The following is a 144,179-nucleotide window of genomic DNA, read 5'->3' on the forward strand; positions in this document are numbered from 1 at the left end:
TTCCCCTTCTGAATGAGAAGGGTATAAATAAGACCGGTCAGTAAGACAGGTCTTTCATTTCTTGGAAGTTCCATGCTTGGCAGGGTCTGACAGCCGCTTCCATACCTCTGATGGAAAAAAAAAAATTGTTGGCAAGACTGTCCAGAAATCTCGGAATGACCACACTTACAGGATTTGTTTCCCAACAGAAGTGCTTTACAGGCCATAAAGCACCCATTCCAAGGCTGTTGTAACTTCACTGAATGCAACAAGTTCTGAGAAACATGCACAGAATTGTCAGGCCCAGCCCAAGGACAACAAGGCTGGCAATCCATTCCCTGGAGCCTAAGCCCAGGCAGGCATGCCAGCAGGGTCCACAGGGCAGTGCGGAGGAAAACCTCTTGATATTTTCCTGTCCTTCCTGCTCACAAATTGCCCTTCTGACTCTCTCTCAACCAGAGCATTTTGTCTCTTATCTCCCTTTCTTCTTAAGCTGCCTAACTCACAGGTAACCTTTCCCTTTGCATCTTTCCTCCCTTACTCTCTCATATTATCTTTCTGTCTCACTTTAAATCTCCGATGCCCTCCTGTCTCCTGAAGTGGCTTTCTCACACTACCCACTTCCTTTTCTTTTTCCTATCCAGGGCTGGAATCTCCAAATCAAAACTTGTCTGTCACAAGCAGAGTCCCATGGTCTGTCCCCTGCTCCTTGGTCTGTGTTTCCACACCTCACCGCTTCACACCCTTTTTTCCCCCCAGACTCTAAGTTCTGTTTCTTTCTCTTGGTTTTTTGAAAATGCCCCCACTCCCCAAAGGCCCCTACTTAACATTTTCAGTGCAGGCCCTGCTTTGTCTATGAAGAAGCTCCTGCTCTCATCCCAACATTTAATTACCTTATTTCTCCCAATTGCCTTTACATTCACCTTTCACATCCTACTGATTTCTAGATTCCTAGAACCCCAATTATTTCCTTGTGTCTCTGTCAGGCCCAGCCCAAGGACAACAAGGCATCAGTCCAACCAAACTTCAGTTCATTTGCACACGCTGTATAGACAGAATCTTGCCAGACTAAAGCTACTCTACCTAGCCTAAAGGGAAACAACCTGGGAGGCTCTAGGGTGGGGCTACTCTGAACCTCTTAGTTTTCCCACATTCCAGCTCTGGGCTGTGTTTTCTCTTATCTCTCCCCCCTCCTTGGAGTGTGCTCCCTCTTTCCTGAGAACCAGCTGCATTACTGCAGTCCATCACAGGAATTGTCCTGTGACTAGATGGAGTAGAGCTGTGTAACCTTTGAAAATACTTGGAAGAAATATTTTGGACCTTATGTGAAGCAGTCTCTCTCTGCTATTTGTTGAAGTGCACATATTTTTTTCACTTCCACACAACTCTGAAAAAAGATGCTGCTGCTTTAAAAGTTGTATTTAAAGATGCAAAGCTTTATTTATTAATTTCAATCTTTTTCTTGGATCGCATGGTGTGTCTGAATTAATGGCAGAGAGATGCTGTGCTCTCACTTGCAGGCGGTCTGAAACAGTTCCTCCAAATCGGTATTTGAAACCTGCATGGCTGTAGATAGAACTCCAGAAAATTACTTTATAAGAGATTGTTTCATCAAGGAAATGTTTATCATTATTATGAAACATAAGACGTCTATCTTACCACATACATCTCTCTCTAGTAGAATGTCAGTCTTATGATTGCAATTTCAGATAATGCCCCCCCCCTCCAGTAGCAGGACTTCTCCAAATCCCAGGGGTGTTTTAGACTGAACCAAGCAGCTGTTCAAACCTTTTAAACTGCCTTTTATTTGAAGTTACCCTGTCATGGGAATGTGAAGTTGTTGGACTGCTGTTCATCAGTTTATTGTGTGCTCACACTTGATCATTCTGTATTGCAGCTCTGCCTCCCATTTATTTCAGACATGTCAGAATATTTCATCCATTTTCAAATTTCAGAGCTGCCATAATCACAATAAAATTGCTTGCTCTGATACTCAGTGACCTATAACTGTCATTTATTCAGATCTTAACCAGCTAAAATTTTCAATCAAGGATAGGGAGCCTTCCAAAAAAAAACACCACCCAGCCTGAAGGCAGTCTTCGTCCATTTACCATCATTTATTGTAAGAATAGAGGTTGTTGCTGTGCCATCTCTTTTGTTTCATCCTTTGAAAGACCGTCAGTTTAATGTGAAACTGGCTCAAACACCTGCTGGCTTGCTCATTTTCAGACCAGGCTCTGTTGCAACTGAAACTAACTTTTAAAAATACTACATTTGTGTTTAGATTTAGCATTCTGCCTGGAGTTCCCAAGGGATTATGACATGTTAAGCAGATGTATGAGAGACATTCAAGATGTAAATAACCTGGTTGTGGAATATCTGGGCAGTTCATTTGCCATTGTGCTTTTAAGGGAAGTGTGAAATGTAGAAATCGGCAACAAATCTCATTCATGTTGAGCTCAATTCCTAATGATGATGGATACATTCATTTTTTTAAATAAAAACTGTATTAAAGTTTTAAAGTACAGATAAAATACAAAGTATAGAAAAGCTTGAGGAAAGAAAAGAAAAACGAAAAACTAAAGAGGTGCAGAAATAACAAGAAATATCGAGAAAGTGACTTCCAACCTTTTCCAACACAGATATGAATACAAATATTGATACTTTGATCTTACTCTTAACCAAATCTTAATAAACATTATTTCTATCTATAATAACAATTCAATCATCAAAAGCCAAAATCAAAATTCATTTTTTTCAGTTACACGCAAATAGTTCAAAAGCAGTTTCCACGCAGAAACAAGTCCAGTCACAGTATCTTCTCTTATCAATGCTGGATGGTGGGTACATTCATGTAGTTTCATGATCGCAATACTGTATGGAGTTCTTTGGGTTTGTGGTACGATATAAATATAATAAATAAATAAATCACAAAATGGTTTGCTATTACCTTCTTCGAAGGTGTTTTTATTTAACTTCTCAGTCTAATGTACAGCCCTGTTTTTTCATTGTGGTCTCTCATCCCAATACTAACTAGGTGTGTCCCTGCTTAGGTTTCTGTATTAGCCATAGTCGGCTAGGTGTGGTTCCCTAACTGGGCAGAAATCAAGGTGTTGTTAATGTGCAGGCTGCAGCTCTGACATTCAGAGCCAGCTGGACAGTCAATCCACCTCCACGAGTGAAGCATGGCTCTTGGTCACATACAGAGTCAGATTACTCTCCTGGAGATAGAAAATTAGAATCCTTTTAAAAACAAGAGGCAGAACTTGAAGAGAAACTTAGATACAAGTTGCTGAACTAAGGCTGGAAATGTGTAGTGTTTAACATGTCCCTAGACTATCTCTGAAAAATGACTCCAGGAATCAAAGCAAAAGTCCAGGTAATTGAATCAGAGAGAACGTCTGATTCAAGAGCCCCCTGGTTTCTGTAGAAATAGGAAAAATTTAGCCAGGGTTTTGCACCAGTTTGATGATTTATTTTCTTTGTGGTGTTGTCTGACTTTCTGTATTTCACTATACATTCTCATCTGCAGAAAGGCAGTGCAGGTTGTGAGACCCCTGTTTCTCAAACACCAGGTGAGGCATCCCCTGGAAGATAGGTGGTTGTGATGGAATGTGAGGGTGACCTTGGAGGACAGGGGAGAGATGCCGCCTAGGGAAGGATCAGATAAAAGAGAAAGGAGCCTGCAACAGAGTGACAGCTAGAGAAAGAAACCAAGGAAGATCCTGCCCTAACTACTCAGGTGGTAAATCGGGGGTGGGTGGGTGGAGGTTTGTACTTTCAGACTTGCAAGATTCTGTTAATGTAGCCTTTCAATAAAGTAGAATTCGCTCATCTAGTCGTGTTTCCTGTCTGGTTTACCTGGGAGGGCTAACAGTGGTCAAGGGGGAACTATCAAGACATTACCCCAAAGGAGGAGGCTGGCCAGTCCATTAAGACCCAGAGAGCTTCAAGGAGAGAAGGAGAGATGTCAGATGTCCAGCCTTTCAACATATGGGCACAGCCTTCTGCCACAGACGACTTTTATAAGCCAAGTTCATCACGTCTTAATACCTTCTCATCAAGGTGTTACTGTACTAAAAGATTCAATAGTTGGTTGAAACATTAGCTTTATTCTGTAAGCAGGATTACTGAAGAAATATTTGTATTAAAATTCTGCACTATGCTAAATGCAAAATGTTAACAGCTTTTTAGAAAGTTATGTTTAGGAATGAGTATAGCTATCTAAACTGCTCTTACCAGATTATTTTAGCTGTGACATGCATTGATTCTAATTGTAGGATTACTTTAATTAGAGAAATAATAATTACAGGTTTTATGGTCCTTTCACTATGAATGTTAACCACTTGAACACATTGGATCCTAAGATTAGATATAATTTTAATAATAAAGTAGTGGGTATTCATTTTCATACAATTGGTTTGATGGCTGAACTCTTAAGTTATCCTCTTCATAACCATTGTTCAACTTCTCCTATATTATTGTGTTTTTTTTTTTTCCATGCATTGTCTTCACAGCAAAACTATGTTGTGTACAAATAATGGGAGAGAAATGTGTATTAGAGAAGGATGTCACCATGCAAATTCAGCGCTTCTTAAAGGGGAAAAAAACTAAAAATCAGAGCCCACGGATGCAGGAAGAGGTGAATTTACATGAGAACTTTTGGAAGAGTTACATTAGGATAAAAAGAAAAACTGAAATGGAAAACACAGGGTAAATGTCCATTGCACATATTTATTCATCAAATTTTATCACCGCCCATCTCCCTCCAAAATCACCCCCCATCTGTGTCAAGTGAGTCAATCCCTGATATGTAGTAAAGGTAAAGGTTTCCCTTGACATTAAGTCCAGTCGAGTCTGACTCTAGGGGGTGGTGCTCATCTCCGTTTCAAAGCCGAAGAGCCGGCGTTTGTCCGTAGACACTTCCATGGTCATGTGGCCAGCATGACTACACGGAACGCCGTTACCTGCCCGCCAAAGCGGTACCTATTAATCTACTCACATTTGCATGTTTTCGAACTGCTAGGTTGGCAGGAGCTGGGACTAGCAACAGGAGCTCACCCCGCCACGCGGTTTCGAACCGCCGACCTTCCGATCGGCAAGCTCAGCAGCTCAGCAGTTTAACACGCAGCGCCACCGCGTCCCATTGTACAATCCCTGATATGTACTTAAGCCATATTTCTTCAAACATAGTGCATTTCTATAGAATAAATTAAGCTATGAGTTTGATCTAGAAGAAGAACCTTATTTTAATATTTCTGCATAGCTTTGCCCTATCTGTGGAAGTGTTATGCTAGAAATGGTTGAGTTGTAGCCCCAATATATTTGACAGTACCAGGCAGGGGAAGAATGGTCCAGCACTTGTTTTTATATGATTGCTGTTAGGCAGTTTGGCAGTTCTCTGTTGAAAGGGAAGATGAAAAGGATTAAATAAGTATATAGTTGTATTTTTGTTCCCAGGCATGTCTCCCAATTATAATCTAAATTCTTATTATAGGAGATTGGCCAAGAAGAGAATCATATTGATAGGATTGCTGTGGGGTAATAAGCAATTTCTCTGCAAAACAATCTGAAAGTGAATACATATATATCTGTTACAGACCAATATCAATAAAGTGACAGAGTTAGATTTTTGCTGCAGATATTTAAACTAGAAAATTGTCCAGCTAAACTGCCTTTAGTGAAGAGGTTGTTTCAAAACCCCGGGTCTGAAACCAGCAATGTTATACAGTCTGCAATATGGAATAGGCGAGCATGGAAATAATAACTGCATGAAATCATGGAAGGCTTGAATTTGATTTGGAAGAAAAAGGTGAAGATCATCTAGTTCTCATTCAACTTCATTTCACAGATCAGGATATCTAGTTCAGTCCCTCCAGAGATCAATAGGCTACCTAGTACAGATGTAAGTGACAGACCTGAGAAATAGCAAGGCTACTAGGAAAGGAAGGGAAGACAGACCAGACATAGACAATCAAGAGATAGCAGATGAGTCAATTGGCAGCTTATCTCATAAATAGCACCTTAGCCCAGGTGGAAAGAAACCTGTGGAGAAGCATTTCAAATCATTCAAAGAGGTTCTCCCTTAATGAACCCATTATAAATGAGCGTGGGAATTTCCAAGGTTCTGTAATTACGCCCCCCCCCCGCCCCATGAGCAGTGAAGATACTTTATTGAAATCATTGTAGTTCTTGCTTCCTTATCTTGCCTAGCTGGGTGGGGCTTGATAGCGACAGATAAACTTCCTTTACAGAGGAAATAGCAACCTTCCATAACCTGGTGCTCTCCAAATGATTTGGCCATGTTTATTTATTTATTCGATTTCTATAGCCACCCATCTCAGCAAGTGACTCTGGGCGGCTTACAACAATAAAAAAAAAATTACAATTAAAACAATTAAAACACAAAATAAATATACATGGCTACCAAGTAAGCAATGTATGGATGTTAAAATAAGTAAGAGGCGGGACCATCCACACGCTCGGGGCCCCAGGCCTGGGCACATAGCCAGGTCTTCACGGCCTTACGAAAGGCCAACAGGGTTGGGGACATCCTAATTTCTGGAGGGAGAATGTTCCAGAGAGCAGGTGCTACGGAACAGAAAGCACGCCTTCTAGTTCCCACCGACAGACACTCCCTGGCTGACAGGACCCATAGCATACACAACTTGCCAGATCGAATTGGACGGGTAGAAACAACTGGGAGAAGACGGTCCCTTAGGTAACCCGGTCCCAAGCGATGAAGGGCTTTAAAGGTGACAACCAGCACCTTGAATTGCAACCGGAAACACACTGGCAACCAATGCAGCTCACGTAGCAGTGGTGTTACGTGTGTCGAGTATCCAATACCATTACAATCCGTGCAGCTGCATTCTGCACCAGTTGAAGCTTCCGAATGCTCTTCAAGGGCAGCCCCATGTAGAGCACATTACAGTAGTCCAGACGGGAGGTCATGAGGGCATGAGTGACTGTGAGCAAAGCCTCTTGGTCTAGGAATGGGCACAGCTGGCGCACAACCCAAAGGTGTGCAAAGGCCCTCCTAGCCACGGCTGCCACCTGCTCTTTGAACAGGAGCTATGAGTCTATGAGGACCCCCAGATTGCACACTGGGTCCGTCTGGGGCAGTGCAACCCCATCCAGGACCAAAGGTGGAAAAACCTTGCCACTGGAAGGCCCACAAACTCAAAGCCACTCAGTCTTACTTGGGTTGAGTTGAAGCCCATTGCACCCCATCCACGCCCTTACAGCCTCCAGGCACTGGAGTTCACTTGCTGGCTGAATATCATGGGAACTGAAGGGCAACCCATTTCAAACTGATGGGAAAAGGCTCTCTAACAATTCAGGCAAGCCCCCCCACCACCCTTATGGGTGAGGTGGGAAACATGCTGTGACTAGATTTCTTGTTCGGGTCAGGAAATGTGCTAAGGTTGAGGCTAAAATGGAGAGTCTTACCCATATGCACTCTGGAGTATGATGGGGTGGATGAAAAAGAGCAGAAGATGGTATTTGAGGTTGTGCCAGGATTTGCAGAGTGGGATGGGGTTATTTTTATAATCAAAGACACTGGTGAAAGATTTAGCCTTCCCTAAAGCTTGGCCTCACTCCACTCTGAGTGCCATATGCCAGCTTTCTTTATTTAAAGAAACAAAATTCAGGATGTGCCAGCCGGCCACCCACCACAAAGATGGCTGGGCTATCAGCCAGGGAGATGAATGACCAGCAAACCATACCAGGAGCACTTTGATGTGTTATTTGATGCACCGTGCATGGCTGAGTTTTCCTTATGGGTAATGTTAGCTATGGATTAGAATTACATGTGAATGGCCTGTAGTCTTTTAGATTGTATTGCTTATGAATGGACTTCTGTTCCAGAGAAGAACTGCTCTGGAGACTTCAGATTGGGCCAGCCTTGTTGATTCCTGGAAAATAGATCATGAAGAATTGTGCCTAATAATTGTGCCTAGTGGATCATGCATACCTAATTATGCCCATGATTTCTCACCTTCAAATTGATCACCTGTTCCTTCATGCTTAAGGCACAAGAACAGCAGTCTGAAAAAATATTAAAAATAAACTAGCTGAAAACATGAAGAGCAGACTTATTGTTTGCCCTTTGCCTGAAGTGAATAGCATGCATGTAGGTAACTTTTACTTCAGGTAAGCAACAAATTCATTTAAGACTCTCAGTTACATGGCCAGTGTTTGCTGCAAAGATCATGCATGATTTTTTAAATCTTTATTACAGAATAAATTTTGGTATAATAGGCATAGAGCAATCTTGTCCTTGCAGGAGCTACTGTATGTGTGTGTATGTATGTATGTACGTGTGTGTGTGTATATGTATATATGTGTGTGTATGTATATGTATATGTATATATATATAGGATTGTTTAGCTGAGTCTGAGAACTGGTACTGTGTTTCTAAGTTTCCTGATGCTGTCACCCGTGGCTATTACTTTCCACTTGCTCCTTGGCCCTTGTGTCTCTCTCTTTTGCACCAGCTGTGACTAGAAATCCTCCATATTGTCATTTTGCAGAACAAGGGGGTTTCCTTGTGTGTTTCTGCAGCAGATAATACAGAATTCTGGATGGCATCTCATGGTTTCTTATTCTGGTATCCCTAATTTGGTTTGGCTTGTCATAACATAATCTTGGCTATTGTGAAGTTTAAGCCATAGTTTCTGGTTTAGTGCTATATGAGAAGCAGGACAATATTTTTTCAGTATCTGGCTTCCTCAGCTAACTATGGCTTCGGGTTATTGTGAGCTCAGCTGTTGAATATTGTGGTTGAGAAGAATGGCTTATAAAAGCAAACCATGCATCTGTGCCTCTGCTGGTGTTTGGATCCAAGCTTAACTCTAATTCTCCATCTACCATCCCACCCTTCATTACGTAGAAATGAACAGAGAACATAATCTTTCAAAAAACATAGCACTGCGATCTCTCATAAAACCTGTATCTTACATACCTGTTAGACAGATGCCTTCAATTTCCTAAAGTGCTATGATCAGTGATGGAATTTATGCTAAAACGTTTTGAATGTACTGGAGTAAAAATACAACTTAGCTTGACTCATTTGAAAAGTGGGGAGAGGACTTCTTTTGCAAATAAGAGCCTTACAAAAGTGAGAATACTCATTCTGCTCGAGTCATTTTTGTTTTGACCTTCTCAAGGTTACCATCCTTGAAAAGGAGATAAATCCCTTGAGCTAAATAAAAAAATGAGCCTTGAAAAGTGAATTGCTCCCTTGCTGTGGTGCACTTTTCCTGAGACTTGTGTTGAAATTCAATAAAGCCTAAAGAAGGAGAGAAGAAACCTTGACAGCCTTATGTCAAAATAAAATTACAAGGGGACTGCTGTCTGCGTACAGTAATTTTCTTCTTTTCCACATCACTGATTTTAAAAATGCTCTGTCTCTCTTGCAGAGAGCCTGCTGCTAGCACAGTTCAAAAATGCAAATATCTGGTGAGAGTGAAGGAAGAGTGTAAGAATACTCACATTTAAATAAAAGTCTTAAAGGTAAAAAGAGTTGGCTTGACTTAGATATGACCACACAGATTTGATTAATCAATGGCAACAAGTTTATGCTGGCCACATGGTGGGAGTGTTGTCTAGAGGTTGGACAAAATTAATGTTTCTTTCCATGTTTGAACCACTGCAATAACTAAAGACTGTAAAAACAGGACTAAGGTAGTGTTGGATTAGTAAGGATGGGTGAGTATCCACTAAAAGAGCAACTTGGAGTATGCTGCCAGAAGTTGTACATTTCTTTACCAATTTTGAATCTTTGAAGGGACGGGTCTTAAGCTAGACTTGATGTCAAAAATCAAACTGGTTTAATGCAATTAATGGAAGCAACAGTAGCAGAAGGTTTCTGCTACATATAGTGACCAAAGTGGCAAGGTCAATTAAAATCATAATCTTCAAGTTAGAAGCCAACAAGCAGCTTCTTGTTTCAAGGATAGGCTGTCATCACATATTTTAGTTGTAAAAAGTGTTGTTCTCTGTTCCCTAAGTGTGGGCAGAGCATGATATCACACTTCCCTTCTTAACATAAAATAAGTTTTGGTAGAAAAACCTAGTGGAACTGATGTCATGTGCTTAAGAGACTTCCCTTCAATGAGCAGATCGGTCAGTGAACAGAATTATTTTAGTTTCACAATGAAGGATATTCACCCCAAAGTAGTATACCAGGTTCGTGTTTTTTACCACTTCAACTACAAACCTGTCAATGAAACCAAACCCTAAGAATCTCCCTCAGTACAGTTCCTTCCCTCACGGTTCATATACAGTAGTATACTAAATCAATTAATTAAATCACTAGTATGAGTTTGCACAACTGATTGTACCATAATTTGTACAATTACAACTAACTGTACCCACATTGGTTGGGTTCATACAATGTATGTGGCTACAAACTAGCCAACCATATTTAGCCCATTGTGTTGTACAAACACAGCCATTGATTAAAATATTTTAAGTCCTTATCCTCACTGACAGCCGATAGTCCAGACTGTATCATACTCTCTTCTTTGTTTTCCTTTCCACTAACCAATTCAGTAACTTTTTCTTTGAATTGTTCTCTCCCTCACAAAGAATTTAATCCCTTAATGATTCTACCTGCAATCAATTGCTGTTATTTATTTAGTTATTTGCAATCTAAGCCCACTTCAACCTAATTAGTATCAGAGTCACCCTATATCAGGTAAAGGAAGGCTAATCTTTCTTTAGTCCCTTTCCTTTCATTTTTTAAATAATATTTTTATTAAAGTTTTAACTACAATAATAAAAGAGAATACAAACTAAAAAGAAAAATAGAAATAAAAAGTGCAAGAAAGCAAAAGAAAAAAGAGAAAAAAAGAAAACTAAGAAAGCGACTTCCCACCCTCATCACAACAGTTTCACTATCTCATTACTTCCTTTTCGTTAACAGATAAAAAACCTCTTCAACCCATAACTCGACTCTTACCTATAGGCAATTCTAATAAACTTCTTTTCCAATCCAGATGTCAGCAAAAAAGTCCAAACAGAGCCCTAAAAATAATCACATTTGTTAACAAATATAAAAGTTACCATTCCACATCTCAACTCTTAACTATAAGCAAGTCCAATAAACCACATCTTTTCCAGTCCAGATGTCAGCAAGTCCAGAAAGAAACCCCCAGAATAACAGCATACCCCATGTCTAATAAGCCAACTTTATGTTCCTTCCTTTTACATAAAACAATCTTGCTCTTTAATTCATTCAAATGATCGTTATCCCTTGTCTTGAATGCCTTCAAAACTTTAACAAGCCTCTTTCGTAAGTCCAGCAGTCCATTTTTATTTCCTTCTTAATTTTTAGAGCCTCATCCAATTTTTTTTGTATATCCAGTGATAAATTCTTGTTCATGCTCTCCACAATCATGGCAGATAAGTTTTGTTCCAAATCTTTTTCTAGAACAGCATCTTCTAGTGTAACAGCTTCTTCTGGGAACAGGGTGTTCATAAAAAAACACAACATAACTGACATTGTTGATTCAAAGTCCCATTGCCATTCCTCAACTGAGTGCCATTATAAGTTGCTTATCTTGTCATGTCTCCCATATCAAAAATAATTTTTCTTTCCCACAAAAAATGCATGTATACTTTAAAATTAATTTCAAAGTCTTAATATTCAATATCAAATATTCCAACGTTTTCCGAGCCCTTAATCCATTTAAAATTTTTATAGCCAAAACTGTGTCTTGCTTTTTGCTGTTTATTTTGAATTCCTAAAGCTTATACAGCTATAGTTTCATTTTCTTAAATTAAGGATTGAAGGCACTCACTCGGTGTTTCCAGCCTTGTCATTCTGAAGGTGTCTAACGTCTTTAAAGCCGTTATAGGCAATTTCCAAAGGTGGTTAGTAAAGGAGGCGTGAACTTAATATCCTCTGAAGGCTCCAACTGCGGTGGAAGCAGGACTGGCAAATTCCCTCATCTCCCAGTTCTTCTCCACCTTCTGGAGACCACTGCCTTGAAGTCTCCTCATGAGGAGCAACTGTAAGGAGCGCAGTGTGGACAATCTCACATCCTCTCTTTCTTCAGAGAGCGTCGAAGGAGCCGATTTACTTGTTAGTCTACCTTGATCTTTTAAGTTTTGTATGATCTTAAGCTTTATCTGAGATCTTTTATTAGACCATATAAAATTGGTTGAATTTTTTTGCCAATAGTTTGTCTTCAATCCTTACTGGAATCATTTGAAACAAAAAAATTAAGCCTTGGTAAAACATTCATTTTTACTACTGCAATTTTTCCAAACCAGGACAGTTTCAGTTTTCTCCATCTTAAGTTGTTTACCATTTTACTTTTTCAAGTCTGGGAATAATTGTTCTTGATTAAGTCTTCATTATTTTTTGTAAAATACCCAAAATCATTAACCCTAAGCCATTATTTGCTATAAGTACTGTTTTTCATCTGTGTCATAATTTAAGTTTTGTTGTTATTAAACTGATATTGAGGTAATGAATTATGCTGCTTTATATATTCAACCATCACTTCCAAACAGTCTTTTGGGCAGGTAACTATAAGTACAGTATCATCTGCATATAATTGTAATTGGTTCTTGATTGGATAATTTAATTCCTGAAATTTCATTTTATTGTATTTTCTTTGCCAGTGATTCTAATGCCCAGAGAAATCAGGAAGGAGAGAGGAGACAACTTGATTGTTCCCTTCATTATAGTACATTTTTGTGATAATTACTACAGTATTTACCAAATAAATGGGAGATGATTTTAACTCGAGTTTTTTTTTTCATTAAACAGATTTCAAACTAAGTACTGTATTGTCAAGAATGAGATTATATTATACCATATGAGAAATATAAAGAAAGCATTTAAATAGATAAAGAGCCTTACAAAAATAATTAATAGATTTGAATTATGCAAACTAAACTCAAGTCCAGATATAGTCCCTGCCCTTTTTACATGCCTTGTATAAATGAAGCATGTAAGAAAGAGGCAGGGCTTCAACAGCACAGTTGCGGTTGCCATCTTGTCTTTTTTGACCCTCCCTGCAGACATTCGTGGTGTACTACGTAATGGAAAATAGGCACATATTAAAATACATATTCATCCCACATTCCCAAAATGAACCTATATGCCAGTTGCTATCAGTGGTGACTTCATTTAACCATAGCTTATGGAACAGTACATCATGTTCACAGATAAAGCTAAACCAAAACAGGATTATCTTAAATCAGTATGGGATCATGATTTAACACAACAAATAAGTAGTCAGAGTTGGGGCAGGATATGGGATATGTGCATTTTAAAAACTATGTCTGTAAGGATAAAGGAAAATTATTTTAAATTGGTTTGGAGATGGTATTTGACACCTGTAAGACTAAATCAAATAGATAAGAAATATTCAGTATTATGTTGGAGGGGATGCCAGGAGTTTGGCACTTATCTCCACATGTGGTGGCATTGTAAACAGGTACAGAAATTTTGGCAATTGGTATTTAAAGAGATAAATGAGATAACTGGGATAAATTTGGAAGTATGTCCGGATATAGCATTGTTATCAATGTATGACAAGGTTAGTTGCACTCAAGGTATTAAAGATTTACAAATCTATTGATGGCAAGAAAAATTATAGCTAGAAAATGGAAGGTACAAGTTGATTATCAAATAGAGGAATGGTATAAAGAAGTGTGGGATATTGCAATCAATGGCAAGTTAATGTGTAATATTAAAGTTAGAAGGGGGTTGCAGAGCCGAAACGATTTTGCAGAGATATGGAACATATCTGTAGAATTCATCTTATTAAAAGGGAAAGGATGTACACCTTCACAAGAATTATTACATTTCTGGAAAGAGGAATGAATAAGCAAAATATTGGTCCTGGAGGTGGGGTACACATTTAACGTTTTATTTATAATTACAATTATTAAATTTATATGTAAAAGTAATAGAGGTTGGATATACGTTTATAAAACTATGTATGTACTTAATGAAATAAATAAACAGCATATATGCAGGGAAAAAAATAAAGCTAAGTCAAAAGAGCCCCATGCTCAGAAAGACTGGAACAAATGTGGATGGATGCTATTGTGCCATCCAAAAATATAGATATATGCAGATCTTTTCTCTCAAGACATATGAGAGAAACTGCCAGGGATGTTAAGTGGAGCTTTGCAACCAAGTATGGCTCCCTACAGAGATCCCTTGATGTGACTCTTTCTTAGGGAAAACATTCACAAGGAAGTTGTTTTTTTCTGCACAAGATCACCTTTGGACAATGGCCATAGTATCCAGTCTTGTACAATTGTAACAATCATTCCTGTGCAGGTCTAGTCAGACGTAATTTCCACTGGCTGGCTTTATACATCTCATTTAGCCATTAGCTTTAAACTATGGTTTAACTATAATTATTGACTTCAGATTTTATACTAAGCCAAAAGCATGCTATTGTTTAGTGTGTTGCATGAAGTCAGCCAGCTGTGATTTCCTCAGTGTAGCACCTCTAACAAAAGGGTAATTCAATGATGCATGAAGCCACTAGTTGTGTTAATGCAACTCCCTAAGCATAATTGTATAATCATACTAAGGTAAATCTCCTTTGATTTGACCTGGTGATTTCATGGTCACATCCACATGGCTTTCTGGGCAGCAGAATGGAGGTGATTGGCCACTGCCTTTTTCCATGATGGCTTGCTTTCATTTTCTAATCCAGCTTCAACCATAGAATTTCCTGATGGTCTCCTGTCTTAGTAATATCCAGGCCTGATCCTGCTTAACTTTTTGGGATCAGTTAATGGTGCCTGGATGCTGCAGCCCAGCTGGTTGAAATCAGGGTAGATTTAATACATTACACTTGACTAGATTTACACAGCATAATGGAACCATAGCATATCATAGTAAGTTCTATGAGCCCGGGCATTGGCTCTATCTGCACAATATACAAAGCTATAACTTTCAGATAATGAGTGTACACTGTCATATTACTCCCTATTGTGCATGTCTTGGGGCTTCTAGACAAGATGGCAAAATGTTTTGATCCATGCAGTACCATAAATCACAAAACTCAGGTAAAGAACTTCATGCAGCTGGTGGTAGCATGGGGGGATTCATCGCTGAACTTTACAACATAGTGCATGTGAACACAGCCATGGTTAACTTGCAGTCAGGTACCTAGTGGCTCAGTGTATTATGCAAATCCAGGCACTTAGGTTAATATAGTCCATGACTGGGCAAACTGAAGCCATTAGTGGACAGCTAGGACCATTGAATGGAGCAGAGATTAACACAGCAAAAGATGCTCACAGAAAAAGAATATTATCTTAAATAGCATTAATGAGCACATTAGGGAAATACAGGTTATTAATCTTACACACTTAGCCCACCCAAGTGTAAAGAATTACACACTTAGACAAAGTAGGTTAAAAATTAAGTAAAAAGTGTCTGATTTATTTGGTCCAGTTACATCCATTTCAGTAGAAAAATGATTCTTTCCCTAAATTGAATTGATCCTCAGCCCTCATTGCTGCTGAAGGCTGCATGGAGAAAGGGGGAACCTCCTCGCTCTAGGGCCAGGCACAGCTCCCAGAGATGGAAAGAACTGCAGCTGCACGCTCCCTTCCAGGATAGTGGAGGAGGAGGAAGTGAGATAAGGGATGTGGGAGGGGCAACAAACAGCTTCCTCAAGAAGCATATACAGAATTTGCATCGTAGAGCGAACTCATCCACATGCTCATGAGGCATGCTGATTTGCTGGGACCTCCAACACAAACACCGCTATTTTGTTTAAAACAGTGTCTTCTCTGGGTACTGTGCGTGTAGTACTACATCTTCACCTGATTTCTACTGTTAGTTCAGTACTGCAGCCACTTAAAAAGCTAGTATAAATTTCCTGCAAGCCTTCAAGAATTTTAGGGATGTGGGATCTGAATTGTGGAAATCACCCAGTGGAAATTGAGCATGCTCAGTAGCCACAGATTAGAAAAATTGATTGAAGGGAAATTGAATTGGCTGACAAACAGTGAGTGGCCAGTGAAAAGGAAGGTGTGGTAAGGAAGACTTTACAATTTCCTGCCAGCCAACAAAGAATGCAAGGAGCATAGAAGGGAGATAAAGGGAAGATGCTGGATTTGTCCTCTTCTGGTTCAGTTTCATGGTCCTTAGAGAAAACAAGAGTAAAAGCAGGTAAAAATATGCAGATACCTCACTGTCTGGCTTCAAGGTGTAGAGAGCAGAGCTTAAAGAAACCTTGCAAAATTCACACTTTGCCAGACAGTAATTTTCTAGGGTCTATCACCTTTCAGTCCTATCCTTCCTCTCTCCTCCCAGATGCAGAAAAGGGATGGGGGATTGGCTAAGTGAAGCTAAAGGTGCTTTGTTTAGGGTTTGTCTGAGCATGACATGAGAGTTTTCCATGCAAATAGGAACAACCCAGATTGGCCAGTTCTCTACAAAGGGATTTAGTCTTGAGTTCTCAGCATGAGATGCTTTTGAAGATACCTTTGCAAATGAAAATTCTACAGTAGCTCATTTGCCCTGTATTGTAGTTTGGAAGGGACTGTGGCTGAGAGGTGCCTTACAATCATGCATGTAGTTATTCTGACCTGAATACCATCTCTGAACTTCTTACCAAGTTAAAGAATCTCACTTCCATCCCCATATAGGAAGAAAGAAACTAGAGATTCTCCTGAGAATGGCTATTAAGCAGCAGCAGTGCATGAGCACCAGTGTGGTGACCTGGTCCGAGTGCTGGACTAGGACCAAGCAAAATTCAAATCCCCACTTAATCATAAAGATCACCAATGACTTTGAAGCAATAATTCCCTCTCTTGCTTTAAGGAGACAAATAATGTGTTTGCAGCCTCAAGTTTGGAAGGAGTTTAATGTGTAATTAAAAAAAAGGCCAGACAAACTGCTGGAGATCTCTTTGCAACATATTTTATTTTAAAAGTTGGTAAATATAAAAAGACATTTTAAAAATTGATTTGTTAAAAAGGGGTTGCCTTGAATATTTAAAAGAATTTGTCCTGATTGCTTCTTCAATCTGATCTTCATGATAAAACCTGGAATAACAGTGAGTCAATGATTAGTTTTTGATAATGGCTTATACCAATCCCCCAAACTGCTTCCAATCTGACAACATTAGTAAAGGTCCGGGGGGAGGGGGGACTACTAACTGTACTACTACAAGTACATACCAGTTTTGAGGGCATGTGGAAAGATTCCCCCCACTATTAGCATTGTGACAGTTCCAAGCAAGGGTAGCTGTAAAGTGTGTGTATGCCACATCCACCATCTTGCGAATTATAACATACACACACCGCAGATGCTGAGGCTCCAAGGCTGTCCTTTCCTAGCATAGCCCGATCCCCTTTACTGCTCATTTTCTTGTATCACAAGCAAAAAAAAAAAAGGCTTTCCTCACCATAGTGCTTTCACTGTGCACTCCAACTGCATTTGTACCATTTCAGATAGGAACCAATGACTAGCTTCAGTGACTGTGCTAAGCAAGTTGACCTAACCAATTCAATACTAAGTTGTTCAACAAGCTATCACTAAGGTAATGCGAACACAACAGTATAAGAGCTGAGATATAATGGGAAAACTTTATAGCCTCTCATCATACTTAGCCTATATTATGAGCAATGTTTGTCTGGTGTCAGTTCACATGGTACTCTGGAGGTCAGTTTCTTATGGTACCAACATTACTGGTTCCAAACCTTTCTTTACCTCAAAAGATGACCCTTTTTTGTTGCTTCTGTTATGTTAGAGAGCCTTTGTGATGGCCAGGCAACATTTTTTTTAAAAGTGCCATCTCCCCCAAAGAAATAGCTTTCACAGTTACCCATTAGCAATGAAACTTAGTTGCTTCTGTGGATATGTAGGCATTAATCTGCTTGTACTTCAGTCTGTCTCAAGGAAACCATGGTTTATAAATCACAGTGGATTGGTTGGTACATCAAGCTAAAAAACAAGCATTATAGTAGGCCATACTATAGTGAAGTCATTTATAGTTCAACTAAGCATCCTGTTATTCCATTATAAATATGGTCCCAAGGCTTCATACACACTTCTGTACCCTTTTTGCAACCCGTACTATAGAATAGTGCCATGTTATTGGGTAGATAATGGAAGCTTGCATTTGAGAAGCTGGTCATTAAAGTAGTAGTCTGTATAAAGTAATTTAGATGCCCTCTTCATTAAAATATGTAGATTTTGAATTCCAAACTGGGTTTCTAAACTGGCATTCATTCTACAATATATTACCTTCATAGATGTAGATTCTACTTTTTCTGTTCAGAATAGCTATAAGGAAGAAAAATAAGTGCATCAGTAATTACGTACAAGGCTTATAGCAGGCTCTTCTAATATTCCAAAAAGATATTCTTTTTCCAATATTAAAAAAGTCAAATGGACTGAAACAGTTCACCAAGTAACAGTACAGCAGCTTCCATTCCTGCAAACAGGGCTGGGAAGATGCAGTGCTGGTTTCCATGTTTTAGTTTGTAGGGAAGACTGGATATGTAATTCCTTCTTCCAAAATAGAAATCGACTCCAGGGCAACTGATACACTATTCCATGAAGAATACCCTGCCAGAGTCAATAGAAAAAAAAATAATGTTCAGAGATTGCAAGAGGATGCATTTGACGTGTGATAGGTGCGTTTGATAACATTTAGATGCATTTGATAACTTTGTCATAGATCAATTCTTTAAAAAAAATACCCAAAGGGGGCATGCCTGCCAATATTGACTCATGCCTTGATCACCTTGCTTCCACTACGGTGCATTCTACATGGAGTTGCATTTGAAGACATGCAATTCCATGTAGAATCAGGTGATACAGGGTGTAGTGCCAGGCTACGAGGTGAGAAGAACTACGGTTGTAGAGTAACATCTATCTTGTGGTTGCTGCACTGGTTGCCTGTAAGCTTTGGAGCCCAATTCAAAGTGCTAGTTATGACCGTACAGCATGGCACTAAGTGACATCCAGATATTTCTGCCCATCCAGTTCAAACAGTGAGAGACCTGATTTGAATTCCTCTCCCACAGGGGATTAAGGGGGTTTAGATTATAAAATAGAACACCTCAGTGGTAGTTCTCATATTACAGAAGATGATTCCCTTGGAGCTGTGAATGACTCCTACCCTCCTTGTATCCAGGAAGTTCCTCAAGGCAGTTTTATTGCACTGGACATCTATTTTTTTTAATGTATTTATTTGTTTTAAGAAAATGTATATTGCTTCCCACCTTAAGTACATAACTCTGGGTGGTGAACAATACATTCAAAAACAGTATAAAAACTCATAATCCATTAAAATGATACAATCCAATTATTTTCTCCATTAATTATGGTTTGATTTTAATTATTGGGCTATTTCATTTTTGTTTGTTCCTGTATAGTACCCAGGGTCATCAAATAGGGCAGGTTATAAATATTGTCTAATTAGATAAATGTATATTTAATAAATATGCATACATACTTGAATTGTAGAGCTGCATATTAAACTACAGATGTACTGTAATTCTTTAGGGCTAATGATTACATAATGCAATACTTCAGGAGCCTAGCTATATAACACTATTCAAATTATGCAGCAAACTCCTTAATTCTTGATATCTGAATACAAGTACATGCAAAGTCATTTACTAAACAATCTGTTTTTAAAATGAGAATCCTTTTGAATGTACCCAGTTTGCATCCTTATTTCTATCCTATCATGGTAAATTACAGAATTTCTGGATTACAGAGTTGGAGCTACTTACTCCCTGTTTCTGAGAGCTGCAGCTTGCATAAAGAAAAAAAAGGTCTTCCTCATGGCTGAGTTAAAGTGCTATCCACCAGTCCTTGAGCAGCAGAAAACTAGATTGGCTTGAAATTTGCTGCCCCCACTGGTGATCCTTATTTAGGCACAATGCTGGTTAAAGCTTACTGTCCTTTTCATGTAGTGTACAAGACATACTAAATACAGGGACTGGTGAATTCCCATGGATTTCCCTCCCCTCCAAAATATCACCAACCAGTGGGAAAATATTCACTAATCCTTTTCCTTAACATGAGATGGAGATTAGGGAAGGACACAAGTTTTGACTGATGGCTAAATCAGCAGGCTTAGTGATCTGCCAAAACTCAATCTAGTTTGGCACAAGTGTTCTGTGCAAGTGCATTCAAAGGAATTTAGTGCTATTCTAGAATAGAGCTAAACCCATATCTAAAACAATAGAAACCAACTGGTATCAGCTGATTGTTGAAAGCCCCTTGAATGCTCCCACCAAAAACGCTTATGCCAAACAGCGGATCAGTAGGCTCCTTTTAGACACTGCTTGAGCACTATTCTAGCAGTATGCTAAATCCATGTTCAAAAGCAGTCTGAACAGCACTGACAGAGAGGGAATTACATCATGGAACAGCAGACAGCCATTCAAAGACAGTTTGAAATTGAATTATTGTGTATACTTTTGAAAACTAGTAAATAAAGAAATCTAATTTAAAAGCAATGGAGTGGAAAGAAAAGGGGGAATGGAAAGGGGGAAAATTAATTGAAGTACAATTTAAAAATAGGTAACTTGGAAACAAAGGTATTTTAAGTGCTATAGCTTTAAATTAGTATGTTGCCTGGAAACAAAAACGTATTTCAGTAGGTAATTTACACCCATTGTAATTCTGTACTATGCTTACTCCCCCCCCACCCTCAAATACTGCTGCTCCTTCTTGTAAAGCTCTTGTACACCATAAAATGTAGCCCTTTGGCATAAAAAAAGTTGTCTCTGGTTTAAGAAGTGCTGTTATTGACCTTGCGGACCACTTTGCAGAACAGACCCTTATCAGCATCTGAGCCTGCATCATTTGTTAAACCATTTTGTAGCTGCTATTAACATTTCAAATACATGCAAAACAGCTATTCTGCTGACTTACCTGGTCCCAAAAACAAAAGGAGGAGCAGGAGATTGATCAGCATCTTTAGAAAAGAACAGTAGTAAACAAGTATTAGGTGGTGTTTGCATAATTACATAGCTGGAAAGCTCATTTTTCAGTTTTTCCAAGAAGTGTTCAAGCTGATGATAAAACATGATTGGTAGGTGGCAGTATTGCAACCAAAACTCTCCCCACGACCTGAGTTCAATCCCAGCGGAAGCTGGATTCTCGGGTAGCCGGCTCAGGTCGACTCAGCCTTCCACCCTTCCGAGGTCGGTAAAATGAGTACCCAGCTTGCTTGCTGGGGAAGGTGACCACTGGGGAAGGCAATGGCAAACCCCCCCGCTATAGTCTGCCAAGAAAATGTCGCGAAAGCAGCGTCCCCCCAAAGGATCACCTTTCATATACTCCCCTGGGGTAGCTACAGTTAATAGCACTGTTAAACAGTATTATCTTACTTTACCAAAGTACCAAAAACTTTCTAGATACAAAGATTGAAATATCATTCAGATCCCACCCACTGGTTCAGAATCCAAGAAGCATGATACCATAGGCAAAAATAAAAGGGAAGAAAGCAAGTCAATTCAAGTACCACTACCTGAATCAGGCTACAGTCAGGAGAAAGATGGGAGCGGAGCTATTTATCAGTTTCACAAAGCCTGGTCCACTTAAACCTTTTCTTAAACTATTGTTCTTATACCAAAGATGAGTGACCTTGCTGTTCTTCTCACCATCCAGGGCAGCTGACCTGCCCATTGTTTTGGAAGATTTTCTTATCAAAGGCTGTTAAGGACTGTTAGAATAGAGACTGAGTCAGAGGATGAATGGGACAGCTGGGAAAAACAGCTAAGCCAAGCCGAGGAAAAAACTGAAGACTTACAATTAAAGAAAAGCTTCGAGTGGGAGGAAGCAGAACAGCTGAAGGAGCTAGGAAGTGAATCGGGTTCACCACCACCAATCAGCGCTCGAGAGCAGCGTGCGGCAGGGAGGGCCAAGCAACGAGAAGCCCAATTGGCTCCTACGCGAAAAAGGCGGGAAAGCCGAAGATATAAAGAGCGCCAGAAGCCAAAGCCAGTTGTCAGAGACAACTGTTCCTCTCTACAGCCTCATGATTTCTCCTCAGCGTGTTCAGAGCCATCTTTGAATTCAGAAAGCACCCTTGATCTTATAACCCCGATCTTCCTGTAGAGCCTGTCATTCTTCCGCCTGCCTCTCCATTTGTCTTGGCTCCTAATTCCACATTTCCTTAAGGACTTAATTACCTCAGCAGTCACTGCCGTCTCTCTGCCTTAGAGCACTTTGGGCAATGGGGCTTCACCTGTCAGCCTCTGACATCATCATTCAACTGTCAGCTCCTGAGTTCAACCCTGTTGTAATTATATCTATACCTTTCGCCCCAGCATCGTATACTTACCTTTGATTCCTTCGAAAAGCCACTGTCACCGCCTGACCTTAGTCTGTCTCAGTTCTCCAGTTCTACCATTGATTCATCTTGTTAAATACTCAGATCACCAGATCCCTCTACTTCAGCTTCTGTGTTAATTCTACTCCCTTGGAACCGCCCTATTTAATGCCTCAGAGTCAACGGCTTCTACAGTCTTCAACCAATTGGTAAAATAGTATGGTGCAAACAATCCATTTACTCCTCAATTGTATTCTGTCTGTTGCCTATGACTTTCTTTGTTTATACCTTAATTTTAAGAATCAATTTTCCGCAGAGTTAATTACCTTGTACGTAGAATCCATTCTTTTCCTATTCAGAATTCCGTACTGAATTCAGTTTCAAAAATTGAAATAATAAATTTCTGTTAATTATTATCAGACCTTCCACTGAGGTAAAATTAGCTTAATAAAGAATTGTTATTAATTAATTCAGAGTCTATCGCTAAACAGGACAAGGACAAACTAAATTTCACTGAGCATCCCAGACAAACAGTAGAGGCGGCCCTCAGTCTTCATATTATCTAAATCTAAATTTGTCTCAGTGGCTGCAATTCAAAAGAGGAAACAAGATCTTTTGGCCTAAATCAGCAGGAACCCAATTTTGGGAAAGAGATCTGCTTCCTTAAATGTTTCTGTCAAGGTTTCTGAGAGGGAGGGAGTTGCTGCCTTGCCATAAAAGAATGAGTGCATTCAGTTCACCTATAATGTGTTTTAATTCAGAAAATCCATATGCAATTCTGGGGCAGTATTTGGGAAGTAAAATCTCACCAGCATCCCAGTCTTCCTGTGAAGGTGGGTACTGCATGGCAGTCATCTCTTGGATTCCTATGTTTCGATGTATAGCCACTGCAAGCAAAAAATTCAGAAGAAAGAGTTACATACAGTGATGCTTAGATACTGGGCATATCTGTTTAAGAGTTTAGGACTCATGTTTGTGAATTCACATAATGAGAGATTAAAATTCAAGGCAACTCTGCTGCAAGGCAGGGTGAAGGGTAAGCACCTTGCCTCAGATCACAAATCAGATGAGGCAGTGGACTGCACATCCTTTTCCCAAACCCAGCATAGGACCAAAACCTAACCCTTTCTCGATCGCTGCCCCAACTCTTTGGAATGTGGTCCATTAAGAACTGGGCAATCAGGTATCTCCATTAGCTTTTCAACAAGCTCTTGAAATACATAGTTTTGTATAGGCTTTTAAGTGTAGATTGTAATTGTTAATTTTAATGATTGATCCAACTTGTTTTACAGGACATTGAAAGTTTTTAATATCAATTTCAAATTGATGTTTCACTTCAGACTGCCAGGAGGCTTTGGTAGTTGATGGTCTATCAAGTTAAATCAATAAAAAGGACTTGTTTGTGAGAAAGAGCTGGCTTTGCCATAAAATATGAGAAGTAATGGAGGCTCCTCTTGTGTCAGGTGAGATCCCTTCTTAAATACATGAACAGTTGTTGATTATTTGCTGAGAGAGGAAAGGGGAACAGAAGAGCAGCGTTCTACTTGGTGCAGCAGATAATCTCAGATGTGATCTAAGTCGGGGAATCAGCTTGGGAGTTGGACAGCTAAACCCTCTTTCAGGATCAAAGCCTCAATTCTGCCCACTTTACTGCTCCAGGTCTGAGTTTAAATGCAGGGGAAAAATTACATTAATTGCATGTCTTTTACCTCTGTTTGGAGGAACAAAGCATAAAATGTTTGCTATCCCTAGAAAGAACAGATGGGAATCGCATCCTTTTTCAGAACGTTCCTGTACTTACTCTACTTCATAACTCTATTTTGTATTCTGTGCCCAGGAAAGTTTAGTTTTATGGCATGTACAAAAATATGCAAAGTGGTCATATTTCTCTGTGTTAAAGGTTTATTGAACCTCCCATGTTTCCTTGTAGTCTCCCATACAGTGCCAAGGTTTATATGTAGTTATTGTCGTCTTCCTTCACTTATTGACTGTGTAATATTTCAGTCATGACAGCTTTACACTTTGATCTCCTTACTCCCAATGTCTAACTTTCCAAAAGAATGGAGGAACTCTCAATCATTAAAAAAAAATCCTATTGTTTATACCCATATTGCTCACTATTAATTCTTTTTCCCCCTTCTCTTTGGTCCTTTTCTAACCATTTGAACATTCAGCATATATTCTAGGCAGCATATTGGTTTGGCTGATATATTGGGAATGCTGGTTTCTATAGACAGCATAACTACCAAATTAATTCACAAATTGTGTTATAGCAACAACCTAACCAATTACACAATGCAAAAGCCACAGCAGGCACTTAAGCAAGCAAATTAAAAGAATCTACTTCTTACCACTGGGCGCCTCCACAGGAACTTTATTCTCACAGTTTGCAAGGTGGAAACTCAACTGCTGCCTGGGAATTCTGTGGCGGGCATTATAGGGGCATGTCGCTAGTTCTCTAGCAATCTTTTCATTGTTCTAGGCAAAAAAAAAAAATGAAACCCAAGAAGTTTTTATAAAGTAAATGATGGTTCTTTCCAGATTCCTGCCATCGGTGATACTGCAGGCAAGATGCATGTATACAAAATAAAAGATATAACAGAAAAGCAATTGTCAATCCATTTTTTACCTGGAGGAGCCTTCACAGTGCCACTAAATCTCAGGAGTGGAAACTTAAAGATTTGGTAATCTTTCAACATTTAATACAATTTCCTGGGGAGCAATGGCATGTGGAATATGAAAATGGATCTTGCCAACAATAAAGTTCAAGATAAAGAACCCAGTTAAATTAATAGTTTAGGAAAAGGATTTAAATTGAGTCCAACAATTGATTGTTCCCAGGGAAACTGTATAGGGTAGCTCTGGCAAGATCCAAAGATATAATAACAAAACAACACCAATATACATTTTTCATTGCTTTGTTCATACATTTTTCATCAACAATCCACTGAGTAACATTCTGCTTAGGGATCTGCAAAATGTTGTATTGTGGATCATCCAGAATAAGCAGTTTTCGGGAAGTGGTATGAATTTGAAACAGGTCTGTTTTGTGTTTGCTGGAAGTAGTCCCTTGGAATGAGTTTGCTTTGAGGCTGACTACTTCAAGTAACATGAGAATAGTCCACACTGGGGACAGTGCATCTGGTTTCAGAGTTGGAATTCTCTGTAATTAAATGGTTTGAACATCTCACTTTCAGTTTTGTCTAGCTTGGCTTTAAATGTCACATGCATTGCCTGTACTATTTTTTCATTTTCTCCTTACCTTCTTGCACTTCACCAAATGATAAGGGAAACGGCTGGCCCTGATCTGGTGGCTTTTGTCATAGGGACACTGAATGAGTTGTTCGGGATCCATGAGGTAGGCGGGGAGGCTGCTGAGTGATTGTACACCTAAGAATGTTTAAAAGTGGGAAGGTATTAAACAGCAAGGCACTAATACACAGATACATATCCTAAGACTCAGTAGAAACTTGAGACAACAAAAGAGACCCCTTTGACACAAGCATTATGTCCAAAATCATCCTAACCCTGAAGATAACTCATCTTATTATGCTGCCAATTTTTTTTTAAACAGAGATGAACTCTTGTATTTAGTAAATTCAGGTTTTGTTTCCACACCATAGATTCACTTTGTTTCATTCCATGTTATCTGACATTAGCTTATAATCATATACTTCAGCCTGTGTCTATAGAGAACATGCCAGTTTCTGTTCTAAATATTCTGCTTCCCAGTCAGTTGAGAAAACTACAACTAACACAGAGTAACCTATATAACTCCTCCTCTCCTTGCATATTCTGACCATAGTTTGACTTTCTGTATTTGGTCTCATTCTGATGCAGTGGCTGGCTTTATACTTTTGCAGTAAATGGTTACTTAACTGTTGTTTATTGAATAAACCACAATTGGTTGGATGTACAATAAGTTAAGCCATAAACCAATCAAACTATGACATCATGAAATATGAACCCAGTCCCTTATCTTTCAGCCTCACTTTCAGACTTCTGGAACAATAAAAATGGCAAGAGAAAAACTGCTAGTCTTCAGTTTCTTGGAGGAAAAAGTGGAATATAAATGGTAGAATCATAATGTGATTTTGTTGGCTTTGGCTTAGCATGTATATCAACCACGCAATTTTCCATCTGGCCATAATTAAACAAACCATAATTTAGTGTGCTCTGTAAACCTAACAACTGTTTGTATGTACATGTAGGAGGCAAAAGTCAGCTGTCTTGGATAAGAGTTGAGTTATGGGTTTGCTAAAATGGCATTTGGTGGCTGTTTTTCTGAATAAGATTCCCATTCTATGATAAGCTTCAAATAATTGAAGACAAAAGACCTATACCAAGCCTTCAGAATTGATATATCTCACAAAAAATCCTTTGAGGTTTATTCACTGAGCATAATGAATGTGTTAGCTTGCTGAAAGGGGTTAGTAAACAGCAATTAAAATTAGAAAGCTTTCAGTGTTCTGCAGGCTATAAACTCTTCTGAAACTTGAATTATTTCTGAGTAAACATAGAAGCACTACATATGTCATACTGATAAAGTTAAGGTGAATGTAGACTTTAAAAATCATTGTGTTAGACGGGCTATTCTTACGATATGGAATAAATATAAACTCAGGTTTTGCCCGAAAACTCCTTTATGGCTTTCAACGCAAGAAACATTTTATAGACAAGAAATGGTAAGTAAACATAAATAGTTAACCTACCAAGATGTAGTAGCCTTAAAGAGAACTTTTATAAAATTATGTATTGTTGGTATTTGTCACCACAGAAATTGTCTAGAATGTATAAAGCTATTTCGAATGTTTGCTGAAAATGCAAACATGAAGAGCAATTAATCATGTTTGGTGGACATGTAAAAAGGCCAAAAAAATTTGGATACAAATACATGCATTAATTCAGAAGATTTTAAAGGTTAAAGTACAACTGAAACCAGAGACCTTTCTTTTGGGACTAAAAGACAAGCAACTAGAAAAAAAGTCATGGAACTTTGTTTTTATATATGACAACTGCAGCATATAAAAACAACCATTATATGCTCAGAAGTGGAAAGGTTCAACACTACCTACACTGGGGGAATGGTTGATGAAGATGATGGAACTTGTGGAGATGGCTGAATTCTTTGATTAGAGAAAAAACATTATCTACATTTAAGGTTATTGACTGCAAAGCCCTTATAGACGTTTTGAATGAAATGGAAAAAAAAAAGCTCTTATGATTTGTGGTTTTGATCATCAGGAAATAAAATACTGGATAATAGAAGTGAGATTTTTTTGTAATTATAGAGATAACTTTGTAATTGTACTTATATTTGCTGCAAAGGAAACCAAAAGCTTTTTTTCTTTTTTATTCTTTCTTCGTGTACTCTTTCTTTCCCGCTCCTACTCTTTATTAGTTTTAGTTTTTATGTGCTTTGTAAAACTTATAATAAAAAATTATAAAAAACAAGTCATACTGAAAAACTGGGTAGTTCATCTGAACAGCTAGAAACCGACTAACTGGTTTTCTTTTAAGTAAATTCCTTTGAATGTATCACTTTTTACTTCCAATCACTTAAAAGTACTTGGCTATTTTCAAATTGGGTGTTTAAAGACAAAGCAATTCCATCTGTATTTTGGCTTAGTATATTGCATAAACTTGGCAATTATGATTTGTAAATCATGATTTATAGTTTAGCATGTTATGTGAATTCATCCAATTGTCTCATTAATAAACTGATTTAGTATGATATCTAAGCCTATTCCTGGATGGTTTTACACACTGCACTGACATAGATTTTAAACATAGTTTAGGCTGGATTTATATATCATGCTAAGCTATAATGTGATTTGTTTGGCTGTATTAGTGGTTGGTTCATATAATACACTAAATCATAAATCAAAGCATAGCTTATAAAATACAGTGGCTTTGCTCACATAGCATGCTAAAAAATGAACAAACCATACTTTGATTTAAATGACATGCAAAACAGTATTCAAAGTGTCATGTTTTATTTGTTCCCCAAACCTATACAAATCTAGAGTGAATTAGAAATCGCACATTTAATCAGATTCTTCCAAAACTACTTTTTAGAAAAAAGGCAACAAGAGGATTTCCTTAACTATGTTTGCACAACCAGCTAATTTGCCTCTTTCTGGTTCACCAAATTCACCTGTCTTGATTTACACTGTACACCTAGCTAACCACATTTTTCATGCATAGTATAAATCAAATCTAATGTAATTTTTTTTTGGTTTAGTGTGTTCTGGGGAAGTAGATATTGTGGTTTATAAACCATAATTGATACCTCAGTGTGAGGTATGAATCTAATCAGCAATGTTTAATTCAACAAAATACAGTTAAGAAAATTTTACATTAGCAAAATGAAATGAAACAGAAGTGTGACTATTTTAAATTTTTTGTTCGGCTCATACAACCACAAAGCTAAAGCACACTTTAGCTTTATACATCATGGCTTATAAAACACACTGGCTACATTCTGAATAATTATTTTAAAATATGTTTGTTTGAACACAGCCATTAGGTTCTTTCACAGGTCCAACTCAAGCTAGATCTACATATTTTTCCACCCCATAATGTGTAGGAGAGGCTTTACTGTGTTGTGAGATCACAATCCATTATGTTTTATTCAACAAGCCATGGAATGATATGCATGATATGAGCTCATTTACAAACTATTACTATATAATTAAAACAATAACAAAAAAGACTTACTGTATATATGTGCTTTACAGCTTATTCCTGAACAGATTGGAAACTGTCTTTGAAGAAGAAGAAAAAAGCTAAGTTTTCACATGGGAATAATGAAGGGATCTTATAAAATAACTGGCCATAAATGGAAACACCTGCCTTTCTTACTACTAACTTGCTCAAAATGCCTTTGTCTTTAGCAGGGCAAAGGGTTACACCTGAATAGTTGCTGAATCCAAATGACTACAGGTTTCTCTCCTAGCAGTTCAACTGTAGTCAGCCAATGATGGGAAAGTTTCTTAAAAGACTTTCTGACATCACTGTGGCCAAGGAAACCTCTGTATTACAAACTGAGTGGGGGGACCCACAATTGCATTGATGCTTACCTGTCTTTAAAAAAGATTGTAGATCTTTAAAAAATTATATTGATATAAAGAAGTTTCTCAAATTAACTACAGAAGAACAGTAGCACAAAACCAGTGCAGATAAAATACTGGTTAATTAATGGTTTTTATAATTAGTTCCTTTCTCACAAAATGTGAAGTATAGCTGATGCCAATGCCTAAAAATATGGCTGACTAATTTGTGGCTCAGTGGTTTAGTTAATGGTTCAGTATTTATTTATTTACCAAATTTATATGGCTGCCCATCTCACAAGAAGCGACTCACAGCAAAAAAGTATAAAAAACAATAGTGTCAAACACACTCATACTAAAAAAAAACTCAAGAGATTTGATCAGCAATGGAGCCACCTCAAGATCTCACTGGCCTCCTGAGACCCGCAGGCCTGATGACATGAGGGGCCTTAAAGGTCAAAACCGGCATGTTGAATTGGACCCAGAAGCAGGCTGGCAACCAATGCAGCTTGCAGAGCAGAGGTGTAACGTGCTGTTTTAGAAGCACACATAACTGCCTGCGTTGAAGCTTCCAGATGCTCTTCAAAGGCATGTAGAGTGCAGTACAGTGGTCCGATCAGGAAGAGACTAGGGCATGAGTTACTGTGAGCAGAACCCTGGGCGTAACTAGTGCACAATATGAAGCTGTGCCAAGGGTCTCCTAACCATGACCACCAGCTGCTCTTCGAGCAGGAGTTGTAAGTCCAGGAGGCCCCCAGATTGTGTACTGGGTCTGTCTGGGGCCGTACAACCCCATCCAGCACCAAAGATGGCAAGAGTTCTGGAACTGGCAGGACCCAAAGCCATTCAGTCTTGCCAGGGTTCATCTGAAGCCTGTACTGAGCCAATATGATTCATTTAGTAAACTATGGATCAGCTAACTATGGACTGGGATGTTGTGCAAACACAACCACTGGCTTGTTGTATGACTTGCTCTCCCCTCTAAATTTCATCCTCGGCTCCAGGTTTGCCCAGAGTTAGTACTGTGGTCAAGCTAAGAGATCCAAAACTGGCTGCAGGGAGCAAGGGTGTTTGTTTCGTTGTTTGTCTGTTTGACACATACAGCAATTCTAGTAGCAAGAGGCAATACAAACGATACTGCAGTAAAAAGATCCAAAGATAACTTTTCCAAGCCAAGATTGGGCAGATGTCCCACCTTAACCCTTTCCATGTGTTGCTGGTGACTAGTTCTGGGTAAAATAGTGGCAGAGATAGTAAGAGTGGTTTTCTGCTTAGAGTAGTGTTGTCAGAGCAATGAACTCACCCTTTTGTTCATTAGTGCACTTGGTGTAACCTTGTCAAGGACTCCTGTGCTCTTCCTTGAAACCTCTTCCATTGATGAAAAGGAGCCTGCAAAACCCTTTTAGGGCCAGCAGCCTTTCGGCAATTCTTTTGCTCAGGCCAGGAGGAAAACCCATTATACCACCCTGGGTTCCTAGTCTGCAATTTCTATCTGACCGTGAACAGGAAGCCTCAAATGGGGGAACTTCTCTGCTTTTTCCCCATCATCTTTCTTTTCTAACTCCATACATGATGAAGAGCTCTGGTGAACTTGAAAGCTTGCATGTTCTTTTATGACATTTTAGTTGGTGGTAATACCGATGGGTTTTTCTGTGCCTACGTGGCAGTTTTTGACTCCTGGCGACTGCCTGGACTAGTCCCTGCAGTTTTCTTTGCAAACTTGGCTCTCTAATACAGTTATTAGATATTGAGCCAGTTTGCTATACTGTAGTGGTTAAGGCACCAGGCTTAGAAACTGGGAGATGGTGAGTTCTAGTCCTACCTTAGGCACAAAGTCAGCTGGGTGACCTTGGGCCAGTTGTTCTCTCTCAGACTCAGGAAGCAAGCAAGGGCAAACCACTTCCAAAATCTTGCCAAGAAAACTGCAGGGACTGGTCCAGGCAGTCTCCAGGCATCAGCACTGATTTGAAGGCAAAAAAAAAAAAGTTATTACCTAGGTACGGACCTAGTGTCTGTATTCCCACGACATAGTGATGTTTAACTAAATGTTTACTTGCTTAACCCATGGGGGGTGGGGAAATTCACATGATACCCTCTGTGCAGGGGCCGGGTTCACAAGACTGAAATGCAGTTGACCAGTTTGTGGTTCATTATGTCGTATCATAGGAACACAGTCAGTACTGCAGTAACTAGCTAGGTAGAAGTGAAAGAAGATGTTTAACTGCAGGAATGGTTTGCAATGTGGCTTTGCACCGGAACCGCTCTGCTCATTGAGCAGCCTGGTTACAGGAAGTCCCAGCCTCACAGGGGAAGCTGTATTCCCCACTGCCAGAAGAGGAAGTGTTACAGTGAAGTGTGCACGATAAGCTGAATGCCCAACGAGCAAGTCCTGCCACAGCAGTCGTGGCTGGGTGTGGCTGCTGCTGATCTTGTTGAATTTCTCCCTTGAAGAAGCGTGAAGCCCCAAGGGGTGCTGTTGATTCTGTGGGAAGATGTCCCTGTTCTCCGTGTACGAGCACAAATTTGCCGAGAAGCTGACAATTCTTAATGAGAGGGGCAAGGGGGTGCTCATCCGCATATATAACATCAAGAAGGTAGGTGCTGATGTGCCCCAGGAGACACTGTTCTGCTTTTCTGACAGAGATCTCCAGCTGATCCTAAGAAAGGAATACAGTAGTATCTATGAGGTCTAAGGTGTCCGTGCGTCTGTCTGTCTGACTAGAGCATTTCTCTGTTTTGTTCTTCTGGCTTACAGCAAAGGTGGGAGGCACAAGTAGCCATAGAGAAGATCTCCTGATGATTGATTTTGGTGTGAGGAAACTGGTGTGCTAGAGAGTAGATAGTGCTGAGATAGTAAAGCCTACAACCACCATCCAGAAACACCAAGTTGGAAGAAAGGCTAAGAAATGAATGGCTCTTATATAGCAAGTATAAAGAAGTCTGTGATATAGGCCTGTGAGCACTTTTGGTGTTTAAATGAGTGGTTCTTAGGTGCTGTTCTAGAAAGAAATATATTGATTTTTCCCTTGTCAGTCTGTGGCCTTATTCTAATTTTCTCTAGCTTCAGACCCGTTTTCCTTCCTGTCACCTATACAAACCCTTCTGCTCTAGGCCAGGAAGAATATCCTTTTCATTATTTGGCTAGTTCTCACAACACATTACACTAAACATGGTCTCGTGTGCTTTGAGAATCCAGGCCTGATGGTTAGTTTATGGTTTGGTGTGTCGTGCTAACCCAGGCAGTTGGGTTAATACTGTAAATCATTGGCTCGTCTGCTGCGCATAGTCTTTGTTGCAGACATTTTCTTCCCCCCTTTTGAGTATCCTTGCTCAGACGATGCTGGTTCAGACATCACATTGACTGACAACTTGGTTTGGGTTTAGTGTTTTGTTAGCTCTTAACAGTTTTTAAGCATTTATGGCTTTCTGTGTTACATAAATCCAGCCAATTGTGGCTTATTCAAATTATGGCTTAATGCAATGTGTGAACCTAGTTTGTGGTTTAGCATACAGCTTTTGTCAGCTGTCTTTAATGCCTACATTCTATTGTGACCTAGTTTTCCCTCCATCTGGGCAGGGACTGTTTCCCACTTATGATTTTTATAGTGCTCCATGATAAAATTAAGATCATCTTTTAAAAAACAAGGATAGTGTGGTAGGAGTTTCAAATGTGTCATGCATATCCCATATTTCCTCTAAAGTACCTAAAAAACTGACACAGGATTTTCCATCTTATCATAACAAAAGTCCAGTGAGCTAAGCTGGGACAGCCTCCCCCAACTTGATATCATCCATATGACTAGGAATTCTGGGAGTTGTAGTCAAATGCATCTGGGGGAGAAAATTCCCTGAGATATTTGGCCCAAATGAGGATTTAAGCTAATATGCCTTTGGAAACACCAGCACTTGATCTGCTAAGTACTGTAGCTTTATTCTTAGCTGTTTTTTTTAATGGAGTGACTGAAGAAGGCCTCAGAGGAAGGAAGCACTACAAACTGCAGCTTTAGAGTAATTCAGATCAACAAACAAGCCACCACAAGTAGCTGCTTCCTGTTCCTGTTTGGAGATATTAGCTGCTGGGGGGTGGGGGATCTTTTATTTATGCAAATTGGATTGTAGCTTTCAAACAAATTAATTGCACCACTTTTTACATTCCTTTTGTCCATATATTTTGCTAGCTATCATAATCTTTCCTTGTGGTATAGCAACTGTCTCCCATGGTACAAAATGGCAATATATCAATAGAGAATTTTTGGTAGATGTGTATGCTAATATATATTTTTTTTCTATTGAGAGTTTGCTACCTGATTGTGTAGATCAGTGTTGCTCGAAGTGTAACTTAGGGCTACTGCATCTCACTAGTATCCTTTTGCAGACTTCAGAGTGGGTGGGGCTTCTTTTGATCTCCTTTTTGCTTTTTTTTTTTTAAACTGGTGGTTTAAGGGCCAGCTGGATGCTTTAAGCTTCACTTAAGGCATTGTTTTCTGCTCCATTTCCCCATTCCAGTGAGTTGTGGCCATGCAAAACCTGGTACAGTCTCTGAGATAAGAGAAATTGTGCACTTTTGTTGTAGATGTGGATGGGTCTGTTGCTTTGGTTTAACATACTGTTATGTGGAAATGGAGGGACAGAGAGAATTTTAAGATGTTAGGAATCTAATAAGGAACTGACTGTAGCTTCACTTGCTTGTGGGAATGCCTGATGCTGGTCTCCACTGATTTGTAAATAAAACAACTATTAGACATTTTAAATCTCCATTGATCCCTCACCTGGAAGGAAGTTAAGCCTAATGTGCTACTCCTGAAGCATTTTTAATGCTTTTCAGGAGTGCATAATAGTGTCCCCTGTGTCACATATGCTTTTATTGCTGGTTTGAACAACACATCTGGAGGGACACCAGGTTGAGAGAGGCTGCATTAGAGTACCATTTTTGAGGATGGCATTTTAATGGATTGATTCATGTTTGTCTATTAAGTTAATCCCTCAAAAAGGGGCTAATCTGCCTGCTCTTGGTAATAATTGATCAGTGACATGGAGGCAGTTTGTTCCATTTCCAAAACCTCAAAGTAGTAGCTAAGGGGACTGAAGATACAGAGTTGACTTCTTTTTATTCCATCCCCCTTGCTCAGTTAACCATAACCATTGAAAATGAATAAAGAACCACTTAAATGAACAAAGTTTGAGGGGAGGAAGAATGTCCTGAGAGCAAAGATGGATCAGTCCCCTGAAAATCTTCTGTTTATGTGTTGCTTTTCTTGGCAGATGATGCTTTCATTCACATGCATTTTTTTTTCTTTTTTTACGCTGTCATTTCTCATTTTCATTTTTAAGGGAAGAAAGAGATCAGCCACATGCTGAGATGAGTGTGAGATTATGAAAAGCTTGAGGATTAGGCATGTAAACAAAAGCAGCTTGACTTGGCTTTGTTATCTTTGCAGACATGCATGGATTCCCAGACCAAGCTTCCTTTCTTCACGGAAAAGACAATGGAGTCCTCTATCAAATATATCAACAAAAAGTTTCCCAACTTGGACACACGGAGCAGCACGGTGGGACCCTGAGTTAAGAGCTGGGTAGAAAGTTGGACAAGTCACCCTCTTGGGAAAGGAACTGCTATTCTCCTAGTTTTCGTCAGTGCAGTTTCTGCATGTAGAAAACTGCTACCTTCCCAACTCTGTTTTAACAACTGAGACAGAAAGCTTTTACTCTCAGTTGGTCTTACTTAGAGAAGGGAAAAGGGAAAAAGCATTAGTAGCTGTTCTGTTTTCTTGTAATACATATGAAAATGCCGTCCTCTGAATCATAGCAATGGTTCAGTATTGACTGGATCAAATCAAACTTAACTTCAAAACATCCTGGTGGACAGAAAACAAGCAAATCTCTGTCCATCATGGCTGCTCTTTGCCCTTAAGAAATGGGGGCAAAGAATATTGAGGCTGCTCCTGCAAAGCTTACCCACCTCTTCATGCCTGTTTTTTTTTCTTCTTCCTTACAGCAACACTTGGGTCCAATACACAAAGAGAAAGCAGACATTTTTCGGGCACTCACTGTCTATTATCAGACTTTTGTGGATGTCATGGAATTCCGGGTGAGTGCTAAGCCAGGGTTAGACACACGCTGTGTGAGGTTGGGCCTTTCGGATTTGCTCTGTTTGAATTGGGGGAGAATTTTTGTTTTATGCAAACTTGGAGAAGTGCAGAAATCACATTAAGCACAGTTTTTCTCACTCTTGTGTTGCACTTGAAGAGGTGATGGCATCTACTGAATGCTACCCATCCTACTTCAGGATTCCTAATGAGTCTGAAACCGTTTTCCCGATAAGTAGGTAAATCGTGTTTGGAAAGGGAGAGGTGGACACTTTTCTGTTTTAATGTGTTCCATGTTGCAATCCTATCCTTTCTTTAGGAATAAGCTCCAATGAACCTGTTGCATTTACTTCTCACAAAATCTATCTCAGATTGTGCTGGTACTATTTTTTGTGTTTATGGGAATTGCCTTCAAATAGGCGGACCCTGCGCATGTGGGAAAAACACTAGGAAGGAAAAAAAATTGTGGCATGGATTCCATTGTGGCCAATTGTGCCATAAATACTGCCATTGTTGTTAGCTGAAGCTGCCCCATATTGATGAAATATGGGGGCAAAGAAAGAGAGTGAAGTTCTCTGCTTCTATTCTGGAGATGGCTGAATTCTATATCCCTGAGCACGGTTTCTCAACCAGGGTTCCTCAAGAGGTCACTAGAGGTTCCCTGGGAGATCACAATTTATTTAAAAAATTATTTCAGATTTGGGCAACTTCACATTAAAGAGGTCTAATCTCAGAAGAAATCCCAAGTTGTTATTACAAAACAGCTCTATAAAAACATCAGGCACACAACATGAAAAACAGATGCAGACTGGGATTTAAATATCCAATTTTTTAATTTTTCCATACAAATAAAGACAGTACCACCCAGAAAAGCAAACCAATTATCTAGTGCAGAATCCTGACTAAACTTTTTTTTTACCTATTCCTACAAAGTAGAATGACAAATCTCGATAAAATAGTTAAGAGCAGAGACATCACACTGACAACAAAGGTCCGCATAGTTAAAGCAATGGTGTTCCCCGTAGTAACATAAGGCTGAGAGAAGGAAAATAGATGTTTTTGAACTGTGGTGTTGGAGGAAAATTCTGAGAGTGCCTTGGACTGCAAGAAGATCAAACCAGTCCATCCTCCAGGAAATAAAGCCAGACTGCTCACTTGAGGGAATGATATTAAAGGCAAAACTGAAATACTTTGGCCACATAATGAGAAGACAGGACACCCTGGAGAAGATGCTGATGCTAGGGAGAGTGGAGGGCAAAAGGAAGAGGGGCCGACCAAGGGCAAGATGGATGATATTCTAGAGGTGACAGACTCGTCCCTGGGGGAGCTGGTGGTGTTGACGACGGACAGGAAGCTCTGGGGTGGGCTGGTCCATGAAGTCACGAGTCGGAAGAGACTAAACGAATAAACAACAAAACAACACAAAGTAGAAGGCTCTTTGAATAGATTTTCCCCCTGTTCCAAGCTATCAGGTCTCATTCTCAGTATCCTGGCAATTCTAGCAGTTGATCAAAAACTTCTTTGGGAGATGGTATACAGTACCCCACTTGTTTTCCAACCTCCATCCAGAAACGTCTGTCTTTTTTGGAAATAAGGAGTTGCCATTTTTCTTCAGTAAAGAGGTTGGGGTTGGGGTCTGACCCTGTAGATGTGTGCAAGAGCCGTGCCTCATTTATGGGTGTAGGTGCAGTCATCCTAACAGGATGTATGTTCTGTAAATGAGCAGCCTGTGCAAGCTACAGATACAACAAGGCTTATGATAGAATTCTGTGTTATTCTAAGTTGATATTCCTGGTCAGCCTGATTTTGGAGCAGCAATATAGCATAATAATGTATTTCATGTGACTCCTGTCCAGGGTTTACTGTGATTGGAAATTCAGGTGTGTGATGAAATATGGGCATAATGCTAAATATAGGGGAATAAATCAGTTCTTAATTGAATAAGCTCATTAATGCTTATTTTCTCTTGTAGGACCATGTTTATGAACTGCTGAATACCATTGATGCAAGCCAGTGCTACTTAGACATAGTGAGTGTCATTTTAATAAAGTGCAGACATTTGTTTTTGAGATGGGGATGGAAAAACATTTTTAGTGCAATATCAACAACGGAGCGCCTGCATTTCTAAGGTTCTAAACCAGAGGTGAAGAATTTGCAACCCTCTAGACTTTGCTGGCTGCAACTCCCAGCAGCCCCAGCTATCACAGAATGTTCACTAGCTTCTGAACAGCCGTAGGTTCCCCATCCTTGCTATGAATGATGAGCATTGTTAGTTTCTTCACAATGTTGGGCAAAAGATGGTTTAGATTGCCTGTAGGCTGGAAAGCTGGAGTTTGTTGGGCCTGGACTGAATCAGTAGGCAGATATAGCGGAAAAGGTGGTGGCTGTCAGGTGCTCAGGTGAAGCTGAACTAATCAAACATTTTCAAGTCATAAATCATAGGCTACCTGACCCATAGGTCACCAAAAGTTTGGGAAGATGTAATTAGCCATGGGAGGGACGTAATAGCCCTAGGCATACCTGGAGGGGGAATGCCTAGATCCATAGGTTCCCAGCTCTAGGCCTGGAAGCTTCTGATTGGCCTAGAATTGACATTAATATTATTATATTCTAATACCCCAATTCTCTAAGCACCAAGGACAGGAGGTTGCAAGCAATTTGTCAAAGGTTTGGTTTTCTCTGACTAATCAAACTGGATCTAAGGTGTTTTTGAGATATGTAGAAACTAAGCCCAGATGGTTTTTTCTTTTTAATCGTATGCATAGCAGTTCGGTGTTCATGCTGCTTTTTTTTCTTGCTGGGAAATCCTTGTGAGGTCCAGCAGCCAGATGTGTAGACTATTTAGCCGTGACAAGTCAAGTTGCCCAGGGTGCACCACAAGGAGACTAGTCTACATTGCACCGAGTTGGGCTGAGCGTGTGTGACTGGCCCAAAGTCACCCGGCTAGCTTTCATGCCTAAGGCAGGACTAGAACTCACAGACTCCTGGTTTCTAGCCCATTGCCTTAACCACTAGACCAAACTGGCTCTCCCCAGATGGGTGTTAATGCATTAACTTTCCTGTTAAGAGTTGCTTCTGTGATAAGGGCTCAGGAGGGAAGCACCTTATATCTCAGAATTGGCCTCAGAACTCCACGCTTCTCTGTCTATCTCCAGCTACAACTCTGCCTGAGAAATTAACTTACAGATTCTTCATTAAGTATTTAATGACATCGTCTCCTAGTAGGGGCATTTGGGGGCTGGAACTCTGCTTTCAGTCTTGGAAATGAAATGAAAAGAGCTTTTAAAAACTGGGGAGGCAGGAGGGGCTTGATGGGTACCTAAAACTCTGCAAGTGCGGGTTTCTGTGGTGTTATGCTGCTGTACCAAACTGGATAGTCAATTTTTTCCTTCCAAAATAGAGAAGGAAAATGTGCTCAAGTGTACTGATTTATTTTATTTCTATACTGCTCTTCCTTTCAGTGGACCGTGGAGGGGATTAAGAAAGAAGGGAGGGGAATAAAAAGTGTTAAAATCATCACAGTAAAGCAATAATGCTTAAAAAAATGATAAATACAAAAATGCTTAAGAAGGAACAAAAAAGAAGCATCAGTAGCAGGCAATCTTACAGGCATTTGGTCCTTGAGTAGTTATCACATAAATACCCAGGGAAATAAACATGGCTTCAATAGTTTTCTGAATGAAGTCAGATTTGGGGGCTAGCTGAATTGCTGATATCTAAGAATATCTAGGAGGAACCTGAAGACTTGGCTCTGCCACTTGGATTTTATTCTTATTTTTATATTTATTTGTTAATTGTAATTATATTCTATATATTGCATTTATATTTTATGCCCATTGTTTTAATTGACTACTTTTATTGGAAACTGCCCAGAGTCCCTCTGGTGGGAGGAGATGGGTGGTGACAAATTTAATAAATAAATAAATAATAAATATCTATAATTGAGTACATCACTGAGAAGGCTTATACTGTTGGCCAAGCCCATCATTGGGACCATATGCAGAGTCCCCCACAGTAATCTGTTAGAGTTATATCCAACCTTTCGCACAAGAACTCAAGGAGATGTACATAGTGTTCCCTCCTCCTATTTTTCCCCACAGCAACACCTCCCCCCACCCACCATGTGGTAGATTGGACTGGAAGTGACCGACCTAAAGTCATCCAGTGGACTAAAACCTGGGTCTTCCTGGTGCCAGTCTAACACCTTAACCACTACCACACACTGTAGTACTCTGCACCACAGTGGTACTTGGTGGTACATGGATGCTTTGTAAAATTTTTGACCCTTAGATTGAGGGTTTGCTAATTTATACAGGATGACAAAGTATGGTTTTTGCTCAACTGGAGAAGAGAATTGGCTCACTCATAGCTTTGCAGATGATTTGGGGGAGTGCTTGAATTGAAAAACTAGTAAGGTTCACACACTGCATCATTCCCTAATGTGGTTGGTTTTGCTTTGGCTTAATGCAACACGTGAACCCAGCCATTGTCCCTGTGGATGCTGGTTCATAGCTTAATATTATAAGTGAAGCAGACTTCTTTAGCTAGTTCAGCAAATCATGGCTAATGTGAATTATGGCTTAATGGAGTGTGCGAGTTTATCTAAGCAGATGTTGCTGGAATCCCCTCCAAAAAAGAAGACGGCCAAATATTTCTTTTGCTGGCAGGAATGAGAACCTTTGCAAGATGGTGAGGAAGTGCTAGCTCGGACTTTCTTTCCTCCTTCCCACCAATTCAGTTATATGTGTTCTCTTTTTCTGCAGAACGTGAATTATGATTTCACCAAGAACTACCTGGACTTGATTGTCACCTATGTTTCTGTCATTGTACTTCTTTCCCGTATTGATGATCGTAAAGCCCTGATTGGTCTGCATCACTGTACCCATGAGATGATCCATGGAACCAGGTTGGAGTCCATCTGCTCAGGCTAAGATTATATACCTGGAGCAATCCCTGTAGATGCATATGTACTCTGACTTATTTTCTTATCAGCATCAAATCCCTAGGCAAAATACTCCACTTCTAAACACTGCTTTATTAGAAGGCTAAACCTGCTTCCTCTCTCTAGCTTTTAAAACCCTCTGTTTTTTCTTAGGTGTATCTAAGAATAAGGGCTTTTCCAGGTAGCTGGTTAGTGTAGGGAACCCAGCTCTAAATGACGTGACTTAATTTAAAACTCTGGAATTTTGTGATGAATGGTTTTCTTTTCTAAGGTAGTGTGAGAGCTTCTGGGGAAGAGTGGGTAAGTCATCTAAATAAAGCTGAGACTCTAGGACCACAGGTGGCCCCTCTGAAAGCTTTGGGGGTGGCCCCTAAAACCCCTGCAGAAGTTGCCATAGAATTATAAATGTTAATGTCGTTATTTATTTTGTGCTTATAATTCAGTGCACTGCAGGCAGAGTAAGCAACAACTAATACAATAATTCAGTCAGTTATAATATAATCACATAAAGTAAGTAGCCTTTAAAGCAGTGTTTCTCAACCTTGGCAACCTTAAGATGTGTGGACTTCAACTCCCAGAATTCCCCAGCCAGCATGGGGAATTGAAGTCCACACATCTTAAAGTTCCAAGGTTGGGAAACACTGCTCTAAACTAAAAAGTCCATGATGCACAATGTGTACAGAAGAGGAGAATCAATTATACTTGGAATCATCTGATTTACTGTCTTTAAGTCAAAGTGGTTTAATTTTGTTTATCTGGGCCTTGCCTACTTTTAGGGGCCACCTCTCAAAGGCCAAATGCAGCATCTGAAAGAAGCAATGCACTCTTCATCTAAGCAAGTAAATATTCTGGCCATTGAAAGAAAAATCACCATTAGTGGTACTGTTATAGCACTGAGAGAACACAATTCCTCCCTCTTTTAGCAAGTCTGTCCCCAGGGCTGCTGCTGACCTGTATGGCCCCTTCGTGCAAAAAGGGTTTTGCTGCCCCAGGCACAGCTTGCATTTGTTAAGCTGAGCTTCTGGGAACTGCAACAATATGCGCACCGGAAGGCGTTAGTGGCGCTGCTAGTTTCATATTGTGTGATACGTATGGTTACTCTGAATTGATATATATCTAGCATTGGTTTTGGAAGAAGGAAATCTGATGTAAGTGAACACGCGTGGTTGGTGTTTGGAATAGAGACGTGATTTTTAAAACTTAATTTCACACACACAGTGTGTGTGCACAACTTGCACACCTGCTTGTGACAGACCGGTCCGTTAGGCTGAAAGGCAGTCTTCCCCAACTGGCTGCTTTCCCAGTGTGTTGGATCTGAACCAGGCAGGGTGACTTTGGGCCCTGAGCTGGAAAATACTGGTATATGATGCAGTGCCTGTGATACAAAGATGTGCAACATCATTGATGTTCATTAGCACTTTCAACTCTGCTGTTGCTCTCCCATTTTGAGAATGTTTAAAAAAAAAAGTATCCTCATTGTATTTTTGCTAATTCTGGTAGAGTGTTTGCTTTCCACGTTGTCTTATCCCACCAGGAGCATCCACGCAGCCGCCTCTTGTGGGGGAAGTAAACAGTCAAGCACTAATCAATAAAATCAATGATCAATAAAATGAGAACTACCTCCTTCAGCATAAGGATTTGTGCCCCCCACCAACAATTTATTTATTTATTTATTTATCTGTCTATCAAATTTTATCACCACCCATCTCCCCCCAGATGCTTTTCTTTGCTTCATCCTGCGGGGTCCAGGAGGTGGGCCTTCTCTGCAGTGGCACCCGCCCTTTGGAACATTCTGCCCCTGGAGCTGAGACAGGCCCATTTGCTCCCGGACTTCTGGAAGAACCTAAAAACCTGGTTCTGCCGCCTCGCTTGGGGTGGGAGGGGCACCAGTTCATCTTGGGGGTGGCTATTATAGATCTCTCCCCAACAAACAAGATGTTCACTGCTGGATTTTATATTTTCTATTGTATATTTATTTGATTTTATAGAGTATTTGTATTGTAATTTATGTGTTTTAACTTTGATTGTAAACCGCCCAGAGTCCCCTTTTCGGGGGAGATGGGTGGTGATGGAAATGTGAAATATAAATAAATAAATAAATGTGTGGCTCCCATGTCTCCAGCCCTAGAGCGCACTTCAGCTATAGCTAACTCCACCCCCAAGCAATTCCAGCATGAAGCCTGCTGTGGTCAGTAGAGTATGGCTGTCTCTTGTCCAGCCAAGCAGTCCTCTCATTCTTTGGAGACAAGATTAGATAGAAACCAGTGCTAAGAGAAATATGACAGACTGGATTCATCTATTGTGCTGAAGTGGATAGTGTGACTTTGTTGGTTAGCTGAATATCCCCCCGTCCTCTCGGAGTTCAAGGTGACAGGCACAACATTTCCTCCTCTGTTTTTCCCCACAACAGTAACCTGGCAAGGTAAGTTGGGCTGAGAGACAGTATGATCCAAAGCCACCCAAGGCCGAAGGGTGGACTTAAACCTGGGTCTCCACTCAAATCCAGTATCTTAACTGCTACATCACTTGGGCTTAATGTATTCTATGAACCTACGTACTGTGGTTCGTAAACCATGGTTTATGGCTTAGCATGTTGTGGAATAGGTTGTGGAAGCCCAGTTCATTTTGCTTTATTCACTATTTAAGCAAGCTATGCATTATTCAGTTTGTGAACTCAGATATTGTGTGAAAGGTCCAGGCAGCTTCCACAGAGTTGCCTTTGGCCACACTCTTGCAGTAAGGTGGGCACTGTCTGAGGTGGAAGATGGTACTGGGTCTGTTCCTGCAGGCAATTTTAACAGATTGGCTGTCCAGACTCTACAACTGGAGCTACATAGAAGTTTTGTGAAATAAAACAGTACTTTTGCTTGTCTGGCTTCAGTGATGCTAGCTTCCGTCGATTGGGTCAGATGATCATCGAGTACGAGAACCCCTTCCGCAAGCTGGTGGAGGAGTTTGGACCTCATACCAAGGTGAGGGGCTGGGTAGTTGCATGAATCTCACCCTTCGAGGCACATATGGTTAAGCACAAGTTGTAAACCAAGCAGTGAAAGGTTCTGCAGGCTTTGGGATCACTGTTGGGGTGACAGCTTTTAGCTATTTCTGAGCAGAACTTCTTATCAGAAAAGTAATATTGGGATTGCAGTGTTGTACATCAGTTGTAGTAATCACAGAATTATTGCAGGTCCTTAATTCTTTTCCTGTTTGCCAGTTCTCCCCTGTGAATGTCTTTACTTCCATTTGTGGTGGAGTAGAGAAAAATGGGTGTGTAGATGGTCTTTATCTTTTCTTCTGCTTGTCTCCCTGTCAGGTGCCTTCTGCCTTGTGTATCTGCATTATCTCCTCATGTGTGATTTAGGAACCCAAATTTGCCAAGATGACCTGTAGTCTTGCCCCCTTGCTCTCTCTGCATGTTATCCCTTCCTTGCTAACCAATTTTTTCTTCCCAGACTGTGAGCCACGCACTTCTTTCACTCCACTTCCTATTTTCCCGTCGAAACCACTCTGTTGACCAGTGGCGAAGTGACCAGCTATTCAGTTTGATCAGCAACCCTGCCAACATGCTGTCTCCTGCCAGTTCAGAGACGGTGAGTATGTGTGTGGGAAAGTATGTTCAGCTGTCACCTCTGTGAATAGCTGATGCTAGAGATGCTGTAGAGATGGCAAACGTGTGGCTCTCCTAGTGTGCTGATTAGAAATTGCCTGTGAAATAAAGAACCCTGCTTATTAGAATAATGTATCCCCTTGTACATAAAACAACCACCCTCTCAGAAACCCACAATTACACAAACACATTTCACTCACTCACTTATTCAGTTTAGGCAGCATCATTTAATTTAAATTCAATTTAAATTATTTATTTATTTATTTATTTTCGATCCCGCCTTTATTATTTTAATAAATAACTCAAGACGGGGAACATAGCTAATACTCCTTCCTCCTCCTATTTTCCCCACAACAACAACAACCCTGTGAGCCGAGTTGGGCTGAGAGAGAGCGACTGGCCCAAAGCCGGCTTTCACGCCTAAAGAAAAAGACAAGAAATATATAAAGAAGTGACTCCCAACCTTCATCACAAGCATAAACAATTTTAGTAACTTTTCACCTCCTCTTAAATTACAACAAATGACCTTTTCATCTCTTACCTCTAAACAAATCCATAAAGCATCATCATTTCAGCCCTGGTGTCAGCAGAAGTCCATTAAGAGTTACCAGAAATAATAACATATATTTTAGCCTTCATCAAATAACCAACTTTATATTCCTTCCTTTTGCTTCTAACAATCTTAAGCTTTAGTCCATTCAAATAATGCTGTAGAACTTGATTTCTTTTCATTTCTTCTCTGTCCCTACTCATAAGATTCTTCAAAGCTATAACAAGTCTCTTTTGTAAGTCCAATATAGAAAAATTATCCAGGTCACTCTCTTGGTTTATTGTTTGTATGATTAAAACATCAGCCAGTTTCTTTTGTATGTCCCATGTAACGTCTTTTTTCATGTCATTATCTTGGAGGTGAGGTCAGCTATTGCAGGTGTGATCAAAGGTGTGTTTTGAGAGTATTGGGAAGTGTGAGCTTTCTCCCTTCCTCCTGGTCACTAGCTAGCCTACGTTGCCATTGTTTGCTCCCAGCATTAGCACCTGACTTTCTATTTTTCATACCCATCACCTTCTCATTTCCCTAGGGACGTTTCAGACAAGCCTCTGTCCAGGCTTCCAGCAACAGAAAGGAGAGAGCAAGCCTCCATTATGCTTTATGTAAAGAAGAGGGGAAATTTTACATGATTCCTTTTGAGCAGTATTCTGAAATGATCTAACCTCCACTATTTTGTCTGGGGAAGAAGAAGGGACCTATTTGTAGCTCCTCAGCTAGTTTTGTGCTAGCCAGCTTTGCTCAGAGTAAGCTTGTTAACAGCATTCTGAAATGGCATCATTGGGGATCTTTCTCTTTAGATGTAGCAGCTTTCTTTTCCTCCCTGCAGCATGCAGAAAACGAGAAGTGTCAGGCTGTTTCTTTCATTGCTTATTTTATGGTTCCCCTGCATTTGTCAGTTTTAATAACCTCCTTCCTGTGAAATAAAAATAAAAGCAGCTATTCGTTTTCAGTTATCTTACTCTGCAGGACAATCATGCCCAATCATGGCATCCCTCCTTTCTGAGGCTGTTTCTGCCCTGGGATTTTCCCACGCATTTCTTTATTTTGCACGTGGGAGATGCTCCAAGGCAGCGCATGAAAATGAGTAAATAGAAAGGCTCTGACAGAGTCAGGCCCACCCTATTCCTATGACAGTTCTCTGATTGGAGGATGTGTTCATCACTGGCTGAGAACATGCCAAAAGGGGACAACAGCAAAACCAGAGGAGAAAACCAATTGTCTTGCCTCTAATGAGCCATAGACTCACAGACCAGGACAACGTGATTCAGCAGTGGCTCAGAACAGGCCCAGTAGAGGCAGAATAGGGATAGATGGTGGGGATGGCCAGTTTTATGCTGGCATTATTCCATGCAAGGATGGGTGGGCAATCCTTGAACTCAGGGTGGAAAAGGCTGGTTCTAATTTTCTGGACTATTTTACTAGGGTTGGGCTGGACCTGGCGATATGGTTGCCAGGAGGCACTCTTGTTTAATCTCACTCATTGCCTTGCTCCTTCTAATTTAGAAGTTTTAATTAATTAATTAATTAATTGATTTTCTATCCCGCCTTTATTATTTTTATAAATAACTCAAGGCGGGGAACATACCTAATACTCCCTCCTCCTCCTATTTTCCCCACAACAACCTTGTGAGGTGGGTTGGACTAAGAGAGAGTGACTGGCCCAAGGTCACGCAGCCGGCTTTCATGCCTGAGGCGGGACTAGAACTATCAGTCTCCTGGTTTCTAGCCCATTGCCTTAACCACTAGACCTTAAAAGTATTCAGATGTCTGGCAAAGAGATCGTCATTCTAATTGGTTGCCCTCTTTCCCTTGCAAAAAAATATTTCTGGGGCCCAGGCAAGCCCTTAATGAAGAGGGGGTAGCAGCCAGAGACCAGAGTTTTTCTGCCAGCCAGTTTTGTAAGAAAAATGAAGCTGTTTGAAGTAAACTAGGGAAACTGAAGCAGATTGGGAGGTCATTCGGACTGTGGAGGAAAAGGCAAGTATAAACATTGAGAAAAGTCCTGGGGATGGTCGGCACCTTGAAGAGGCTCCTGTGAACTGAATTAAATTAAGAAGTTTTTATTTATTTATTTATTTATCAAATTTGTCACTGCCTGTAATGATTGCCCCAGCCCCAAATACTCAGACTCACAAGAGGATGCCAAATGAAATCTGATTTATTAGAGTACTAAAGGCAAATACAGAGAAAGCTGAGAATGAGCAAAAGCGCGCCAAATACAAACTTAAACCCTTGCTTCAAACGTATCCCGCCTCCCTCATAACAGCCCCGCCCGACACAGGTGCTAGCAATCGTCAGAGTTGCTAGCCTGGGAAAGTAACCTTGAGCGCAGTAGATAACACAAACACATTCCAAAGCAAAGCCAAAATATAATCGTTCCCATCCTCCCTAGACAACTGCAACACGCATCCAATTAATGACATGCGAAACGTTACGATGCATCGAATACATTGAAACGGCGCACATGACATACCGCCCTCCAAAAATACCCCTAGGGACCTGGTTTCGAGGGATAAGCGGAGTGGAAACGGGCCACTAAAACCGGAGAAGCCATATCTGATGCAGCGACCCACTCAGGATGAGGGAAATGCTTCCAACGAACTAAATATTGCAAAGTATTGCGAAGGCGTCTAGAGTCTAAAATTTCTTTAACTTCAAAGTGTTGCTGACCATCAATCATGATGGGGGTGGGAGGTGGAGGTTGCCGATGCCAACGATCAGAAGGAATAGTCGGTTTGAGTAAGCTGCAATGAAAAACAGGGTGTAAGCGTTTCAGGTTATGAGGCAAATCAAGTTTAAAAGTCACAGGGTTGATCTGAGCTATAATTGGGAAAGGACCCACAAACTTAGGTGCAAGTTTCTTGGAAGGTTGTGATGACTTGATAAACTTGGTAGAAAGGTACACTGCGTCCCCAACTTGAAATCCAGGTTGGGGGGCCCGCTTCCGATCAGCATACAATTTATAATCCGCTTGAGCATCAGCCAATGCATTTTGAATCATTGGCCAAGAGTCAGCCAGTTGTGTCGACCAATCATCTGTAGTGACCGCACCTGCCGGAGGTTGTGGGAGATCAGTGATAGGAACAAAGTCTTTACCCAGAGCCACCCGAAATGGGGTCTGTCCAGTGCTTTGATGCACGGCATTGTTGTAAGCCACTTCAGCAAACGGTAGAAGGTCTACCCAATTATCCTGCTGATAATTCACAAAAGCGCGCAGGTACTGCTCTAGAGTGGAGTTAACCGCCTCAGTGGCCCCGTCCGTTTGAGGATGCCAAGCCGTGGAGAGGGCTTGCTTCATGCCTAATAGCTTGAGAAACGCCCGCCAAAACTGAGAGGTAAATTGTGTACCTCTGTCTGAAATCAAGCGGGAGGGACATCCGTGTAGCCTGTACACGTGTACAAGGAATAGGCGGGCTAATTGACGCGCTGACGGAATGGACACGCAGGGAATAAAGTGGGCTTGTTTGGAGAAATAATCTTTGACCACCCAAATGACCGTTTTGCGTTGGCTGGGTGGTAGCTCTACAATAAAATCCATGGAGATTTCTTCCCAAGGGGAAGAGGGGGCTGCTACCGGCTGCAACAGCCCCTGGGGCTTGCCCACCTTGCGTTTGGACATTGCACAAACAGTGCAGGAAGCAATGTAGTCTTTAACATCTTTACGTAATGTGGGCCACCAGAATTGCCTCCGAACGAGGTGCAAGGTTTTTACAAAACCGAAGTGACCCGCGAGTTTGTCATCGTGTGAACGTGTTAACACGTCTTTTCGGAGGCTTTCAGGAACGTAGAGGCGGTTGGACTTCCAAGCGAAGCCTCTGTCAAAAGTAACATTGTCTTTATTCGCCAGCAACCAAGTATCCGTTTTTAATTCTTTTAAAAACTTTTGTTGCAATTGGGAGGGAATTGACAAAGAGCTTGGCTGAGCAGCGCTTGTGGTGGGCGGTTGTTGCGCGCGCGTCTGGCTACGCGTCACAGCTTGCATGCCCAATTGGGGCGCCGACCATAGGGTGCTCACCACATCTGGCGCCGCCCCAGAGTCTTGAGGTTGCCTTGACAAGGCATCAGCCAAGAAGTTCTTTTTCCCTGGAATAAATTTGAACTGAAAATTGAATCGATTGAAAAATTGAGCCCAACGAACCTGTTTAGGGCTCAGTTTTCGAGGGGTACTAAGTGCCTCCAAGTTTTTATGATCAGTCCAGACCTCAAAGGGGTGATTAGCCCCTTCCAGCAGATGCCGCCAAGCCTCTAACGCAGCTTTCACTGCAAATGCCTCCTTTTCCCAAACATGCCAACGCCTCTCAGTTTCGGAGAACTTGCGGGATAAATACGCACAGGGCTTGAGGCATCCTGCCTCGTCTTTTTGCATCAACAATGCGCCAATAGAATAATCGGAGGCATCAGCCTGTACAACAAAGGGCTTTGAAGGATCAGGGTGTTGTAAAATGGGCTCTTTGACGAAAGCTGCTTTTAGCCGCTCAAACGCCGTCTGACAAGCAGGCGTCCACCTCAACAACGCTCCGGGATTCTTGACTCGTCTAGTATCTCCCACCCCTTTCGTTCGAAGCAGGTCCGTTAGGGGCAAGGCAATCTCAGCGAACCCCCTTATGAATAATCTGTAATAGTTACTGAACCCCAAGAAACTTTGAAGTTGCCTGCGGGTACGGGGACTCTCCCAGTCCATGATAGCCTGTACCTTGGCAGGGTCCATTTCTATACCTTTATCAGAAATCCTATACCCCAAGTAGTCAATTTGGGTCTGATGGAAGGCACATTTGGATAGCTTTGCATACAATTCAGCAGATCTGAGTTTACACAAGACTTTCTTTACCAGAGCTACATGCTCTTTCATGGTTTCCGTATAAATCAATACATCATCCAAATACACCAGTACACCTTTGAACAGATGTTCATGCAAAACTTCATTGATTAATTGCATAAATACCCCAGGGGCCCCAGCCAACCCAAACGGCAACACCTTATACTGGAAGGCTCCCAACGGGCAATTGAATGCAGTTTTCCACTCATCTCCCTCCTTGATTCGTACACGATAGTAGGCTTCTCTTAAATCCAGTTTAGAGAAAATCTTGCCTTTGGCCAGATGTGACAACATGTCCTTTATCAATGGCAAGGGATATTTGTTGGAAATTGAGACGGCATTTAATCCGCGGAAATCCGTACAAAGTCTCAATGTCCCATCCTTTTTTGGGCGGAAAAGAACCGGCGCCCCCACGGGTGAATTCGCCGGCTCAATGAATCCGCGCGCCAAATTTTTGTCCACAAATTCCCTCAACAAAGTCAGTTCCTTTTGCGTCATGGAATAAATTTTTGGTTTAGGCAATTGAGTGTTGGGCAGCAGTTCTATGGCACAGTCCGTCTTTCGATGGGGGGGCAACTGTTCAGCTTCCTTTTCACCGAATACATCAGCAAACATCCTGTACTCGGCCGGCAAGCCCTCCAGAGGAGAGGCCGGGTAAGGCGGAGTCGCAGCTGCCGCAACCCCCACCATCTCCTCTGGGGCACCCTTCCCCTCTGCCGCTTGATAAAACCCATCCCTAAATGTGATGGTCCGGTAGACCCAGTTTATTTGGGGGTTTTGCTGCACCAACCATGGTACCCCCAACCCCACCAATGGGCCCCCTACGGGAGCCACGACAAAAGACAACCCTTCCTGGTGACTGCCCAGTTGCAAGGCTACCCGCCCTGTAAAGTGGGTGACCGGTTTGCCCCCTGCCATGGACCCATCCAATTGAGTAAATGCGATGGGTCTTTGTAGGGGAAAAGTGGGGAGCTCCAAAGCCGCCACCACGTCGGGGTGCATCAGACACCGGGAACACCCCGAATCAATCATGGCCCATACTTCCACCGTCTTGACTTGTGAACCCAATTTCAATTTCACCATGAGTATGCGGTAAGTGCCACTCACCGCTGGAGGCTCGCGCCCGTCTTCTACCACCTGCCCAGCGGCGCCCTTTAGAGCAGGTGGCTGGCGTTTCCCGCCGGTTGCGGGATTTCGGTCTCCCCTTCAATTTCGTAGAACATCACATCGTCTCCCTCGGTCTCAGCCACCGCCGCTTTCTGTTTCCTCGGCAACGCAGGGGACTTCGCCGGCGGTTTTCCGGGCCGTTCCTCCACCTTTGCCTTCGGGCATGCTGCCACTCTATGCCCCTCCTTACCGCATCTCAGGCACAATCCTTTGGCATACCGCTTCTCACGCTCCTCGTCCCAGGGTCGCTGTCCCGGTTTTCCCCCGGTGGTCGATGTGCGGCTGGGCTTCATCTCCCGCCCCGACTTGACGGTCTTCCGCTGGGCAAAGACCTCTTGGGCATGTTCAGCCCTTCCTGCTAGCAGGATCCACTCATACAGCGTGTATGGGTCGTCCCTCCCCAGGGACCAGCGCAGCACCTCGGTATTCAAGCCATCTTTGAAGAGCTCGATAATGGTTGCTTGGGACCAGTCATCCACCTTCCCAGCTAGCGCTTTAAACTCCAAAGCATAATCGGCCACTGATCGGAACCCCTGCTTGAGTTCCTTCAGGGCTCGCTTTGCTCTCTCCTTTGCTAAGGGGTCCTCGAAGTGTTGCTTCAACGCCCAGAGGAACTCCTCGAGATTTTCCAGTTCAGGCGCTTCCGACTGGCACATCTGGACATACCAGTCTGCCGCCCTCCCCTTCAGTTTGGTGGCAATGGTGATGATTCTTGCCTTCTCCGATTGGAAAACCCCCCCCCCCATTCTTCCATATAAGCTTTCGCATTAGTCAGGAAGAACGAGAGTTTGGTCGGGTCCCCATCAAACTTGACAGGGAAGTCTCGCATACCGCCTCCCGCCGGGCTGCGCCCCACCACCGGGGCTGCAGCGGCTGGTGCTTCCCTGACTCGGGGCGGCACGGGGCCCCGGGGCGATCGCCCGGGCGCTGCTGCGATTTCCATCTGGACCGACTGGTCCCCTTCGCGCCTCCGCACCACCCGTCGCCGTTCCGGGGTCAGCCCCTGGGAGGAAGGGGTTGAATGCCTCTGGCTGGATTCTTCCCGGAGCTCTCGCATCGAGGTTACATCCAAGCTCAGCTGTTTCAGAATAGCCTCCAACGAATCCATTTTCGACTCCAGCACTCTGATTCGATCCGGAGTGGGTGAGCCCTCCGTTGGCTGCACCTGCACCACGTTGGGGGATAAAGGGTATCTCTGCCTCCAGGATGGGCCCCCCGCTGCTGTGGCATCTCCTCGGGTCTCATCCCAGGTGAGCAGCTCACCCGGAGAATTCACGGTGGTCTCCGGGGCCGTTTTCAGCCCCCCGGCTTCGCTCTCCGACCCGGAGCTCGCCTCCTCTCTGATGGCGGACAGCTCCCCTCCTTGGGACGGTCGGCCGGACGGCCTCACGGTCGAGTCCGGTTCCCCTTCCTCCATCATCACGATTTCGGGCTCGGTCATCGCGGGCTCTCTCCCTCACAAGTTAGACGCTTGTCTTCCTTGGACAGGGGCCAGCGGGGTTAGGAACTGAGATTCTCAGCTTTATGTAATGATTGCCCCAGCCCCAAATACTCAGACTCACAAGAGGATGCCAAATGAAATCTGATTTATTAGAGTACTAAAGGCAAATACAGAGAAAGCTGAGAATGAGCAAAAGCGCGCCAAATACAAACTTAAACCCTTGCTTCAAACGTATCCCGCCTCCCTCATAACAGCCCCGCCCGACACAGGTGCTAGCAATCGTCAGAGTTGCTAGCCTGGGAAAGTAACCTTGAGCGCAGTAGATAACACAAACACATTCCAAAGCAAAGCCAAAATATAATCGTTCCCATCCTCCCTAGACAACTGCAACACGCATCCAATTAATGACATGCGAAACGTTACGATGCATCGAATACATTGAAACGGCGCACATGACACTGCCATCTCCTCCGACCAGAGGGACTCTGGGCGGTTAACATTTCTATTTTGGATTTTATATTTATGTTTTAAAATATTGCTTTTATTGTATTTTAATCTTTATTCTAATTTTCTTCTAAATCGCCCAGAGTCACTCTTCGAGTGAGTGACTAAATCTGAAAGATAAATAAATAAAATAGAAGTGTGTGTGGCAGCAGTCAAAGAGAGGGAAAGAGGTACCAGTTGAAGCAAGTTAGTGAGAATGAGAGGAAAACACACCTCTAGAAATAAAAAGGAGGAGGTTTTCATGGTGGTCAATCCACAACTTTTCTGTGAAATTCGAGTTGTTTGGAGACTCCTGAGCTAGATGGACTCCTGGGATAGTGGATGTCCTGATAACAGTTCTCACTTGTACATAACAAAGTTATGCTTCCAAAAACCATGCCTGTGCACAAGGGGACACTCACCTACAAGATATATGTATCAATGTGCATGTGGCTGTGGAGGGTAATCATCTTTGTTTCTCCCCCGCCCTCTTTCTTCACCAGATGGCCTGTGAATACCTTTCACTGGAGACTCTTGAGCGATGGATTGTAAGTAAGTTACCACCACCTTAATTTTGGGAAGTTCCAGCCTGGATCCTAAGTCTAGAGCAGTGACAGACAACTTTTAGGCACATTCAGCTTTATTAAAAAGCGACAGCATTGCAACCATTTGGTAGAGCATGCCAGTCACAAACTGGTTCTTACTGGGGGTGCAGTCAGTAACAACAAATTGAAAATGCTCTGCTCTCAACTTTCCTCTGGCTTTTTCCTTCCATTGTAGCAGTTGGACAAGACAGGATGCAGAAATTGAGAGGAACAAGCCCATGTTGAGAGTGTACAGACACAAAAAGAGGGACAGAGAGGAAGTAACAGATAGAGAAGTAACAGACAGAGGGAGTCACAGACAGAGGAAAAGGGATGGAAGGGGAGGCAAAGAAACAGGATGGGACAGACAAAGGAGCACATGAAAGGCAGGAGTCAAGACTGATTTTTCCTTTCTTACTTTAACTGTTGGACAAATTATTGTTGTTATTACTATTTATACATAGTCTTTCAGATAATTCTGACTGGATATAGTACTTTTGACTATTGGATCCTCCCCAAGGATCTAAGATAGTTAATGACATCATTGTCTGTCTCAAATAATGCAACTTTTTGTAATTGATGAGTTGAGAAGTTTCCATTCTTACTGTGTCAAAGTGCTTTATTATTATTCCCTATTTTTCTGTTTCTATAAACACTCCTTTGTCCAAACTCAGCTCAGGGCTGTGAAAGTCCCTTCCCCATCACAGACTTTTAAGAGCAAAACACTTCCGTACTGAACATTATTAGGAAGAGGTAAAGTTCTCCTCCTGGCAAGAATCCTTTCCACACCTTTCTAGCCAATGTTTGTTTGTTTGTTTAATTAATTAATTTATATATATATATATATATATATATATATACATATATATATATATATATATATATATATATATATATATATATATATATATTTCAAATTTCTATCACCGCCCATCTCTCCCGAAAAGGGGACTCTTTTACATGCAGGATCCCTCTTCCCTCCCTCCCTATGAAAATAGGAAAATCTTCATTATCTTAGCTAGGGTAGAATTGCTTGTCTAGCACTGCAGTCAAATGTTGGTGAAACTATGTTCCATGCACTACCACTCACCTCGGCATAACTTCAGAAGTGATGCAGGGGTTTGCTGTTCTTCGTAATGCAATGGCTTAACTTGCCCTATTCATTCTACTCCCAGCAATTGTTGGGCCCCTGCTGGTAATTCTGCAAAGCACGAAAGGTTCATATTTCCCTTTTTCCCCTACCCCTGTAACATTTTTCCCGCTACAGTGGGGTTCTTGCTCTGCCACAGTTGCCTGGGCTCTATACAAAGCTGCCTGGATCTTTGGCGGCTGGCTCTTCGAGGCTCACTCTACATCACTCTGATACGAGATGAAGTGCTTTCTATTCACAAAGTGACAGAGGAAGCCTTCAGTGGCATTAAAGGGTAAGTGATGTGCTGAAGTGTGTAAGAACTCATGTGGTAATGGCCCTGCACAGGTTAGGCTAGGCTAATATCCCCTTCATCCACCGGGGAAGGGACACAGCTAGAGAAAACAGATGCTAAGGGTGTCAGAGGAGACAAACATTGGTGATTTCAGGAATAAAAAAAACTCTTGCTGAGATGCCATCTTCTCTCTCTCTTTTATACCAATAATAGAGGTACAGGAGATGAATGGTCCTCCTAGGATAGCCTGTCTGGATTAGGCTGCATGTAGAATTATTATCAAGTTGTGTGTCTAAGTATATAGTTTCCACATTAGTGGAAGTAGTTCCATATATAGAATCACCCAGGGCAAAAATCTCCACACAATTGGAGAAAATGTAATTTTTCCAGCAACTGTCCATATGGTTACAACTATATTGGGGAGTCTAGTGCCAAACAGTAGGAATTGTCTCCCCATCTAATGACACCATTTCCCACCAAACTACAGAGATGGTGGAAGATACAAATGATCAGCTAAATGAAAAGTTAAGAAGCAAGCCATTTGCTCTTCAGACCAAAGAGGTGACAGTGGAAAGGATGCTCTTTTAACAATATGTTAGATTTGTTGATGAAAGCAAAATAAATGAAAAATTACTTTTCTGTAAAGAAGTAATGAAGATGAGGAAAGCTGAGAACCTTTTTGATGGGTTGGGTAGCTGTATGAATGCAAAGTACTTAAAGTGGTCAGATTGCATGGTGATACGCCCTGATGGAGCATGTTCTATGTCAGACTGTCACAGAAGATTTTGAGTTTTAATATACCAAAAATCTCCTGTTTGGGTCTGGTGTTGATTCATAGGCAAGCTCTTGATTTGGAAGATTTGAGTCTGGCACTGGAGGACGTTCTACAAACAGTTATACAATAAATGTGAATTGTAAAAAAAACTAGGCCTATAAAGGTAAAGATATTCACAAGTTTTGTGAAGAGATAGCTGGCAAATACATTTTTTCACTATTTTACTTTGAGTTAAGATGACTTTCTCAAAGAAATGCTTTGACACGTGTTTTCAAATGGAGAAATGAACTTTACCAGCTTTAACTGAGAAAAGGCACAGTAGTATACGTGTTTATCAACCGTGATTTCAGTATGTGTTTAGCATAGTTAGGTGATATTTTTGACAAGCTGAACATTCTTAATACTTCACTGCAAGGTGACAATTTCCTTGAACTCGGTGACAAATTAAAATAATGCATGGGAAAGCTGAACTGGGGAAGAGTAAAACTGAAGATTCGAATTCAGACATGTTTCTTACTTTGAAACTATTGAAAGCAGTAACATAGAGATTAGTGAAGATGTTTTATATTTCATCTTTCTTTGAAATAGACTTTCAGAACAAATTCTCACATGCAGAAACAGAAGTATGACTGGACAGGAAATCCACTTGATACTAAACTGAGAATTAGTGCAATTACTACTCCCGAGAAGGAACGATTCTTTGAAAATAATTCCTGATAATTTCTCTCCCTGAATTTCCAATCAATGTAAAAAGAACGCAAAGGATTAAATGAGCTGGCTATAATCATTCTGACTGAATTTGCAACATCTTGTTTTGGAGATTCAGGATTTTTCCATTTTGCTCCTATGAAAACCACACATCAATCCAAAATAAATGTGGAAGGAATAATGCGAGCAGCTGTCTCAAAAAAAAAATCACTATATTTCAAAAATGGTGTAAAACTAAGCAAGCTTTTCCTTCTCATGAAAAGAATGCTTTTTAATTCATTTGTTTTTTTATTGGAAATGAAGGGGTTTTTTTAACGTTGCAAGGATCGATCATACTTTTGCGTGCTACAGGGATTAAAATTTAATGGTTAAAAGTAAGTGGGACAATTATTTCTTGACCAACTCTAACCCCAGTGAAATCATGGGGGCATACAAATCGAAGTATAATATGGAAGACTGCACCCCAAAGTTTGAGAAACCCTGGCCTTGAGGGATGAAGCAGTGGGTGAGTTGTGCTTTCTCTTGACAGCTATGGGAAGCGTATCACTGATATCAAAGACTGTAAAGAGCATGCTCTGCAACAGAGGTAGGAATGTCTCTTCCCACTCCGGCCCTGTGCTTCTCTCTGCTGTGTATACCCATTGTTCTGCTTTATTTGCTTAATACTTTCAGTCTCATCAGCCTTCGGGTTTCCCTACTGTCTGCCACCTCCCGTCCAGACCCACTTAACCGGAGCCTTGATGATACCTTTTTCTTCATATTGCCCTGTGAACTTCTTGTTCCTCAGGTTTCTACCTCTTATCTTGACTGTGACACGGCATGAGCTTCCTAATCACCGATTTTGATGCTTACAGTTTATGTGAAGTTGCCTTTTGCTTTGGTATGGTCTGTGGAGTAAGATGCGGTGCTTGTTCATAAATTGCCTTAAGCCATAAATCAGAATTTACAAGCCACGGTGGCTGGGTTTAGCAGCATGCTGAGCCAGAACCAAGGAACTCTCACTACTGCTTAGCACAAGCCTCAGTGATGCAACACAGGCATGCAGGAGGGTTTCCATTGCCTTCACAATTAATTGTAAAAAAATAATAATAACTGGCCAAAATCTTGCTGGATTGCAACATTTCTACCAATTTTGTTCATTCTTTGTCTGGCTCAAACATTCAAAACCCCTAACGATTGCTAATCCCTGGCTTGCTGTATGATCCCAGCCAATAGGGTGACTTTCTAAGACCATGGTTAGGATTGTGTTTGAAACCTCACATGCTGATAATGGAAGGTAAGCAGCACCCCATCATGTCTTCATGCCTGGAACGCAGGGCCATCCTTCTGACCATTGAGAGGAACAGTTTGCTGGGCTAGATGGGTCTTTTGTCCTATTCAGCGGCGTTCTAATGAACCAGAACAACACAAAAGGCATAGATGGAATGAGCTGCCACAGAGTCCCTGCTGCTACTTCTCTCACTTTGTAGATTTAAAAGACATTATCCGTGGGTAGCTCTGCAGTATCACCCAGTTCTGCAGCCTTATCTCCATTCTAATTGCAGCTGCTCCTGGCATTACTTTTTATAGAAGTACTGATTAAGTACTGCTTTGATTGCAGAAAGATAAAGGGAGTTGGCTTTTTTTTTTAAACTGAAGTGAGCGTTGCGGTAATTCTGTAACAATAGAGGGAAATCTACAGGCCTTTAGTCATCATGGCTAATGCCGAAGGATACTGAGAGTTGTAGCTCAGCAGTCTGGAAGGTCACAGCTCTAGTCTGTAGGAAGACAGGAGTTCTGAACGAATGGGCAGATTTTCAGCATGTACAAAGCACTTCAGCAGAAGATTAAATTTTCAAGGGAAGCTTAGCTCCTGGTGTCTTTATGGGACACATCCATGTTATTTCCTTGGCAAGAATACAGAAAGGCTTGGCCATTGCCTTCTTCCCAGTCTAGCCTATAGGCTTGGATTTCCTAATGGGAAATAGCCAAGAAATAGCCAGGCCCAACCTTCTTAGCTTTTTGAGGTCAATCAGCATTGGCCAGGTGCTACTGTTCACCTAGCTGGACAATAGAAAGCTAGCATGCATTTAGTTCCAGTTTATTTATTTAGTTTATTTATTATTCAAATTTAATTACCGCCCATCTCCCCCAAGAGAGTTACCTTGATCTAGAGGGAAATGGGGGAAAATTCCTGTTTTGGCTGACCCAGTATTACAATCCTTTCTTTATGCTACTTGCTTTGGCCAAACAAATATTTTTTCTGATGGTTATGACATGACAGGCAGGACACTGGGAGGGGTGGGACTTTTTTCATTTGAACTCTTTGGCTGTTTTCTTGACAGCGGGCAACTACATCGAGGCCGGCGTACTTACTTGAGGAATGCTGTGCGGGAGATGGAGGCCATCCTGGCCAATGAACCTGGACTTCTGGGCCCCAAGGCAAGTGGGATATATAGAGGTGGGCAAGAATTAAGAGCTGTGAAGGTGCAACCAGGTTTACTTATGCTGTGTGTGAGCAGTTAGAGTTGGGCCAATGCAGGCGTAAGATAGATTTGTGCATATGCCTCTGTGGGTATATGTGCTGTGGATGAACCCAGAGCAAGTATTCATGCACCTGCATTGGCCTATTTGTCCTTGACTTGATATACATCCAGTCCCTGTCCCTAATAATGGCTTGTGTTTTGTCTGTAACTGATACTCAGGGCCTCAGTGGAATAGAAACACTTTTTAAAAGGAGAAGACCTTTGCTGTCAGTGCCTGAAGTTTTACGCTCTCAGTGTTCACAAGCAAATTATTTTTTTTTAAAAAGTACCCAGGTTTCCTGGCTGAGTTAACTTGATGAAATATTGGGTCAACCTAAAGGCATTTTTCCTAGACTTTACATACTGGTGGCAGGCTATTTCTAAGCTCATTCTGCAGGGATCCTGGGTAAAATAATGGAGTGATTTAAAGGGTGAAAAAGAGCTGGGGTTCTCTTTTTCTGTGCTGCCCCACCTTGCAGCTGTTTTTCTCCAGTTAACCCTTTCTGTAACCGTCCTAGCAAACAGCTGTTCTGGCTAAGAATTATGAGAGTTGACATGAACCCTGAAAAGGCGCCAGGTTGGAAAACACTGCTCTAGAATACCTGTAATGAAGATCGTGCTCAGCGTAACTATCAAGGATCATATATATTACTATCCAGTAAAGGAATGTAGAGCTGATCTTGGGGAAGCTATGGGAGAGCTATTAAAGGGGAAAGATAGGAGCAAGTCATCAACTTGAAGAAGGGGGATTTAAAGAAAAGACTACAAAGTCCTAGGATAGAACTTTTTTTTCTTTTTAATTGAATGTTGTACACTGCCCAGACTCACTGTCTGTGACATGGGCAGCTAAATAAATGTGATGTAATAGATATATAAATAATTAAATAGAAGGAAGAATAAGAAATTCAAAATAACCCCACCTTGCTTTTGTTTAGTATAAACTCAAAATAACCCCACCTTGATTTTGTTTAGTATAAACTCAAAATAACCCCACCTTGATTTTGTTTAGTATACGATTTTGTTTAGTAAAACTTTGACAGGCTTTCAAGATTCTGTTATTCTACCTCAGTGTTTCTTTAAGTGCGGTGCTAGGACCCTGAGGATCCCCCAATACCCTCTCAGAGGTCCACAAAATCAAAATTATTTGCCAGCTTATGTTGAAAAATAATACAATATAAAAATCCCATCAAACAATCATGAAAAGCAGCAGCAGCAGCAAATGCATCAATTTTAATTTTGAGTATCGTAAATATTGCTAAATATAACCCATACAAAGAAAAGCTCTTTTGGGGTCCTCCTTAATTTTTAAAATTGAGAAGAGGTCCTGAGAGAAAAAAGTTTAAGAAACACTGTTCTACCTTATTACAATAATGAGCTTTGCTGGAATCCCTGCCATGTTTGTTTCTTGACCTGGCCTACCTCAAAGAGATGAAAGTTTCTGTCTCACAAATATTTCTTCATTCTTTCCCCCAAAATTATTTCTTCTTCTGTCTCACCTACTTGCCTTTTCCTCCTCTCCTTCCTTCATCACTTTAGTCATGAAGAAATCTTTGACATATGGGAAAAGCATGCACCAGAACAAAATGTGGCTCTTTATACTGATTCCAGCAATTTTAATAATTGGTCTGCCAGTGTTAGGTTTTTCATCATGTCGTGCAGGATTCAAGGACATCTGCCAATAGGACAGAGATCTGGGGAAGCTATATGTAGTGTTGAGACGAGCTTCCCCTATTTCCCTTGAAGTCTTCGGAGAAAATGAACGGAATTTTCTTAAGCTGGTGATGCTGCCTGGAGTGAGGTGCATATTCTCTTTTGTCTGATACTTTCTCCCTCCCTTTCAACACCAATAGGCTGTTTACGTCTTCATGGCTCTATCTTTCTGCCGAGATGAGGTTGCCTGGATGTGCAAACACAGTGAGCATATCAGCAAGGGCAAGAACCAAGAGGAATTCACTGACAGGTATTGATCAGGTTGTGGAGGTGAAGCCCAAGGATGGGAGGTGTAGCGTTGGGGTAAACTCTAATGCTATCCGAGTTAATGAATCTATGTGGATTTCACTCTACCCCATCCTATTCAGGATCCATCATCATTGAGCACAAAGGGTAAATACTTGCAAAAGGTGATGTATCAATGAAGAATATAGATTTTCAACAAGCCCAACTTTTATTCTACCTGTGCAGCAAGCTAGAGCTGCCAAAATATCCTCTTCTACATCACTGTTAGAAATACAAGAAGCTCTAAATCTTCACAAGGGTTGGAAAAGACCGCCTGAAAATAATCCTTTCTTTACCTCAGGGGATAAATGTTCACATTTCAGATTGGAGTATGCTCATGTTGTGCTAAATTATGGCTTGACCAATAAGCCATAAGGCGTGGTTCTCACATAAACACTAAGTCCATGGGCTACAAATTGCAGGGGCTAGACCTGGGCAAAAAGCCCATATGGCTTAACACAATGGGTAAACTCGGCCAGCGAGCCCTGCTATCAGAGCCCACTGGATTTGCAACCCGTACTCACAAAAAAGTAAACCCAGACTGCATTTTCTCATGATTGTTCTTACCAGCTGCAATTTGCAAACTTCACTAATGGGAATTGGGAAGCAAAAAGTGTGATGGAGAGTTAGTCTCTAAGTCATAGAGGAAGGGTAGGAGAGGCAGGCTCAGAGGCACATTCCTCTTGATGTGGAGGCAGAGGAGAAAGACAGGAAGATGCCTTTCCCCACAATTTCTGGAAGTTAAGGAGGAGCTGGAGATTCTGGTTGCTTGTAATACAATATACCTCGGCTTTGCAGGGTGAATCTTGCTGCAGACCGAGTTAATTATTTATCTATGGCACAGCTCTAATCTTTGGCTTATGTTGCAATAGATGAAAGTCCCCTAGGAGTCCCTAATCAATAGGGCTTGGGACAAAGTGTCTTCTTCCTGCGGCAAGGATGAACGACCCCTTGGCCCCTGAGGAAGGCATAGGGCGATGTATAATTGGTTGGGAGATACGAACTGGGAGTTAGCATAGCTGTGACAGGAGAGTTTTGAGTTGGCTGGCAGTGGATGTGGCCTGGCATCCATTTATCCTCATCCGTATTTTCAGGAGCACGCACGGCTACTTTTACCCTTCACCCATCAGACGTGTGCACAGGGCCATTTATACTTCCATTGTGTCTGCCCATGCTAAATTCTTCAGTGTTCATTGGCTAAGCTTGGGAGCATTAACCGAGGAAATGCTCCACATTAGGGTAGTCAGCTCTTGTTGCACCGAGGGCAGCGGCATCATGCAGGGGCAACACTGCAGAAAGCAGATGGGGGATGAGCTGAACTGCATTAATTAACTGAAGGATCATTCTATTGATAATACTTTTTTAACTGTTGAATTTTAACACAATCCTCATTCCCTCACATCTCAGCTAATTACCAGGTTTAAAATAAATCAAGAAGTATGCAAGCAAAACATGCACACACTTCTGTATGTGCAAGCAAAGACACACAAACCCTGCATGCAAAGGAGAAGGCAAGATGAGGCTTAGAGAGGGAGCATCTGCATGGGAATGTTTGCTGCTGGGGAACAGAACGGAGAAGGCTATGAGGGCTGCCCCTTGGATCCCTTTATGCATTCCTTGGATCCCAGCTTGTGCATCTATTTGTTATGTTGATCACATTTGGGGACGGCGTGGAAAGAGTCAGGAGAACCGCATACTGTAGAGTACTTCTTTACAGAAGGTGAATGTTTGTAGTAAGGATCTGAATAGTCTGGCATATCTCTTGCTTTGTTGTATGTTTGTGTGGGGAGCTGGTCAGCTTTGTAGCACCAAAGAGAATCTCAGGCAAGACTCCAGATCCCATGTGTTTTCCTCATAGCTACTTGGCCGAGCTGCTGTTTCTGATGGAAAGACTCCGCAAGCTGCTTAAACGGCACCAAAATGTCATCCAGCGGTACCATGTACAGTATTTGTCACGGTTCGATGCCCAGGTGCTGGGTAATGTCATACAGGTATGGAAACAGCACAGGAACTGAGGTCAGTGGCATGGTGTATGGGGACTGGAGCAGGTTCCAGTGAGTAACCTCTGTCCTAAAGAGAGAGGAAAATTGGGTGGGAAAAAGTAAGAATGCAGAAGATCAGCTCTAGCATTCTGTGATAGAGTACATGTTTAGTTTGTAGAAGGGTCAGCCCCTGGCACCTCTACCTGGAAGGATTTTAAGTATTTGCAGTATCTGGATGCTGGCGAAAACCCTTATCTGCTGTCAGAGTGGATGAATTAGATGAAATAAGTCTGACTCTTTCTGGCACAATAGAAGGGAAGCTGCTTCACAAGTCACAAATTAGAAAAGGGAGCAAGTAGAGCTCTTTGGAATGATTTCCTTGCCTTGAAGCATCTGTTACTTGAATTGATGGTTGCTTCTCTTTCTGAAGACACTTGAGGTGAGATACAGCATTAAAACGGACAGCACAATTCCTTTAAATAATTGCATGCACTAAAGTTCAGTGTAAACAAACCACAGAATAACAAATTGTTGCCTTCACTCTAAGCCCTTTTGTCTCTTGCAGGACCTGACTGTGTGCCCTGAAGAGGAATCAGTGATTATGTCAGCTTTTGTCAACACGCTCACATCCCTGACTGTCAAACAGGGTAATTATTCTGTCAGCCAGAAGCTTTTGTGTCTCTTTCCCCTGCCCTCATGCAGAGGGCTCCTACTTCAAGAGATCTATATGAACCTCCTTCTATAAGAGTAATTGCAACATTGTGCCAGAGAAAGGTTTGGGATTTTATAATAGGCATATACTATGGAAGCTGCATGTATGTTTTTTGTGCACAGTATCTTAGACACTGAAAGCTTTGTTCAGATTTTCTGTAGTGTTTTGAGATCTGACCATACTTCTTTACATGTGCTGAAGGGTGGACTAGATTGGATGCTGGTAGGACTAAGCTACAGATATGCTACCTCCAGGAACAAAGTTCTTACTGAAGCCAATTTAGTGGCCTGCTAGAACCATTGAAATGGAGCAGAGCTTAACATAGCTTAGAAGCTGTACTCGGAAAAAGAATATTATCTTAGATAGCTTTAATGAGCATGCCAGAGAAATACAGGTTATGGATCTTACACACTCAGCCCTTCCAAGCATAAAGAATCACACACTTAGACAGATTAGGTTAAGATAAGTAAAATAATTTCTTACTGACTTTATTGTTGCTTCTGTTACATCCATCTTGGTGGAAAAGATGAAGTTCCTTTGTTCTTCTTTTCTTTCTAAATACTTAGTTTGCCCTAAACCCTCAGCCCTATTTTGCTGCCAAGGGCTGCTTGGAAGAAAGGGGAATTCCAGGCCCAACGCATGGTGCCCAGAATGGAGGAGAGCAGCACGCAGCCGTGTGCTTCTCCAAGTGGAAGAAGGAGAAAGAGGAAGTGGGAGTGGCAGCAAACAGCTTCCTCAGAGTTGCATCGTAGGACAACTCAATTTACATGCTAATTCACATGCTAATGAGGCATGCTGGATTTGCCAGGACTTCCAACGCTTACGTAGTCTGTACACTGTTGTAGAGAGAGCTACGCACAGCCAATAGTTCTTTCAGCAAGAAAGCCTCGCTGTACATGACCTTGATTTTTTTTTTTCATCCTTAAACCTTAAACAGTAGAAGAAGATCCTTGAGGCTCTTTCAGTAAGTCTTGCCTTTTTTCATGCTTGTCTTTTGCAGTTGATGTCAAGGAGAAATTTGAATTCAAGGGACTGCGGTTAGATTGGTTCAGACTACAGGTAAAATCCCCAGTCAGGATTTCTTCCTTTTCCGCCCCTTCCTCCAGTAAAGGCTCCCAGAATCTTTGGGATACGGTCCTTTTTGACCTGTCAGGATTTTGTATTGGCTACATGATCTCTTGTAGCTCCGTCTGTTCATTGGGAGTGAGCAGCAGAGAACTGGGTCGCCCATTGTGCTCATCACGTAATGAGAATTCTGCAGGAAGAGAAGGAGAACCAACTGGGTAGTCCCTCTTCTATTTCTCTTTTCAAAACATACAGTGACTTTCCGTAGAGAGTGGGAAGGGGAGAAGCAGGAAAAGAAGTTGCTGCTAAGGAGGGGGAGGTGATAGACAAGAGAGGACAAACTGAAAGAAGTTAGAGTCTCCTCCTTCCCACTGTTTTAATTCCTTGATGTTTTCTGTCCGTTGGAGGGCAGGGGGAGGGGCTTACAGAGGACACTTTGACATGGCAAGCTTTCAGTCGCAGTTTACGCTGAAGGAGCTTTGAAAGCAGGTTCATGTCGAGAATTTGGACATCACAATGGAGAGAAATACTTTTGCTAGCATCACTAGCATTTCCATCGGTAAGGACTACATACTGGTCAAATAGCAGCCTTAGGCACCAAGGCATTGGTTATGCCTTAAAACCACCCATACATTCTTCCAAATTAAATTAAAAAATACGAAAGAGTGACAAATTTCACAAGATTTCAGCATTCTTTTGGGAGATTTCTAGATGAGAATGCTGAAATCTTGTCAGAATTGGCAATCTCGTAATATTTTAAGCATTTTAAAAGATGGGGGGAGAGTTTCCTGTGACATGAAAAGATTGGAAGCCCTAAGGACAGGTGCCAGCCTGTTCACCATTGGTTGGCTATTGCATTTATTTATAACTTTTAGGCAGATGAGTGAAGCATTCTAGAATAATTGTCCTCAGTGGCCATCATGTTACGTTATCATCATCGTTAATGTTTGTTCCTGTGTTTTTTTATTCCTGTGTTGGCCACCCAGACTCACAATTTTCAAGATGGGCAGTTATATAAAATCCATATAATAAACAGAGGGATGTTAAAAGATAGGGAGAGGGTTGCCTGGGACCTGAAAAGGTTGGAAGCCCCTGACCAAGGCTAAGGACAAGGACTGTGTTGATTTATCTATCCCATGTTTGCCGCCCAGACTTATGAATTGTGAGATGGGCAGCTATATATATTGAAATAATAAATAAAACGGGGCTTTTCTAGCATACGTTTCTCTCTCATAATATTACACTGCCAAGATACATCACATAATCACATAAACAGGTATCGGGTATATGCGTGTAAGTTGCCCTACCATTCTACAGTTTTTATCAGTCATGGCCTATTCTGAGAACTTAGGGTGATATGTCCAGAAGTTATGGGTTCTTTCTTCCATCAGGCATACACCAGTGTCACTAAGGCCCCATTGCAACTGCGGGAGAATCCTGACCTTGCCAAGGTGATGAACCTCATCGTCTTTCACACTAAGATGATGGACTCTGTAGAGGAGCTGACGGTGGAGACGTCTGACCTCTCCTTCTTCGGGTATGTATGTAGGTTAGCAGAAGACAATGCTGACTGTACAACAGATTTGGGACATGCAGATCGCAATGGCAGGGTAGATCCAGTGGGTTTAATATATATTTTTCATGTTCAGGGTTATCTGATTTGGTCTTGGAAGTTTACTTTGAGGGTTTTGAAAAGGAAGGCTAGGGCAAAATATTTAATAAACAAGTGACAGAAATGAGATGCCAGTTCACAGCAACTTTCTGATAGCAGTGTGCATTCTCATCCACCCATTGATTCAGGAGGGTGATGAGCAGGCCCTTAAAAGAACTGCAGCTTGGGTGTGTGCACCTTCGAGTCATTGTTGAATCCTGGCGACTGCCTGGACTGGTCCTTGCAATTTTCTTGGCAATATTTTGGAAGTGGCTTGCCATTGGCCCCTTCCTAGGGCTGAGAGAGTGACTGGCCCAAGGTCACCCAGCTGGCTCTGTGCCTAAGGCGGGACTAGCACTCACTGTCTTCCAGTTTCTAGCTGGTGCCTTAACCCGTACACCAAACTGGCTCTCTTATTGAAAGGTCCTTAAAACTGATTGTATGGGCAGAATTGCTTGGAAAGCTCAAAGGACAGGGGTTTATATTCTTGCCAGACAGCACTTGAGTTTGGCCCAGGTTTGTAATCAGAGGAATCATTAGCAGCAAGGCCACTGACCAGGGGGCTTTGTTTGTAGCACCAGCCCATCTATACAAGTCCTTGTCCCAGGAGTGAGGTTAACTCCGTACCTGATCTTCATCTTTAAGCCTTTGGCATTCTTCTTCAATTCTTTAATGGTTAGCTAGGGGTGGTATAGCATGTTTTGTTTTAAGTGCTGTTTTTAACTTGTTAGTATGTTACTGCTTTTATGCCAAACTACAGGAATGCTTTGCAGGAGAGAAGTAGGGTAAACATTTCTTAAATAAAAAGGCAGGGAAATACCATCTGTTTTTAATTGACTTGATGGGCATTTTATTCAAATACCCTTTTTAAAAAATCCATTAAATAAAAGTACAAGAAAGAGCGCTTTCTGCAGGCCATATCATTGTGAGTGGTTACTGTTTTTAGAAATTGTATACAGTATTCATCATAATATTCATTAGTACATGGAAACCTGTCCCTTGAGGTTGCTTGCTTCCACTTGTTTGGGCTCCTTAACTTTCTGTTTCTTTGACAGTTTCTACGTGCGCCACTTGGAGAAGTTATTTGCGTCCTCCATGGAGGAACCATCCATGTTGCGTTATGTCATTGCCTTCCCACTTCTGTGTGCTGATTTCAGTCATGCCATCCATCCACTGTGCCCTGAGGAGGTGTGTACACTTTAGACTCAGATGGGAAAAGCAGGTGGATTGAGAAGTTCTTACCAGCCTACACAAGAACTTGTTTTTTCTCTCCTTTTGTGTAATTTGTACAGGCCTGTCTATAGCCTGGTTTTAAAAAATAATGTTCTGTACCATTTGTATTTTAAATTCCATAACTAGGGAAAAAGAGTGTTCTAACCTGTCTACAATACACAAACTAGAGAGTTCCAGATATTTTATCTTACCTATATATGTGATTTGTACAAATGGTGGTCTTCTGAAGTGCCTTGAGTATGGAGAAGTAAAATAGCAGTGGTGGGACTTTAATTGTGGTTTTAACATTATTATTATTATTATTATTATTATTATTGCATTTTTATTACAGTAAGCATTATGATTAGACTGTTGTGAGTAGGTGACATGTGAAGGACTAGATAATTTTTAACTTTTTGAGGTGTGCACGTAATTTAAGATAGAAACCTTATCATATGGACTAGGAATCAAGCTCTATTGAGGATAATGGAACTTACTTTTGAATGAGCAAATCTTATATTCACTTACCCAGGAGTAAAATCCTTGCTGATTTTAACCTGCATGGCTGAATATAATTATTTTGATCCAAGATTTAACAAGAAATTGAATGGTGGATTTTGTTAATAAAAAGGAGTTGATCACAATTATGATGCACAAGCCATCTAGTGAACTAAGGTCATTTTTGCTTCCCATTCCAGTATCCTCATCTGTGCAACTGTGCCTTGGCCATATGCAACAACTTCCTGGAAGAGATTGCGAAGCAGACTTCGACCTGCATCCTTGATGCTTGTGCTGAACACTGTAATCTGAGTGAGCAAGTGAGTAACCCCAGCTCCCTGGGGGATGCTGGGGATCAGACATCAGAGCTAAACCAAGTGCAAGGGAATGCAAGAAGGCATAATAATCTGCAGGAAGAAAGACGATTGATCTGTGAAAGATGGAACTTTGGAATAACACTATAGATAATTATGTAAGATCTGGTCCTCTGAAAGTAAGACTCAAGCATGCCTTTTTGTAATACGCCAGAATCCAGGTGCACTTTTCTGGGCATCTTCTGGTAGAACTGCAGAATGGAAACCACGGGTGGGCTGGATAGACGAATGTGTGGGGCTATTATGGGCATGGGCTAGATTCTTAGCATCTGTAATGGTTGCCTACCCCAAACACTCAGACTCACAAGAGGTTACTTAAATGAAATCTGGTTTATTAGGGATATTATGGCAAATACAGAGAAAGCTGAGAATGAGCAAAAGCGCGCGAAATACAAACCAAATCCCCTTGCTTGAGGAGAACCCTTCCCTCGGCCGACCATATCAACCGCCCCTTCCCAGGTGCTAGAAACCGTTAGCCTCAGCCTGGGAAAGCAACCTTGAATCCATGACCTAACCCAAACACATTCCAATGCAGCAGCCAAGAGATAACACCTCAGCAGAGTGGAATTATCCACCCGCTCCTGAGAGCAAGCCCCCTCCAAGGAAATGGCATGCGAGGCGTTACGATGTACCAGGCACATTGAAACGGTGAACATGACAGCATCTCTCACTAAGAACTTTAGGTCACAGTAAGCCAACAGAATAGATGCAGAGAGGCAAAACATCTTCCGGTTCTGGAGCACTGAGTGGGATTCCTCTCCTTCCTCTTCAGTTTCTTTTGGTATGCATAATCTCCTTCATGTCTCATCTGTTGCTGAAAAGTATGTAAGAGAATAAAAGTCTTGGCAGGACTGTAATCATACAGGCCCCATAAGTCACTCTACTTATTCTAGACCACAGTTTCTGACAAGCAAAGGAATAGGCTATCTGGAAATATTTAAGCCTAGTTGATCTAAAGGGCAAGGATTAGCAACGCTACGCAGGCCCTATAGGAGGTGCTTTTGTCTCTACCACCCAAAAAACTACTTTTTCTCCTTTTTAAAAAAACAAAAAACCCTTTACATTTGTCTTATCTCCCAGCTCTTACCGAAGCACTGTGCACCCACCATCAGCAAGGCCCGAACCAAGAGGGCTCACAAAGGATCCTCCAAAAAGGGAGAGCCAGAAAGAGATAAACCTGGTGCAGAGAGCATTCGGAAGGACCGCAGCCTGGTCACCAAGTAAGATCACAACAGCCAAGCTGCTTAAATTTCTTAAACTTATTCCTTTTTAGATACCTTTGAACCTGGTGGTTCTGTTATAGGATAGCACAATGGCTAATTATATACTGAAATGTTTATTGTCATGACATTTCTAACGATCACTAGTGTTTCCAAGAAGATCACATATGCTATTGAGGTTTGTTCTGAATTCTGTTTATAAGTATGTATAAGCAGAACCAACAGAGGTATGATAAGGGAGATCAAGGTTCTAATCAAGATATGCCAGCAAATCTGAACATGACACAGTGGCCATCAGATTGGAATAGGTCAATCTATATTCCAGTACCGGAAAAAAAAAAAAGGGAGGCTTTATAGAGTGTGCAAACTGTTGCACCATATTCTTAATTTCACATGCTGGCAAAAATAATGCTAAGATCTTCCAGTGCAGATTAGAACTCTGCGTGGAAAAGGAGATGCCAGATGTTCAAGCTGGCTTTAGAAAAGGGTGAGAAATGTTATTGCTGATACATGCTGGATGATTGAGAAAGCCAAGAATATTTAAAAAAAAGTCAGCTTGGGCTTCATTGACTACAGAATGGCTTTTGGTTGTGTTGATCATGTCAAGCTGTGCAGTGTACTTAGAAAAATGGGAATTCCACACCATCTCATGCAAAACCTATGTAGAGGTCAGGAAACCGTAGTATAGGCAAAACATGGCAAAATAGACTGGCTCCAAATTGGCAATGATATGAGGCAAGGTTATATACTCTCCCCTTATTTATTCAACCTATATGCTGAATATCCATTAAGGGAAGCTGGGTTGGAAAAAGATTAGTGTGGTTTTAAAACTGGAAGAAGAAACATCAATAACCTGCGCTTCGCTGATGACACTACCCTGATAACTGAAAATGCAAAGGAACTGCAAGCTCTAGTAATAAAAATCCAGGAGCACCATGAAAAAATGGGCCAAATATTAAATATAAAGACCAAACTAATTACAACAGCAGAACAATCAGCCTTAGAACTGACAGTGAAGATATCAAAGAGGTAGATAGCTTCAGCCTTTTAGGATCAGTCATCAGCAATAAAGGAACAAACAGTCAAGAAATACACCACAGACGAGCACTTGGTAGAGCAGCCACGAAGGCCTTGGAAAAGATATTCAGATGCCGTGATGTCTCTATACCTACAAAGTTCAGAATCATACAAGCCATGGTGTTCCCTGTGACACTCTATGGAAGCGAAAATTGGACTTTGAAGAAGCAGGATAGAAAGAGTACTGACACTTTCGAACTTTGGTGTTAGAAAAGACTCCTGAGAGTAGCATGGACAACCAAGAAAACCAATGAATGGATCATTGAACAACCCAGAGTTCTCACTGGAGGCATATATGATCAGGCCCAAATTAACCTACTTCAGATATATTATGCACAGACCCAGCTCTCTGGAGAAGGCTCTATTGCTGGGAAAGGTGGAAGGAAACAGAAGTAGAGGATGACCATCAGCAAGGTGGATTAATTCAGTTACATTGGCTATGGGTGCACATTGGAAGACCTGAAGGACTAGGTTAGGAATAAATCATCATGGATAAAATCTATCTATGTGGTTGCTCGGAGTTGCCACTGATTTGATGGCGTGTAATCAATCAAATGAAATGAAACGAAACTTTTTTTCTTCAAGCATAAAAGTAACAAAATTAACAGAGAAAAAATATAACCATTGCTTGTGGCACTTTTTGGCAACTACTTAAAACAGTGGCATCTTTTCGAGGATCTCATAGCTGCCTTCTGCAGCTGCAGGTAGCACAATCCCAGGGCAAGACCCATTTAGTTTATGAGTTGCTGATGTGCTACATGTGTGCCTGCGGATGCTCTGAAGCACTTTTTTCTCTTTGAACCCAAAGCTGTGCACAGCTATTCTGTTTATGTCTGCCAGCTACCCAGAACCTTCAGGATAGATTAACAGTATGATTAAAAACACATAAAGTATCCTGTGAAAGCATCTAGGAGCAGGCTTAGTGGAGGAAGGAATAAGCTTTCGTAAGAGTATCTTACTAACGTTCCCAAAATAGATTGGACTCAGAATATGATCTTATAGGTACTTCTAGAGCTGGGGTCACCCAAGCTTTTCCCAGATCTTTACTCTCTTTTCTCTGCCCTTCCCTGTTTCTTACCAGGAATATTTTGGGAAACACCTTCTATATTATAAAAATTCTGATGCATTCTAATTATCTTTTTTTTTTCTTTTCCCAGTCTAGACAAGTTGCACCTGACTCTGACTGAGCTTTGCTGGAGCATCAACCAAGTAGCCAACATTATTATCTTTGAGCATACAGTAACTCCAGTGGAGTATCTCAGCAGCCAGCTGGAGGTCCGACTCAGCAGGTACAGGAAGTAATGGGAGCAGCAGGAGGTATTGTGGCCCCACAGGCAGGGAGGTTGTTCTAGAAGTGAGCCACGGTGGTGGTGTCAGCTGTACCTTTTCCAAGTTTTTTGAAGAATGGAAAAGAAGTGTGCATGTAGGTTCCATTCCTGAATTTCTCTCAATTCAGTGAACTGAGCATGGTCCGCCTCATTATCTGTCCCATGCATCTAATTCTTGGCGTACCTGTGAACTGAATGGCTGGATTTGTCAGGCTGCCCTGATCTGGACTGCAGAAATCCAGGCATCCACTAGATGGCTGCATAAAGATTTCCATACAACTTGGGTTTGCATGTTGTGTTAAGACCTAATTTGGCTTGTTTGGGGTTAGGGTTAAAATCAAAGCTTTTTTAAGGCTGTGAGTGACCTAGGGCAAATTAGCAATGAAAACAATGTAAATACTTTCTTTTCTTTGGGGTATATCGAAGTCAGCAGCCAGGCGTATAGGGGCATGTAGGAAAACTCAGTACTGAATTCTTCAGATGATATCTTAACTGAGTAGGGTGGAAGATATTGTTCATTTAAATACTGGTCCATGCTTTAGGTGGGGAGCCCACCATCTATGGGCCAGCTGTTCCCACTGCCTGCTAAAAGTCCTGAACCCAGTCAGTTAAGTAAACGGTTAAGCAAATCAGTGGTTTAGAACATTGCGAGCTTCTGTTCTTTGACTGCTGTACATCGTCTTCTTGCAGAACTTTAAGCTTTTAAAATATCCTATTTAACAAAGCTTATCTTTGTTAACCGCCCAGAGTCCCCTTTTTGGGAGAGATGGGCGGCGATAGAAATTTGAAGAATAAATAAATAAAATAAATAAATCTTAGTCTGCAAAACAGTGTTAGGCTTCCTGTTTTGGTTTCACAGTGGATAAATTCCCATAATGATCTTCCAGCAGAGTCTGGCAGCTGGCTTTGACCATCGTCCCAGAGAAGAGAGCTTTTGCTATGTGCCATCTAATCCAGATGGTGTTTCTGCCAACACCTGGAACTTGGGACCGGCCTTTGTTTCCTTCTGTAGCTCTTTAAAGAGAGCTGCATCTGCTGTTACCGTCTGTTAGATCACTCTATTCTTACCAGACATATATTGGGAAACAATTCTTTTGTTTTGACACCGAGCTTTTTATTTAGATACTTGTTTTGAATTGCTTTTGTTACTTAGATGCTACAAATAACAGTGTATTGTATTTATGCTTTTGTTTTGTCTTGTTTTGGGGTGAGCCGCTTCAGAGTATATTAAAGTGTATTTGTAGACATAACAAACAACAACAAAAAGCCACTTTGAAGCTTAGCACAATACGTGAACCCAATTAATAAAAGTGACCTGCAGATGTTTCAGTCCCAGAACTGAGCTTGCTAGATCATGAACATACACTAAGTGGTCTGATCTTGAAGAGGGCCTCAGCTAACTTGTGCAGGGCAGTCAGTAACCCAAAGGAGAAGAAACAGTTCCTCATAAGCCACAGCATTCATACCTTGCCGTTAGTCCCACGTTTGCTTTGGTCAGCCAGATTTGAGAATGAGATTTTTGTCTTCTTTGCTGGCTAAATTTAAAACTGCTGATTTTTTTTCTTGGTGTCACCTCTCCCCTCTCTCCATACACAAGCAGGTATCTCATCTAGTCCCAAATGTACTGGCGGGTCTGGCTTGTGTTCCTTGGACAGAAACATCACCCACCCATCAGTACTCTTTACTAAAGCATTGTGCGCTGTGTAACGTAATACTGTACTGAGAAATAGTGGCTTGAAGGTTGCAAGTTGATTTGCGTGTGTGTGTGCGTGTGCTTCTTCGTTGTTTGTCCTTTGATTGGAGTGTTTTCAAGTGTGGCTTACTTCCCCACTCTTGCCCATAGGTCTTTGGTGCGACTGGTAAAACCAAACCCAAATTCTCCGGAGTTAGTGCGCCCCACAGAAGTATTAGCAGGCGTGCAGGCCTATTCTACTTTCCTGGTGTCCCTGATGCATCGCGTGGGAGTGGATACTTCGCGCCTCCTCCGTGGTGTGCTGCTGCAGCACACCCAGCCGCTGGATGCAAGTGGGGAGCAGACCATCACCACACTCTATACCAACTGGTATGTGGCCAGGGCATAATGGTGACCTGCAGAGAGAAAGTACTGTTGCACAATGGTAGGAGCCTGGGCATAATTTGTCCCAAAGGTCACTACCATCTCCTGGAAATTCCAAGAGTCAGCACTGCAATATCTGAGATACTCATTAAAAAATTCCTCTGAGACTATGTTGAGGGTTATCTTTGAAACTAAGACACTATTTTCAGGTACGGATGAGCTGTTCCTTCTTTCCATTAGTAAATTCCAGTAGAAAGAGTGAGAAAGGATATTGCTGCTGTGAGCTAAAGCTTTCTTGGGAAGACCTTGTTGCTAGTAAGATCTCCTGCCTCCATCATTTCCTCTCCCTACAGAGCTGCCCCCACAACAAGTTTGAGAAAGTTGTACTTAGTTGTTCTGAGATGGAATAGATTTTCTTGGCATCTCTTCCCAGGTATCTGGAGTCACTTTTACGCCAAGCAAGCATGGGATCCATTGTCCTTTCACCTTTAATGAAAGCCTTTGTCAGTGTCCCCAAAGAAGGGGAGCAGATCTTCAATGCTGAAGAATTTTCTGATATCTTAGGTAGGTGTTAAAATGTCTAGACTGAATCATTCAGAATTGAGTTGTAATTGGGTCACTTGATTTGAATTTAATTCCTAGTGTTAGTAGCTGAGCTGATAGGCTTGGATTCTATCATCCATTAGAAGCTGTGGAATTCCTGCCAAGCCTAGCTTGGCTCAGGCAAATTTTGAGCATCTGGCTTGCAGCTGAGGTTTAAACCTGAAGACGCAGTCAGTACTATGGTAGCAAATCGCATGAAGCAGAGAATAACGGAGTAGTCCTGCCTGGATGATCTGTGATCTTCAGAATACTCACCCTACTATGTGGTACTACCTAGCTTATAGATGGTGATACTTAGGAAGGAGGAGGAGGAGGAGTGGGGGAGTGGGAGGGGGAATCTGGTTCTTATTTGGATGGGCTAGACTGGGAAGAAGGCAATGTCAAACCACTTCCATATTGTTGATAGGCAAACTACACAGATGTGTAGTCACCAGGAACTGAGCTCGATTTGAAGGAGTCTTGACTTTAGTACCAAATATTCAGAACCAGGATAGCATCAATGCAGGGGACCCTAACATCCAGCCATTCATTTCAAACATAAATGCTCTCACAGCAGCATACAAAGATTAAAAAAATGCCTGGCCTTACATGTAGAATCTTAAAGACACACCTTAAAACAGAACAAAAACACCAGATTTGGGCACTAGGTTCTTAGTTAGAAAGTTCAGTAGGTCATGGAGTTGGATCTTAGAACAACAGAAGCTTTGCAGTTTTCTCTCTCTCTAGCCTCAGCAGTGGCAGCTAGTAAGAAGGAAGTAACAAGGAAGTGGCTCTAACTGGCTTTTCCAACCAGTTAGAAGAGAGGGCTGAGCTTGGGATGTCATGCAAAATGCAGAAAGAACTCTGCCTGCTAAGGTCAGAAGTGGATAAGTGTCAGCCCATGGGCCCTCTGTACCCTTCCTGGCCTTTTTCTGAATCCCCCTGAAGCTTTCCAAGACTATGCTGCTAATTTCTGGCAGCAAAATGTTGAAAATCAACAGCATGCTCAACAACAAAGGTAAACATGGATGACAAATCTCCAGTAAATTGAAGGTATCTATTTCAGTAGTAATCTCTCTCCACCCCAGACAAGCAGATTGAAAAATCTGGCCTCAGTCTCTCCAGTGAGCTGCATTCATCATTTGATAGTGGCCTGTAGCCTTGGCCATTGCTATTTTTGGGGGGAAAAGGTGGCTCCTGGATACCAATAGGTTAAATGAGGTGGCTGAGATCTTTGCTGCAATTTCTGTAATCAGAAGAAGGTGAACTAACATTTGATGTCTCTTTTTCCCTGATGTCCACAGGGAAAAGAGATCAAAAGATCGATCCTACCTTGACTGCTTCAAGTGTGCAAACTATACTATTGCACTTTAATAAATGTTGATGAAAACCTTTTTGGGTTTTTTTGCAGAAATGAGAGCACTGGCGGAACTCCTTGGTCCCTATGGAATGAAGTTCCTAAGTGATAACCTCATGTGGCATGTCACCTCACAGATGGTGGAGCTAAAGGTATAAAGCTCAGTTGGGAGGGGAGCGGGTTAGGATCGGCTATTTTCCAACTTATTCTGGACTCATCTAGTGAAGCCATAATATAGTTTGGTTGGTTTGAGCAGAGTTTGTTGTGAGTCCCCTGCCGTTGCTCAGTACAGTATAGTAATTCAGCCAACTCTGGTTTATTTAGTCAAACAGTGGCTTAGTTTACTGAATGAAGCCTGCCTTTTTGTTTAGAAGAAAAGGCATTGAGCAGAAGGTCTGGTTCTAGAAATTCTGAGTGTCTTAGGGAGGGACTTGAAGATTGGCATATGGCTATTTCTCAGAGCAAACTGAGAACCAAGCAGCCCTCGACTTTACATAGCTAAGGTACATATGATAGCTTCCAGAAGAATGTTGGTCAAGATAAACTTTGTACCATCTCCAGAGTCTTCATAAGGTATCACCAATTTTTATTCCTTCTAGAAACTTGTGACTGAGAATATGGATATTTTGGTTCAGATCAGGTCCAACTTCTGCCATTCAGAGCAGATGGCAACGCTAATGCCCCGCCTATCAGGTAAGTGCTAAGTAATGATTCTGTAGATCAGCCTTTCTCAACCTTTGATCCTGGAGGAACCCTTGAAGTATTTTTCAGGCCTCGGGGAGCCCCTGCACATTCAGGCTCAAATATAGGCCAGAAGGTACAAAATTATTATATTCGTAGGCCTGTATATATGCATGAACAGTGTTCTTAAACTGAAAATAAAGAATGAAACTTTCCTCTTTAATGTGAAGCTGCCCAAATTTGAAATATTTTTTTTAAAATAAACTGTAACCTCCCAGGGAACCCCTAGTGACCTCTCATGGAACCCTAGGACTCCACGGAACCCTGGTTGAGAAACCCTGCTGTAGACAGTGCTTCCCAAATTACCCAGAATTGGGTAAAAGTGTTTTTTCTTTGGGTAATGACACACAAACCCATTACCCAATCACAACAGGGACGTTTCAGTTTGACTTAAAGTTTTTACCTACTTTGGATAGAAAGGACGTTCTGATAAGTGGTTTGGTGTAAGGAAGGAAAACTTTTGAGAAGCACTGCTGTAGAGCCTTGTTCTTCCATTCTCTGCCTCAGCTATTGAGCAGTCATCGGTGAGACTCATACTGAATTGAGAAGGATCTATTTGTTTCTTGGTTTTTAAATGGAAACAGAGAGAAACTACAACTAAAGAAGTCAAATCTTTTTTGACAATGGGCTTTATTACTGACTTTTACATGTACTATTTCTGACCAAAATCTTAGAATGGATGGTATTATGTCTCATTTCTCACTATTTTGATAATTCTAATATTTTAGAGATAATAAATTCCTTAGGTTTGACCCAGCTTTCCTCTGAGAGCTCAAGATAATGAGCATAATATTCCTGCCACCACTTTTCCTCACAACAGCTCTGTGACATAACATGAGATAAGAGATTATGACCACCTTCAAGTCATCTAGGGAGTTTTTATGGCTGAATGTGGACTTGAAACTGGATTTTCCTCCTCCTAGTCCAAAATCTTAGTCTGGATCTGGCAGATGGCTAACCTCACCACTGCATCTGTCAAAAGGCACTTCCTCCTCATAGCCCATATTAAGGAGAGAGATTGGATATCCAGCAGGAAATTCACCAGTCAGTGCTTCTTGACTTGTCCTGCAGTATAACACAATTTACCAGACTCTTTAGTAAAGCAGAATGGAGATTGTCTATGGGGACAGAGCAAATTATGCTGGCATAGTTTTGTCATGCATTAAGACACATTAGGCCAGCTGCCTGGATACACCCTGAGACTAGAGAATCGATTTGGGGGTGGGGGGGGGGATGGGGAGGAATTGGAATGGAATATTATACTGCCAAACTTCTGTGCAGAATTTTCTGCAAAAGGGGTTTCAGATTCTAGATATATCTGAAATTGTTAGAAGCCTGCCAGAAAAAGTTCCTGCTATACTGGTTCAAAATATTGCAACTGTATTGTGCTCTCAGTCTAAGACTGGTTAGACTATCTTGGTTTTCACAGAAGTAACTCAACAACTTCTGTTGACCTGGGATAGTTTGTCCCAATTGGATGCCTTCTAAAGGAATTCATGGAATAACTATCATCCAAAACCAGTGTGTCCTAGGACCAAGCTGGGTGATAGTGATTATGGGAGTTATTCTCCATGACTGGACACCAGCTTGGGAAAAGCTCAGCTAAAGTTCTTGTGGCTCCTGGAAAATTGGGTCTAATCACAACATATTCTGTCCAGGTATAGAGAACGTTCTAAAGAGGATGACAATCATTGGGGAGATTCTGTGGTTCCGATCAATGGCACAGGAGGGACTTCAAGAAGTAAGTGCTGGCACCCTGGTACTTGTGTATGCACAGCCACAACTAGAGGTCTATTCCTTGCTTTGTTTTTTGGTGGTTTTTGACAGAGCAGCTTAGGAGTGATGGCAAAATTTATAGGGAAGGCAATTAACATAGGACCTAGCAAGCAAAAAGGGTAGATACTTTTTATTTGTTGCATCACCTCTTGAATTCTAACTTGGACAGGTTTTCACCAATCACTGCCCTTTCCTGATGGGACCCATTGAGTATCTGAAAGAATTTTTCAATCCTGAGATGGACATAAAGGTAAAATTGTCAACGCCTCTCTCTCTCTCCTTGAATGAAGGAAGTGGCTAGGTGGGTCCATTCTCTGCCCTTTCTGAATGCTATATTGACAGTGATATTGACTCTTTGAGCACTATTGTCCTTGGTTTATCAGTATGCAGAGAAAACTGTGGGGGTGTAGAAGAGAATTTATTGTGCAAGTGCCTTTTACTAGTCACCCTGGAATGTGTATATCATGCTCACATATACAGTAACCTGAAGAGGGACTTCATATCCAGCGTGTCAGGCTATTGCATAGAATCTGCAGATGAAGCTTAAATACTAATTTTACCTTTACAAATGCTTAAAAGTGTTACAAAGAATGCTAGTATCTTTAGCATTAGTTCAATACATATCTTACGAAAGAGCCTGGTGAATCCTCTTTTAGTTTAGATTAGGGATGGACATCGCTGGAGGGGTTAGGGGCTATAATTCAGACTCTCAGCCTCCCAGAGGGACACAGGAAGCCATCTCATGAAGTCAGAGAAAGAGTGGAGTTTAGCCCATTTTCTCTTCTTGTTCCCCAATCACTGAGAAAAAGAATCACAGCCAATTTCAGAGTATGAGGGATTTTAAAGTTGGAGTTTCCTGGAATGCTACCATGCCTAACCTTAAGGTATCCTACAGTAAGATACAATTGAAATTGGCTCCCAAAAGGCATTCTGAGATGGGGAGAGGGAGGTTGGAGTTATTCAAGAGTAACATTCTCGCTATTAATACTGAAAAGAAAAATCACATTCCTGAAATTCAACTTTCTTTTTGCAGTCAAATTCTGACAGCAAAAACTTGAGGTGCTGGTTGGCTATGTGTGGGCCACAGATTAGCCATCCCTGTCACAGGGTAATGGATTTCAGTAGTTCTGAAAGTGCCAAATTTAGGAACTATATTGTGTCAGTGTCTCAAATCTATATTCTCTGCATGCTTGCATCACGGCAATAATTGCATCAAATAGTGAGAGAGATGGAAGAGCAGGGCACACGCTACTTTGACCTTTAAGGCCCACCTCTCTATGTCTCTGCCCCATTTCCTTTTTTCTCTCCATGCTGCTGTGTTAATGAGGCATCTCTTTCAGTAACTCTCTTTGCTATCTTTTAAACACATCATGACTTTCTTCAGCTCAGTCTTGGTTGATGTTATGGCTGTGCTGTTGCACTTTTTAGCATCTCTGGAACACCACTCTATCTTGGCAGGTGATGTGCTGATGCATATTCTATCTCAGGCACATACACATAGGAGGCACAGTTGAGCAAACTGTCTCTGGTATGTGGTCGGGGCAGCCAGCTCCATTCCTTCTGTTTGATTTTGCTTTGAGAATCTTTCTAGCAATTGTAGGCTATAAGTGGAACATAAGCAGACTCTTTTTAATTCTAGTATTTTATTCTGATTGACAGCAGCTCTCCAAGAACTTTAGCAATATTTGCAACCTGATTTGTTTTAACTGGAAATGCCAGGGATTGAACCTTGAACCTTCCATACCCAGAGCTGATGCACTTGTTGAGCAACGTTCTTGCATGAGCATTGCCTTCATGCTTTGCTGACAGTGCTACTGCTGAGCCCAAAATCTCTACTGCAGAAGGAGCTACATCAAAACATTATTATATCTCTTGCTTAATCCCTTAATCCTCATTCCTGACTGAGGTGAACTGCATGAGCTGCTGTGCTACTAACTGTGCCTTTCCATTATTTGTAGAGTTTGGCAGAAGTTCTCCAGGGCCTCTAGGGAGCCTGTGGCTTGATCTGTTTTAACTGGAGATGCCACAGAAGCAAATTTAGATCTCAATTTTGCCCTTTCCATTTGTGCTCCTCTGTTTCTTGTTACTTGGTTTGCCGCTTCTTCCACCTTCTCTATACATCCACTCAGCTTTTGCAGCTTGTAAAGCAGTAGATGAATCAGCTTTTCAGATGAGTTGGGACTTTCAGAATTCCCTGGGAAGAGGAAGGGTTCTAAGTCAGTCTTCTCCAAAGTGTGTTCCCTGCACGACAGTATTCAACCAGATCATGAAAGCTGATGCAGATGAAGGGGCGGGCCACTTGTAGCCTCAACACTATCTGAATGGAGTACCAGATAGTTTTATGCAGTGAAAAGAGAGTATGATGAGAGAAACACTAAAGTTAGGAATACAATTTCTGTAAGAAAGTATTCTGGAGCCTAATGCTTGCGTGAAACAAAAATAGACAAGCTTTATTTTGGAAATAATAGGACGCCTAAGCTATTTTAAGTCTGCCTCTAAGTCTGCCTCTAGCTAAGAGCCTCTAGTGTGCTATCCTCCAGGATGTAGAGAGAGTGGGTCAGATAAGGACCTGAAGTGCAGAGGTGAGAGTCAGAAGAGAAAGAGAAAACCAAGCCGAGAGGGGAAAGAGGTGATGGGAACCCTGAAAATATTGTTCTACACCAGCCTTGCTCAACCTTTTGACCCTGGAGGAACGCTTGAAATACTTTTCAGGCCTTGGGGAACCCCTGCACATTAAGGCTCAAAATAGGCCAGAAGCTACAAAATTATTATATTCATTTCGTGGGTAGGCCTATATACTGTATATGCATTAACAATGTTCTTAAACTAAAAATAAAGAAACTTACCTCTTTAATGTGAAGTTGTCCAGATTTGAAATAACCTTTTAAATAAGTCACGATCTCCCAGGGAATCCCTAGTGACCTCTTGTGGAACCCTGGTTGAGAAACCCTGTTCTACACAACAGGAGCTATGTAACATAGAGAGTTGCAGAGTCCTTCTGCTAAATGTCTTTGCATCTATGGCCCCTAACAAGCAATACGTTTATTTATAGGTACAGAAATCTGATGCAGGCAAAGTTGAATATCAACCACATGTGCATTTGGAATCCCCCTTATGTGATTCCCCAGAGTCTTTTCTGACTGTGACTGATGAATACGGACAGCATAGGTCCCTGCCATTTAGTAGTGGGATGGAAATAAAAACTGTACTTGTTGTTGTTGTTTATTCGTTTAGTCGCTTCCGACTCTTTGTGACTTCATGGACCAGCCCACGCCAGAGCTTCCTGTCGGTCAACACCCCCAGCTCCCCCAGGGATGAGTCCGTCACCTCTAGAATGTCATCCATCCACCTTGCCCTTGGTCAGCCCCTCTTCCTTTTGCCTTCCACTCTCCCTAGCATCAGCATCTTCTCCAGGGTGTCCTGTCTTCTCATTATGTGGCCAAAGTATTTCAGTTTTGCCTTTAATATCATTCCCTCAAGTGAGCAGTCTGGCTTTATTTCCTGGAGGATGGACTGGTTTGATCTTCTTGCAGTCCAAGGCACTCTCAGAATTTTCCTCCAACACCACCGTTCAAAAGCATCGATCTTCCTTCTCTCAGCCTTCCTTATGGTCCAGCTCTCACAGCCATATGTTTCTACAGGGAACACCATTGCTTTAACTATGTGGACCTTTGTTGTCAGTGTGATGTCTCTGCTCTTAACTATTTTATCGAGATTTGTCATTGCTCTTCTCCCAAGGATTAAGTGTCTTCTGATTTCCTGACTGCAGTCAGCATCTGCAGTAATCTTTGCACCTAGGAATACAAAGTCTTTCACTGCTTCTACATTTTCTCCCTCTATTTGCCAGTTATCAATCAAGCTGGTTGCCATAATCTTGGTTTTTTTGAGGTTTAGCTGCAAACCAGCTTTTGCACTTTCTTCTTTCACCTTCATCATAAGGCTCCTCAGTTCCTCTTCGCTTTCAGCCATCAAAGTGGTATCATCTACAAGCCCTTAAAATAGGTCTATGGCAGATACAAATAAATAAATAAATAAAACAACTCACAAAACCAGCTCCTTCTGTGTATACATGTGTAGCTCCAGGACCTTTGTGACCTGGACCATGCTTAAAAAAATTGGTGGGTGGGTGTTAGGGTGCTCTTGGTCACCAAAAAATTGCCCAGCCCTGTCTCCTGTCCTTTGTTTACTTGCCTTTGTGCTTCCTGGGAACATGGTGCTCTCTGCAGTTGTTCTTCTTAGCACTAAAAGTGTCCTCTGCCAAACCTGCACCCCTTCTCAATTCTCTGTCAAGATAATAAAAATTCTCAGCCCATATTTTGATAAATGGAATAGTGTTGTATAAATTAAATGAGCTATACTATCTATGAGATACATGTTTTTTAATCTGTTCATTTGTGTCTGATTCTCAGAGACTGCCTGGGCACATCCCTGCAGTTTTCTTGGCAAGCTTTCTCAGAAGTGGTTTGCCCTTGCCTCCTTCCTAAGGCTGAGAGAAATTGACTGGCCCAAGGTCACCCAGCTGGCTTTGTGCCCAAGGCAGGACTAGAACTCACAGTCTCCGGGTTTCTAGCCTGGTGCCTTAACCACTACACCAACCTCTCATGAGTTACATGTACACGCCCCCAGTATAGCATTCTGACATTTACAGTGATTAACTAAGATTATTAGCATTCTGTTCTTAATCTAATTTATTTATTTTTAAGCATTGCTGCTTTGATTTTCATTCTCACCATAATCCCAAAATGGGGGTTTTTCAGTGCTGTTCAGTTTATGAATTAATTTATGACACAGGTAGAAACCTAATTGCTACTTTGCTAAAGTTTCAGTGGATATTTAGATACCTTCTTAAGATTGTGTTGGGGGGGTATGCCCACACAGGGGTGGATGGAAATGGTGGTGAAAATGCATGGTGGAAATATGAGGACGCTGCTACAGTTCATATTTGTGTGTGCCTGACACTTAAAAGCCTGCCTGCCTGCCTGGAGTGGCTTGTTCTAAGAAAAATGCTACGCCTGTTTCAAGAGGTTAATGTGTTTCTGTGTTTCCCATCTCCCTCGCCCCCCAAAGAAATAATTCTGCAGTCAGGGAAAGCTCTATGGTGCTATAAAAAGTGCTTTGGAGTGCCCTTTCCTGTTTCAGAGGGGCCAGAGGGAAGAAGACTTTGTTATGGATGGGGAACATTTGGCTCACCTGCCAGGCTTCACCCTCTCAAGCATGACTGGATCCCCTTTAAATCATGTCACTAGAAATCCCAAGAACTTGGAATAAGTAATATTTATTTAACAAAGTTAGGAAGTCATAACCAAAAGAATGTCAGTGACGGTAGTGATTCAGGAACTAACCCTACTTATAAAAACAAGTTTCAAACCACCTTGCATTTTGTTTTCCTTCTTGCCCTACATAATGGGCTACCTGGCACCCTCTTCTGAGCAGGTTAACTTGTTTCGATCTGTTCTTTGTTTCTGTGGTGGTCAGATTTGCTTGTAGCTTTTTACCACAACGTAAGAACTAACTCTCACCCCACCTGCCCAACTTGATCTGGCCTTGCGTAAGGCCTTTCTCTCAAAACCTTTTTGCTTTCTGAATATTGTGATCCAGACGTGAAGCAGATGCAAGCTTAGCTCTGGTTCGGCCACCCACATCTCTCCTCTGAAAGGGGTGGTACTGGGGTCAGTGCCCCTCTTAGCTATGGATTTTGAAATAATATAAGAGTGTGGTTTAGCTGTGAAGAGCATCAGTTTCTTGGCTTTCCCAAGAGAACTTCTTCCTGCTCCTAATATAAGCAATGGTAGTGTGAAACTCCAGATAAAGTTGGGTTGGACAATCTTTTGAAAATTAGGAAATAGCTTTTCATGTAATGGTTTCCAAGCACTCCAAAAGATGGATCACCATTGTCTAATGCAGCCTTTCTCAACTGTTTGACCCTGGAGGAACCCATGAAATATTTTTCAGGCCTGGGGGAACCCCTGCACATTCAGGCTGAAATACAGGCCAGAAGTTGCAAAGTTATTATGCTGTGTAGGCCTGTATATATGCATTAACAGTGTTCTTAAATGGAACATAAAGAATGAAACTTACCTCTTTAATGTGCAGTTGCCCAAATTTGAAATAATTTTTAAATAAATCATAATCTCCCAGGGAACCCCTAGGGACCTCTTGAGAAACCCTGGTCTAATGAATTACAGAGTGTCCCTCTTCCCCTCCCAATCACTTCATGTTCTAAACTGTGCCAAGATCAGATTGAAGGGATGTGCTTTTAATATGAGGATTCCTGCTAAAGAACAAACCAACTCCTGTGTAACCTCTGACCTGCAGGAATCTTCTTTCCCTCTTTCTTTCTCTGTATGTACGACTACTGTATGGACTTGAATTTTTAGTCCAGTCCAGTCTATCTAGTCTAGTCCGATCTGATCTGATCTGATCTGATCTGATCTGATCTGATCTGATCTGATCTGATCTGATCTAATCTAATCTAATCTGAGATTTCTGTTGTGTGTTTTGCACTTTGCTGACTGCTGACTTCTACATGTCTATATATGCTGACTTCTGCAGCTGCTTCAACTGAAAAATTATTACCTGGCAGCCATTAAATGGCTTTATTGTAAGAATGAGGAAGTTACTGAGATATTTTTGCCTCCAGCTTCCACAGTGGCATTGCAACATTGGCTGAAGGTTCCAGGAAAGCTCTTGACTGGCTGGTCTTGCAGTCCTGAGTAATCTGCTTAGCTGATTGCTGGTGCCCAGCCCCATCCAGCTGGAAAGTCTTAATGCTGTTGTTATGTCACTCCACTCAGCTTTCCCGCAGCTCTGCTGCTACCATCCTCTCTTTCAATTGCTTAGAAACATCACCTCTTCTCCAGGTTTCTTCTCTCGCTTCTCTCCAAGGAGATGGGTTAAAGCTTCCATGGTAAGCTTCTTTCCCCTTTGAAGAGTAAGCTCCATCTGATCTTCCCTCATTTTCCTCCCTGTTCCCCTCCCTGTTGCCTTTTTTTATTATTATTATTATTATAGAGAAAGAGCAATGACAGCAGAGCTGCAACTTCTGCACTAATGAAAAAAAGGCCGAGTCCCACGGTGCTCTTAAAAACCATTCGTGCATCTCTCCGTTAGCATGTCTTGGTTGATCCTTTGTCATGAAGTGGTGCCACTGTGTGGCGCTGTCGCATATGCTGCCACCACTGAATCACAGTGTTTTTGGGAGACTCTCCAAGGGTGCCTGAGGCTGAAGAAGCAGTAGGGACAGTGGTGGCAGTGATGGAGTGGGGGGGGGGAAGGTCCCTGACTGAATTAGGAGCAAAATTAATAACTGGGGGGGGGGGGAAACCTCATCAAAGGCTGGCTTGACATGTTTCCCCAGTCAATTCAACTTGAATCTGAGCTTGTCACATTCTATGCATTTCCATTTTCACAATGCATATCATGATTTGAAGTGAGGCAGATACTCTACTTGAATTAGGCCATGTGGGCCTTTCTCCACCTGCACCTAAGCACAGCACAGACATGGCCGCCTCTTTTTTTCTGCCACGTTCCCATGAAGTTGCCTTCTTCTCATGCACAGTCCATGAGTGAGACAGGCTTGATTCTTCCCTGATGGTGCTGAAAGCGTTTCCTCTCTTCCTGTTGGGACCAGACCAAGAAACGATGCCGAGTCAGTGTATTCCAACTCTAGTTCTTTGTTGTCCTCATTGTATAGACAGAACCTTGCCAGACTAAAGCTATGCTAACTAACCCATGGGTAAATAACCTAGGAGAGTCTAGGGCGGGGCTACCCTGACTCTCTTTGACCCCCTGCCAAGACTCTCTAGACTGCGAGCCCTCTTATCAGCTCGGAATGCATTCCGTCCTTCCTGGGAATCAGCGGTAGCACCGAATTCCACCACATTTCTTCTGACACTGACCAAAGGCAGCATCAAGGTATGAAAGTCCATTAGCCGTTGTTACCCATTATCTTGGAAGGAAGTCAGGTGACCGCAGTGGCTTGAAACAGGCACTGGAGCATTAGAATATAGGGAGCAGCAAATGTCAGCCCAGTATAGTTTGCTGCTGACTCAAGAATAGGCAGTGGGCATTTCAGCTGAGCAGTGGAGAAAGGCCTTGGGTCATGCCCTCTGACTGGCTGCTTTTGCTGGTTCATGGCCAAGGAATGACTTAGAGATAGAAGACAATTCTTTTGCTCCAGAAGAGATTGTAGCAGTTGAATTGTGTGGGTTTGATTATGTTATATTGATTATGTTTGTTATGTTTGGGGGGCTGTGATTATGTAAATGTGGATAATTGGAAACTAAGCATTTGGGGAGCCAACATTCGAAATGGTCTGATTTGAAATTCCCAGGGAGAAGAAGAGAGTTCTTGCAATTTACACATAATACAAAGGTTTCCTTATTTTTGTCTTAGCACAATATGCAAACAGAATCAGTAAATAAACAAGATTAAATTTTGCAGCACAAAAGCAATATTTGAAACTGTGATTTGTTGATTGTAATTATAATTGCAGCTTAGTGTCATGTAGAAGCAGGGCACACTGTTCGCAGCTTTCAAGCTTATCCCTGGTTTGTTTTCCATCCAGGCCTCTAACAACCCAGGGGTGCATCATGGTAAGAATAGGGAGAAAAGGAAAATAGCCAAAAGTTTTCCAAGCAAGTGACAATTACTTCGCTCATCTGTATTTGTTTATGATTCATTCAACAAATTATGGCTTGATAAGACACGTGAATGTCTCTAATTTCACAGTGCTTTTATTTATTTCAGGACACACAGTGGTGAGAAGCACAGTGGGCTGTATGTTTTTGAGCCCTGCAGCTGCAGGATAGTCTTTCATTTGCTTCCAAGAAGATGGAAGGGGATCTCATTTTAACTTGCTCCGGATTCTTGGCACAAGCATCCCTTCCAGTCTACAAAGTTATCTGATCTTGTATTAGCTGTAGAAGCCAGAATATGAACCAACAGCCAGGAATTAAGAACTGGAAAAATAAGTCCCTGTGTTTGCTGCAAGGGTGTTGAATTGGCACAGGCTGCCGAAATGAAGGGGCGGATGCTCTGTCATTCACCAGCCTCTCCAGTTAAATCAGCTTGGGTGTTTCACAGGGGTGCTTGATAGAGTGGGCACGAGGTGGCCGGAGCTGGCCTGCTCTGCTTTAAACAACTATAAATGTTTTAATACTTTCTCTAGCCCCCAGCTGCCTTTGTCAGCTTTACATGAAATCTGCAGAAGACTTTCACATCCACTTAATTTCTCTTCTCCCCGCTGGCTCTCTCCTCTGTCTTGGAAGTAACTGAAAATATAGTTCCAGTTTATACATTTAGAGAGTCAGTGGCCCTATTTATGTGATAGGGAAGCAGGAGTGCAAAGTGGTCTTGCCACGAGGCAGGCAGGCAGGCAGGCGGCCTTTATGCATGAATGACCAATTCATGTGTTTCTTCCTCCTCAAAGAAAAGAAATTGCATTTGGCTGTAGTTGTGGACAGACTAAGCTTAGGTAAGGTGGGGATGCAGGGAACTGAAATGGCATCCTATAGGAGCAAGATCTTGCCTGGGCAAATCTAATGGGGGAAATTGTTTCTGTTATCACTGATCCTGAATTAGCTACATGTACTTTGCCTCCTCTTCCCACTCGGTCTTGTATTTGGGCAGTAGGGACGCAACGTGGGCAGTGGGAGAGTGCAAACACATGATTTGCTTTACTTTGACAAGATGTCTACCGCACAAGGCACTGAGTAGTGATAGGCATATCTTTTGGAGAATTAATGTAATAAATCTACATTGAAGTTCAAACTATAAACTGCATCTTTTCCATATGCTGTCAACCTTCAGGACTTCATCCCAAAGAAACCACATCCTGGGTCACTCCGAAGTCCTCGTTGCTTAGAGAGCTGGGGTGTGTGATGGGTATCCTATTGTGTTACATGCTTAGTGTGGACTATTGTATCATGCAAAGAGGAACTTCAGGGTAATAAATATATAATAGGATGCCACCTTTGCTTTTTTCCAAGATTGAGAATTTCCTTAAATTCATTTAAATCAAAAGTTTAAATTGTTGCCGCTCTTCCTTCTTCTCCTGCTAATCCTATTCACCATTTAGTGCAAACCTGATAGAGCATGTTAAATAGAACAGCACAATATTCTGGATCTTCATGGCCAGAGAACTTAAAAATTGTATTGTGGCTGAAAGGGAGCGTCATTGGGGATTTATGATAGAAATAGGTTAGAAGGTGAGGATGGAAAGGAGGAACGGTGATGTTTAAATAAATAAAAGCTTGTTTCTGGGGCTTCATAGAGTGTAGCAAAAGGAAAAGACACTGTTCTATCTCTTGCACATGGGGTCTCCTGTGATTTGAGAATCTCTTCCACTGACTCCTGTATCAACTGCCTTCATTTCTGCTGCCAATAAATGGCAATGCAAGGAAGTGTCATGAAGGCCCTGATCCAGGAAAGTGTGATGGGGGGAAAAGCCTGGCAGGAGTGAGTGTGTGTGTGTGTGTGTGTGTGTAAGAAAGTGCTGATACATCTGCTTCTATTGCATTTTTCTTCATACAGTACCTTAATCCAAGTCCCTCTATGTTTATGGTCCTCCGTAGGTCAATATCACACTTGGCTTCTTTCCACTGTTGCTTCTTCTTTCTATAATTATTGCCCTTAGTGGTGGCACTTGTGCTAACAGCTGGATTTCAGCTGCCACCGTTTCTTCTAGTACTGCATTGGCATATTCTTCAAAGCGAAGGTCAACACGCCACAAGCGACTTTATAACTCACTATAACTTTAGCTTTTATAACTCACTCAGTTGCACAGAGACTCTGAGTCCCTTATCAGAGATTTGGCCCCAGCTTTACTTTGCACAAGCCTGGTTGTTTGAATCACATCTATTAGATTTTGAACCAGGATGACAGGGTCATGGATTGCCTGTTTGATTTAGATAATATTTTCTTGTAAAGCACGGTGTAAAATGGTTTTGCAGATATTATGCTAGTATTTTATTGCAGAGTGAGTGGATTGCTTTGGATAGTTTATGGTGGAAGAAGTGCTTCATGCATTTTAAAGACCCAGCCTAATGATTGATTTGATGTCCCACTGAGGAACAGGATTGCTGGTCATGAATTGTGGATAGTTGTCCTCCCAAGCTTTGAGTTTACAAGACCTGCTGCTCAGCCCCAGCCCCACAGTAGGTCTTGAAGTCTGCAGTTTTGCCCCATGGGTTGTTGGTACTGCTTAGAGGACTGATTCTTAGCAAAGTTAGAAGGCCACACATACTTGATTCCTGTAGAGGGCAGGGGGAATGGCCTTGAGGGACAGGAGGACAAAGACAATGGTCAGACAAAAGAGGACTGAGTCCGGGGCAGGAATGTAACCTGAATAAATGCCTCAGATGCGAACCTCCCTAGTTCACATGAAGATAAAGGGCGGGGGTGGGGGCACACATTCAGACTAGCAAGACTCTGTTACTATAGCTTTACAATAAAAATAGTGCTGATCTACATGACAATTGATTTCTAGTGTGATCTACCTTGAAAGGCTGACAATTACTCTGAATATCTGTCCTAACAGTGAGTATCACACTGAGACGAGGAGTAGTTCTCTAGTGTTTATTACTGCTACATAAACAGAATCCTAACAAACTGAATAAGCGTGGGAAAAACCCAGACATATAAACCCCAAAAGCTAAGGCAGGCCTGATCTGTGTCTCTTCGAATGGCTGCTTAATTCCTCAGTACTACGCATGCGTTTTCCACCCTGGATAGAGGCCCCCTCCTGCTCGCCATCAGTACTCATGACATCACCTCTGGCTTTGCCTCCTGCTTGCTTCATTGGTTTTGTCCCTGAATCTGCAAACTTACTGAGACAAAAGACTAATAAGGTTGGAGCAGTGCAGGCAACCTGTCTTGTGTGCTGTCTAGATTAACTATGGCCAAAACAATGTTGAATTATCTAATACTTCATTTTCAACTTAAGAGTGAGGAGAGGTGAGTTCTTAGTGACAAAAAGCCAGATCGTAGCTTCTTCTGTCACTTGTCTTCTCTTTCTAGTGATGCCTATTGAAGTGTAGTGATGCCACTATATTTGTGATGTGTCATTACACCATGAGTCTCTTTATGTCTGCTACAGCCAGTGCTATAAGGTGTGGAAAATCTCAGAGTGTCAAATATAGGCTTTACACATGTGTATACTTATAATTATGAAGTTTAAACAGCATGAGGTGGAAATGAAATGGCAAAGTTCTGAGAGAATACGAGAGGTTCTCATTTTCTGGGTCTCATTTTTTATTTCTTTTAAGTAAGATACTAAGGATCACACATTTCCTTAAATCAGATTCGATTTTACTCTGGTTTGGGTTCACGCCAAACCAACAAACCATATTTTGACTTTATAAGACGTGTGAATCCACACATTCTTTTTGTGAAGACCAGTGGTGGAAGGTGAATCTACCTGGTGACTCAGTTTTTTGTTTTGTTTTTTTAATTATAAAGAGCTTATGTTGTTTTCTTTCTAGGAACACTGAAAAAGGTATGCCTCATCTGCAGTCAGAAGTAATACAGTCCGGAACTCCACCATGCTGTTTCCTTGAGTGTGTTGTAGACCAGGCCCACAATGTTGATAGAGAACATCATAAGAAAGAGAAACGAAGGAACAAGATCCAGCAGCAGTTCTGTCCCTCTCATAAGATCTGATTCTGCCTTCCCTTTAGGTGACCTTGAGCATCTTTGAACTAGCCACAGCTGCAGGGGTCCCCTGTGACATCGACCCAGCCCTGGTGTCTGCTCTTTCCACCCTGAAGAAAGGTAAGGATAACATGTATCTGGCTTGCCCCATTAAGATAAAAGTGTAGGACTGCAGCATGTCTTCCTGTATCATCCAGGCAAGATTCCAAATACTGTATCTTTCCTAGCACTGGGAAGGCTCCTCTTTTAGGGAATCTCTCCAAGCTAGGCATCATCTCAGCAATAATATTTCATCTCTTGTCTCCAGGAGCTGTCACTGCTTGGATGCCATTGCTGGTTTGTTTGTGCTGAAAAGGCCCACTCCCAGATTCTAGCCAAGAAAATGCAGCTTTCCTCCATTTTTTCCTGTGCCTTTCTCAGTCAGCAGGGGCAAGCTTTAGTTCGTGTAATAGACAGTATTTATGGGCTCTGGACATCTCTGTGGGTGAGATATATGCAGTCTTGTATCTAGAGATGCATTTAATAGATACAAGTATCAGAGACATTAGGAGTGATTTTTTTTAATTCACTGTATTTTCTCCTCTTACCTTATTTATTTATTTAGTTAGTTTTCAAATTTTTATCACAGCCCATCTCTCCCCAAAGAATCTTATCTTCAAAGCCTAGATAGGCTGGGCAGATGGGATCAGAGTAGAGTTGTCACATGCAGGCCTTGAGTAATTCAAGACGCTAGATTCTATTAGAAGTAAATGCAGTCTTACTGGTGGTGCATCCTTTTCTTTTATCAGCTGATTAACTCTATGTCCAGCTACCTTTTCTTCAGCCTTCTTTGCTGCAGCATAGGTCAGAGATGAACACACATCTTGGGTCTCTACAAAGAGGAAAACCTATGATCTGCTATTTTGCTTACAGGTAGTCCTCAACTTACAACCACAATTGGGGCTGGAACTTCTATCACTAAGTGAGGCAGTCATTAAGTGAGTCATGTCCAATTTTACAACCTTTTATGCTGTGGTCGTTAAGTGAATCATGTCATTAAGTGAATCTGGCTTCCCCCATTGACTTTGCTTGTCAGAAGCTGGCTGGGAAGGTTGCAAATAGTTATCACATGACCCTGGGATGCTACAGCAGTTGTAAATACATGCCGGTTGCCAAGCGCCTGAGTTTTGATCATGTGACCACAGGGATGCTGCGACAGCCGTAAGTGCAAGGACTGGTCACAAGTCACTTTTTTCAGCACCATCGTATCTTTGAACAGTCGCTAAACAAATGATCATAAGTCGAGGACTACCTGTTTAACAAAAATCAAAATAGCAGAACTTATGAGTGCAACAGCCTAGCTGGTAGCAATCAGAAGAGGAGCAGAGACCCATCAGCTTCTTGTTCTCCAGAGGTGTGCCCATAAATCTTGCTTCCTTCACAAAAATGCTGCTGCTCATATCATGAAAGTACCTAAGCAAACTATAGTCCTCCTTTGGTTTATTCTATCAGTAGCCAGAAAGACAGGGATCATGCCCCTCTTAACCTCAGCTAAGCCAGCTTTTATTTATTTATTTATTTTTCAGATTTCTCTCACCGCCCATCTCTCCCAAAAAGGGGACTCTTCCTGCAATAGCCTTGTTCAGTCCATCATTTTGAGGTCCTGATGAAAAATTTTCCTAATTGCTGTTCTATAATGTTCTTGGTTTAGATTTTCAGAAATGAAGACCTACTGTCTTGTGTCCTCCATCCCACCACCCACCTTATTCTAGCAGTGTCTTCTTTTTCTTTCTTTCTTTATGATGCACACATCTGTGTTTTCTTCACTTCCCTCCAGCTTTTGGGAGAGCCCTCAGTGCAGTCCCAAACTGCCTTGATACCTGACTGAACCTAGTTTGAAGGTCTGCAGGCTTCTCTCCAGTCCATCTAAAGACTGTGATTAAATGCAGGCTCCATGGCTTAAGCATCAGTCATTTTTCCTTTTTCCCACTCCCTTTCTTTTGTTTACCATTTTCCCCAGTGACAAGTTCTGGAGAACAATTTGAAAGCTCGCATGCAATTTTGTGACTTTTTTTTCACAAAATAAGGATATTTTGTATTAGGATAATCCCTAATATGGATTTTGGAAAGGGTTTAACTAAGGGCAACATCTGACGCTGCACTTGCTTATGCATTTCTTCTCTGCATGAGGAAGTAAAGAATTATAGGAGGATCATCTCTGTTTTAAACTGATATGCAGAACTGTGGATTGTGATAGTTCGGGACTGCCATCTTCCTTGCAATCCTAACTGTCTTGAACATTTTCCTTTTTCCTAATGCTTGCGGATCCCTATTTGTAAGGGTCCCACTCTCAGTTGAGAGGCTTCCCAGTACTAACTAAGCAAGCTGTTATTTCCCCAGCCTCTGCAATGCTAGCTTCAAGCTGAAACTGTGTGACTTTGTTGTAGTTTGCTATGCGTCTGGCTTTTGCCTGGGGTGACTCCCTGCAAGCTTGCTCCCATCCTCTTCCCACTGGCTTGAGAAACCATAGTTATGTAGCACCATTTGGTCAAACAACTCATCTCTTCCTGCCACAATGATTACATTCCCAAGCCAACTGTGTAAGAAATCCCGCCCCCCCCCCCATTTATTGCACCATGCCGTGCTTGGGTTAAACTATGGTTTGTTGAGCAGGCAATAAAACAAAACTCAAGGTTTTCAATTTACAGCGAGTGGGCTTGCACATTGTCTCAAAAAGCAAACAACCCACATTAAAGTTTGGCAGGGCCTGTGAACCCAGCCTCTTTTTCCCTGAGGCTTCCTGGCATCTCTTTGTATAATCTGGTGGCCCATCAAGGAGTAATGAGGCCTGAAGAGGGCAAGGCTGATATTCATTTTATTATATTACGAACGGAATGAAGTTAGTTTTCTCTCTCCTCTTGCACATATATACTCACAAATATATAATCTGCACCAGACAGGTGCATTGGCCTGCCTCTCAATCAGTCTAAGGAACAATAATGAGATGTGTACAACTCTGGTTTCTTTTTCTCTTGTGTCCTCCATCCCACCACCCACATTATTCTAACAGTGTCTTCTCTCTTTTTCTTTCTTTCTTTCTTTATGATGCACATGTGTTGATCAAAGCGGAGCTGAGCGATGTCAGTTCTATTCAGCTAGCCAGCTCCATCCGTCATTTAATTTATTGGCCTGTCAGAGCCACCATCCATATATATACAGTGTGTGTGTCTCTCTGTGTGTGTGTCGTATGTATCCCCTTCTTGCTTTTTTCCTCCTTTTTGGGGGGCAAGCCTTCTGAGCAGCTGAGCTGGAAAAGGAACCGTCACTGTAAATCAGACTTATTTCTGAAATCTCTTGGTGTACATCATCCTTTTTGTCTCCCTGATAGACAGCTCGTCCCCCGAGGAGGACTACAAGACAGCCTGCTTGCTTCTAGTCTTCATAGCTGTGTCTCTGCCCCTCCTGGTCTCTGATCCTTCCTCTGTTTACGTCACTGAGATAGATGGTAAGAGACATAGTACCCGCATGAAGCATCCTCTCAAAATATGTGCTAATATACTTGTTTGCTGTCTTATCTGGTTTGTATGACATGCTCACTTGTACTTTATTTTGGCTCAAGTTGCAGCACTTTAATCATAATCTGTATCTTGCCTTGGGTTAGCTTCCCTACAGCTACCATGTCTAAGATGCAAACATCCAGGGAGCACCTTTTTGTGGCCATCTGCTGGTTGCCTGGATTATGGCAGTCAAGTTGTAGAAGCCTTAAGCTTACTTAAAACAGTCCAGTGTGATGACTGAACCTAGATTGAGGACCACATAATGGTTAAGTATCGTCAGGGCTCTGAGACAAGGCTGCAGAATACAAGTGGGAGCTGCTCCTGCAGCTGCATTTCTCCTCAGTCTGCTTTGTTCCCTTCCTCCTTCACCATAGATGCAAGTAGGATATGGTTCACCTATGGGGAGTGGCTAAAACAGAGATAATGCTTGTAGATCTTGCCATTTGAGAGCACCTGAAGTTCTAATTCTTCCTCTTCTGGTTGAACCAAGCCTTTGTTTGGAGGAAGTAGTGATCAGAAGGTGGATGAAGTCAGATTTTCCTCCCCCTTCCCTGGCAGTCCTTCTGTCTGTAGATAGCATGAGAGGGAATGGATCCAGTCCTTGGGGCAGTTCACTGTCTCCATCTCTATTCTAACATGATAACGGCCATGCAAATGAGGAGGCGGAGCTTAGCCATAGGCACAGCCTTGTTTATAGCTGCCTGGGATCACCAGGATCAAGGAGTAAGCTTAGCACTACTGTAATGGTATTGCTGGCTGCAGCCAAAAAGGCTTGCACTGAGAATCAGTACTAGGCAGTGATGGTCAGAGGGAGGCCTGGGCCACTTCCAGCATTTGATGCCCCCTTCCATAATAGAATTTTTATAATGGTGACCTATAATATGAACATTTCTAAGTAAAGGAGAAGAACAAGTGTCTAAATTTGGGATTTGAGTCTGAGGCCAAGATCAAACAGTAGTCCTAACTTAACCCTCACTGGCTCTGCAAATATCCATTTAGCCATGGAAGTTCATTGAATGGCTTTGAATCAGGTCACATTGGTTCAAGCAATTGTTGAAGTTCTCAGATATTGCCTTAAGGGTTAAGTGTGTATTTTCAGCAGTTGACTTTGGCCACTCCCTTTCTTTAGCCAAAGCAGCCAAAGACCAGGCTTGTTACTGCGGTATGGAGAAAGGGAAATTGGGTAACATCCTTGCATTGTTGGGAGCCTACCAATAGCCCCACTGTATAGGTGCCCCCTCAAACTTTAAAGTCCAGATGACACAGCGGAATATGGTTTTAATTTTGCAAAGGTACCAAGAATTATTTCTGAGTGACCTGCAGTCTAGGAACATCCCTCTCAAAACAAATGAAAAGAGCTTCTAGAACTCAGGGCTGTGGCTTGACACAGAAGAAGGTAACCCATGGGCTGCAAGTAGTCTCCCAGTGCCCCAACATTGCAGTACCAAACTTCAGCCACAAAATGGGTGCATTTTGGCAGCATTTTAAAAAATTCAGAAGGAGTGGGAGGAAAAATGCTTTCCATCCTTAAATCAACCTCAACCTTCACAAACAGCCCAAAGTCAATCTGAAGAATAGCAATTTGGGGTCATTATTCAAGCTGGTGGCTTTAAGGTGATTGGCTCTCATTCCAACCTGAAAAATCTATGCTGTGCACCACTCTTTGAACCCAACTCTGAACCTTTTCTCTGCTGCAGGTTATAACAACAATATCCACTGCCTTGCCAAAGCCATCATCCAGGTGTCAGCTGCCCTCTTCACCATCTACAACAAAAACGTTGAGAGCCATCTCAAGGAATTCCTGATTGTGAGTGAAACTCTTGATCTCCCCTACATGTGTGATTCCTCCACTGGCTTTCAGGGCTCCCCAAGCCCCCTTCCTCCCTCCCTCCCTCCCTTTTCTCCAGAGCAGTGCAACCGTGCTGATAAGCATTAGGAGGGCCGTCGCTCCGTGGTGAAGCAAAAGGTCCCAGTTCAGTCCCCAGCATCTCCCGTAAGGTTGGAAAAGTTTCAATCCTAAAGCCTGAGGAGCTGCTCCCAGTCATTGCCTTTGCTATTGGACTCACGGTCTGTTCCAATAAGGCAGCTTTCTGTCTTTCTGTAAAATATTATGAATGAAAGGAGAGTGGAAATTCCCTTTGGGAAGAGAGCTGCAGATTGTAGAGTGAACATTATGCCTAAAAGGAGATTATGATCTGAGAGCTTATGGGTTCAACTTGCCCTTCTGCCTTGGACTTCTGGCAGTTAGGGGACAGTCTTGGGTATATCTGCTCAGTTAAGCCTCATTCAGTTGATTGGAGCTTTAGGAGGCCTGAGCATCCTCATTTGCAACATGGGATGATGACAGTGATGATGACAAGAACAACAACAACAGATTGCATTATAGGACTGCTGCAGGAACCATAATTATCATGCAGGTGAAGCACAGAAAGTTCATGTTTCAAACAACCCCGGCCAGCATGGACAAGGGCTAAGGATACTTCAGCAAAACGGAGCAGTACCCAAAGGGCCACAGGTTCCCCTTTCCTTTTCTAGATGAATGCCAATCCCAGCTACAGATCCCTTGTAGCCAGGGATTCTTTAAGATGTGTAGAAATTCAGCCTGAGAACTAGGGGATCACAGCAAAGGAAATTAGGTTGCAACCTTAGAGAGAGAAGGTACATCAGTGTACTTGTAACTGCTATTGAGAAGATCGGAAGCCACTTCTTTATAACTCTTTTCTTTTCTTCCTTTCTCTTTCTTATTACTTTCTTTGCACTTTTTTTTCTCACGTATTTACTTTCCTTACTTTCTTCTTTCAAAATTTGTATTGTTTTTATTCTTTTAAAAAATCTTTAATAAAAAATTCTATCTATCTATCTATCTATCTATCTATCTATCTATCTATCTATCTATCTATCTATCTATCTATCTATCTAAAAGCTAGGGAATCACAGAGATACAGTCTTCTGCTTTAGGTCCAGCCAATGTTTTGAGAAACCATTTCTTAATCATCAGAGCAGCTTGACAGGGGAATCAATTTCCCAGAGTAGAAGCAAGCTCTCCTTCACTGGATGTGTTGAAACAGAGGCTGAACCACCATCTGTCATAGGTACCACAGTTTGGATTCCCATATGGAGCAAGGAGTTGGACTCAGCCCAAATCCAGAGTTGATCATGACCTTAGAGCAGTGTTTCTCAACCTTAGCCACTTTAAGATGTGTGGACTTCAACTCCCAGAATTCCCCAGCCAGAAACACTGCCTTAGGGGTTATCTAACCAACCCCCTGCCAAGTGCAGGCTCCACTAGAATCTCTCTGACAAATACTGGTGTGATGGCCATTTCCAGCTTCATGATTCTGCACTTACTGCCCAGTCCTACTGTGTTTACTCAGACATGCATCTTACCATATCCAGCAAGGCTTTTGCCCCAGGAAGTATGTTCAGGATTATAGCCATCAACCTACAGTGCTTTTGCTGGGGTGTAATGAAATGTGAGAATGACTAGGAAAGAGATGCTGCCTAGGGAATGATTTGATAAAAGGGGGAGGAGCCCACAACTGAGTAACGGGGAGAGAAAGAAACTTAGAAAGGGCCTGCCCTAACTGGTTAGGCGGTAAATATGGACAGTGGGAGATTTGTATTTTCAGACTTGCAAGATTCTGTTAATGGAGTCTAACAATAAAGTAGCTCATCTGGTCATATTTCCTGTCTGGTTTACCTGAGACGGCTGACGTGGGGCTTGATTTAAAAATCAGATTGAAAAATGTCTGATGGATAGCAAAATATTTTCATTGTTATTAATCCTTAAAAACACACTCTTGCATATCACGTTCTGAAAAGATTAGAGCACTTTCATGCTTGTCTGATTTTTAAAAATTCTTCTAGGAAGGAGAGCGCCAAATGTTCTAGCAAATATATAGTAACGTATAGCTAAAGGTACTGCATTTGTGGTGTGGGCAATATTAAAATAATCATGCCATTCCCCTCTCTCACACAAGTGAGATTATTGGTGCATTTTTTATTAAAAGGCAATGCCTGAATTTCTCCCTCTGTTCTCTCCTTGCATCCACTTTTGGTTATTCTACAGAAAATTGGTGGTTTGTTTCTTTTTCTTTTTTACTGCTAGTGAGAATAATTTGTTTACTGAGAAAGTCTCTATAATTTGCTGCAGAAAGATGGAGACAAATGTATTTGGTCAGATTTAAGGCTGATCGTCATGACTGTATTTTATAAAATGTCTTCACTGCTACAAAAGCTGCATATACATCTGATTCTTATGTGCAGGGGAAAAATACATTGTTGATTATCTTGATCAGCTTTTTTTAAAAAAGGGACTAGTATTTAAAACTGTATATATGTCCTAGAATGACTTTTGCTGTATATGATGTATCCAGTTATTGTGGCTTGTTCAATAAGCTGTGGCTTAGTGCAATATGTGAAAAACAGTAGTAGACATGCTAGCCAGGAGGAAAACAAAAATCCAAAATGCACACCTTTATTCTCCACCTGAAGATTTACCCAATGGTGTACATGTACAGGCTTTCAAGTTTCCATGTTTTCTTCATTAATCAAGGTGATTAAAAATCCAGGGAAAAAAGAAGGGGGGAAATGTGATTGATGCAAAATCTACACTGGGAACATTAAACACAATTTGACTTCTACCCTCTTCCCATTTTTCTGGTTTTGGATCATCTTGCCTGATAAAGAGTTCTTGAACACTTGAACATTGTCACAGGTTCGTTTGATACTCAAGGGTATCACCAAGACGCTCCCAAATGAGACACTGCACACAAACACCTTTTGTTCACCCCTTTTACCTCGAGGGTGGTTTTTTTACTTAGAAAACCACTAGTTACAGTATAAAAGTGTTTTTTTCTTACCTAGGTGACCAATTAATACAATTCTTTTCAACTAACCTATATGTCTATCACTATTACTACTCTATCTATTCTATCACTATGCTACTTCTATTACTAACACTACTAACAATTCTACTACTATCTTTAGAACCCAGTTCTCCTTTAAGTGGACGTCTCACTTGCTCCTTCTCTACTGTCCTGCCACAAAAATGTGCAACTATTTTGTAAATTTTCAGTTGCTGCCATAAAAATATTGCCTCAAGGGGTTTTTTGGCCTTTCTAGTGCCCATTATCTCCTGTTAACAGCTGGCCATGCCCTTTTGGTCTTCCCTAAACTCGTATGTCCTTCTGGTAAGAAACTTACTTTAAATTTGTGCTTCCTTCTGACCTCTGAAAGGAAGAATTCATGCAGATCATGCTCAAAAACTTTGCCTCTTGCAGGCTGGAGATTTGGGCTGCTGCTTGGTAAAAGAAAGCAAAGAATTGGAAGGTCTGACCAAACGACCTTCTTGAGGTTTTCCAGTTGCCAGATGACACACATTTGCAAACTGGACATGACTGTCTGCTCCCCCTTATCCACTCCATCAGGGACAGGTTCCAAGGTCTTATAAATCCTCCTTGGCCAAAGACATTTCTCCATGCTAATATTTCAGGTGGCTCACGTCTTGCACAAGTGTATCGTCCCACACAAACGTGAAAAAAGGTAATCCCACTGGCTGTTAGTGATAGATAGAGGTGCCACTCAGCATGATCGCTTCATTTCTGGCCTCTGGGAATCAGCATGATTTATCTGTTGATTAGATACCAAGGCAGTTTGCGGTTCCACTCTACCATCCTGCCAGGTGAGAGGGGGTTGTGGAAATGAAGAAGGCAGTTGTGGGCAGTCAGGTTTATTATGCAGTCCCTGAGCTGGCACCTTGCAGGTAAAGGTTGCTACCCTTTCCCCCTAGCAGACTGGAATTTAACAGGAAGAGCGCAGTAGAGGAAAATTCTTCACCAGTTGAGTCTCTGTTGTGAATCCCTTAAAACACCCCCTGATGGGATGCTATGCTTTTTGAATTGTTTCAGAGTATGAGAAGAGATGAACCCCTGAAGAGGTTGCCCCCACAACCAATTAGGGATGCATTAGCTTTTAACTGATTAAATTTACATATCACACAAAAGGAAAGGTGGCTTTTTATGAGGGTTCTGAAGTTTTTTTCTGCAGCATTTACAGTGTTTTTTAAAAATTCTTTGTTTAAAGAAAAATGATTTTCATTATTTTAATCATACCTGTGAAAAATGTGCATGCATTGAACCTCTTAAGTTAATTAAAAAGGAAAAAAAGGCACATGCCTTGACCTTCGAATGCTGAGGTGTTTGCTGATTTCCGAACTGGTGGGGAAATGTAGCCTTGTATCTAGCAACTCTCCTGGTGGCCATAAGCAGCCCAGAATGCAAGCAAGCGAAATGACTGACAGAGGAAGAACAGATGCTCCATTCCTCCTTGCCTGGTCAGCTCAGTTTCAGTGCTAGCAAGTACCTTCCCCACTGGCCAGAACAGAAATTCAGCAGGTTGGAGAAAAGGGTTTGGCAGGACTTGTTTCTACATCAGCCTACTTGGTAAAAGCCCATTTAGCTCACTGGCTTAAGGTAGAGAGTAAGGAAGGTGACCTTGACAGAGATATGCAGAAACTGTTGCCTAGGCAAAAGGGGCTGAAGCATTTTTAAGTCCAGAGCAACTTTTGGAAGTAGCTCAGGCAGGCACATCCCTGAGTCACTGGAGTATGAGTATGAGGAGGAGGAGGAGGAGGAGGTACAGCACAATCAGACTTGCAAGATTCTGTTATAGCCAGTATCAGTCAAAATAGTTTTAGCCTTCCTGATTTCTTGGTCAGGTCTACTTAGTGGGGCAGACACTAAGAGCAGGTGGCACCCCCTGGCTGAGCTTGTCTGAACTTGAAGGTTAAGCAGGGTTGAGTTTGGTTAGTTTATGGATAACAGATTGCCAGGGCTATAAGCTCGACTGGGAAGTTGAAAAACGTTCCTGCAAGAAGGAAATGGCAGTCAACTTCCACGTTGTTGCCTGAGTTGAGCTCAGTTTGAAGGATGAAAAGAACAGTGGGGTAGGCAATCTTTTGGCTGAAGGAGGCTGCACTTAAAGGTTGGGGCTGGGGGTGCTGTTAAAGACGCATAGCAAGAATTGATTTTATCCCGTTGGTAGACCCTTCCTTCTGAAGACTTCCCAGCAGGGAAAAAAAATGAAACTAGGCTGCTACTAGGCAGACTGACTCTCTTGACACATCCTAGGATCAGAAATGCTTTCTGTCCAGTCTTTAGTTGGCAAAAAATTATATGGGCATGAAATTGTCGGCCCGCGTTGCTAACCCTAGCCTGCGTTTCTTTTCTCTGGGCCCAGTCACTGCTAGTCACCTGCCTTCTCTCTAAAGTAATGGGCACAAAGTCTAAAGGATTTTACTGCCTTGGTGCCAGGAAAAAAAGGGGCAAATACTATTTTTAATTAAGGATGGCTCGTGGGCAGGGGATGAGATGAAGGCAATATGGGGTGGCAATATGTTTATGGAGTGCTATAGTATAAATTAGTGTTTCTCAACCGTGGCAACTTTAAGATGCATGGACCAACTCCCAGAATTCACCCAGCCAGCATGCTGACTGGGGGAATTCTGGGAGTTGAGGTCCACGCATCTTAAAGTTGCCAAGGTTGGGAAACACTGGCTTAGATAAAAGTGGGGAAAGGAGATACCTTTCAGAATATCTCTAGGAAAAAAATGAAGTGTCATTCTGGAACTTAACTAAATCTTGCAATCATAAGGATTACTGGTACATCTTGCAGTCTTACATGTGAGGAAGGCTTTAATGGGAAATGCCCTTTTCAATTTATGTATTTATGTATTTATTAAACACATTTATAAAGCTGCCCATCTCCCAAAAGGAACTCTTTTGATATAGTCAACTCTCTCAAATATAAGAGGGAGTCCATTTGAAATAAGGGAAGCCAACCCTTACTTACAGAGAACCTCTAATAAAATCAGTAAAGTGAGTCTAACAAAGATATATTTTAGTAGCCCGGATTGGGGTCCTGGGTTTCAAAACAAACACAGAGCTCTTTGGAAGAATAGTTTGACAGCATCTTGGCCTCTTGTTTGCATGTTGCTGGGCAGTCCTTCTCGCTTTCTTCTGTCCTTTAATACAAATTAAAGAATGGCAAGATAAATGAGAACCAACCTTTTAGGACATACTATTTTTTTGCCCAGTCACACGATCCTCAGTCTGCCTCTAATAACCATCCATTCAGAAAATACCTGATGGCTCAACCCATGTTCCCAGTCATTCTGTAGCTGAACAACAAAGCAGCCGGCCAGTTTTAACGAATGAACTGTTGGGTGAGAAGAACTTATGCTGGAGCTGCATTGGAGGAAAACAAGAGGAGTTCAGGTCCATTTAGAACTCAGGAGTTCAACTTATTTTATTCTAGGGGCTCTCTTGAGCTGTTTCCTAACAACAAAAGACAGGTGAGTGGGTTGGAATATAGAGTGAATTGGGGCCATGAGACACATCTGGACAGGGCCAGGATTTTCTCTCACTGCAGCTGGTGAAAGAAAATGGTTCTGTCCATAGCAATCCTGCATACCAGGATTTTCTAAGTTTTTTTTGTAGGGGTTATGGGGTGGGGGGAGATTTTTTTTCCTTTGTTCCTAAATCATGTCAAGCTCATCTTTTAAACTCACAGTAAAACTGTAGTTAAGAACCATCTCAAAATTATGGGAAACTGAAATGTAAGGATACGAAGAGAATTCAAGGAACTCAGGTTCTCTACTGCTGCCTTGGGTTCCTTGCAGCCCTCTTGCTCCATGGCAAGCTTGATCATCCATGGTACTCACCCAATAGGAGGGCCAAGGAAATTATTTTGCAGGCTAATAATGTCACGAGCTTATTTTCAAGGCTGAGGGACTCCTGTGCTTCTACTTTGCTGTGAAAGATGTTTCACAGAGCCCAGGACAGGGGAAATAAGAGAGAGCTTCCTCCCCTTCCCATGGTGCTTTTTTCCATCTTTTTCCCCAGGAGAAAGGAAAACAGTTTGGGAAGAGCAACATTAAGGAGGAAGAAAGCCCTAGCGGCTTTCGGAGTTTTGACCTGCGGATAACGGATGTGAAGCCCTGTGGCTGACGCTGAGCTCTAGGGAGCAGTTGAGTTTGTTGCTGCTGTACTGTCCTCCCTGCTATGCAGCAACAAGCCTGCCTGAGCTGCTCAGTTCTGTCACTGAGCTTGGCAACTGTCGAAGATTGATAGTTCTGGCAGACTTTACTTGCCTTCATGTAACATAGAATTTGATGCGGCTCAGGAGTTCTTGGCCACGTGGACCTGACCCAGGGCACTGAGGGCCCAACACATACAGGTGGTCACATGCTAGATCTGGTTTTTAACTTGGGGCAGATGTGACATGATTTCTGATGGTGAAGTTGGAAAACATCACCATCAGAAATACTAGACTTCTACTTGATAAATATAGGTGTAATAGCAGAATCTTGACAGCCTGACAGCATTTCCCCTCCCTCCCTCTTGTATCAAAGAGAGCCAAGGTGGAGCAATCTTGAGGTTCTTTCTCATGGTTTCCTGTTTTCCTTTACTAATAGTTGCTGCATATTTTCTTCAAGGCCATCTTTGTACTGCTGTATAGCATCTGATGGATAAAGTCCTTTGTTCCACTCCGAGTTAGGTTCCAACTGGGCAGGTCCTGTCAAGCTGGCCAAGGCATGCTCTTACACTGTTACCTGAGAATTGTTGATTCTGATTCTTGAGGAATTGGAAATGATCTTCATGTTTATTAGATCTATGTCCCTTGTTTAAGGTTTCATAGGAGGTGACATGTGGATGGCTCCATGTGATGGTAAATTCATTCTCAAAAGAGCGGATGGTTTTGCCTGCCTTGAAGGAGCAAGTGGTGTGCTCCCTCTTCAAGAAGCCATCACTTGACCCAACAGTTCTGTAAAATTTTCATCCAGTCTAACCTTCCCTTTGAGGGGAAGGTTGCTGAGAAAGGGGTCAGACTACAGCTTCAGAGGGCCCTTGAAGAGATGGATAATATGGACCATTTTCAGTCAGGTTTCAGGCCAAGATACAGTACAGACACAGCACTGAGTGCCATTGATGGTGGAGTCAGGATGGGGATGATGCAACCTCCTCCATTCTTCTTGATCTCTTAGTCTATCAATCATGGAATTCTTCTGGACTAGATATAGAGTTTGGTAGTGGGATGTATGGCATTGTCATGATTCTCCTGGTTACATTTAGTGTTGACAGGTGGGGGAGAGGTCCAGCCTGAAGCCCCTGATTTGTGGGTTGCCTCAGGGCTCTTGTCCTTCCTGTTTAACCTCTATATGAAACCACCTGGGTGAGGTCATTTCTTGACATGAGGTCAGGCATCATCAATCTGCTGATGATCCACAGAAGGGTGAGCAGTTACAGGTGCATCTTGGTCTGCCCATTTAACACCTCCACTACTCAAGCTGCATTGGTTATCAATTTACTGCTGAGTGCAATTCAGGGTGCTAGTTATAAACATGGCCTGGCTATCTTCATGGGACCACCTTTCTCCCATCATTTCTGCCCACCATGTAAGATCCAACACAGTAGGCACAGTTTGTGTCTCATCCATTAAGCAATGTCACCTGATGGAACTTAGGAGACATACCTGTCTTTTAGAATAGCATCTGCCCGGAGATTCAAATTCCTCCACCTGTACAAATTTTTGAATTATCTCTGAAAACCTGTTTTTTCCTCAAGCTCTGAAATAGGTTGGGGTGTGCCCAGATGATGTGTAGTATCTCTTTTGGTTATGGTATGTTTGTTCCCACTGTTACGTTTATTTTTGTTATTTTTTGTTTTTAGGCATTCTATCTGTTTTTAATCCATACACCACCTAGAATCAGTGTTGAGTTGGACAGCCTTATAAATCTAAATTACAAATAAATAAAATGTCCACTTCTTTTTTTATAAGAATTTTATTATGTTTCAAACAAAGATAAAAGCTACAGAAAAACAAAAAACTACAAAGAAAAAAAAGAAAAAACTAAACAAGTGTAGAAACACAAGATAAAATTTTTCAAAATTACAAAAAGAGGTGACTTCCGATTTTAACAGCAAGGATATACAAAAAATTTCCATAATCCCTTATTCTATATTAAACCAAAATCACATTATTTCTATAAATCATTCCATTGGCACATTATAAAAATCACTAAATACAGTTGCTTCATCCCCTTATATTAAAAGAAAAAATAAATAAACCACCTAATCAACTCCCCCCCCAAACATGACATTTAATTATTTCCTTCCTACTACTATTCTATACATTCCTGTCTACTATAATAAAGATCAAACTAAAAAACATATAAATTGTCTGCCATTGTACTTGATAATACAACAGTTTTAATGATCTTAATCATATTAAACCCAAAACCAGAAATTTATTATTTTTATACCTTAATAATCTTAATCCAAATCATTAAAGATAAATGAAATTGGCCAAACCCTAAAAACAACCCAGATAAATATTCTTAAACCCTCATCCCACTTCAAAATAAAACAGAGCATTTACATATCCCCACAATGCACACAGAGCTTTTTTCTTTTTAAAAAAAATTGGAACAGCCCAACCGCCCCCCTCAAAAACTCCGACTTCTCTTCAGGAGACCTCCCATACCTAATAACCCCTTCTTTTCCATGGCGTTCCACCAGAAGATCAGTTTCACTTATGGCTTGCAACTTGATCTCTCCCTTTAATTTCTTCAACTTGACAATCCAATCTTCATCCAGCATTTCAAGAGAAGCCCCGATCTCGCTATGAGAAGAGACATTTCTATCGCTGTTAAATTCTTCATCCACGACATCCCCAACCAGATGACACATTTTAGACCTCATATTTTCCACAATGTCTTGAATGCCTTGCGTAAAAACTTGGTAGGAATCAGAAAGAATCTGTTTGAAATCTTGTTGGACGTCAGAGAAAGTGGAAGCAGAAAACTGAAAGTTCAAAACAGCCGATTCAATGTGTAGGAAAATGCCAATATCTTCAAATTTAGTACAAAAATAGTAACAGGGAGAGAATTATTTACTCTCAATCCTCCTTAATATTTGGATGGAAAACGAAGTCCAAACTTTAAAAAGAATTTTAAAAAATTGATCCCAAAAATAATGATAAGCACCAAGAGAACCCGCTTCTCCTCACTGTAGAAAGCCTCTCGGGTTATATATACTTAAAAAAAATACAAACTGGTGATTTAGAAATGGGGTGGCAGGTCTTAAGTGTCCCTTTAAGGCTACAGTGAGGCTTGGAAATGGTGGTGTCCCAGCCTCCTGGCTAGCTTTTACCAGTTGAATGCAAACACTGTTTGCTGTCTTCTGGCTGCAAGCAGCTGTCCGGAGGACGGATGGGGTGATTCCAGGTGTTCTCCTTTGTCCGGAAAAACACTCCTGGGCTTCAGGAAAAATCTGTCTGAGCCTGAAAAAACTGCCATGCTGTCAGTTCTGCCCACTGAGCCCACAGGCACAGCTGTTCAGTCCACCATGTCCCCACTGGAAGTCCTAAAATGTCCACTTCTGATTGTGTTTTCCATTTGAAAATAAGCAGGACAAACGTTGTAGCCATGCTTGGTCCTTAAAACAGGAAGATGTCTTGCTCTGGGCTATCTTTTGTTTAAGCATGGGTGCTTTTGTAGCCCATCGAAAGAATTTCAGAATCTTGATCTGTGAAGTCTAATGATTTTCTCAACTTGACCAATGTTTTCTTTCAGAAAAGAGTTTAGAACTGCAGTTTAAACTTTGATCATGCCAATTAAATCTCACAGTTCTAGCTGTTGTTATCACAGGAGAATGGGTTCAAGTTCTGTTCTCTCTCCTTTATTTCCATAGCTGGCCTCTGTTAGCCTCTCAAAGGGGGGCCAAGAAGTTGACCGGATGAAAGCCAAGAATTGGGAGTCCATCTCACTGCTCCTGTACTTGGTGAGTGTCCTAGAGGGTTAGATGTCTGGATGTGTGTTACACTGTGGTTGAAATAAGTAAGAATTGGATTAGACTGCTCTAATTTTCTTTCCAGATACATCTGTAGGCAGAAGTAAAAGCCTCTAAGGTAGAAGTGGGGAATTTGTGACCTGTAAGATGTATTGAACCATCTCCCAGCAGTTCAAACTATCACAATCAATGGTGAGGGATGCTGTCTGAGCTTGGTAGCTGGCGGGCCAGACATTCTCTATCCCTGTGCTAAAAGCACAAGTTTGCTGAGACCAGGAGTAAAATCTGATCCAAAAATTATTCTAAGGAATATCATCAGACCCACCCTGGTCTGTTTTTTCCTCCTTCCCTTCCTCCTTCCTTTTGCATCGTGCCTATGGAAGTGTCATCTTTCTACAGCTCTTAGAAAAGCTGTGAAGCTTTAGAGGGCATTAATAATCATGATAAATACTGTTGAGAAATGCCGGTGCTGATCAGATCACTTTCCTGGCACCTCCTTTGGTTGGAGAGCGGTGGTAGCACCCAAGTTGAATGCCGGCATGGTAGTATGTGTGCTCCAAATTAAAGGACCAGAGAATCATCGATGTGATTGATTTTGTGCCATCAAGTCATTTTCAAGTCCTAGCGACCATTCAAGATCCAGAGAATCAAGTCCCTTCATATTAAGAATTTGTCTGTGTATTCATAGGGGTAATTGCCCGTGTGTAAACAGATATTTAAGGTTGCAGCATTTTAGCTTGCTTCCTTCAGAAATCCTTGAGAGCACATACAAGAACTCTCTGATCAATGAAAGGCTCTGCCCATGTGCGAAAGTTACATTAGAACAGCTGGCCCGTATTCTAATCTCTCCTTTATAGGGATACTCGCTGCATCTGGATAGCAGCCTCCTAATACAAAAAAATCCCATTTGTACTCAATATATTATATGTAGATTACCTACTTGCAGATAAAGATTCTAATATGGCAGGGGAAGTAGCCTAATTTTGTTTGGCAGCACGCCAGATACTGTGCTGCTACAAGGAGCAGCATAAATTGAGAGAGTTAAGAATTACTGCTTTTTATATTTTCATGGACATTTAAATAATTGACATTGGCCTGTAATTGTAATAAAGAGACAGACTGACTGACTGATAAATCTGGTTGTACCTTAAATATTTTAATAACTTTTTTTTTAATCTGTTCAATCGTGGCAAGGTATGTTTTTTCAGAAGTGCTTTGCCCTTGCCTCCTTCCCAGGGCTGAGAGGGAGCGACTGGCCCAAGGTCACCCTGCTGGCTTCGTGCCTCAGGTGGGACTAGAACTCACCATCTCCTGGTTTCTGGCTTTAACCAAGTCACCAAGCTAGCTCTCTTTAATAACTTAGTGTATCAATACAGCATTTTAGCATTTCAGCAGTTTGGTATATTAGGATTTTTGTACTTCATTTATTTAGTAATTCAGTCTTAAGCATTTAGAGAGCCTTTTCTTTGGTTCCTTTTTTCCTAGTATTTTAGAATATGTACGAATATGATATTTGAGATTGTTCTGTGCTAATCTGCATCATTGGTTTAGGAATGTCTTTTAAGCTTTGTAACTCTCTGAACTGTACACAGTCTTGATCAGTGACCATAATATGAGTGATGAATGGAATAAAAGCCATTCCATTTGGGGAAACCTACTTTGGAGAGAAACTGGGGGAGAGTCCCTTAGGCCACTGGAAGTGGTTGAGTGCAATCATCATAAAGAAGATGCACCAAGTAATGAAAATGAAAAGTGTTGCACCATAAACTCCTGTCCCCTTTTTTGGGATGTTTACCTTCGTCACAAATGAGCATAGAATCTGCAGCAAATAAGCCAACCTGCATGACATGACTTACACTATGGGAAAACAGTTGTTAGATGTCAGATGTTTTTGTTTACAAAGAGAGGAATTGGTCAATACCAATAATGCAATTCCCCCCCCCCTTTTTTGGCTGTACTAATGTATCCTCCTCCAGGGCAGGAAGCGGCAAAGAATGACAGAGAGAGAGCAAATATGACTCCTTCTTGGGGGTCTTACTTTTACTGGGCTGGACATTTTGGGTTGGTGAAAAGAGGCACCCTAGTAGGAAAAGAGGCATAGTGGTCCTTGAAGCAGCTCAGGTGATGCATCTCTATTAGGAGCTCCCTTGGCAGCGGAGATAGTTATTGATCTTCCAGCTGATGGGAGGAGACGGCTCAGCCAGGTAGGGCCTGGCTTCCTTGGGTGGGATTTGATATTCTTCATTGGCCACACAGCTTTGTCAGCAAAGCAATTTAAATGCAAATATTTCCCTCTGGAGTGTGTGAATGAGTTAGCTGGCCTGGCATTTACTCATTATCCCAATCAGAAGGGGGATAGCTGCTTCGTCAGCATCACCTTTGGCAGGGCCTCTTTGCTGGAGTGACTCCTGCTGATCATCAAGATGTGCTGGAGGGTCAGCAGCATTCTGATTCCTGATTTGTCCAAGGGGGAAAAAGAATGCTACAGACTGTATCACACTCAGTCAAAATCAACAGACAAAGAAATGGAATCTCATTCCCTCGATACTTTCAGAAAATGGTTAAATACAGCAGGATTTTTTAAATGGGCCTTAAAGCTGTGGAATTGCCATAGAAACAGGGACTCAGGTATAGATTTTGCAACCCAACAAGACTGTAGAACTGGCAAGAGTTTCCAGTTGTTTGAGATGGACTTCATCTGTCCTTCTGTGGTCTCTATGGTCCAAGCTGGTTTTGCAGGTTTCTGGAACATTATTTTAACACTGCCACACGTTCATCCCTGGTAAAGCAAATGAGTTTGCCTTCTGCAGGAAACAAACTCTGAATGTGATATATCTTCTTTCTTTACAAGGCACGGCATGGGTCCTGCCAGAGTCCAGAATAGAATCTGGATATTTCAGCAGGCAGGGTACTTGACTCTGATTTGTTTGTTGGCTGGCAATCTTAGGTAACCTAGTACCTTATTTCTCTGCCTTATCTCTGAATTTACATGTCTCCTACAGCTGGTGGAGGAATCATCCTTCTTGACCATTGATATGCTGGAGACCTGCTTCCCTTACGTGCTGCTGCGAAATGCTTACCGCGAAGTCTCCCGGAACTCAGCTTTGAGTCGTCTCCCTGCACGCTGAGAAGCCTTACCTTCTGGTCCTCCGCCTGGATCGCAGTTGCCTGCCAGCGCATAAAGGCAGAACATTTGGAAGGTGTGGAGAGGAAGGACAGTGGATGCTTTGGCCAAGCTATCTCTCTGACCCCTCAGCGTATTGTCTAAGGGGAACAAATCCCAGCTTCTTGAGTGCTTAGCTGACATTTGATGGGCTTTGTTTCAGCCAGTATTACTACTGGTCTAATGTGTATAACCGTTTGATGTTTGCCAAACCTTTTCTGGGTACTTATTGCAGCTTTTGCAGCCTTTAAAAAATTTCTGCCTTGACTGGCCAGCTCCAAAATGAGCCCCCAAATGCTCATTCCAGTCACCTTTATAAAAAGTAAGTCTAAAGATTTTTAAACACACACTGATTCTTTCCATCTACCTATTCTGATTTCCCTTCTATAAGTTTAAGTTGTAAGCTTCTTAAGGTAGGCACCAATCTTGTAAAAAAAATTATATATATATTCATTCATTCCACAAATAAAGTTGTGACCCTTAAGTCCTGTAAGTCATCAATGATTACAATAATCACCCCTGAAAAAAACAGCCTAGAATCTCTTATTCCAAATATGTGTCAGAAAATTTAACCAGTTTGTTCTTTTTTTTTCATTTGAAAACAATCCTGGGAATTGTCACCATGGAAAAGGGAAGACATTCCTTATACTATTTACCCCTTATGTCCTTCCCAGCCTGAATGGCATTTGCTGCACTGGCTGGAGACGGAAGCTGTAGTCCAAAGCTTTTAGACTGGGCTGATGATAGGGAGTAGTGAGTTAGGTTTACATGTGCTAAGCCATGGTTTCTTTAACAAACCACAGCAGCTGGATCACACAAAACTAATCTAAAAGCCATGACAGAAGAATGGTAGGAATCTTGATGACCCTCTAGTCATGCTTGATACCTTTGGGTAATAATAAATTTGGATCTACCCGCAAATCCCTTTGTCTCTTTGTTCTGAAGACTCCCGGCTTCAGCTGGACTAATGACATCTAGCAGAGCACGTAACGTGTCCCATGTGATTTTGGGGATGAAGAAAGAAACACAGTATTGCCGTATATCGTGAAATTTATTACATACATTATATATGTGTGTGTGTGTGTGTGTGTGTGTGTGTGTGTATATGATTTTATGAGGATTTGAAAAAATACAGAAACAGAGAAGAAATAGAAAAAGATTATAACAGGGTAAAAGAAAAGGTGAGTAACGAAAAAGAAAGAAAAAGATATCTAAAGGAGCGACTTCCGACCTTTGCAGCAGTTACAAACATAGCAATTACCATCTCCACCCTCCCATGTTGCATATCATAGTTCCCTTCTTCCCATAAACAAACCTTTTTCATCAATAAATCCCACTGGAATATATTTTTAAACAGCTATTTCAGTAACAAGTATTTCATTGGTCCTCTGTTTCTTAAGGCTTTATCGTGGTTTTTTTTTTTGCAAACAGCTTTGGGAATCCCTGACAGAATCTGCTTTTGAGAAAGACAACTTCAGAAAGGGGATGATTGGGAGCAGAGAAGCAGGGAGTAAAAGGATGGTTTAACTCTCCTGCCTGCAGGGAATTACCCTTTTCCAAGCGGCTTCCTTCCTGCATGTGGCAGTAGCTCCCTGTTTGTGTTTGCCTTGTTCAAGTATATTAGAAAGGTGAGTCAGAACGAGCCTCAGGCTTCCACAGCGTTCCCGCATTGATGGAGGTGGGGGGGGGGCATTCTATCTGCCCTATGCATAACTTTATCCTTTTTTAATATGTCCCACTGCTTAGTCACCTTCCCTGCCCCCTCCCTCCCTCCCAAGGTAAAAATTGCAAGATTTTGGAAGTGGGTCATCATTGCTACCTGGTTTGTAAGTCCCAGCATTGTGTAAGCCTGGCTTTTAGTGGGGCAAGAAAGAAGGTGGCAGGCTCTAAGTAGAAGCCTATCATCCTGACCAAAATATGAGGTTGGGGCTATATAAATTACCACTCTAGAACTGCAGGCAACCCCCTTAAGTACCTAATATGCTCCAGAGCCTCCCCAAAGTTGCTACTGGATTTCAATAATAATAATAATAATAATAATAATAATATGATGATGATGATGATGATGATGATGATGATACATTTTAAGGAAAAACGCACACACACACACAAAGAAAAAAGAGGCCAAAAGGAAAAATAAAGGTCAAAGTGGATAAACAAGGAATTGACCACCCATGAAATTAGGTTAAATTTTTCAATATTTCACTCATTAGTTTTAAGTAACAAAATATACCATATAATTTTAAAAACGAAAGATCATTGTTAATATCTAAGTAATATATAAATAGCAATAATCACAGTATAAATCATAAAATGAGATTAAGAATTAAGTAATTTCTAATTAAGCAATTGAAGACTTTACATTAACAGAAGCCCAAATGTTGGATGTGATACATGCCCATACATAGAGTTACAATCCAAAAATGGTTTCTGAATGGAATTAAATTCTGGCTCAGATTACTGCTGAAATGTGAAGTTATTTTGGTTATTGAGGTGTGTTCCCAGCACTTAATTAGCCATTCTTCTACAGAAGAAACCATCTACTATCTAATAGGAAGTGTAGACTCTCCTTGGAGCAGTTACCTTGTACGAAGATAATTCAGTTTACTTCGTGAGAAGGGAAGGTTTAGTAGTATTTTATTTAAAAAATAACAGATTGGAAAGGAAATTAACCTGTTAAAATTTGTTTCACTCAATTATAAATCATTTTCCCAATGATTTTTAATATGATGGGGAAAATTATTAAATATCTGGTGAATATGTGTATTATTTACATAAAATATAAATTTAATCTGTTTGTCAGTACTCCACCTATATTTTACAGGTGACCTTGCCGTACTCCTTCCTGGTACTCCTCTCTATATCTATACAAGTGTTTCTCAACCTTGGCAACTTTAAGATGGGTGGACCAACTCCCAGCATTCCTCAGGCAGCATGCTGGCTTGGGAATGCTGGGAGTTGAAGTCCACCCATTTTAAAGTTGCCAAGGTTGAGAAACACTGATCTATACCATTCATGGTATACCCTCCCTGAGGGCCCCCTCAGGGAGAACTGCCAGGAGAGAACCAGTTCCTCATGAAACTGGTTGTGTTGTTAAAAAAAATAAAACCCAACCAGAAGCACTGAAAAGCCAGTCAGCTTATTCTTTATGCCTGGTCTGTCTGTCCAGAAGAGGATATTGTTTTGGTTGGGGAAGACAGAGGTAAGAGCAACCAATACCTTCCCTAGGAAGATTGTTTTAAAATGCTGGTGCTTTTAGAGTAGAAAAGCAGACTTGAGGAAGGGAGAAGAGAGGTTTATATTCAGGAGGAATGATACTGAACATGTGATCTTTTTCAGTACTCCACTACTTGAGAACAAACCCTTAAACTGAGGGGCAATCAGAGAAAAGCAGATATTTTTTTAAAGGTGTAATGATTTTACAGCTTGCTATGCCAAATATTTTGTGGTAACTTCTGGCATATTTATATATATATATTTAAACCGACAACTGCCTGGTCTTCCAGCGGCCGTGCTTGAGGTCCTGCAGTATGACAAATGTTATTTGTCTCTGACTCTTGTGTACTTGGGGCACCTACAGTCTGCTATAGACCCTGACAGTAGCACCCATCACCTTGGCCTTTTCTTTCTGGTGCTATCAGGAGAGTGATCCTACTAGAAATCAGAATGGATGAAGGATGCAGTTTGGTTCCCAACCACTTGATTCTGCTGAATTAAAAATAGAGAATATATGGCTATGTTTCCGGGTGCTGGATATGAACATACAGAACTCTGTAGTGCTCCATTTGTAAAGCTCCCTCCAGCATCTTCCTGGCAATTGGAGGAAAACAGGACATAAACCTCCATGTCTTTTAAAGCAGGGGTCCCCAACCCCTGGACCACGGACCGGTACCAGTCCGTGGCCTGTTAGGAACCGGGCCGCACAGCAGGAGGTGAGCGGTGGGTGAGCGAGTGAATTTACAGCCTGAGTGTTTACAGCCACTCCCCATCACTCGCATCACCACCTGAGCTCCGCCTTCTGTCAGTGAAAGCAAGCCCATTGGCTGCTATTTTCAAACAGTGCGAAGCGTGAAGAAAAAAGAATAAAAGGTCGGGAAAAAGAGGAAGCGCTTGAATCCACACACACCCCACCGCTCCTGTCCGTGGAAAAATTGTCTTCCATGAAACTGGTCCCTGGTGCCAAAAAGGTTGGGAACTGCTGTTTTAAAGCTCTGAATCTGCAGAAGAACCACAGGAAAAACCTGAAAATATGAACTAAAAACTGTCAGACACAGGAACAGTTTCTTTAGAGGGTGGACCCTCTTTTCAGCAGAGTCCTTGACTCAAGGAAAAAAGAGGGTCCACCCTCTAAAGAAACTGGCACGGCTTCTTTTCCTAACCATATCCAGCAGTCAACATGGAGTTATGCCTCCAGCCATTAGCACCATATTCCAATAGTTCAGAGCAACCAGGATGAGACGTTATACTGTACATGAGTTATAAACCTACCTATCTAAGGCTGACTCATTCCTGGGGGGGAAAAGAACTTCCAGGAAGACCAAAAGAAAGAGCTGACACACACTGAAATGTCAGCAGGACCCTCTTGGGCATATGGCTCTCAACAGGAGGTCAGTCTAACTTGGGCATCATCAGGCTTGAAGGTGCATCTACAGACTGCAATAACCTTGAGAGCCACGCACCATCATGCTAACCAAAAGCCAAGTGTTGGAAGGTGCAATCCAATATTTACTTTCTCAGTGGAGCTTACCGACCTTTTTATGCCAAGTGTTGCACTATACACTTCCTCTGTACAGTGTGCCAAAACTACTTATAAAAGAGGGTTCAGATTATATCAACAAGAGGGCATGGCACATCAAAACTTCAACCCTGCTCTCTAATAATCAGAAATTCTTCCAAGGCATATTAAAAAATTTCCAAAAGCCACTTGGCCAGCTAATGTCTGGAAATGAACATCTTGATGTCAGATTTCAGTGACAAGTGAAGAGGTGGCTCCAGGGACCACAGGTGGCCTGTGAGTTAAAATATTCACTGCAAATTCCTTAAAAAGATGCTTGGGCTGTAGCAGAACAATAGCAGAGCAGAATGTCTTGAGTCCAGGCTTTGGATTCTCCAAGGAGGCCTAAGAAAGACTCCTGGCTTAAGTCTTAGAATGCCTGACAGTGTGATCTATAGAGAATAGATTTAGAGTGCCTTTGCCTTAAAATAAGGCAGCTTCCTGTGTGCTTAAGATGGAAGCATTGGCTCAAAGCCTTTTCTTTCAGCTGGTATTTTGGAAGGGATGGAACACTCTGCACATGTTTAGATCCCATGCTATTACTTGCCATAGCCCAAGATAATGAGATGGCTAAACTGAATCCCTATAGCCAGTAGTACAACCGTCTCTACCCTAGAAAGAGTCCAAATTAAGAAGAGATTTGGACGAGTGTATCCACTCCTCATCCTTCTGCAAATTCCAAAATTTATACAGAAATGGCCAGGAAGAGCCTACAATCAGTCCTGCCTGTTCAGCCTCAGCTTTTCCAGGTAGCATATCTAAGTGCTGTTCATGAGCTGTTAGAAAAGTATTTATTTATTTATCAAACTTTTAACACCGCCCATCTCCCCCCACAAGAGGGGACTCTGGGCAGTTTACAACAAAACAAAATTTAAAATTCGATGTCCATATAAATACAATGAATATAGATATATAAATGTAAATAGACAATAAAATATGTAATAAAATCCCAACAGCTAAGGTGGTATCTCAGTCCATGAGTGTAAAAGGCCCTTCTAGGGCGCTAGCCATCCCCATGAACGAATGTTCCCCTTCCCGCTCCATGCCTGATGACAAAACCAGGTTTTTAGTTCCTTACGAAAGTTCAGGGGCAAGGGGGCTTGTCTCACCTCTGGGGGAAGGATGTTCCAGTATGATGGCATAAATGGTACTGCTCCATTGATGGTCCCAATTCAGCCACATCCATGTGGCCAGCGAATGTTTCTGTCCTTACTGACTCCTGACCAAGGTAAAGAAACCAGTTGATGGATTCCCCTATTTTAATTTCCCCTCCCACTAATCATGATACGGCTCCTTAACACTTGGTGAGGTGGGATTAGATGATCACAAGCAGGTGCTTGGAATATACAGTATAGCCACCTATCAGGTTGCCAAACTAAGAGGTAGTAGATGCTAAAGAGGGTTGCTCCTGCCAGGTTCACCCCCTCCTCTCCAGCTATGACTTATCCATGGCTCTGTTTCTGAATGTGGGTGGGAGAGAGTGATCAATAAAAAGCATGCTCCATCCTCTAATAGTGGTGCAAGGGAATGCCAGTGCTGGCAGCAAGTGACCAAGGAGTCCTATCTGTATGGCTGGCCGTACGCAGAAGCAGTCAGGAGACAGCCATCATCATGAATGGCCTGCACATAATAGCAGGCATTACTGTGGCACTGAGGGCCGCCAAAACTGGAATGGAGTAGGCAGTGCTGCCCATCCCCAACCAAGGTAACTGGAGCAAGCATTGCACAAGCAGCCCTGGGAAGTGCATGATACTGGCCAAGGGAGCACTGTGCAATCAGGATCATTGATACAGCACTCATGCTTGAACCAGAAATAAGAGTAGTGAAACTGTCATGGGAAACTACATCAACAGAAGCAGTGGAAAACCTGTTATGCGCCAAATGGAAATGGAAGTAGCATCACACAGCTGGCAAAGCCAACTCTCTTTCCTGATTTAAAGTAAGTGCAGCACAGGACTACCACTCACTCAGAAGAACTCTAAGCCCACAATTACCAGGATCCTTCATTAGACCCTACAGGCAGGCATTATGCATGCAGATGTCTCTGTGGAAACTGGATGTTGCATCTGTCCTGCGGCCCAAGCCAAAATGGTCATGTCAGACAATTGCTAGCAAGGCCAGTGGAAGAAGTGTGTCCATAACAACCTTCAATAGACAGTAGGAGGTGGGCAGATCCCATTCCTGAATATGTCACCAACCAAATGACCACACACTTTATTGTTATGGCTGAGCCCAGCATTATGACAGCAACCCCTACCCTCACCCCCATCCCCACTCCAGGGCTGCCTTTCTGTAGGAAAAGGCTCGCCCACAAAACCTAAGGTACATCCTTGTAGTTTCTTACTGAGGTTGATTCACATATTTCTCCATTTCCCCGGTCCCCACTCCTGAGCCACTAACATGTCGAGGGAGTGAAAGATCTTTCCCACATGCCTTTTCATGTTGCATCAAACAACCCTGTTGAATTTCTGGCTGTGAAGTCCAGCAATCCTGCATAAGAGAGAAAGGTGGGCAGATGGAGGATAAGAGCTGAGAGGTTTGGAGCAACATAGAAAAGGAGCATCTTCTGCTGAGAGTGACTTCTAAAGGCTATCTACAGTACCTGCCATGAAGGGTGAGGAGTGCAAGAAAAATGCCATGTACCAGACAAGGCTTCATTTTTCTTGCAAGCATTCACTTCACTCTTTGAAAGATGGCAAGCAAGGCAGCATGTACCTTTCAGATGTGTTAAAGCAGAGCAATGTTGAAACGGGTTGAAATGGAAGTATACAGTTAAAGCTTCTTGCTTGGCCTTCTGAATATCGTAGAGCTGGAACGCTTGAACTCAATCCTCCACGCAGGATGAGTCTCTGACAATCTCTGTCCAGCCTCTCCAGGAATGAATTCAGTGAAGGGGAACTAACTCTATTCCTCAGTAATTGCTTCCACTGTCAAACTATTCTTACTGCTAGGAAGTTTTCTGAACACTCAGCAGGAATCTGTCCCCCTATAACTTAACACCATGGTTTGGTGTCCTACAGTCTGGGACTGTGGTGAACAGATTTTATGTGAGGTCTTCATCTGGCTGCCTTGATCTTCTTGAGACCATCTTGAATCTGCAGAACTGCTTCAGTTGCTTAAACAATTTTTTCAATTGTTTACCTAATGTTGTTAGGATTAGCTTTTTCTGCTCCCTCCTCTCCAAACCCCATTTTGTGTCTCCCCACAAATCACCCCTGAATGAATGATTTGTAACCTTCCTGTGTAACTTTTGGCCTGAGGAAGGATAACTGTGATGGCAGTGTTCCTAACAAGAATGGTCTTCTGGGATTGAGTGTTTAATACAGCGTTGTCACGTCCCCAAGCAGACAGATGCGCTGAGGCGTCGTGTGTGTAAAAACAATCTAAATGGTGACTGTGTCCATGCAATAGAGGCCTTCAAAGCATGTTTAAAAGAGTGGGGCTTTGATCTTTCATTGTGTGGTTGTGACCACCATCTTGACACCCACCCACCCTCTGTATAGTGTTTTGTTCAGTACAAAATAAATTACAGACTGTCAACCCTTGTATCTCTGAAAGTGGGTAATTTTTTTTTTCTAAAAATGTGTTTAACTCAAGTTTGCCCAGACAGCATATTCTAAAATTTGGAAGTACTTTCCTTGATCCCCAGTGCACAGGTGATAGAAATTATTTAATAATAAAGAAATTGTATTTTCTGTCTATCTGGAGGTATTTGGTGTTTATTATTAAGTCATGCAGTCTAGAACTAAGCAAGAACATTGGGGCAGCAGTACCTGACTAAGCTTTGTCTGGGCTGGGAAGCTGAGCAGGGTTAGGCCTTATTAGTATTTGGATGGGCAACCCCAACTAGTGGTTAAGGCACCAGGCTAGAAACCAGGAGACTGTGAGTTCCAGTCCCACCTTAGGCATGAAAGCCGGCTGGGTGGCTTTGGGCCAGTCCCTCTCTCTCAGCCCAACTCACCTCACAGGGTTATTGTTGTAGGGAAAATAGGAGGAGGAAGGAGTATTAGGTACGTTCACCGCCTTGAGTTATTTATAAAAATAAGGCGGGATAAAAAAAATCTAAAAAAATCATATGGGGAACTCCAAAATAGTATCAGAAGATGACACTGGCAAATCACTTCTGTATCATTGTCAAGAAAACTATTTGGATATGTCTACGAAACATCAGGAGTCAAACTCAATTCACAGGGAACTTGAATCTTTTTTCAAAAAGAAGCTTAGTGAAAATAAATGAGAATGCTTATATTTAGGATGATCTCACCTAATTCCAGAGTCAGCCCTACTGTTAGACAGAGTGAGGCCTTTCTCTAATGGAGTACATCCTTGAGGACATCAAACTCTGACTGTTCCTTCTAAACTCCCTAGTTATCATATTCTGCAGATGAAGGGCATCTGGTCCTGGCCTCCTTAATCATTTCAAATGGGGTAAAATATATTTTCATATCACCAGTAAGATTTAACTGGCTGCTGTAGAACAAGTGGGGGTGCATCTGGTCCCATCCATCAGGCTGCAAAATTCCTGAGGCCATGTCATGCCTGGTTCATGGGATCTTGGCATGTTGTCATCATAGGAACTTCTTGTCCCAGTTTTTGGCCTGAGGAGCTAGAGAAGACGGGGCCAATGCTCATTCCCTTCCCAACCTTATTCAATAATCTGGGCTCGATTGGGCTGAGGGAAAGGGGAGACTGACCTTCTGACTCACCTGTCATGAACTTTCTAGCCATCTCTCTCCTTGAACTGAAGGGAGGATGAAGAGTTTCATTCTGGGATATCTGAGCCACTCTTCATAGAACAATGAACTCACTGTGCATCAAATCAAATAGGCAAAAGAGATGCCGACAAAAATGAAGTTGTTAGCTTGATAGCGCTCAGCAGCTCCATCCCCACCACCCATTGAATGGAAAACACTGGCAGCCGATGCCAGGAACGATTGATGAGTTTAATTACTCAGCCTATATTTGTTTATCACCAACCATCTGAGCACAGAGGGGGTTATTTGCAATCTAAATAAGCAGACATATACATCAACCCTGTCTTTGGCATCCTAAGTTATTGTGAAGCAGAGAGAGAGAGAGGGAGAAGAAGGGTGACTTTCTAGAATGGGCAAGGATTACAGTACCCTCTGTGGTGAATACCACCATATGGGAAGGCTGAGGCTCATAGGTGTTGCTTCTCTGTGAAGATGCTGGCTTCATGGAATAGCCTCTCTCTGGATGTTAGGCTGGTTCCCACATCATTTGCTTTCCCAAAGCTTCTAAAAACAGGATTGCTTTGGAGAGTTTCGGAGAGTTAATCAAGACCATTGGCTTTGAGGTTTGTGGCAGTTGTGATACATTGTGAAATACAGTACTCTTGTTTTGATACTGTTTTATGGCTAAGCTCAATTTCAACTTATTATGGAGGTTTTAATTGTATTGTGAATTATGTTGTTAACTGCTGCTTGATTGTGGTGATGTACACGTCCAATCAGTAAATAAATACTGAAATATAGTTGCCAGTCTGGTATGGTTAATGTCAGCAATTTGGTGAATGTTGGCCCCTCCCAGCAACACATAATAATTTAGGAGGTCAGTAATAAGCAGGGAAAGGCTTAAATTTTCTGCTAAATTTCAAAAACAGCCAATTGCCCTTGCCTAATAACTGGTAAAAATAACTTCTAAGTCTTATGACAGACCATCATTGTTCACATTTAATAACACCAGTACTTAGGTTGCAACTTTCTGAGTAGGCAGGCACTGCTAGCACTGATTTAACATTACTACGGTAACTCTTGCCATAGTCTTGCACTGTGGATCAGAATTATTTGCTGCCTTTTGCATAAAGCTATGGAAGAGCAGGCGTTAGAGCTGAGAACTGAGAGGAAGATTTCTACTGTTCTGTCCTTTAACCATGAGGCTGTACTATGTCTGATTTGCTAGTCATCTAGGATAAAATGTGGGTTATGACCTAGAACTGCCTGCATGGCCTTGATACAGCAGATAGACATGATTCAGGATCCAGCCTTATCTCTGGCCTCAAAGCCTTTCTGTGCACTACATGAAAATGCTACATAGTCCTTATGTCATGCATCAGTGGATGTTACAGGATCCTCTGGCCTTTTCAGAAAGGGCAAAGCCTGCAATCAGGAGGGGATCCCTGAAAGCCTCAGATGTGAAGACAATTCATGCGTGGATCCCAAGCCCTGTGGATCTGTCGTCATCTGTCAGAGGTATGCCTGATGAGAGGAGAGGAGAGAAAAGAAAACAGCCCTGGAATCCATGTGCTCAGCAGCATAAAGACAGGCTGTTATAAGTGGAGTGCATGAAACATTTGGCTTTTAACTAGCAAAGGAATAATCTGCAGCTGGCATATCACACACGTTGATTGCCAAAGCCAAACAAGTCGGTCTCTTAGTTGCCTGGATTTAACAAAGTTTGTCTGAAAATTGGAGTGAAGCAGTGCTGGCCTTCCCAAAGAAGGCCAGCATATAAGGGGTGTATAAGAATGTAATTCTACACTGCACACAAAGAGCAAGCTGACTTTTCAGTGAATCGGTCTAAGGTCGTACTCTAAAATTGGTTCATGTGTTAACACTTAACTATGGTTGGTTGAAACAACTGCAATGACCAGGTTCATCAAGCATGCTAAGCCATGCTGTGTTCCGCCAGTTTGTTGCATTGGCTAGAACTGCATGCCACCCCAAGCCATAGGTTCTGATTTACAGTACAAACTTTCATGGTTGGATTTCCAGAACCTCCTAAGCCAACACCAAAGAAACCACCATTAGGTGCTTAGCCCAAAATGTAAATCAAGAAGTAAATGAGCTGCTTCTCAGTCTTATTGGGATTAATAATCTTACCTTATTGGGATTAGGACAAGATTCAAGCTTCAGTTGTGCACTTTGGAAATTTCCTGGATGAACTGTAGGGAGCAAGAGATGCTGAAATTTGAGGGCTTAGCCCCACTATCTCAAGTCCAGGCATCCATTTCTCGCATTGTAAAGGAGATGGGAATATGCTGCAGTTTAAATAAACTGGTGCTCAGTCTACAAAACTACACATCTGCTCTAACATTTTCTCTATCTTGAGAATGAAAAAAAGAGAAAGCGAATCCATGAAGAAGATTGGATAACTCTTACCCCACTTCCCCACCCAGCCACCCCTTTCACTTGCCAGCTCCTTCTGAACATTTAGCCTAAGGCCAAGTGCTTTATGACTTGAAAAAGCCTGCCCTTTGCATTTTAAAGACCACTGGGTATCTTGATATTATTCCAGTCCCACAAAGGGAATTGTAGCTTGACATAGAGGGATGCTGAGATATTTCTAATGCCACCACTCCCCCATCACAGTTTATGCCTTGCGCTAGGAAATTCAGCACTAGGGTTGGCATTGCTGAGCATCTGCCATGTTTCCATCTTCACCCCCGGCCCTGAGGCTCACACACCCTCTTCGGGAGGGGAGGCGGCATTAAGGAGAGTAGAAAAAAGATCCAGACTTTACACATCCCTGCCTTTTGGAGAGATGATGCCGACTGGAGCCCAAAGAAGAAGCAAGCAATTGTGCCGTTGTGCGAAGGAGAAGGTGGGCCCATCCTGGAAGCAGAACCTGTTAGACGCATCTTGCCCAATAGCTGCCTTCCAAATACCCTTGGAACTAGGACTGTTCATTTCACTCCTTCCTTGGCCAACTGATGGACTGAACAGATAATAAATGGCATGGAATAAGCATGCAATCTCCCTTCCAATACTAAAGCAGATACGACCTGCAGGGAGTTTAGTGGAGAGGAGGGCTGGGCATGATTTCTTCCCTCTCCCAACTGCTAAATCCTCCCTGACCTTTACCTGCTGATATTTCTAAAACATGTTTTTACTCCAGCTAGACTCCAAGGCCAGAACTAGATCAAGTGTAGGCAAAAGGTTTAAAGCAGCATTTGCAGGTCAGAATCTGTGGGTAGAAGGTGCTTTATCCTTCCCCTTGCTTGTTGTCTTCTCTCCAATGGTGAAAAAGCAACGCAGCAGCACCAGCTCACATGAGCCTTTGCAGGGGAGAATCAGCACTTTGGGAGGGGTTAGGAGCCGCTTCCCACCCATCCAAAAAACTTCCTGCACATTCGGTTTCCTGGTAAGAAAAACGGTTCATAGTTCGGAGTAATTTGTTGATATCCCTGAGGGTTTTTTCCCTTAAGTTTATTAAAATATACAGACATAGACCTAACACACAGAAGTTAAAAATATGTATTATGTAGCATCCAATAAAAACCTGTCCCTGAGTTTTCCAAAGCAATGGCTTTTCACACTTGTGACCTAATTGGTGTGAGAGATTGTGCTGAGGCTGAGAGGAAATCTCTAGACACAATCAACAGATAGGAGAGATCATTCCTGGCATACTAAAGAAACAGTTTCTAGAAATAGATTCTTAGCCCATTGGGGAAACAGCCTGGGAGAAAGAGACCCAAAAGCTTCAAAGACCCTTCCTTAATAAATCTGCTAATAATGGAGGACTGGAGGCTTCCTATCTCAAAGATTCTGTACTCCAACCTCTAACCCATTAAAGAAAGTCAGCAGGAATCTTGCTTCATTGATCATGCTCTGCAGCTAAAGGGCTTGACATTCAGGCATTACGAAAGGACACTGGTCAACATGTGAGCAGGAGCATTGTGAAGTCACCCTGGTAATGCCTTTTGTGCCAAAGGGACCTTCACATATACAATTAGATATGCATTGGTGTTCACCTGAACTTGGACTCTGTGCTCTTAGGGTCTTTGCTCATATGGAAGCCAGAATCTCTTGCATTGCCCTTGACTTAATTTCACTGCCACCCTTATAAGAACTTAGTTCAAGTTATCTGTTCATTCCTTGCAAAGAGTAGTTTGGAAGAGAAAGAAAAAGGTTTCAGAAACAAAACAGGGTAACAGGGAATAAATGAATTCCCGTCCCCATTCTGCTCTGCCCCCTCCAGGGGTGCCAGCAGGAGGGTTAAAAATGCTGTGATTGTGACTGCAACTATGCAGTCAAAGCCCTGCCCCCTTTTTACATGAATTGTGAGTCCAACTCATGTAAAAAGTGAAAAGGTTCTGATGACAGATTGATCATCCACATTTCTACTCCACTGCAATCCAGAGACTCAGTGGCTTACATAAAGCATAAAATCAAAACATTCACAGTAATACAATGATAAAACAGTAAAACACCACCATCCAAACAGAAAATTACAACATTAAAAATAGAAAATAAAGTTCGCTTCATAAAATTGGGAGAAACTTTCCAGAACAACTCTGTCTTTAAAAGCTTTTGATATGTTAGCAAGGAGGGGGATGGCCTGATCTAAACGGGGGGATGGGGGGGCTGTCCCAAAGTGTTGGCACTGCCAGAGAAGCAGTGTCTCCTTGTTTCTACCCCATGAACTCCCAAAAATGTGGAAACAGTATCAATTTCTCTCTGTGTGATCAGATTGGTCAGGCCAGTACAGCACCAAGCCATAATTGGCTTTACAGGTTAAAACCAGCATCTTAAATTGTACCCAGAAACCAATCGGCAACCAATGTAGGGTCTGCAAAATTGGTATTATATGATCCCAGTGATGAGAACAGAAAGTATGGTGATCACTGCATTTGGACCAAGTGTAATTTCTGAGTAGCTAAGGGCAGCCCCAAGTAGACGTATCACAGTAGTTTAGCTAGATGATAAGTCCATGAGTTACTGTAGATAGGTTCTCCTGCCTCGGGTACGGTTGCAACTGAGACCCCAGCTGAAGCAAATGCCATCTTGACTTTTCTGACCTCCCTCTGTGGATGTCTCTGGCTCCACCCATTGCTTGCTGAAGCCCTACCTTTGAGAGAATGGGGGCCTTCACAGAAAAAAAAAGTTTGTAGCCTGATTGTGCGATCTTAAATTTATCTATGAGTAAGCTCTATTGATTTCAGTTAGTTTGCTCTGCCTTTTATCTGTTGGAATTGTTGATTGAACTTTTTTAAAGTTAATCTTTGCATTGAAAGCTTGACCTGCTTTATGCCATTGAAGATAGAGCTGATACTGATGCTCAGCTTCAGTCAGAGCCTGCACGGAAGAACAGCAGACAAAGGAGAACCGATTTATCAACTACAGTGGCTGCCATTCTGAAGAATATTCCCAAGCTACAGAAAGGACAACACATCCTGTCCTGGTGCCAGATTTACGTGGATGTCTCCTGGCCAAGGACCCTGTAAATCACAGACTATGCCATTGAGACAATGACCTTGTGTTCCCCTTGAAAGTTGAATGAGTCATCGTGGATAATGTATCAGCCGTGAAACAATTTGGCTTCCATGCTCTGGTTCTTCTCGTGAGGAATTGTTGTTTCCGATACGGCCTCCAGCAAGCACTTGCCTTGTGTGCAGTGGGAACTGGAGCAGCTAATTCAACTTTCATCTAGGGCTGGGAAGTGGGGGAGGGAGGAACAGGAGGCTGCACTTTTAAAAAAATCATTTTTGAGGAGATCAGTGGCCAGGGTGGAGTGGGGAAGGACAATGATAGCATGGCATCATAGAGTGGAGAAGACCACGTTTTCAGGACATTTTGGTGATAAATTAAGCTTTTTCAAATAGGTACTGCAGGATCTACTGGCCAGAGTCCCCCTGTGAGGGACAGATGGGCAGGGAATAAATTTATAAAATAAATAAAAATGAAAATAAAATCTCATTATACAGTCTCCCCCGATCTGGTGGTCTCTGGAGCTATTAACCTTCCGTAATCCATGGCAGCCTTTGCATGGAAGTCCAACATCTCTGCATAGCTCAGTTTTACAAAGGGACATAATCCATCCCATGCTTGACTTTTGTTACCTTAAAGAAGTAGTCTGTACTTTACTTCGAGCGGGATCATATAAGTAAAACTAACTTTGGAAGTATGTGGGACCTAGCAGTGCTAAAGGCATGATTGCTTGAAAAAAATGATAAGAGAAGTTGAGGGAAAATGCTATTTGAGGGAGAATAGTGTCAAGAAGATGGATTAGAGTATGCATCATGTGTTCTGTGTGGAAAGCAATCAGCTCACTAATGGGTTATAACGCCTATGTAGATCTGCCTTTAGACCTTACTCACACTGTCACAGCTGCCATAGTCCCTATGTTATTGCTTTTAAATAGCAAATCCTTTTAAGCACCATCTCTCTCCTTGATTTATTTATTTATATGATTTATAGGTGGGTCCTAGAACTATCACACACTGACTGCATAGATCCACCTGATCGCTAGGTTGCAGCAGAGATACAGAAATTTCCTAACTCTTTGCTGCCATCTACCGGTCAAGCAAAGTTTTGCAGCTCAAATCTAGTAGCATGAGTGGGGCCAAGTTTATCTTGATAGCTTCTTGCTTTCCCAAATAAATTAATTGTAGTCATGGTTTCTCAGTAATCATGTAATGTATATGCTGTCCTTTCTGCCTGGGTGTCCTTCATATGTGCAGATATTAACTCCCAGAACTTTCATCAATGGCCATGCTGGCAAGGGAATTCTGGGTATTGGAGCCCATTAATTTGGAGAAGGCTTAGGATAGGGAAAAGTGGCATTTACATTACTTTTTTGATGCAGTAGTACGAAGTTACTCTTTATATCAAACTCACTGCTTTCTCTATTTCCAGGGTCCAGAAATGAGGATTGTTGCTTATGTAATCAAAATGACACCATACTCAGACAAGAAAAAGATAGCAACAAGCTTAGGAGAATGTCAGGGTTTGTAAAAAGCACCAAATCAAATCAAATCAAATCAGAAAACAGTCCCCAAAGGGCGACACTTTTCTCAAACAGGTCAGTCAGAATTGATAAAGTTGAGTGAGTCATTCAGCTCTGATTGACAGATGGAAAAGACAGAAGACATTACAAAAAGCTTCCTCTTTTGTACAGATCCTTCAACACATCCTATTGTTTCCTAAAGAAAGGGCTATCGTGGCTGCAAACTGCTGCAATCTGCTAGAGATTAAATCCCATAGCTCAGGACAGGAATTACTTCAGACCCTTGTGGGCAGGGATGTCCATGGGGGGGAATGGTAAAAAAAGGAAGATAGCAGCCACAACTGTGCAGTGGCATCCCTACTCCTTTTGCACACCAGCACAAATAAAAAGAGGCAAGACTTTGATGGTGTGGTCACAGCAACCATCTCCCCTGTGGATGGCCCTGGCCACAAGGGTCTGAATTCCTATCGTGAACTATGGGATGTTCAGGAGTAGATTCAAGAGATGTGTTCTTTATTGATTTTTGAAATGTCTTTATCCTATAAACATGAGAAGAAAGAGCAATACATTTCTGTATGTTTAGATTTAATAACATGTTAGAGGATTGCGCTAGTTCTATATTAATTCAATATGGATCTTTTTCTCCCCTTCAGTTTTACTTCATTTTAACCATGCCTGTATTAATTTCTTTTCTGATTTTTATTCTTACTGTTATATTATTAATATTTTCCTTCTCTTTATTAGATTTTGGTCAAACCCCACCTCCAGCCCATTTTAGCCTAGTTGTATTTTGCACACGGTTAGGTTAGGATTCAGGGTGGTTGTGTGAACTCAGAAGATCAGGGACAATTGGGTAAACCATGGTTCAGCTAGCCATAGTTAAGCATCTCATGCGTATACAATCACAGAAAGCCCAGAAGAATGCCCCTGAGATAGACGATGCTTCCTTTCCATCTTATGCTACAGTAAGTCATGATTTGGTTTACATTATTTCTAAAGCACTAACCAGGCATCTACATAAATCACAATGACCTAAAATATATGTATGTTCATAAAATGTATTTACATTTGTAGAATACTTATTGCTTGTAAAATGTGTTTGTCTTGAAGGATGATGCAAAGCAATGCTTGCTCTCCACCCCCAGATAACAGTGCTACTCCTCATAAAATTTAGTCCTACCAGGAAACTAGGGACTATACCAAGACAGTAGTGAGCAGTGGAGGATGTCACTCATTCCAGCATATAGCCTGACATTTGTATTCCAATCTACACAAACCCAAAACTGCCCCCACCCTCACCAAACAGTTGAATATTGGTGTGCTTCAATTGCCCTGAGGCAGATGAGTCCTTTCTGACACAACTAAACTTCCATACTTTCACCCTGCCTTTGCTCCTTTAGGACAGCAGCTGTAGCATCTGCCTGTCTCTGTTTGCAAAGGAAAACAGACCGAAAGAGGAAGTGAAGTGGAATCATTCAAAGATTAATGTTATAACTATGAACTACTCAGCCAAGGAAAACCCAGAAGTTAATAGAAATTCATACGGCTACCAGTTCAGGACTTTTAATTGACACTGAGATAGCAAAGCTCATTATAAAACTCTTCTCTTGGTTTCTCTTGGGCACCGTGTGAGAAAGAAGAGAGGGAGAAAACCAGAAATGTTCATGAGATTATATTCTGTGGGCAGGAATGGGCAACTTTTCCTCAGTTGATGGCCACACTTGGCCTTTAAGTGGTCCCAGTCAAAAAAGTAATGATGGGGTCATGAGAAAAGTGGAATTTTATTTTATGTAATATTGTTTTCATTTAAACTCCTTTCCAGTTATGAATGTAGCATTTTTCCCATTCTATTACATTAAAAACTATAACACGATAAAAGCTTTTGAGGTCTCTGGGGACTGTATTTATATTGTGCCTTCTAGTCAGTGTTGATGCCTGACAACTACCTGGACAAGTCTCTGCAGTTTTCTTGGCAAGATTTCGGAGGTGGTTTCCCCTTGCCTGCTTCCCAGGGCTGAGAGGGAGTGACTGGCCCAGGGTCACCCAGCTGGCTTCGTGCCTAAGGCAGGACTAGAACTCAGTCTCCTGGTTTCTAGCCTGGTGCCTTACCACTATCTCAATCTGGCTCTCTGTACTCAAACAATACAAACTGTGCTCAGACTTTATAGGGATAATCATAGGGTTTCAGGTTGGACATTTTTATTGAAAATGGGACAGTACCGTACCCCTGGATCCACCAATGCAGATTAGAGCCCTACATGGAAAAAGAGATGTCAGATGTTCAAACTGGCTTTAGAAAAGGCCAAGGAATATGGGACATTATTGCTGCTGGACACTGGATAATTGAGAAAGCCAAAGAATACCAGAAAGAAGTCAGTATGTGCTTCATTGATTATAGAAAGCCCTTCAATTATGTCCATCAAATCAAGCTGTGGAAAGTGCTTTACAAAAATGGGAATCCCAGAACATCTAATTCTCCTCAAGAGAAACTTATGTACAGGTCTAGAAGCCACAGTATGGACAGAACATGATAAAACAGACTGGCTCCAGGCTGGCAAAGGAGTGCAGCAAGGCTGTATACGCTATCCTTATTCATTCAACCAATATGCTGAATGTATATTAAGGGAAGCTGGATTGGGAGAAGATGAGTGTGGTTTTAAAATTGGAGGAAAAAAACATCAATAGCCCACACTATGCTGATGACACTACTCTAACAGCCAAAAATGCAAAGGATCTGGAAACTCTTATGGAACATTCTTCCCTCCCGCATACCCGCAGAGTCAGGTTAGCTCCATTCCTGTTAATGTTCTAGAAGTCCCTCAAGACCTGGCTATGTCATCAGGCCCAGGGGTCCCAGGGAACCAGTGACATTCTAAGATGGCTCCCCTATTGTGGTTAATATTCACTCTCTCCTGCGCCTTGTGGTTTGCATAGCTTAATTTTTAATAATGTTTTCTATTTATAATGACTGTTTTTATATATTTATTGTTTTACCTGTTGTATGCTGCCCAGAGTCACTTCTTCTGAGATGGGCAGCTATATAAATTTGATAAATAAACAAATTTCTAGTAATAAAAATTCAGGAGCACAGTGAAAAAATGGGATTAAAATTAAATATAAAGAAGACCAAATTAATGACAGCAGTAGAACAACCAGGCTTAGAACTGACAGTGAAGATATTGAAGTGGTAGATAGCCTCTGCCTTTTAAGATCAACCCTCAATAGTAAAAGAACAAGCAGTCAAGAAATCGGCCACTGACTATCATTTGGTAGAGCAGCCATGAAGATATTCAGATGCCATGATGTCTCTATACCTAGAAAGGTCAGAATCATGCAAGCAATGGTATTGCCTGTGACAGTCTATGGAAGTGAAAGTTGGACTTCAAAAAATCAGGACACAGAGAATTGACATTTTTGAACTTTGATGTTGGAGACGACTCTTAAGCATACAATAGACAGCCAACAAAACAAATGGATCATTGAGCAAATCAACCTAGAGTTCTTACTCAAGGCACAAAAAGTTTGGTCTAGTGGTTAAGGCACTGGGCTAGAAACCAGGAGACTGAGAGTTCTAGTGCCGCCTTAGGCATGAAAGCTGGCTGGGTGACCTTGGGCCAGTCGCTCCCTCTCAGCCCAACTCACCTCACAGGGTTGTTGTTGTGGGGAAAATAGGAGGAGGAAGGAGTATTAGGTATGTTCACCGCCTGATTTATAAAAATAATAAAGGCGAGATAGAAAATAAATAAATAAATAAATGATGAGGCTCAAATTACCTTACTTCAAATCCATTATGTGAAGACCTCTCTCTCTGGAGAAAGCTCTGATGCTGGGAGAGGTGGAAGGAAAGAGAAGAGGACCACCAACAGCAAGGTGGACTGACTCAGTTACTGCAGTGATCGCTGCACTGTTGGAAGACCTGAAGGACCAGGTTAGGGACAGATTACCATGGAGAATATCTATATGGTTGTAGTTGACACCAGCTTGATGGCACATAATCAATCAATCAATGAATCAATCTTTCTATTTGTGGAGATACAGTTACACACACACACACCTATATAATTTTGTATTTGGAGATACCGAATGAATTTGGGAATCCACCAGCTCTCTCTTTGTTTTTCACTTCCTTTTACATACCTTATTGTAATTATAAATCACATAAATAATTATGAAAGTGAAAGTAGAGATGACAAACAAGGAGTTCCCTCCTCAATTCCTAATATTCCCTTGCCCCTTCTTCTGCATAAACATGGGCACAAAATAAGAAACAGCGTTTGTCAACCAAACATTTTGATTCGCAAGGACCCTTTTTTCAATGCACTCAATAAACTGAGATAGATATTTAAGCAAAAACTCGTTCTTCTACCTGCAGGTTTTTCAAGGGGAGGAAGCCTGTCTCCTCCGCTCATCATGAAGGCATATTATTGATTACACTCGGAGCGGTAAAACCTAGAAAACGAGGGCTGTGAGATCTACTTTTTTTTCTAGACGGACTCTGCTCTGATCACGTATCGAGCATTCTCGTTCCGCTGGAGCGAAACACGAGAAACTTGGAACCTACCACTGCAAGCCCGCCAACTTCGCGGGTGAGCCGCCGGTTCGGTATGGGTCGACATCCTATTGGCTACGGCGGGCCACGTGAAAGGCAGACTTTTCCGGAGGGTTTTGCAAGCTTCGGAGAGCTGCTTAGCCTCTTCCCTGTCATTCAGACGGTAATTCAAGTTGGAATAAAGTTACCAGACTCAAAAATGTCTTGTTTCTGGTCCGGAAGTGCGCTTTACACTAAGTACAAACCTTTCTGGTGACTGGAGTAGGATCTCAAAGCCTGAGTAGCACACAAAGGTCATTACCCTTGTCATGCCTGTTTCTCAGGAAGGGAGATCCCCTTATCAAACCCTTCCTCGATCGCTCGTAGAGTGGAAGGGAGGAAGCATGTGGGCGGCTGACTTGTCTTCTTTGTGATCTGTCTTGCAGAAAGCGAATTGCTCCTAATTGGGAGGGAAAGAAAGACCTGCTCCTAATATCTTGTCAGGAAGCCCGGTTACTCAGATGCCAGCAACATTGCTCTGTAGCATAGTTCTGCAATGTTTTGGTAAGAGGGGTGGAAGATGGGATCTGGGTTATATGTGGTAAATGTTGGGGGTGGGGGTGAGTGGCAATGATGACATCATATTCTCAAGCAGATGCTAGTTTGGGGGAGTGGGCTATTTTCTTTAAGTGTGTTAAGCTCCCCTGAGGATGGGCGTAGCCTATTTTGTCCTGACATCTCCACCACATTTCAAAAGTATGCTTTCAGGGTGCTGGGGTGAGGCTGGGGAGACACAGAAAGGGAATGGAGGCCTTGGCAGCCCAGGAGGGTGCCGTTTAGCCCTATTCTATAACAATCTCAACAATGTCAAGGGTAATTGACTCAGCTTCCTCTTTTTAGTCACACCATAGTTTTATGTAAAAACTTCAGAATGGCAACAGGTTTCCTCAGCTCCATTTAATCATAATTCCCATCATGGACTTGAATGTACATTTTTAGTAAGCACATTCCAAAACTGACTTTCCCCAGGCAGTCACAACCAGTATTGGCATGGGTTCAGAATGCAGAAGAAATCATCAGGAACTACCCCTGAGCTGCTGCTGTATGATTATTTTATTTCAAACTCTGCCCCTGCCTTTCCTCAGTCCATTTTCAAAGTGGTTTTATAAGTTAAAGCTTCTCTTTCCCTCTCTCTAATGCAACTGACCTTATTGTAATAGATCACAACTGGTAGATAAATATACAGAAGGGCTGACCAGATTTAGAATGTTCTAAAATATTTGAAAGTCCCAGGAGAATAAAAAGAGGTTTGCCTGGTGGGTAAAAGAAAGTATTGAGGATGCCTGGTAAGCTTTCCCAGTGAGGACATTTACTCTCAGGTTATTACATTTTTAAAACTAATATTCTGACATGTGAGTTTAACGGTTAGCAGGATTAGTGCTGCCAACTAATCAGTGATGCCTACAATTCAGGCAAGCATTGTACATTCCTACTTGCATTGTTCCTTCTGAGAAATACTCCCACTTATGTGTTTAAGGGCTTCTAACTAATTATCGTATGTGTGCATCCCACTGCCAAACTGTGAGATGATTCAGGCTTGTTGTGATTGCCCAGAGTGCAGTCTGCTAAGGAGGAGGTCATTGGTGCTAATGCTGAGTTATAAAACTTATTCCTACATACAGTATACAAGTTGTGAGTAAGAAGATTCATAGCATCCATACACTAAATAGATGGTTGTTTTTCATCAAATCCTGGGGAAAGAATCAGCAAGCTTTCTCAAGAGCTTCTCTCAAACTAAAATCTCCCCCAGTCATATCTTCACAAGTTTATTTCATTTTCATTGGACATGACTATATGGAAGGTCAGGCCTTGTCCATCAAATGAAGAGTAGATCCCTATCTGCTTTGTTCAATTTCCAATCCAGACTGTCCACAAATAACAGGCCTATTTAACCCCCTCTTTTTGGCCAAGTCTCAAAAATGATGAATCTTTCAGCTAACTCAGGAAATTCTGAGTTTGCATCCAGAACTCTCTTGGCTTCTTCAAGTATCCAGTGTCTCATCCCATGCACTGTTTTCCTGCATGATTGATGCCACTTAGCCCAATGAATGCAATTCATTTGTGAGATCTCAATTTTATCAATATTTTGTCACTCTCTGATATTCTCAAGGCTCTTCCTCATAGCTCAGTTAAAATGCTCTCCTCCCATTTGTGAGACAGCAAAAAATATGCTGGTGTAGATTTTCTAGACCCCATTGCCAATCCCATTGTCTCTGTTCTGGCTTATAGCTGGAGGATGGTGTCATCATTTCCTATGCAGAGAAGGCTGGTGTCCAACAACCTTCTCAACATCTCCAGCCAATGGGAAAACCATTTGCCAATCACACCACTGCAGTGAGTGGCATGCTTTTTTGACAGACAACTAGTCCAATGGGTTTAGCTGTTTCTCAAAACTTGCCCTCTCTTCACCTACCCCTCTCCCAGTATGGAGATAGCTGCCAGGGTTGGGAGAGGTGGCAGGTGGAGTGGGAGAGGATGTGTCATGAGTACTGATGGCAAGCAGGAGGGGGCCTCTATCCAGGGGGGAAAACACATGTGTAGTACTGAGGAATTAAGCAGCCATTCAAAGAGACCCGCCTTGACTTTTGGGGTTTATCTGTCTGGGTTTTCCCCACGCTTCTTCAGTTTGTTAGGATTTTCTGTCTTATGTAGCAGTAATAAACACTAGAGACCTATTCCTCGTCTCAGCGTGATTCCTGACTGTTAGGACAGGATGAAGCTCTTTACCTGCCAGACCTCCAAGCAATGAATCCATTCAAGAGATCTGCTGTGTAATAATCTATTGCATATTGTGTTGCAATGTTTGTGTAGTATCTCTGTACTATATTTCTATTTGTTGCAGTGAATGGTCATTGACCCCAATAAAAATTATATACTTGGTGTGTACAGAGGAAGATTCTAGTTTTAGAAAACAGAATCTCCTACTGTTAAACCAGAATGCCTGCCGAAGACTGTGCTTGGAGACCAGAGGAAGCAGGCATCCCCACAGTGGCCTAAAGTGATCAATTGGTGCAGGGCTGTTTCCATCCCCAAAGGGTCATGCGATAATGCCACTGCCAAAGTGGTCAGGGAAGCATCTTTGATGGTACCCATAGTAAAATGGCCGTGATGTTGGCTGTTTGAGGGGTAAAGCACAACTTTTAACTATGAAATGCTTTATAAGTGACTTTAAGCTGCCTCAAATGGGTTGGGGACAAGATGGAAGTAACATCATGGGGACACAGCATAAGGAATTACTGGGATCTAATATGGCAGTATGGTGCGAGTGGGAAAAGGCACCAGGGCAAAGAATCCAGGCCTTTTCTGTTAAAGTAAGAAATGGGCAGCTGTTTATTTGTGTGCCTTGCATAACATAATGTACACATTTGTTTTTGCTTCTCCCTCCCCCGTTACATATTCTGTCTCTCCAGACCTAGAAGGATGCTGTTTATACAGGTCCAACCAAGCAAGTCATCCAAATAATTATTTCTTTATGTTTAATTCATTATATTTACAACAGCAGCAGAGAAGCTTTCACAGCCCAGTTCTGGAAAAGGTTTTAAATGCCACATTCCAATTCTGATGAGCTAAAGTTGAACCTGAATTCTTTATTACAGCCAGAGGGCAGCAATTTAAAATGGCCTAGAAGTATTAAAAAGTCCAGACAAAAAACAATACATAATAAAGCAGATATTAACAAGATAAAGCAGATAATAACTTAAAACAGTGGGACATTGTTACTGCTTCAGTTGAGAGAACTGGATTACCAGTCGTATTGGTGGCCCCTCATCAATTGCCATGCCCTGCAGCTGTTGTACAAAATGGAAACATCTGGAGCGGGGGGGGGGGAGGTTCAAGCAGCAGGCGTCGGTAGTAGCACAAGTGGCCTGAAATGGTGATGTCTGAGGCATGAGCTTTATTATTAGAACTCAGCAGTAGGATGAAATGTCTGGCCAGTTGTTTTGCCTGTAGTTTACATAGCCATGACAGTACTGCTATAAGGTGGTGTTTGTTCCCTCCATTTCTTCATGTGACTGTGGATGAGGGACAGAGGACCAATGGAGTTTTATTGGTTGAAATAGAGCTTTCAAAAACAGGCTGTGAATTTTGTGGGCCTCTGTCAGAAATCAGGTGACTGAGCAAAGCATGGGTCTAGAAAACTTGTTGAATGAGCAGGCAAGATGATTTAGGATGATTTAGGATGGAGGCCATGATAGCAAATGAAATGGGACATCTTAGAAAAAAGATTGGCTACCACCAAAATCCTTCAGGGTCCTGACACATGGTAGGTCAGTTATAAAGTCCACGGAAACTGTATCCCAAGGCACCTGTGGGAAAGAGGGGATTCAATAGTTCAGACTAGCTGCTGCTTGGAGGGTAGGCATAATGACAAACTGGCAGGAAGAAACAAAGGTCTGGGCATCTACTCTTACGTGAGGCCACGAAAAGTCATGGAGAAAGAGGTGTGTAGTTTTAAGTATTCCAAATGCTTAGCTGGTGGGCTGTTTGGCACAACTTCAACACTTCTTCCCTCAAGAAAGGAAAGCCATATAACTATCTTTGTAGTGCAGTCTTCTGTGTCATCAGGAAAAGGGGGAACAAGAAGACAAAGGTGCACCTGAGGGTCATCTAGCAGCACTCTCTACCCTGGAACTGCTGGTTCCTGCCTTGCTAGCTTCTGCCCTTGCAACTGCAGACTATGTCTACTGACAATGATTTAGAAGATGATTACTGCTACGGTACTGAGCTGGGATGTTCAGTTTTCTCCTGAGGCTGATCAGTGTCTGTGATACCACCACAGCCTCGTATTCATACATAATAGGTAAACTTTTGCTGGCTTAGAGTCCAGATGTGAGCGGAGGTCTGGCGAGATTCTTAACTAAGGAGTTAAGAATAATAGAGGTTTAAAAGGAGATGTATTGCATATCTCTGCTGAACCACTTTCTGAGCTGGGATGCTCTTCATAAAGTGCCCCAATGTGTGGTAGCTTAGCCCAGCTAGGTGGCAGCATCTAACAACCTCAGCTGAGCTCAAAAAGCAAAGCAAGGTCAGATCTGAAATCCCAGAAAAAGGTAGTGGTAAAGCACTTCTGTACTGTACTGTACTAAGGATTGTGCATGGATGTGTCCAGGAAATCACCAGGAGTTGGGCTCAACTCAAAGGAGAAAAGGAAAACAAATGTAGTCTGGGAAAAAACATGATGGAGCAGTTCAGAATAGGTTTATCAGTTTCAGCTGTGCAGGGCCTGAAATTTTTCTCTTGTAGAGTTTTGCTAGTGGACCCCACTCCCCCCTCTTTAAAAAACTTGGCGATCCTTGGAAATATGTAGATATGTCAGTCTTAGCAAGAAACAGCAGGCTAGGTTCTTAATGGCTAAGAGCAAGAGTAGTAGGTGGGTTATGTCTGCTCAACCAATATAACTTTCTACACCCCTTTACAATGTTCCATAGTACAGAATTACTCATTCTTCCAGGAAAAAGTAAAACTCTGCCTTTGAGAACAAAACTTCTGTTGGTAGTCCTGATTCTTGATGGCCTGTCTGTCATGGACAAGGATCTGGCAGGGGGTCCATCACGTTTCTGTATGCAAAGCACATGGGGACAGCAGGTGTCCTTATAACAAGCTGTCCCGCTACACCATGCACCACCTACCACGATGGCAGCGCTTAGCAACAGATGTCCTTCATTCCTTCCTGTCCACCCTCTTCTCTCCTGTGTTACTTAAAAGTCAAACATGGGACTTTCGCTGAGAGAATTATAGCCAATGATGGGTCTCCTGATTCATCGCCTCCCTACCGGAATTCTTGTGGGTGTTTTGTCCTCATGAAGAATCTTGGATTTCAGAATGGCTGCTTGTTGTAAAACACGTGTTCTTACTTAGACAGTGATCCTGAAATGAATATATTTGCAGGGAAGGAAATTTATTTACAATTCCGCAGGCCCTAAGCTGCTGGATATGGGTTGAAATTTAGGAATAAAGGGAGTGTGGTTGTGTAATGATGGCCATCTTATTATGATACACTGATCCCTTTTCTTGGCAACGGGTGTGGCATTTTAATTATGTTATTGATTCACTTCTCCAAAATGCTGTAAGTGGAGAATACTAAACAAGGAGGAACAATCACTTTGTGAGAACACCTTTTCAGAGGTTTGTGATGGTCATTCCACACTGATAAACTGACATTTTCAATAAAGAGCTAAAAAATCAAGCTGAACTGCTGGGTTATAAAGAACTGGTTTTCTGGCTTCTGGTACCTGTAATAGAATGGGTGGGAATAGCACCGATAGTGGGAAATAGCACCAATTCAGTGAGAGGAAGGACAAGTAATTTTGGCTAGGACAAGGAAACAGCTGAAAGTCAAAAATGTTCTTGACCCTTGATGGGAAATAGGGGACAGGTTGGAAGCTGAGAAGGCTCAGAAATTAAAGCTCTAGGACAAAAAGTCCAGAGGCTAAACTGATGTCTAAAAAAGAGAATCACTGAAAGGAATAGCCTGAAAAACAGGGACATGAGTGCAAAATGGCTAAAGAATATAGACTGCATAAAAGATTGGAGGCCCGAAGGAATAAAGGCTAAGCAAGAGAGAAGCTTTGGGTGGGGTGGTGAGCCTATGGTAAGGTTTGTTTGCTGTTTGCAAAAAGTGACCTTAAGAAAAAATGATGTAGGCAGGGTCTATGCATTTTGTGAATCTATAGCTTGTTCATGGTTTGTTGAACAAATCATGAAAAGATGAGATCGCAACAGTGGTTGGGCCCACACATTGCATTAAGCCACAATCATGCAAATCATGTGATGGCTCAGTGTGATGTGAGAACCAGATCCACAAGATAGAGCTAAGCAGTCTTTATGGGCACATTTGAAATTTTGGCTGCTTTCACAAGATGGCCGCCGAACGAGCTGGCTACTCTGCAGGGTCCGGCAGTCACAGAATCTGCCCATCAGAAGACAACCTGTAGAGGATGCTTCCTGCCACCCGCTCAGGCTCCCCAGCATGCTTTCTGTCATCCACCATAGCGTTCTCTTCTTTTTCTGGGTAGTCAGCAGCTGGAAGACAGTGCGGAAAGGTAGATAGTGCCTTGCTTTGCTTTGCAAGTGCCTACTTTTTTAAAAATGAAAAGACTCTAGAAAAATAGACACTCAGACAGACAGAGTACATGGAGAATAGAATAGCAAGGTATGTTGGTGCCCAGGGATACCAGCATAGCTACACTTGATATGGTCCCAAGGGCAACAGAGTGAGGCAGAGATGCAGTGGGGATTTGGGTGAAGGATGAGGAGTTATTTGGTCTGAATTATTTGCCTCTATTCTGGGCGTTTTGTGGGCTCTTTTCTGAAGACGCTGCTATCAAATCCATCAAGAGGTTTAGAGTTAGAATGTTTCCTTTTTAAAAAAAGACCCTGTAGACTTGTAGAGCAGTTTGCCTCTGAGCATGTGCAATGTGCCTCCCTTCCCATTCTGAGACACCGCAGCTCCTGCGTGTCTTAGTTGGGGGATATACTTCGTTGTATGACTGGGTGAGTTTTAGAAATTAAGTCCTTGATAGAGGAAAGCGTCAGGCTCCTCGGCTGGAACGGACATCTTTTCTATCGCTTTTGCTCTGCTTTTGGCTTTGAAGCTGGATCTGTGGCTGCCGAACTGAACCCCACCAAGCAGGGAGGCTGTTCTGTGCAGTCTAATGTCTGGGCTGTTGCACTGCTCACCTCGAAGGCTCAAAGTCGCTCGGCAGGACAAGCTCACTGTGTGTTTCTTCCTCTCTTAACTCAGCAAGTGATTCATGGGCAGAGACCAGGTGCTCCAGGCAGAATGCTAAGTCACCATTTCAAAGTCAAAATGGCAGCCCTCTCCTCCCCTCAGCTGCTAGAGCAGAACTGCTTTTGACACGCACGGAAGAACAGCTGTATTCATGCTAAAATCCTGCTCGGGTGAATACCTTTATATATATATATATTTTTTTTTCTTTAAAAAAACTGGAATAGGATTGAGCATTGGCACAGCAGTTGGAAGTATTTAGAGGCCTTGCAGAAAGAATCGTTGAAATGGGTTAGTGCACCCATTTTGCAGATGGCACGCTAAGAGGTGGCAGCTTGTCAAAGGATGGCAGAGATGAAATTTGGACCTGGATTGCAGTTTAATGGCTGCTCCTGCTTGAGCCAAGCTGCTGATTACGTGGGAAGTTCATAATTAGTTTTTTTATTTTCACTGAAGTGCAGTGGCAGGCAGGAAGAAGCAACTAGACTAAAGAACTAGGAGATGAGAGTGTGCAGTTATTCTGCCTGTTTTACTTCCTGATAATATTTATGTAACACCAGGAGAAAAAATGGAGATATTTGCATTCCCCATACCCAACAGGCTAGTGATTACCCCATCAAGAAAAATATAATACTTGTATTTTTAATCTGAGCACAGCTTTGTGGGGGCAGGGCGGATTCAAATGGAGAAACCAATTGGGAAGGGTTATGTCCCCACTTTCCCCTGTAACCTTACTGCTTTGATTTAACCTCATTCTTCCATTCCTGATTTTAATGAAAATAAATATCTGGAAGATCCAGCCACCCACATGTGAAATCCTGCCAGTGTGCTGAAGTATTTAAGTTGCTCGCTAGGGAGTGGAAAGACCAGGTTCATATCCCCATTGTATCATGGAGATCCCTGAGTGAGCTTGGCTAGTCCCTGTCTTTCTTCCTAACCTACCCCAGAAGGTTGTTGTGATGATGAAAAGGGAGAACTAGGTAGGCTATCTTGAACTTCTGGAGGGAAGATATAAATGTCACCAAGAGACACCTATGTAGAGGCTGCCTATAACACTGATGCAGAGTCTCCTCATCCAACCCTTTGAGAACCAGGCGTTTAGATACATGCTCTTGGGTAATATATACCTTCTTTTAACAGAGCAGAGGATGTCCCCAAACCAATGTGGTAATAAATAATACAAGAAACTGCTAGTATGAATTTTACCAACTTCGTAATAACCTGTTTGGGAACAGAAATGGATCAATTTCATAAAGGTCACTTGATCTGCAGATTGCATTCCTCCCTACCTCTCCCTCTTCCAGCTCCAGTCCCTTGAATTGTAAAATAAAATGCATATGCACAACTGGTCTTCTGCAAACTGGATATCCAGAACCAAATGCTTCGTAAGTGAGCATGCAAATGTTCAAGCCACTTGTTCTGTGCGACTGCAGTGCTTTTGCTGAAAGTCATTCTGATTGTTTTAGACAGTTTGACCAGTTCATTTGAATAAGCAGCCTTTGGTAGAGAATAGGTATATACTTTGTAAGCCACCCAGAGTCCACTGCAGTGGGCGGCTATATTAAATTTAATGAATAACAACAACAACAACAATAATATCTATTTTGAAAACAGATTAGTTGGCTTTTTAAATGGATTTTGGAATATTGGGGAGGATTCAAGAGTAGGAGTGTTCTACCTTCCAGAAGCCTTACAATCCCATTCTCCCCTGACTCTTGGATCTTCTTTCACAAGGCCACACACTGCCCTAAGCTCTCATGGATTTGATTTAGCGGGTTGTACAAACCCAGCCACTGTGGTTTGAAAACCATGCTTTACGTCTAAGCTGGTTCTGTGGATTCATCAGGTGGGGCTTTTTCAGCAAACCGTGATTAGGCAAATCATGACTTGGCACAATGTATGAACTTAATCTTTCATTTCCTGATGCATAGCGTGTCCCTTCCCTGCCCTTCTTCAGCCATCTTCATTAACTTGTTTCTCAGCCATCCCTACAGCTATGCCCTCCTAGGAATTACTACCAAGGAACTCCTTATTATTCTAGATTCATGCAATGCTCTATTTTCATACTCATCAATCATAGCATTAAGCAATAATAAGCTTCTAATGCACCCTGCTGCTGGTACAGCAGCACTGTCATTATCTAGATTAGCTTTGCATCCCTCTTCCTCCCAGAATTTGCTCAACAAAGAAGCCCTTCACAATAGACAACTTGAAGGCTCTGTAAGAACAGCCACACTCCCCCTGCTCTCCAGCTGGGGGAGATGGGATTCCAATGAGGAGGCACCTTATACTTGTCGGTGTCCACCTGGGCAACTTCAGTGGCATGCCTGTGCAACACTAGGGCCCACCTTTGAATGAATGCCAGCATCAGGGTGATTAATGGACATGCCTTCATTAGTGTTGACTTTTTGCATGCAATGCCTTCCATTTCACCCATAGCACAGTGGCACCAACATAGCATTTATCTATGGCAGGGAAGAGATTCATCTTCTAAAGATGGGCCCTTGACAATGATGCACAAATCTTTTGAGGACAAACAACTGCTTTTCACTTTTGTATGACATGCCAAGTGCTGCACTCTGAAAACTGAGGTGAAGCCAAGGCCAAGAAATGGGCAGAGCCAAGGCAAAAATAATACTGGATTTAATTAATTGTCACTTGCATGATTAAAACATTAAATATCAATATAGTTGCTTCCTGGCTATTTCATGATTTACCCCTTTTGCCACCTTCCCATTCTTGGAAGGCCCTATGGGTTTTGCACTCTTAGCCGATGCACAATTGGGATAATGATCTGACTCAGTATGAGCAGCTTCCTGGATGTGTCTGGGTTTGGGTTTGCACACAGGGCCAAATCATGAATTGCTTAACCTCGTTTATGCTACCAATTGGTTGGGTCTGAACAACACCCTAACCAATCACCATGGTTGATAAACTAGAATGGCTGGTTTGTATAACATGTTAAGCCAAAACCAAAGCAAACATATAATGGCTTAATGCAGTTGGTTAACCATTCTATGTTCCTTCAGACTGAGGTGAAAATTCTAGCAGAAATTTTGCTGCTGCTACTCTTGCTGCTGCAGTGTGTACTGCATTGTTTTTGCATCAGTGAATTTTAGAATTTTAGTTAACTGTTTTAAAAATACCTTATATTATCTCTAGATATTATACGGATGTTTGTGATACGATGCCAATATATGTCCTTTTTGCAGTATTTTATTTATGTGTCCATGAACAGATACAAACCTGCATGGTGGACATAGTTTAGTAAAATAGCAGAAAAGATGTAATGGTATGTGGGAATGACCTTGGGAGACTAGGGGAAGAGACACAGCCTAGGAAACAGTCAGATAAGAGGGAGAGTAGTCCACAGATGCATAGTGGGAGGAGCAAGAGGTTCAGGAGGGATCCTCCCTAAGTTATCAGGCTGTAAAGGTGATGGTGGGAGAATTGTACTGTCAGACTTGCAAGGTGCTATCAATGTAGCCTTACAATAAAGTAGAATTAGCTCATCTGGTCGTGTTTCCTGTCTGGTCTACCTAGGAAGGGTGACAAAAGGTGCTGTACATCTTCAAAACTAAAATAGTCCACACTCAGATCATGGAGACAAAAGATATGTCTCCAAAATCAGATGAGTAAAAAGCAAAAGAACCTAAACTTCCCGATGTAGTATTCCCGAAGTCACTAAAGCTAGTGCCAGGGAAATTTCCCTTTTGTGTTTTACTATTATATTCCTTGACTGCTTTGCCCATTTCTTTATTGATCTCTGTAGATGAGTTTGCTGGCCATGGCAATCTCTATTTGTCTCTGTTCCACTTGACTCAGTTACACAATATGTAGTCTCTCGTGTGTATGGCAGCTATGCTACTCAGCTGCTTTGTATTCGTGTCTTTTGCTCAATTAATATAATAATTTCCCATCAATTTCAGTATTTCCTTGGTCTGTGGTTGTCGAATCAATAAATGAGTAAAATATTAATTCTTTCTGGGAAGAGCTTTCCAAAATTGGGGAAATGAGAACCAGGGAAATAAAATTAGCCACTGATTTATTAATTGATTTGTTTCTAAGCAGAGCCTTGTGAATCTCTTTGACCTCATTCGGTGGTGACAACACCCTATCCCAAAAGATTAAATTAAAATCTCATTCTGTCCCCTTAAAACAGAGTAATTAAGGTACATTGGAGGAGCTCTACCATATGGAGCAATGACACTGGAATATTTTTTTGGGGGGGTGGGAGTACCAGTAGGAAAGCTGTGTCCTACCCATTTTCTGTTGATGCACTGATTTCACTTTTTCCCCCTGACACTACATTGTGTTGTGAGGAGGTTAATTAAATTGTCAGACTTCTTTTTTATATAGCGCATATTTAGCAGCCAAGTTATAAGACAAAGGAATAAGGTTTTCAAAGAAGTTAACACTGATACACAGAAATCAGCATTAGTAGACAGAAAGCTGGGGTGCCTCTTCAGAGGACCGTAGATGGAAAATGGGCCAGAAACTAGCTGCTAGTAACATGCCCTTAATTCTAGCTGAAATCAAGAAAATGTAATCTTTCAATGTTCTCAGGCCCACTCCCTAAATTTAATGCTAGCCTTCGGGAGCCATTTTAAATGTATTTCCAGGCTGAGAATTCTCCCTGTTTTGCACTTTATCCTTTCTCTGTCTTTGAATGAAGCAGCACATAACATGGGCAATCTATGACTAGATCTCTCGATGTTTACGTTTTTATTTTAATGCCTCTGTAGGGGAACTTGCACTCTCTTTCGAATAATGGTGTGAAAAAATGTGGAAAACCATATGATGCCAACGTCAATGAATGGCACCAGGTTTAGAGAGAGAGGCAGAAATGAAATACAGCTGCCTTGAGGTGGTTGCTCTTCGTTAACTTTTTACAGTCTACAGCCCAAGGGCAATAGTCCCCCCCCCCCGCCCTTGCCCGTAATATGGTGGGTTGCATTTTTCTTGACTTAATCTGCTTTTGAAAATTGAACTGTCAGTACAGTACAGTAACTTTTCCCTGTAAGCAATTGGTTTTGCAGTGAGTGTGTATGCCTGTGTGCATATGTGCAGTGTATTAATATATGCACACTGATTGTTGTCATGAGGAAAAAGAATGCCATCCTGGGGAGTTTAGCTCCACATTTGATCATAACGGCA

At 41.9% G+C, this 144,179-nt stretch overlaps 1 protein-coding gene and 1 long non-coding RNA gene across 2 annotated transcripts; one reads left to right on the plus strand and one right to left on the minus strand.

Annotated features, from left to right (window-relative positions):
* Positions 1-16,880: 16,880 nt before the first annotated feature.
* On the minus strand, positions 16,881-21,670 carry LOC134492434 (uncharacterized). The gene is made up of 4 exons (XR_010067440.1): positions 21,593-21,670; positions 20,879-20,921; positions 18,230-18,268; positions 16,881-17,025 (listed from the first exon to the last, which is right to left on the minus strand). It is a non-coding gene; the product is annotated as an uncharacterized LOC134492434 (long non-coding RNA).
* A 10,011-nt stretch (positions 21,671-31,681) lies between these two features.
* On the plus strand, positions 31,682-111,164 carry NCKAP1L (NCK associated protein 1 like). The gene is made up of 31 exons (XM_063293957.1): positions 31,682-31,926; positions 34,771-34,881; positions 35,328-35,420; positions 37,391-37,447; positions 40,182-40,324; positions 43,242-43,332; positions 43,810-43,947; positions 52,925-52,973; positions 54,273-54,429; positions 56,442-56,498; positions 58,237-58,333; positions 60,267-60,376; positions 62,270-62,402; positions 62,959-63,040; positions 64,106-64,164; positions 65,562-65,707; positions 66,877-67,009; positions 67,732-67,851; positions 68,986-69,125; positions 71,360-71,491; positions 73,374-73,592; positions 74,020-74,150; positions 75,580-75,677; positions 76,125-76,218; positions 77,925-78,007; positions 78,212-78,292; positions 90,720-90,813; positions 94,061-94,177; positions 95,927-96,036; positions 106,982-107,071; positions 110,083-111,164. Exons 1-31 carry the CDS (start codon positions 31,825-31,827, stop codon positions 110,206-110,208), a joined length of 3,393 nt encoding a protein of 1,130 aa, XP_063150027.1. The 5' UTR covers positions 31,682-31,824; the 3' UTR covers positions 110,209-111,164.
* Positions 111,165-144,179: the final 33,015 nt, after the last annotated feature.

The sequence above is a fragment of the Candoia aspera genome, chromosome 2, assembly GCF_035149785.1.
Source record: "Candoia aspera isolate rCanAsp1 chromosome 2, rCanAsp1.hap2, whole genome shotgun sequence".
Lineage (NCBI taxonomy): Eukaryota > Metazoa > Chordata > Lepidosauria > Squamata > Boidae > Candoia > Candoia aspera.

Excerpts from the sequence above, each read along its gene's own strand:
- NCKAP1L (XM_063293957.1), top strand. The coding sequence starts at position 31,825 with ATGTCCCTGTTCTCCGTGTACGAGCACAAATTTGCCGAGAAGCTGACA. Across the intron at positions 35,421-37,390 it reads TGGATGTCATGGAATTCCGG|GACCATGTTTATGAACTGCT; the intron begins GTGAGTGCTAAG and ends TTTCTCTTGTAG. Across the intron at positions 37,448-40,181 it reads GCCAGTGCTACTTAGACATA|AACGTGAATTATGATTTCAC; the intron begins GTGAGTGTCATT and ends CTTTTTCTGCAG.